The following is a 144,179-nucleotide window of genomic DNA, read 5'->3' as shown; positions in this document are numbered from 1 at the left end:
CCTTCTGCAAGCATTCTAGGAATCACAAAAGACTAAAACCTTATTACAAACTTAAATATAATATCTAAAGTGGGAATATCTAAGATATCTGTCATTGGCAAAGGTTTTAAGAATACTGTAATAGGAATTCCGTTCAGAGTAAGTATTTCGTATTCCTAGGAAGTGAACCTTGATCTGTTGTGGGACAGCAAATTCCCTGTTTTTGACCCAAACACTCATGAAAAGTTCTCTTACAGTGCATTCATGTGTTGAAGAACACTGGAGAAAGAGGGCCACTGCCTGTAACTGTGCAGATGCTGCCTATATCTACAGGACTGGTAAAGTGTTTGCACAGCTACAGTGTAACTGTATGGTGGAAGGAGACCTCACGACTCAAGTTTCGTCTAGTTTTGAAAGCTAGATGGATAGGCATGGAGGGGGCAAACACAGTTTTCCCAGGCTGCTTTATCCAGTAACCAGGGTGTCTGGCTCCATCACATACCTGCCCTACAGACAACATGAATCATCTTCCGGGATGCCTTCCAGCACAGAAGTCGACATTTCTTTTCACTGACAGAGAAAAAACAACCAGCAAACTAAACTGTGCTGTCACTCCTCTGCCTCCAATACCCTTTGTTTCCCTTTAGGTCCCTTGGTTGCTAAATCTTCCTTTCAATTTCTCTACAATTTTTTAGACAGAAACGTCAATAGAAATCTGTGCTTATTTGTAAGGGCAAAATAAATAAATAAACAAATATAAATAAAGCTTTATTGATCTCTGCTCGGGCAGTTCTAAGAAACTATTTAGGATTCAGCTGGGAATGGTGCAACATTGTGGAAAATGCCATCACAGTACCCATTTTGGCCTGCTCTGAACTGCCCACACCACCCAACCAACACAAGGAGAAAAAGGGAGACAGAGGGTACAGGGCCAAGTTCACTCATCCAAGTCATATCTGCTGTTCAAAGACAGCAACCTGCCTTTTCTGTTATTCAGCATGAGGCATTTTGCTAAGTATATTTCAACATGACAAGTGTCTCAAGAGACTGAAAACACACATCATCATCTTGCTCTGTGAATCCAACTACCTTACTCTTGCATCTGTAGGGGTAGGTGGATGACATTTCCAGCATTTTTCCCTGTGGAAAGAAGGCAAAAGACATATTAGAAGTCTTAGGGACATTACAGGCAAGCTGCAAGCTGAGGAATGTATAAAAATGAGTCTGGTTAGTAGTAACTCCAGGCAGCATCTTTCCCATGGACCATCAGGACTAAATGACATAAAAACAGGATCAGGAAAGAGTTCTGGTCTTACATTATGTGTTATTACAATACTGTCATTAGAAGGGCTCTTTACTACTAGAAAACTTGTTCAAATTTACATGATTTATTATGATTGTTGTTACAATCATTATTATTAGTACTGTCTTGCATATTTTCTATCTGGCTTGGCTTGCTTATCCCTAATAATTAGCAAAGTAAGCTGGCTTCTACTTCATACTAGCTAAGTACCAGAGAACATTGACAGTCAATTTCTGAAGTGACTGAGTAACAAAATTGCACAGCAAGCATATATACTGAAATGGGGATGATTTGTGTAGCTTGTAAATCATACAGAAAAAAAAAAAGAAAAAGAAAAAGAAAGAAAAAGAGACTAATAGTCCATCATTTCTTCTATCAATTTAAGATGAAGAACTCAGATTTGACCTACAACCTGCCTGAATTTACAGGCTTTTTCCTATAACTAAAATTTTGCAAGCACAAAGTGTTAAATGCATTTGGTACAAAACAATTAATTGTTTTCTGTTCTAGTAACTTTATGTTGTCAGTAGTTACCTTTCAGGTAAGAGGTCAGAGAAGCAGGATGAATACCTCAAGAAAACTTAATTAATAAAAAGTACTTGTCTTTAAGAGAGGTCATTCCTTGCTTGGGAGCAGCAAACAACATATTTCAGAGGCCAACAGTGGAAAGAAACTGCCTGAACAATTAAAAGCACTTAAAAGTCCTTTGGGGCCAGTTAGAGTTCATTACATTTTTGTTTCAGATGTTGTTTACTTTGGCATATGATGCTATCCAGAATACTGCAGTAGCTTGAAAGTATGCCTCAGCAACCTCAATATCTTGTTTTTTGTCTGATCCACAGGGAGGCTGATGGTACTGCATATGGTGGTGCTCCAGAAATGGCACCATTCCTGCAACAAATGCTGCCAAAAAGAGCAGCAAACATCTACTCAGTCTTCAAGTGCTATCTTAAACAGTTCTGGATGAAGTAATTGGAGATTACATTGGAGAGGATAGAGGTTACTATGCCAAATCCAGCTAACACTTTCATTTATAATATATTCTTGCAACCTGTTCTTGTCAGTGACATTACCCTCCATAGTTTACTGCAGTGCTTCAGTATGTGAAAAGAACGTAACCCCTGGGTGAAACATTCTGCTGTTCATGTGGAAATCCATTTGAGAGTCAAAATCACCCTTTTTCAAACAGGGTTCATATTGTATGAGATGGAGTTCTCCCACACTCCATCCCACTGAGCAGGTACAGTCCTGTCGCATGGTGTCAGCACATCTTCCCAGGCTCAGACCTTGGCTAGAACAAAAACCATGTAAAGGATCCCATCCATGGCAAATGTGTAGAAGCAAACCTTACTTCCTGCATTTAAGAAAATGTGTTTTCTGCATTTCACCATTTATCAATATTAATGTGCAATTGTGAGTGTCATGTCACATGCCTTGCTTCAGTCAATATCAAGGTTTGTTTGTTAGGTAGGATCAGTTCATAATTTTAGAAGCCTGATACTGAAAAGGCCTACTGTGGGATTAGAGTTAATTTAATACCTCTTGTGGGGAAAAAAAAGTTGGTCTTTAAGACTTCAAAAATTGCTCATCACTAAATATATTCCCTGCATAAAGGAGAAAAGACTCACCTGATTGAGCAAAGAGTATGACTGAGGGGAGGGAGGGAATAGATGCATGGGACCAGAATGTGCTAGGGAAATTCAGATACTGTGAAGCAAAAGAGCAAATCAGTGCAACAAACAAGAATAGAGGACTGGAGTGAAACAGCCACCCTGTTACCTTGGAGATCAGGTGGCTCTTTAGAAAGAATGAAAAAAAGACATAAATGATCCTCAAGAAGGAAGGAATATAGGGAACAGGTGTAACTGCAACACTAAATACCTGGGTAGAATTGTAAGCAGAGTAAAAGCTGGAAAGGGCTATGAACTGGGAGATAAAGAACATGATTTTTTGCACAGGAGACTAACAGCTAATAGCAGATCTGTTAAGAGAAAAGCTACTAACAGAAAAGGTTTAGAGGAAGACAAGTGCGATAACGAGTTTAATTGGAACAGAGGGAACCAAAGTTTGGTGACTTGAATTACTCCTTCTTGTGAAAGCTTTCATCTTGTATGTGTGAATATAAAGAAAAACTTCTAGTCAGATCTCAGACAGGGCATTTTAACACAGTGCCCATATCAATATCTATGGAATTGTAAATAATGTGTAACACCTATTCCTTTGTCTAAGAAATTCAAAATCATTTCTACTTATGAAAGATCTGTAGCATTTACCTTGGGACTACACAGAATTAAAAAGGCCTCTGCTCTTGTCAGTAAAATTGATGCTAACTAAGCATCATGTATCAAATCACGAAATGGATGCTGAAGTGAAAAAAACAAGTCTCCCTCACTTTAATTTCAACAAGAATAGGATTGAGGAAAGAAAACTTGCAAACGGAAAAAAATTATAATTGCCAGTGAAAGAATTACCATCACAATGCTTCTGAAATAACCTTGTAAACAAAGCATGCTTAAAAAATGGAAGCTAAGATATTTAGCTCATGGAAGTAATGTTGATTTACACCACCTAAGAATCTGGCACTGACTGCAAGACAACAATCAGACTCTTTTTTCCAAACACTAAATAGTTCTTACTACAGTACTATTATATTATAATATGACTAGGAAATGCTGCAAATGGATCTAATTATTATTATAATCTTAACAATATAATCTTGAGTCCTTGTCAAATGTTATTTCCAAGACATAGAGAGATGTCCTACAGGCAGAAGAATTAAAATAAATAGATTAAATAATTTCCTACTGGTGAGAGATCCTAAAAAGCTAATAGGTTTAGATTCTAGATTGGATTCTGTAAGCAAAGATGTTTGATTTGCTTGTCAAAATTTAAAGACCTTACAGTGTTCCATCAGTCATTATGTATAAGATAGGTTAATTAGAAAAATCAAACTCAACAATTACAATTCAGATAAAATTCTGGCAATGTACATTAACTGCAGGTCAAGTAGGATTGTGCCTTCAGTCTAATATTTTACGTCCATGTACTCTGCTGTTTCAGATACACAATAATAGTTCTGTTTTAAAAAAATTGTGGCTTCCAAATCCAGTGAACACTGAAATTGTCCAAAATTTGGATGACTGGATTTTACTTGTAGCTAGTTGAGTGAAAAGTACTGAAACCAAGAGAGGAAAAATAAGTGAATCAATGTCTGTGCTGATAGGATTCTTCTAACCCAGTCAGCTTGCTTTCACCTGATTTTAGAAAACCATCCTAATAATTCTTTATTAAACATCCACTCCCTCTGTAAGCAAGGGTTCAGAATTGCTTCAACTGTGAAGGGATCCTATGGTTTGTAATATATCACTCTGGAAATAAGACCAGTCATTTAATTTGACCTCTGTGATACTTGAACAGTTTCCAGATGACTTCCAGTACCTCTTTGGAAGTAACTCTTGCCTGATTAAGGGAATCAAGTTATTAAAAAAGAAAAAAAAATAGGCCTCAAATGCATAAATATTATCCATCAAGTCATTGATGTTCCAGTATGAGCCATTGTCCCTTATCTTACACTATGTGGATAGTGCTGCCATATGTTACACTTAAAAGCTTTCAAACCTAAACAGAAGTAATATTAGATTAGCAAAAACCTTCTTCTAGTGCACCATATGCAATTCTGCTTGTGAGGCCAGTAAAAAATCACCTTTCATACCCATTGTCTTGGGGAGGTTTCTCTGGAGTCCTGTGTGGTGGTGCTAAAGGGATGGTGACTCCTATGGAATCTGCTCACTTTCCTGCCAGAGTATCTCTCACTCTCAGGGGGAAGAAAAAGAAAACACCCAATTCTCTCAGTGCCATTGGGAGAACGATATGGTGAGAAACCGGTGAAGAGTGGGAGTGGGAGCTATGAAATTGGATCATGTCAGCTGTGAAGTCATGCACAACCACCACAATTGTGGTTGTGCATGACTTGTGTGGGTCCTCAGAGTGAGGATGTTGTGTTTTCTTATCAACAGTGACATAACATTTTTATGCATCCTAGACACCTTTTCATCTCCACAGAGCTGCAAAAACTGCCCTGTTTCCCAGAGGAAGATTCTTTGGACATGAACTATCTCACATCTGAGGTCCTGAAGACAAATCTTACATTTATAAATGATCTGGTACAATTCCAGATCATGAGCTCCTCTGAGCAACCAGCAATCCAAGAGCAAGATCCTTTTCAAGATCTGTGGCTGTCTCTGTTCCTCTCCACAACTTCTAGATGGTGTTATGGTCACTAATGTTGTTAGGAATGAGTAGCATTACAGATGAGCTTTGCTGTTAGTGACAGTAGGTACTGGAACCCTGAGTCTTACAGTGCCAATGTTTAACTCCCGCTCTGCTACAAACCACTGTTAATTCACCATTTCTGTGGCTTAGGTGGTAAGCTATGCAGTAGTATTCCTGTTTCTCAAGCATTTAGCAAGGATACATGCCCTGGAGTCAGTGAGAAAGTCAGGAATTTAAGATGCTGAAGAGAAATGTGTCTTGCTACAGTTCAAAGGAAACAGGAGGACAGGCAGCAAATTACGTCTGAAGAGCCCTTAATGCACAAATTAACTGAAGGACAAAGATGCTTTAACTATTTTTCATCATACAAGGGAAAAACCCAATCACTCACGCACTTTCTGAAATACAGGTGCAATTTTTTAAACAAATTAATTATTAGTTATACTAGTAAACACCTAACATAAATTAGATGTATTGTCTGTGGTAAATACTCTTACACTCAAAATACGGTTATGGGTGAAGGCCACACACCTTTTATTGCTTGTCCAATTAACATTTTCACAGTCAAATAGTCCAAATTATCTAATGCAAAAAAGCCTCATTAATAATACAGTCAAAGTTGTTACATGTACAAACCCACCTTCCTGGTATTGACCCCTTGTCTGTGGTGGTGTCCTCAGTCTCGTGTTCCATTCCACTTAATTACACAGTTTCTCAGTCCAGCCTTTTCCCTTCCCCCTGCTCCCAGGGAAGAGGTGAAAGCTTCCACACAGCCCACCAGTACCACCCAGGGACTGCCTGGGGCTGCCAGCCCGTTCCCTGGCAGCATTTCCAGAGCTGGAGCTCAGACAGGCTGGGCAAGGGGAACCCAGCTCAGCCCTGCTCAGGCCAAGGGTAGCCCAGACACCCCTTGGGACTCACCCCACAGGACACCTGCTCACAGCAGTGGCAAGTGTAGCAATGCTTCCTGGGTGACACTGTAATATTATTAATTTTAAATAAAAGAAGGGCATCTACACTGAATATTACTGTTCTTAATTTCACACTTGGGAAAACTGACAAAACTGATGGAAAACAATTTTTAAAAATAATGTAGAGTCTGTTGAAATAATTGACTTCCTTCTAATTCCTTCTTTAAGAAAATTAACATTAAGCATATTCTCATAATGTATTTCATAAATGATGAGTGATTTATGAGAGACCTGCCTGTGATGAAGAATTAAAAACATGCAGCCACAGATTCAGACCTTAATTGTATGCTTTGTGTTTCCTAGTAATTCAATAATAAATCTTTCATCTTTTAATGGTATAGGCTAATGTTAACAGAAAAATAATTTGGTTTTCAATAAAGAGTTCAGCTACTCTTCTGCTTCATTTCACCACATCCTGTGTTAGATAAAATAGGTAGCAAATATGAATTTCTCTTCTGTTTTGTAAGTTTAAGCCCTATTTTATTGGAGCTAACCATTCCCATTGATTTGACCACGAGGCATCTGTTAAAGGTAGCTCAGCCCAGGGCCTGTGGCCTATAATTGCAAGGACAAAATCATATTTATATGGTTACAGACTGCATTCACCTTTCTGACATCAGTGGGGTGCAGCCTGAGGGGTACAGCCCTGCCCAAGACAAGGGAATGCAGCACTATGGAAACCAATGGGCACCCCAGTGCTGTACTGAGGCATGGCAGGGGGATTATTACAGAAATGCTCTTACATGCAAAAAGTAAAATATTTCTTTTCCTATCACATGGTTCCTGGTAGCTATACTGTGTCTTAAATATACCTGCCACTCAGCATCCCAGTACTTTTCCCTAACAAAACAAAGAAACCCCACTGATACAAACACTGTCTCCATCCCAAGGGAAATAGTAGCAAATCTTTGTTCTTGGAATTAAAACCCTCTACTTTTGTTTAAATCTTTGAGCTGCTTTGCTTACTCCATGACAATTCAATAACTATTTGCATACCATTGATTTTCTTCTAAAGCTAAAGTCATTAGACCTTTGGCCCACAGCCAGTTTTGCCAAACCTAGATGGATAGAAACCATTGCACAATTTTTAATGGTAGTTAGATTCCAACTCTGAGATTTTCTTCAGGTTTTTGATTGTCAAAATAAAACGCTGAACATACACTCATGCCTGGTATCATTAAATTTATTGTTGAAAATTACTGGTCGATATTTGCTTGCACATTAACTAATAGCACTGACTATTTCACTGCCCATACAATATTCTAGATAATAGCGATTGAGAAGCCTCGCACCACAATAAAAATGGGCTTCAAAAAAAATCAATAGATCCCTTGTTTTGTATCAAGGAAGACAAACAATAAATCATGATTTTTGAAGTGATTGTTTAGTCTGACAACATGGTATTCAGGATTAGTTTGAATGATAGGCATGATTTGCTGTGGAGTCAAATTCTAACACAAAATGCATCTCTGAGTGCCTTTGCTGCTTCTGTTTAGGGACAATTCACTTACACAATGCTTCAACAAATTTTTTTGGGCAAAATGTATAACACAAGTTTGGGGTTCACACCACCAGTTTTACCTGGTTGATGCCATTTGTGGGTTGTTCAAGTTCAAGCAATGCGAATTTGACTCACGGTAGATCACGAACATGACATCTAACTCTGCTTTGAGACAATAGAATATACATAAAGAATAATAGTAGAAAAGTGATTTACCTAAATGAACACCCCTAAGTTTCAAATATAAGCATTCTGAAGTTCTTTCAGAGAGAAGACACTCACAAAGGAAAAAACACATCCACTAGCACAAATCACCAAGCAGGTATGGCAATCTAACATAAACACATCAAAATGGAGCAACTTTTTGGAGCCTATTTAGGCTGAAAACTAGTGCTGCTTTTAAGGGAAGAGTTTTCTCAGTTTTATCATAATGATCCAAATACAGGGGTTTTTTATAGTTTAAACTCATTTCTTTCAGAGCAGATATATTAAGGATGCAATACCAGTGATGTTTCAGCGTGACAAATTGTCTTCATTCATGCTCATGGCAGAAGAATGTCTTAGCTTTTGTTATCTGAACAAGCAGTGGCTTACCATAAGACTAAAACATTGGTTATATTGTGCAAGGGTTTAATACGTCACAAATTCAGCATGGATGATTACTGAATATTCATGACTGGTAATCCTCTCAGCACCTCCTCATCAAGGACGGTATCTCTCCTGCCTGTGCATACTTTTTTTCTGCATTGGTGATTTGCTTCAATCTCACTCTCTCTTTGTCTGTACCAGAACCAGGTGCTGCAGTTTTGTACCAACAAACAATACCTGAAGGATAAATCTAGACCTGAAATATTAGTCTCTGCTTTGCTGCAAGTTTATTTGTTTTTGTGTGGTTTTGTTTGTTTGTTTGTTTTTTGTTTTAATTGTGTAATTTGCATGCCATTTTTCAGCTACATGGCCCTGAAACACTTGATCTTTGCATCCTTCTGTTCCTTTTACAGAGCAAAAATAACATACAGGACAATCCAAAATTACAACCCAGAATCCCAAAGACTAATACACATTATATTGACTAATGCATTGTGTTTGCATGACAAAGTTTTGGTAGCAGGGGGGCTTCTGTGAAAAGCTGCCAGAAGCTTCCCCCATATTTGACAGAACCAAAACCAGACGGCTTCAAGAGGGACCCACCAGTGGCCAAGGCTGAGCATCAGCAATGGTGGGAGAACCTCTGGGATAATGTATTTAAGAAGGGAAAAAACCTAACTGTGCAGGAGCAAATTGCAGACAGGGAAGAGAGGAGTGAGAACACGTGAGAAGAAGAGCCCTGCAGATTGCCCAGGTTGGTGAAGAAGAAGGTGCTCCAGGCATTGGAGCAGAAATTCCCCTGCAGCCTGTGGTGCAGTCCATGATGAGGCAGCTGTGCCCCTGCAGCCCAGGGAGGTCCAGAGGGGTGCAGAGATTCACCTGCAGCTCGTGGAGGACCCCACACTGGAGTAGGGGAAGAGTGTGAGGAGTCCTTTCCACTGAGGAGGAAGAAGCAGCAGAGACAACCTGTGATGCACTCACCACAGCCCCCATTCCTCGTCCCACTGTGCTGCTCAGGGAGGGGAGGTAGGGAATCAGAAATAAAGTTAAACCTGAGAAGGGTGAGAGGCTGGTAGGGAGGTGGTTTTAAGATTTGTTTTTACTTATTATCCTACTATGATTTGACTGGTAATACATTAAACCAGTTTCCCCACATCAAATCTGTTTTGCCCACGATGGCAATTGGCGAGTGCTGCTCCCTGTCCTTATCTCATCAGCTTTTTGTTATATTTTCTTTCCCCTGTCCAGCTGAGGAGGGGAGTGATAGAGTGGCTTTGGCATCCAACTGGGGTCAAATTATCACAATTAGCTACATTATATAGCCTTTTTATCTTTTTATTTTTCTGTCAAATAGAAGACCATGGGTACCTTGAGGTGTCAAAGTAGCTTAAGAGAAATTACTTACACAATGTCATTAAGAAGGTATATATAATAAATATTTTCAAAAATCAAACGCTAATAACATTTACCAGTGTAAGTCAAAGGACTACACTGCTTTTATTCTAGGTGTTGAGAAGGTACTGTTAGAAACAATCATCATGGTAGAAAGCAGACAACAAGAATGAATTGAATGAAAGAGGTAGTTTTGATGGAGAATTGTTAAAACATGAAAATTAGGAGAAAGGAGAAATCAGGTGCTAAAGTAGTCTTTGTACAAAGGTCTTAGGTTAGTTGGAGATTTGAATGTGGAGAGAGAGAAAAAAAAAAAGTGGAGACATGGATACAGAGATTACACAAGGGAAGAAACACTAAGTATCTAGGACAATGCAGTTCTAGGATACCGAGAAAGGGTAAAGAATCTGACGAAAGAAAAAAAATAAAGAAATGACAGGTCCCTTTTTTGGCTGTTGGATTTCCTGACAACCACAGCACTGTGTGCCTGCAGACCGGTCTCAGCTCCATGGCAGTTGATGAAGGCACTGGAGTGCAGTAACTTGAGGACAGTAATGGAACAGATTCTCATCACTGTAGTGAAACAGCTTTTGGTGAAAGCTCGAATCACTTTGCCACATCAGTTTCACTGCTACCGTTTAGACAACATTTCAAATATTTTGCCTCATCATTATTTCTTTAATATTATTGCCAGACTCACTAGTGGGATGCTTTGAATATGCCTTTATTTTACCCACAGGTCATTTTATCATACATTTATATTTTTCATCACAACTGATGAAAGCGAGCAGAATTTTTAAATCTTCATTCTTTTCATGACATTTCTTTTGCACTGGTAGCAATAACTTCATAATTTTGAATTACAGAAGAGTTTGAAAGATGATTTCTTTTTAATTTTCTTAACCAGAAAATACTGAATTGTCAATTGTAATTGTTCAAATTGTAATCAGATAAAGACTTGCTTTATTTTGCTGTTTCATCCTCTCACAAAAACAAATAAAAGTAAGAAATGATTTTCAGGAAACCCAGTGTGGACCCTCCTATTACTTCTTACTAAATAGACCCTGAAATAAAAGCCACTTCCCTGATGATATTCTCCAGATTTTTCACTTTATCCCCAGGGTCCATAATCTGGAACTACTAGGAAACAGCTGCGCTATCAAAGTATTCCTGTACAGAAGTCTCAAACACATCAAAAATACCAAACTGGAACTCAATGTTCAGGAAAATTATTCCGAGCAAGTACACTTCAAGCGACAGTTCAAACTGCATTTTTTATAGAAAAGGGGGATATTCCTGTTTTAAAGGACCAAAAAAATTACTGAGAAGTCAGTTGCAAAGTGAGAAGAGGTAGCAGTAAGTCCATAAGAAAGCACTATATAGTACTTTGAGTAGCAACTGGACTTAAATGGAATGAAAATAAATAAAAATAAAAAATAAAAAAAGTATTCTGGTTATTACGGACATCAGGTTTATTGTAATGATTTTAATTTTTACTATAGACTTCTAGTGATGATGATTAGCAGCAACTCCTTTTATCCTGACATGCAGGAAAATGTGTGTTTTTTTCTGGAAAGCAAATTGTACAGCGTTCAGGAATCTGGCTTAAAAGAGTCAAATAGGTCTTTTTTTTTTCTTAATTTCAAAACACTAAGTAATCAGAAAAAAAAAAGGAACTGGAATTGAATCAACTTTTTGAGAATGCATCAGTGTATTTGCCACGTCTTTCTGTCCTTATGTTATTTCCACCATGTTCTAAGGAGATATGCAATTTGCAGTTAATAAAATTAATAAAACTAAATCAAGATCACAGAAAAGGAGATGATCCCATGGACTTGAACTGGTCAAGTTATCCCTGACTCAACCTTCACCCACTGCTGGTAGCTCTCCCCCTTGAACCCTGCCACTAAGTGCAGGGGTCTGGGAAACATGGTGATGTAGCAGTAGAAACACTTCATGTTGCCCCTCGTGTCACTCATAGTTCTTGACTCTAGATGACCCTTGGTTTTCCTGGCATCATCCCTTTCTGTCTGGACAACTTTTGTTTTCAAAATTCCTCCTTTGTAACTTGTCCCTGCTTGCATCCTCAATACACAGTCTGTTTGCACCGGGGCTCTGTCATGAGTTCCCTGCCTTGGTCAAAAGTTTGTAGCTGAGTTGCACAGCTGCAGGATGACAATTTTATTGCACTTAAGTCTCCCTGGATTTCAATGGGACACATGCAACAACTCATCCTTCAACACTCCTGCATTTCATGTGTCTTCCTCTTGTAGCACAGTTAGCCATCTGAAAAGGTACGCCCAGAATCCCTGAGCTGTGAGAAGACAGGGACAGAGTTTAACTACACATGCCATTAGAAACCTGATCAAGCTTTTAAAATAATAGAATTTGTGGGGGAAAAAAAGTGGTAGAATGTCCTTCACAAGAACATGTTGCTTTTAAGCAGGGTTTCAGAAAGCAAGCACCCCAAATTCCAAGCATTCCTACTAAACAATATGTGCGCACAAACTCTGCAATAAATGAAAAAGAAGAGAAATAATTGTTCAGTTTTGTTCCTTGATAGGAGGAACAATATGAGCAATTTACTTCCAAATTAGATATTAGGAGAACCTAGTAGCTAATTCCTTAGGCAGCAAATGAGAGGTGGGATGTGGCAATTATTCTGTTGAGTCATCTTTAAATAGATCTGAAAAACATTACTAATGTAAGCTGACTGGATTTTTCATTTTGTGTAAAGAAATGTTGTGTAAAAAATTCTATTTCTCAGCTGACTGAGATGCATTATAGAGTCTTAAAGAAAGTTAGGACAGAATTTTTATACCACTAAGCACAAGAACAAGTACAATAGAATCTGGCAACCTTCAGAGCCCTCTGACAGACACTACTGTCTCAGATTCTGGAGCTAAGTCAGGAAAATCCTCCTTTATTTTTCATATGGCACAATGATCCCAATATTTCCACTCTGCTCAACACTTCAGATGATGCATTTTTGCCTAGAATAAAGTTAAAAATATTGAACATTATACAAACAAAGTGAAAAAAGTTTCTTTTAATGCCATGTTAAATTTAATACTTCTATATCCTTCCTGGAACATTAATCTGCTTGAATTATTATAATAGGGAAGACAAATTCAGAGAAATGGAAAGGAATCCTGACAGCAAATCTGTGCTAAGTCCACTGTTATCAAAAAAAGACAACAGGTTTTCCTAAGGAGGTTGTCTACAGCAAGATAGGTTTACTCTAAAATTTAATATCAGCTTTTATGACTGAAAGAGAAAACTGAAATAAAACATGAGCATAAATGAAAGAAATTATACAAAAATTACTATAATTATGAACATCAAAGTTACTTATCAAAACTCCATCTTCTTTATGCTAATTATTTTCCCAACAGATTATTCTGAATAGGATGAAGCCATCTCAGTCATGAAAGAAAACTAGTGTTTTCCTGTTCCCTGATAATTAGTCATTCATATTTAGATAGTCTTCATTCACTGTTGCACAGGTGCCTCAACCTTTGCCACACAACGTTGAGCTGTATTTAAAGAAATACTCTTTGAATACTTCTATAGGAATAATAAAAAAACCTGTATTAACAGCTTAATCACTCTGCTCTCTCCAAACAAGAGATCTGTCATGAGAAATTCATCCTTTCTTTTTGTCAGAAACATGCACAAAACTGTTCTGACACTAAAATATGACAACGTTGTTTCAGCAAGCCTGCTTCAGCAGCCCTGCTAATTTAACACCCTATTCAGCAGATATTCAATTTCCGTGGCTGTTGGCCATGAAGTTTCAGTGAACTTCTATGGATTGGCACCTGCAAAGCTTAATTCCAATTCCATAAACATAAATTCCAGCCTTCCTCAATGCAGATATGTTAACTGCTGACTATGGCCATGACTCTGTAGCAAGTCCTATTCACACCACTATATATAGCAGTCAGCATTATACGTCCATCAGACTTGCTAACTTACATTTGGATAGACCACAAGTAATGACATATGAGTGGGAGGAAAGTTGATTAAGAATGATGGAAATACAGGTGTGCTCAGAGATGTCAGAACGAAAAAGGTTCCCTGATCAATGCGTTCCCATCTGAGAAAGTTACTGACTGAAACAAATGATCCTCTCTCCAGTGTCTTCTGAGCTACTGCATAACCTCATGGTTAGAGCAATTCACCTGCATAACCTACTCACTGTGCAATCTCATGAGGTTTAACAAGACCTCAAGGGCAAGGGGCAGCGCTTGGGTTGGGGCAACCCCTGGTACCAATCCAGGCTGGGGGATGAACAGAATATCGAACAGATCCAGAACAGCCCTGCTGAGAAGGACTTGGGGGTGCTGGTGGGTGAGAGGTTGGACACGACCCAGCACTGGGAGCCCAGAAACCCCCCGTGTCCTGGGCTGCATCCAAAGCAGTGTGGGCAGCAGGGGAGGGAGGGGATTCTTCCCCTCTACTCTGCTCTGCTGAGACCCCACGTGCAGTGCTGCCTCCAGCTCTGGGGTCCCCAGCACAGGAAGGACATGGACCTGTTGGAGCGAGTCCAGAGTAGACCACCAAGATGATTAGAGGGGTCTAGTGGAAGGTGTCCCTGCCCACAGCAGAATTTTGTAACTGGATGATTTTTAAGGTCCCTTCTAACCCAGGCCATTCTATGATTACGATTCTATGGTTGTCCCATGAGCTAGAATCTTCCAATGGTGAACTACAGCTGGGATGTTACACTACCTCAACCACAATGCACTTTACTCTCCCACTGTCACTGTTGGTGCATCAAGACTGATTTAGGCAGACAGGGAGTTTACATAACATTCAACAAGGGAAGAATGCTTCTAAAGGCCAGGATAGCTAAACAGCACAATTCAATGTTCCCATGGAAAACTATCATAAAATATCTGAGTATAAGATAAAAATGTCATTATTTTCAGTATTTCATCTGACTCAGGATTAAAAGCTAATGAAATAACCAATGAGATAGAAGTCTGCTATTTTAATAAGCTTCTTACTTAAATGAGCATCATCCATTAATAGAAAGAGCAATTGTCAATCGTCATCACAGATGACAATTGATAATTGTCATCACTACTTGTAGTAAAAAAAAAAGCATTAGCTGTATCACTGTAAATACATAATGTGAAAGAGCAGATCAGGCCAATTTACAAGGCTACGGGAAGAGTTATATGATTATCACCAGATCACATTGACTGACCCACAGTGGTTCTCCCAGTTCAATGTTGCTGGTTCTTTGCAGTTTTGAAGGCCATTTTAAAATACTAAAAATTGTTAAAAAAATAAAATAATTATAATTGGCTTGTTGCTGGAGTGAGTAGGAGGAATTTCTACTGTTTATTGAATCTGGGTTCTTGACTTGTTAGGTCTGTTCAAGAATATGTGCATAATACAGGTTTTATGGTAGTAGAGATGCCTAAAAGAGCTCTAAAACAAGCTGGTGTGAAACCTAGAAACTACCTCACTAAAGCAGGAAATAAGGCATTGTCTCATTAAACATGTAGAAATAAAAACTGACACATGGCACTTATCAATTTGTATAGCTAAACTTTCACAAAGACCATAATGAAACATCATTGCAAGCATTTCTATTTCAGATGACTCAAAGTGGCACGCTTCTGGGTGGTCAGAGAAGTCTCAAATATTGAAACTCCCCCAGACTTAAAGCCAGGATAATAAAGAACTGCATGAATTACTGCCTTTGCTAGTAAATATTAGAAGAGACAAGAGATTTATGTGCTGTTACTGAATTGATCTGGTTTGACCTCCTTAAAGAAAAGATACAGTTTTTGAATATACTTATTTTTATTATACCTTCAAACATAAGGACCATTTGTATTTGATTCAAAAAATGATTGTTACACACAAAAGATCTGCACTTCCTTCTTTACCATCACCCAGTGTCACACACCTGGCTGCTGAAAGAAAAACGACAAGCAGAACAGAAGTGGAAGTGCAGAGAGTAGTACACCAGGAATGTCGAATCATTATGGTCATCTAGAAGTTGCCTATCTATCCATTTTGGCCAAGATCTGTTGCCTTGCCCAAAGCTGTTTGTCAATCTGAAACCTTTCACTGACTACTTCTGTGGTGGCTTGACCTTGACTGGCTGCCAGGTGCCCACCAAAACTGTTCTATCACTCCTTCCTCAGCTGCACAAGGGAGAGAACTGGGACAGAATAAGTTTGAGGGTCAAGATAAAGGACAGGTAGACATGACCCAGCAGTTACCATCAGGGGCAAAATAGACTTGGGGAAATCAGTTTAATTTATTACCGATCAGACCAGAGTAGAGTAATAAGAAATATAACAAAATCTCAAAGAAGCAGCTTCCCCCCCTTCTTCTGGGCTCAATTTCATTCCTGATTTTCTCTGTCTCTTCCTCTGCAGTGGCATAGGAGGATGGAGAATGGGGGCTGCGGTCAGTTCATCACAGGTTGTCTCTGCTGCTCCTTCCTCCACAGGGTGATGACTCCTCACACTCTTCACCTGCTGCAGTATGGGGTCCCTCCCACAGGAGACAGCCCTCCATGAACTTCTCCAATCGAAGCCCTTCCTGTGGGCTTCAGATCTTCATGAACTGCTCCAATGTGGGTCCTCAGAGAGTCACAAATCCTGCCACCAAACCTCCTCGATCACGGGCTTCTCTCCCCACAGGACCACAGTTCCTGACAGGACCCTGCTCCAGTGCGGGCTTCCCAAGGGGTCACAGCCTCCTTCAGGCATCCACCTACTCCAGAGGGGCATCCTTCATGGGCTGCAGGTGGATCTCTGCTCCACCATGGACCTCCATGGACTGCAGGGGCAGAGCTGCCTCACCATGGGCTGTACCAGGGGCTGCAGGGGAATCTCAGCTTTGGCACCTGGAGCACCTCCTTTCCCTCCTTCTGTACTGACCTCGGTGTCTGCAGAGTAGAACCTCTCACATTCTCTCACTTATATCTTTGGCTGCAGTTATCTAGGGTTTGGGTTTTTTTCCCATCCTAAATAATGTTGTCAGCAGGGTGCTATCACCATTGCTGATGGGCTCAGCCTTGGCCAGTGGCAGGTCCATCTTGGAACCATCTGGCATTGGCTCTGCCAGACGTGGGGAAAGCTTCTGGCAGCTTCTCACAGCAGCCATTCCTGTAGTCCTATCACTACCAAAACTTTGTCACACAAAACAAATATAAGTTCATATAATTTTAAACTAGAAATATTTAATAGGAATTTCCTGGGACAACAAGAATAAAGAGAAGGACTTGAGGATGAGAATGGAGCTAGAAGGAGAATGACACCACACTGTCAGCTCTCAAGTGCAAGGTGCTGACAGAGCAGTAGAAGGAAGAAGAGGAAAAAAATTTGAAGGGAGGAAAATATAGGAAGTCAGTCTCAGATATCTTCTCACTGTCATTTGACATAGCCCACTAGTTCCTGTTGACTAATTTCTACTGACTTTAGGAGGCTTGCACAGTAGAATTCTAACACAGTGAAGGAAGATAGAGTTAAATAAAGACAGTGTGTAAGATATGAAGATGGCAATCAAGTTTGAAACTGAAAATTCAAGACACTTCATGGATTTGCAGAATAAGATAGGTATAAGTAAAATAGATATTCCCAGAAAAAACAGAATTTGAGATTCATTATCCTAAATCATGAATGCCTAGAAATTGAAAACTGTAACCTTATCTCATATTAACTTTACCTGAAAATTTGAGTTTCCCCAAACCAGTCTATCTTCCTGTCTTTACACAGTGGCTTACCTTTATTTCAGATCTCAGGAAGAAAGGTCAAACTGCCCTTCCCGTGGTTAGCCTGGAAGAATATTGCAGAAGGACTCTTTGATCCACATAATAGCTAATGTAGGTGAATGCCTCTTTATCATGGATGTCATGTGATTGCTATTTAGTCAATATCTACACAGCCAATTTATAGTTAGTAGATGTACCTGTAGTCAAAGCACATCAATCTTGAGTATATGTATAGTATATTGTCTTGTTCCATTGAAATATTATATGCACCTGCTCAGGAACTGCAGCTTTACTAATATTAGAGTGCATTTCCAAGGGACTCTTCGAAGCTAAGTCTGTGTTTCACTCTTGACTGCTGTCATTGATGGAGAAATCTGGGTTTTTACCAAGATCCTCTGAGAATACTAGTGAATATCAGAAGACCATGGTGAACCACACCATGGATGGGACCTCTTCACTGCCTTGACCATAGGTCCATCACATATCATATCATCTCATGGTTCCCAGTATCAGAAATAAGGTTTTATAACTGGTTATTTCATTTTTTTTTTGGCTATTAATGAATATTTATCTGCTTTGTGAGTGCATTTTTTAGGGGATATGAAAAAAATTGGTACTTCCTCAGGGCATAACAGCCCTTAAGCTTCTTGCTATGCATACAACGAAGACCTGACCTCTGTCTCTGTGTTACCTGAACAAATCTAACTGCAGCAAAAATGTGTTGCACCTTTTTTTTGGCCCTCCAACACAGTATGATGAGCTCTTATGATGAATTGCACCTCCATAGTACACTTCAGAGTAGTACCTACAGGAATACTGAACTGTGGCAAGTAGCACAGGGGGATATTTTTGGAATCAGGAAACCCCTTCAATGTTCCAGAATGCGATAAAATATACCACGGCTGGTATTTCAGTGAAAAATTCACAACCAAGCCTTTAGTCTTTCTTTCCTTTAAACTATTGGAAAATGAACAGCATGCTGAAGCTGCTTTTTAACTGCTTTTCCTCATTAATTTGGCCTCATTTCACAAATATAGACTACTTGTGCCAAGTTTTTATACAGTGCATTTACTTTCTTTCTCCAATGTGCCAATAAAATTGTTTTTCATTTGAAGTCTTATATTTATTACTTTTGGTGTCACTTAAAGGAATAAATCTATCATGGAGCAAAGTGCAAGTCAATAAAGTAATGTACATACATCAGGAAAACTTTTTACCAGCTAAGGTAGCTACTATGTTACAGAAAATAGAATTCTTTGAAATATACTGTAGGGTAATATTCTTAACTGTAGCTGTAAATTCTGCAGTGAGCCAATAAAAGTGTGCTTTTATGCTCTACTAAGTGTCAGTTTTAAATATCCTAGGATGCCTTAGCATTTTTTAACCTCAATCCCATAGAATTACTCCTTTGGATTAAACGGAAGATACATATTATCTATTTTTCCTTCAAAGATAAATTTTAAAAAAATCTGTATTGTTAGTAGAGCTTCCACAGAAAATCTGTCATGAAGACCTCCACCTCCTAATGGCTGCAGAAACTGTAAAATTGCATAAAATAATGACCTGGAGGGTAGATACAGAAGTAAAATAAAAACCCACAGCCACTTAAGCAATGTAGCCTCTCCTATTCTTTTGGATGGCTCACTGTAAGCCAAAATGAGCTGTGCTCAGGCCAGAACCTCACCTTACCAGAATGATCCTTTGAGTACCTAATGCAGTTGGCAGGAAGGTTTCACTCTATTTTTTCAAATACTTTGCTGGGAATTAAAAAAACCCAGACAGCAAAAGGATCCATTTGGTGGACTTAACTCTCAGTGTGTGGGCTGAGCAGTTGGCTAGACAATCTTCAGGCTGGCTCCTGTCAAAAATTATGACAGAACCATCAAGTTATCCACAGGAACAAAATACTATCTGTAATGGGCACTATGAGTGCATTAAAAAAAATAGGCAGATGAATAGGCATACATATATATTTCTGAATATTATGATCAGGTAGATTCCCCTCAATCCTTTTCCATTAGCAGACAGGCATTTTCTGCTCATTCATATAGAACCCCAGTTGTGGTTTAACCCCAGGTATCAACCAAGTCCTGCACTTGCTCACTCCCCCACCAGTGGGATGAGAGAATCAGAAAGATAAATGCCATAAAACTTGTGGTCTGAGATAAAGATAGTTTAATAGGGAAAGCAAAAGCTGTGTGTGCAAACAAAGCAAGACAAGGAATTAATTCACTGTTTCCCATAAGCAGGTAGGTGTTCAGCCATCCCCAGGAGAGCAGGGCCCCATCACATGTAATAGTCACTTGGGAAGACCAACGCTGTCACTTTGAATGTCTCCCCCCTTCCTCCTCCCACTTTATATACTGACTGTGATGTCATATGATCTGGAATATCCCTTTGCTCAGTTGGAGTCACCTGTCCTGGCTGTGTTTCCTCCCAACTTCCCATGCACCCCCAACTTCCTCTCCAGCAAAGCAGAAAAGGCCTTGGCTCTGTGCCAGTTCTGCTCAGCAATAACAAAAAACATGTCTATATCATCATCACTATGTTCAGCACAAACCCAAAACACAGCCTCAGATCAGCCACTGCGAATCAAATGAACTCTACCCCAGTTGAAAACAACCTCTTAGAGTTTTCTTTAGGATAAGGAATAGCATGCAAAACTTGGGTATTGCAAATAGCTCCTCTCAGACAGACCATATGTCCATGCCACACCACACTGATTTCAGGCTTCTGGGTACGCTGTGAATCAGTAACTTTCAGATTAAATTTGCTCAGTGAACATTCAAAATGGTGTTTTGTTTGGATTTTATTACTACTGGTTCTGTCAGAGCATCCTTACATCTGAAAGCCAAGCTACTTTTTCTTCCCAGCTCATGGATTTCCAGTAGAAATGAGATCTCTGATGGTCTAATTTCACCCCTATTCAACTGGTTCTAGTCTTGTCCCAAATAAGGGCTTCAATCTGTGCAATTCTACAGAAGATGTGAGAGATGAGGAGATTATATACATAAATGCAAATATATTATGTCAAAAGAATTGACTATCAGATGTAAACTATCCTCCTTTTGGATTGATACAAAGACAGGAAAAAAAAAAGAAACAACACACCTTACAACATTTGTTCCCTTTAGATGTGCAACAGGAACACTAAAATAAAGCAAAATCAGAAGTCCTTTTCCTCAATCAATTTTCTTACAATTTCAGAATTACACCGATTTTGTGCAGCTTGACCACGATCTGTGATCGGTCATCAGGTTTTTTTCTAGAGTGTTTAACAAAGTACTTCTTTTAGTACACAGTCTATTTTTTGCTGGTATCATTTCTAGTTCTTCTGAATCCTCCATTCTTTTCAGACTGAGTTTAGTGTGCAAATGATATGCTTGCTGCACAAAGTCTGCAAGTACAGTATACAATTCTTTAAAAGAACAACATAAAATTCTTTTCACTGGTTAGCATTATGGTAAGACTTGAGGTAGGGAAGTGACTAAAGATGTGTAAATATTTAGCAGTTAGCCTACAAATGTTGTAAATATTGAGATTTTGCAATATTGAAGACAATAGAAAAACAGAACTGTTTTTACTGCCTTACCTACCAGCTGAAGAGGTTGCCAAGACTTCCAAGTGCCTGATGATGTCCAGTGATACAGTCAGAAGATTGATTACCAGCCAACACAAATGGCAGAAGAAAGCAGACATTTTTCTCTTAGAGGAGAAATGATGCTGAATAATTTGCAGAAGAAATTTATCAAAAGAGAGTATTCTGCTCTAATGTTCTGCTTCAACTATGGCAGTGAAGCACAATGCTTTAACAAAGAGAATAGAGACAAATCACTAGTGATAAGAAAGAAGCAAAAAGATCCTCAGAGTTGCTATGAGAGCAGATACTGATCAGCTCTTCGCTGGAATGATTTGTACTCAGCATCATTATTATTTGTGCTGCTCAGCTGCCCAGAAGTTCCAATTGTTATTGTTATCACCTTTGCTAGTATGATCCAGAAGGAATTCATTCCTGCCTCAAAGACCATTCTTCTTTTAAAAGAAAACTCAGATAACTCATAAAAGAGCAGTACTGTCAACCTTATGAGATCTGAAGTACTACTAGATACATCCCAGGATGCTGGAAAAGCTAAAAATGAAGCCCATCTCAAAGCTAGGGCTTGGTCACAGAGCTACCTTTTCTCATCATTGTAGTGACAGGACAAGGGAGAATGGCTTCAAACTGAAAGGGAGTAGGTTTAGATTAGACATTAGGAAAAAATTCTTTACTGTGAGGGTGGTGAGGCACTGGAACAGGTTTCCCAGAGAAGTTGTGGATGCCTCATCCCTGGCAGTGTTCAGGCCAGGCTGAATGGAGCTCTGAGCAACCTGGGGTAGTGGAAAGTGTCCCTGTCCATGGCAGGGGGGTTGGAATTAGATGATCTTTAAGGTTCCTTCCTACCTGGGTCGTTATGAGTAATTATGATGGGTTGAAATGAAATATACACTTGGGACATTATTTTCGAGCAGATTTAAAACAAAAAAGAGAAGAGAAACTCAAATCTCTCTGCTGAGCACAAAAAAATTGTTCCAGAGCACACTTGAAATGTGAAGGATAGTTCTGACCCATCACCAGCAATGGGCCATTCTACCCTGTGGCTCGGGTGCTTCTGAAGAACTGGAGCACAGATTTATGAGAAGGAGAGAGACGGGCTGAAGAGAGCACAGTCCTCATTCTCGTTTCAACGCCCAAGTTCCAAGCTGAGTTCCCTTAGAAACAAACCTAAGGCTAAAAGTCTTCCAGAAAATGGCTGCGTACACTGTCTATCAATCCCAGGGTAATTTTAGTTTCTTACAGGATCTGTCTCTTCCCACTCTCCTGCAACTGTCTTTGTGTTTAGTCCTTGTCACAATGTTGATCCTTGAAATTGTCCACTAGCTCAGAAATGGTCATTCAATCCTGGAAGGAAAAAGTTCACTCATATTGATTTTCTTAGTAGGCTCAGCATAGTGTCCAATTTCAGGTTAAATACTTTGCTTTTATTATGAACTAAAAGTAAAGTATTACTGTTCATACTTGAAATGAAAACAAACCTCTATACATATACATTTACAATGCTGTTATTGTAATTATTGGTCTCGAGTCATCTCATTTACATTTCATTTTAGGACTTACAGGTAGAAAAATTAGGGTATTCCTCCAGAGGGAAAACTCTGCTTTCTGATCAAGTCTATTTCAAACTGTTAGAACTAAATCTATAGCATGCAGAAAAGCCTGTGTTCCAGAAAAGCACCTTCCCTAACTCAAGTACTTTTCATGACCATTTAGTTCACCTTTGTTCTCTTCCTCCACTTCATGAAGATGACGTGAGTAATCATTATTATATTAGCTCTGGTACCATGAATGCTACAGCAGACTTGCAGCATAATTCTCTTCCTCCCTCAGGAATTGATATTTTTATTCACAACACAAGAGAACCTAGTTTATGGACAGAGTATTTTTTTTCCCATTTCTGTTTCTTTATTTTTTTTTTTATACAATAAATTGATTAGATAGACTAGCCAGTAGTTTCATAATCCTGTTCTGAGCCTACCAGAATTAATTACTGTTCGCATAATACTATTCAGGAAGTATGTTTTAAAAAGCAGAATACTCATTATGGTATAATTTTCAAGGATGCCATCCACATGGAGTAATTGCCAACTGTTATGGGCACAGATGGTTGCATATTACAAAAGGACAGGATAGCTTGCAGGTGAGGAGGTACCCAGAAATGCCTGTTGGTGTAATGTGTGGTCCTGTGTGAGGTTCTTCTCCCTCATTAGATCAGATTTCACCTGCCCTGGTTGCAAGCATCAGTTATATCAGAGTGCAGAGGATCTTAAATAACTACAGAATGGATCAGGGTCCAGTGAAATGAGTAATAGCATTTACTGACTTCATGACATAAGGTGTAAGGTGTGGTCAGTGTCTGGTCCCAGCATAGTTTGGTCTTCAACATAGTCCTTTGCACAAGACTTGAGACAGTTTTGATCCAATTGCCTTGCCTCACATAATCCAAAGTTAGTAAAAAAGGCACAAGAAAATATATCTATTTAGAGACCTCTTTAGCAGCATATCTGCTGTTTAGCAAACATTTCTCAGCATCCAAAACTGAAGTAGCTGCACTTAAAACTGGGTCTTTCCTAGTCATCTTGTTCAGATTACTTTTAAAACTGCACTTTTACCTAGTCAGTCCCTTCACTAAAGAAGAGGAAAACCTCAGATCTTGTTAATGCACGAACACAAGCAGCTTTGATAAAGAACTTAACTAGCACACCCAAAAATTCTTTAGGATGGCTAAATTTATTGCCTAGATCAATGGTGAAGGGTTTTCTCTCCCTAAAATCTCACTGTGCCCTAAAAGCTAGCCAGTGAGGACTTGAGTCCTTTCTATTACAACATCCTCACTCAGCTTCTCAAGTGTAGCAGTGAATCAAAAGGGCATCTGAGGTACTTAAATAGTGCAGAAATTCTGAACATGGCATCCAAGGCATTCCTATGGATGATTCTTTAGGATGATCCTTAAACAGAGACTTCTGAGTTAAGAAAACCATTTCAGCCAGTTACAGCAGTAAACATATCTTGAGCTTGAGCTAGAAGCTTGAGGAATCCTTTTTTAGATCTTACAGAATTATAACTGCTTCCTTTGCTATTTTTTATACAGAGAAGTAATCACACCTATCTTTATACAGACCTTGTCATTGTTATTGGAATTTTATTTTATTTTTTTCACTAAACAAACATTTAAGATGCTGCATCTGGCTCTGGGGTCCCCAGCACAAGAAGGACATGGACCTGTTGGAGAGAGTTCAGAGGAGGCTACCGAGGTGGTCAGAAGGATGGAGCACCTCTGCTCTGAGCAAAGATTGAGAGAATTGGGATTGTTCAGCCTGGAGAAGAGAAGGTTTTGGGTTGTCTAATTGTGGCCTTCCAGTACCTGAAGGGAATTTACAGGAAAGATGGAGAAGGACTATTTACAAGGGCACATAATGACAGGACAAGGGGGAATGGCTTTAAACTGAGAGTAGGTTGACATTAGATACTAGGAAAAAAATTCTTTCCAGTGAGAGTGGTGAGGCACCAGCACAGCTTGTCAGTGAAGCTGTGGATGCTGCATCCCTGGAGGTGTTCAAGACCAGTTTGGATGGGGCTTGGAGCAACCTGGTTTAGCAAAAGTTGTTCCTGCCAATGACAGGAGGATTGGAACTAAGTGATCTTTAGAGTCCCTTCCAAACCTGGCCATTCTATGATTCTATGATGATTCCATGAAGTCAGGGTAACTTCCGGAGAAGGATATTCTTTTTTTGTCAAAATACAGACAAAATCTTCAAGTAAACCAACACTTATATTCCTATGTCACTTTTGTTTTGCACCTTACACCTGAACACTGCACACCTGAAGAGCTCCAATGCTAATGGAGCTAATTAATGACTCAAACACATTAATAGGATTGGAAGGGGAAAGACACAAATCAGTGCTAAAGGAGAAGTGGTTGCCACAGCACTGGGATATAGCTAAATGTGACAAGATCTTCAGGGGCTATTAAGTTAATGCTGTATCATATCGAACAAAGTATAGTTACCCAGTGATGATTCATGTCTTTTCCATCACAACTTAATAAATGGATACAGAAGTTATATTGATTTTCATGGATGAGCAAGTAGATCTGAAATCTGAAAACTGGATGAAATATAAATTATGAAATGTGGACCACGTGCGATGATCTCATAACCGGGTGAGAAGTCTGTCACTTGAAGAAAGTGTGCTAAACCTCAAAGGTTTATTTTGACACGCTATCAAAATAGTTTTTTTTCTTTTTTTTTTTTAAATACAGTTTGTCAAACTTCTCTTTGTGCCCCTAGGATTCTCTGAATCCTCGACTCTAACTGTAGAAAGCTCTAACATAGAATACTTTCTTTGTCATAAAGTGGAAAGTATTAACAGGAAAGTAGTAATGTAAAAAGGGAAGCTTCAGTCAATAGCTAGATTGAAGAAATATATAGAAAAACTAAGTTTTTAGGGTTTTTTTTTTTTTTTTGTTTTTTTTTTTTTTTTAATGAGAGCTTGACAATCAGCGTCCAGATTCATTGTAATTAGAAACATTAGGTAAAAATTCATTTTTCCAAAAGAGATTTTCTAGATAATAGTTTCCTCTCAATTTACATTGTGAGGGATTTCAGCCGCACTCCTTCCACAGATTGACATTTCCAACAAAGATTTGTTTCTATAAAACCAATTTTCTTTTTCATAAAACAGAAGGGAGACATCTCAAACTTGTAACTCAAATTGATTTTTAACCTGAAACTAAGATCTTTTCCACAGTAACTTTGGCCATCTTCTATTGGAACTATGAAAATATTCTACTAGTAAGGACCTGAAGATGGAAACGGACCCTCTTGGTTATTTTTCTGTGTTCTATATGATCAGATCAGAAGTATTAAACAGAGTAGTACTGAATCATCAGAAATGTAAGTGTATGGGTTATTTAGAGGTCAAGAAGATGCAAATGGGAGTTCAGCAGTCCCCTTGTTTTCTGATCTCTGCAAATTTCTTTGATAAGTCAATAAGAAGCTTTTTGAGCCTTTGAAAATAGAGTGTGTTCCCCTTAAGCTCCCTGCTGCTCACTGGTTTAGTTCTTTTCTCTTCATGCCCATGGAGGATGGCACTGTAGAGACCCTTTACAAATTAGTCATGAGGCAACAATTTTTGAATAATTTTTATCAGCAACTCTATTATTTATTATTATTATTATTATTATTATTATTATTTCCATGAACTTATTCACATTGACTACAGAGGAATCCATCCCTTTCCAGAAGTCTTCCTCCCATTCTCCAATGCCTTGGACATTTCAGCTACCCCAACACAAAATGTACATTCACATTGATGGAGCACCAGCAAAGATATTTGTGGAACATCACTTCTAGTACTTCATATCTCTCAGATACTCCCCTCAAATTAAAGCAGACCACATAATTAAGTCCTGGCTTTCCTGCAAAATTACCAGCAATTTTGGACAGATTGTGTGGCTCAAAAAAATCCCAGATATGACATGACCCACGAGGTCACGTCAGCCTGGGAAAGTATCTTAAGTGTTTGGGATCAGTTCTGTTTCACCACATCAATCAAGGTCAATAAAAACCCTGAAGAGATACTGAGTTTGAATTATTTGCTGAAAGGATTCCAAAGTCTTCAGTCATTCAAGCCAGCAGCAGGTCTCTCTTGGACCTTGAGGCAAGAAAGGAAAGGTCTGTGACACACTTGAGATCAGAACGGGATGCTTTCAGATTTTTCATTTTTTTATTTCTAGTAAAAACTACCTTTATGGTGTTCAGATTCTCAAAACTTTTGAAATACAGCTCCTATAACATAAAGCAGATGCTCTCATTCCTAGCTTCTGTGTTTCAAGATGGAAAAAATTTTGATGTGAATGGACAATTCTCTCTTAAGGAGAGACAAGAAAACTAAAATTTAAAGTAAAAATCCATTTTCACTCATATTTTCCAGCAGCACTATTTGTAAACAGTTACGAGTTCTCAAAGATACTTTGCAGTTATTTTATTTTCTTTAACATACTTAGGAAAATGCTAGAAACAAAGTACCTTGCTGCATATTTAACTCATACCTTTTTCTCATGTTTTTAACAACTAGACAAGAACAATTCCTTCCTGAGTTAACCAGCACCACAACACACCCATAGCTAATTCTGCCAGCTAAGATCACTACTTGTATTACAGTTCACATGAAGTTTCTTGGCTGCAATTCTTTAGCCCATTTTACTAAGAAACACTCTCAGGTTTTGTATATTAGGCAACTGGCACAGCCACAAAAACTAAGATATTTTGTATTTAATGATTTAATTAATTTTTCTCCCTGTTCTCTCTCTACAGAGAGGAAAGAGGACCATGTACAGAGAACTGCGCACAACAAACATTGGTGGAATAGAAGTTGTGACAATAAAGAGGGGTAAAAGGAAGATAAAGCTGTATCCAAATGAAAAGATTCAACTAGTGAGAGATCATGATGTATTGAAAGGGAGTTATCTCCTTGAGTGAGAAATTTACTCCTAACTTGAAGAACAACAAATATTTAAACAACATGCATGAAAGAAAAATTTTGTTCATAATATGATCTTTCAAAAACGAATGAAAAGGTTTTCTGTTCTTGCTTTTAAATACAACTTCAGTTCTCATGAGTAGTTCTACTAGTCTGATGCTTGCAAATTGCTAACCTAAATGAAGGTAATAGACACCAAAAGCTGACTCTATAGCAATTTTTAGCCTTTTCCCTTCTATTTTACTATAATTGCTTATTTAATTTTATTTCATTGATCTATGAAAAGTAACCAGCTTTTATTGTTAAGTAATATACTTACTTCATCAAAGTCCTTATTGGCAGGGTTTTGGTAAAGAAGAGAATTCAAACATAATCAGAGACTTATCCAAGTGGCCTTCATTCGGGTAGATGATCTGAAAAGGTTAAGAGTAATCCTTAACTATCTCACCTGTGCACTTGCCATGTGGTGGAAGCTCTGCTGCTAATATTAACTCTGCAGTTTCACTACATCTATTCCCTAATATCTGAGTTTTTCTACAGCCTCTTTACAAAGCTGAAGGTAAGAGTTTACACCACATAAAGAAGAATGGCCTGGTGACTTCAAAAGAACCAACAAACATTCAAATCAGATTTCTACAGTGAGTTTCCTCCAAGAGGACATGAAGCAATTTCCATCCCATCCCATCCCCTCATAGATACTGCCTGTCATTTGACATTCAACTCAGGAGAGCTGAAGGCATTCCAAGTTTGGAAACTCATAAAGCCATGGGTCAGGTTGCGCAATATAGTGTTTGACAAGAATCATTTTAATGAGCAGATATCCTTAAGGTATGCTGCATATTTAAAGTCAGAGTATGTATTGCACAAGCTTATTACATAGAGCTTTCATTGTAGCAAGTGCAACCAGCATTCTTGGAGTATCAGTGTTTGCTATTACTTAGGCTTAGCTAAGACAAAATCCTCCAGATGTTTGTTTTTGAAGTACTATCCTCGATAGTATATTCTCTTGCAATAAAAATAACCTTTGTCAAATGTTCTAAAGGAATAGAATCATCTCTTCTATAAAGCTATACACTTTTTTTCAGGCTATAACCAACCAAACTTTTAATATATGAATTCTTATTTCTCTAATGTCTAGATTTCTTTCTGTGATGCAGGTACCATCAGTTCTCTTTCTTTGAAAAAAACCTTCCACCTTCAAAACAATTGAAGCTTTAATTCAACAATGTAGTCTCATAAGATTATTCAGTATTCTCTGTAGACAGGAAGTAAAATCTACTGATTACACTTTCTAGAGAGGATGACTTATTTCATAAATATTATCTATTAAACCAGCTGATGTGGGGTATTTTGTGTGTGGTTTAACTTCCTCCCTCCCCAAGTCCACTTCAAGAAGTTGTAGGGACAAGGGAATGCAAAGAAAGGAGGAAAACAGAACCATTTAGGAGCAGTAACATGTTCAGATGGCGTCAGTTGCCAAAGTTCAGTTTCAAACAGAAGCACGAGAGCCAAGTCTTCAGAGTTCCTGGCACACCTAACATTGATTAAACCTCATTGGGAATGCAAGGCCAGTAGTTATAACTGGCATTCCTGCTTCTGCAAGGTAGGGAGGATCACAAATAGCTTAGTTCATGAAAAGAAATACCAGTATGTGTCTAGAAGAAAATGAATTCTCTTTCCTGCTGAATCAGCCACCTTATCGCTGCAGAGCTGAATTAGCAACAATTGACTTCTGCAACTGAATTAATCCCAGCTCTCCAGGAATTAGAATCATGAAACAGTGAGGAGTCGCTGCCACCCTGTTACCACCATCTGAGTTACTGGAAGTTATGAGACCATGGTAGTTCTCCTTATTGCAGGCAGATGAAGCTCCTCCTCATTAGAGAAGTAATCCCCTGAGATGTATGTGGCCTTGCATCTGGAAAACCTCACCAGAACAAAAACAAGGGAACCTAGTCCTTCCCAGAGAAGGAGAAAAGACACACTCACAGCTGCCCAAGTACTGTCACTTCTTCACCTGATGTTAGATCCTGTGTCTCAGCATCAGGAAGCAGCAGAACCTGAAAAGTAAAACTGTCATATTGGTGAATTGAGGTGAAAAAGAACAGTGTGGCAGGGAACAAAGAAGGTTCTGCATGTGGCCATATCCTTGCTGTTTAGGAGATCAGGACTAAGCAGCACTGCAGAGTTGCTTTCATGGCATTATGGGACTTACAGAACATGATTCAGACTTATCAGGAGGATCAAGAATAAGCTGCAGTTGCTGTATCAGTATCAGCAGAGTTCAGGAAACCTAGTGCTGAGTGAAGAGGGTCAAGGCAGGGTAACATTGCAGGATGCCTGCAGTAACACCCATAGAATTATCAAATTAAGGTAACAGGGTAAGGAGTAGAGGAATAGAATAAGTGTTTTTAGAGCTGAGTAAAACTGAGAGATGCATTGCAAAGAAGTGCTTAAAAAGAAACACCACTACATCCCCCCAAGTAATTTTCCTTTTTTCTGCAACAGCCTAGTCAACCTCCTTCTGTTGGTAAGTAAAATTGCCTCCTGCAGAAAGAAGAAACAGCAAAACACAACCCACAGCTCAGGTTCCACAGGGAATCTCTAGTGTTAAGCAGACCTTACAGTCATCAATCCTTATTGACCACCAACATCTCCTTTGAATCACAATTCTTTTCAAATGCCTGAAAGCAGCTGAGAAGGAAAGAATGGGTGTGACAGCCTGGTAGCCATGCTTCAAGAAACAGAGAAAGTTTTCAGGAGAAAATTAGAACAAAATCAGATTAAACAATCCAACAAAGGTCACAGCCAGAAGGAAATGCACAGTGCATCTTTCATGCAGGGTACGGTGGCAAGGCTATAAATATGTAAATATGTAAATACTGTTACTGGTATCTGTAATACATAGAGACACTATCAGGCAAACAAGGTCCTGTCATCATCTCTGGCACACAGGAAAAACAGGGTAGCACTGTGAAAGAGGAGTATTAGTCTTCTACTCTCACAAATGTGCTACATGTTATTTGACAAATACCAATAACCAAGACTTAAGTTCTCATTCAGGCAAATCTAGTAAAGATATACAGTTGCTTGTTCTTGCTCAAATAGAGAATTTAGTCTCCTCCAGCAGAGACCACCTGGACTTTCAAGCTGGGCATAAGTAGTAAGAGGATAATGCTACACACTTGTTGCTTCCCCTGAGAGAATAGAGAAAGAAAAGGCTAGAAATTTGACTCAGCTGTGAATTCTGGTGAACCACTACTTTTACTCAGAAAGGTGAATTTTCTAAGACAAATTGCTTGCAATTACCTCCTTGCCTTGAATGAGTTCTCATGATAAAGCTTTAAAGTTGTCAAAATGCTCATCTTGGCAGTTTGAAATACAATTCATTATCTTAGTTTGGGACAGAACTACTGCTCACTTAGTATTTTGCATCTGGTTTGAGAATGAGGTTTAATTAACATGCACAGAATTCCATTCTACTGATTAATCTGATCCAAACCCAAGAAATATTAATAAATTGAGTCTGTAGCCATGAAGATTTTGCTGAAGAACCAGATTTAATGGGATTTTAAAGGGAAAAAAAATCATGTTATTTTAGTAGATGTAAGATAATCACAGTTTAAGAATACTCCAGATAATCTGTGAACTTACAATTTTTGTGCTGATACTTAAAAAAAAAAGTCTTATGGCCTTTAAGAAATCCCGTTTAACTAAACTGTTTTGTTAATCTTCATTTATTTATTTATTTTTAAAGCTACTTCTGCTATATGTTACATCTAAATGGATTATAATAGAAGGAAATTCAATTACTTTGGTCCTCCTTGGCAGGACTTGGTGTAACTGTCAGTCCTGTTGCACCACACGTACGGTCACAGCGGCACTTTGTGCTGTGCAATGCAGCTCTCTGCAGAAACTCCTGATTCAGTGCTGAATTAGCTGGCTCCAGGGCTGCACACGCCGAGGTGGGAACACTGCCACGATAACTGGGATGTTGCTGGCCCCAGCTATGCAGCCCTAATCCACAGGTAGTTTGGGAATTTCTAAGCAGCACTATACTGTGCTGGTTTGCAAACATTTTGAGACACTCGAATACCAAATAATGGTACATTTATTTTCTTTTGTTCTGCTCCTTTATTTTTTTGTTTGTTTGTTTGTTTTGACCTGCATTAAATTTATGGGTGGATGGTACCTCAGGGGTGAAGAAGACGTAAAATTTTTCTAATCCTTTCCCTCTTCTAGCACTTAAATTTTCTCAAAAGTTTTTAGCATCAGCACTGAATTTTTTTCCATAACTACAGAATAAAAAAACCCATTAAAAATATAATGTCATTATAGTCCCAAGAAAATTGGCAGGAGAAGCTAAGTAGCATTTTTGGAAGACAATGAGATACCAAATTGATAGAGCTCTAGAAAAGTTATTTAATAAATTTCCCATGTGCAAGCTATTGCTTTCTTCTCCTACTTTCAGTTGTGCACCAGGGCAGCTTCAAAGACTAAGATCATGGGCAAATGACAGAAGAATTTTAGATAAGAATGGGAAAACTAAAATGAAAATAGTCTTTGCTGAGAAATGAACTGAGCAAACATCTGTAACTCAGATTTTTAACAACACTGCATGAAAACAAAGTACAGAGCACTAGCACTTTGGGGAATTGAAAAGTAGAGAGGCTCTAAAGTCCAAAAGGTAACTACCTTAATTTATTTTTTTCCCTTCTAGGCTTGATTGAAAATTGATTAGTGATACTGAATAGTAACCATCTTTTAAAATTAGCCAAATCTGGTCTCTAAAGTGTCCAAAAACTAGCAAGAAGAAATAAATCAGCATTTAATTATCATATTTATTAAAAAATTGGGAGGCTAAGTACCATCAAGTTATCAAATGATTTAACTAACTTATGGAAAAACATTGCATTTCTTCTTCGATTTGTTAAATAATTTGACTCCGACTTTACAAAATGCTTTACAAAAGTATTTAGCCCTGATTTGGAGATAGCAACATTTTGAAAGTTTTATGTTCAGCTAAGCTATTCTCCTTCTAATTTTATGTTCTACAGGTTAGGAAACAAATCTTTTAAATGTGGCAAATAATTATGTCAGAGAAAACACAATCTGCCTTCAAAGAGTTGTATCACTGACATACAAGTTACCAGGATTCAACCATAATGATTATAAACTTGAAATATGCATTACCAAACTTTTGAGTTAGAATAAAATTACTATACTTGTTAAAGTTCTAGGCTGCCCAGTCACTTCACAATGCTGACACATCTTATGTTCATACACTGTGGATGAAACCGTGGAGGGAACGGGTCATAAAAACCATAAACCTGGCCCCAGCAACAAGTCCTGTTTCCACCCTTCAGAAGGCCCAGGCAAACAATTGCAAATTATGCAGTTGCAATGCCTGGGAAGCAAATATTTTTAACTGAAAGTGAAAAATTCACCATTTCACCATTTCCTAAAAAAAAAAATCCAAAAACCTACTTCACCTGTGAAAGGGATAGGAAGAAGGAGAGAGATTAATAAGCAGTTTCTTAACTGGTGTGAATTGGCACAGCAGTGATGTGCACATCCCCTGATGCAGCATCACAGGGCTGTGTTTTCTTTCTGCAGGAAAGAAAGCAGCAAGTGGCTGCAAGTAAGATGAACATAAGCCTGGAAAGTTTCTGCAGATAATTATGAAAATGTAGTTTGGTCACAAAGTAACTGAAATTACTTCTTTTTTTTCCTTTTTTTTCCCCAGTAAGAGACTCATGTGATGAGTTGTGCAGCAAAGATCAGCAGAATGCCAGGAACAGTCACTGTATATCCAAATTTGGCTAATAAACCAGCATAAAGCATGTCAGAAAGGTGATGCATAATTTACTAAAGACAGAATTTGTTCAGTTTCCCTCTCCATGCTGTTAATTCCATTGGAAGAGAGGGTGTGGACGCCTGGAGACTTTCTTTAGCTGTGCAAATATACAACTATTTCATTTTGAAGTGTCTTTAGGGGCTGGCAAGCTAACAGAGTTTACAAAGGTGTAAGGAAAAGAAAGAAGACTTTTTCAGTATCTATGCCTTCTCTTCAATGTAGGATTTAGAGGGTTTCATCCCTTACTATCCATATGTCATTACTGAGACAGTAGGAGACTTTACACTCTGGAAAACTTGTAATATCTTTCTAATTTTTCCCAACTCCAGTGCTGGACATGACTTGAGAATCAAGATAATTTGAAGAAACCCGAACCCTGATATTATTCATTATAAATTTTGATCATACTCTTCTCTTTCTGCAAACCATCAGCTTTACATAAAGGAAAGGTCGAATCTCAGATGCCATGGAGGTTCAAGGTAACTTCTCCATTTCAGAATGTATTGTTCGGTAGGATCACAGCTCAACTTAGCTATAGATGCAGTGAAAAATTAGTTATTAACTGGAAGCATAAATCCATCTGGAAAAAAGAAATCTGTATCAGTCAAACAAACAAATAACTCTGCTATTAAATGGAAAAAGTTGGTAGCAAAACATAGCAGTGCTTGAAATAATTTTCCATTGTTACTTATAAACTTCAACTTTGGGTTTTTTTTAAGTAAAAAAGTGATCCCAGGTAGCTTTAAGGCAGCTAAGAATCCATCAAGTATTTTAAAATCCATAGCAATCTGAGATGTATTGACTTCAAAACCTGGCTAAAAACATCCAAAGGGAAAATCACTTACCAATACGCCACATAAATATATATGCTCTCTAGTTGAGGTGTGAGAAAGATGAATTTGACTGGTAAACCATTAAATAATTTGCATATAAGGTGTCCTTTAAGTACATCTGTAATGATCTGCCTAATGATTTAAAAGGAAAGCATTCACAAGTAATCACAGAAATCTACAAAGTGTATTTGTACAAGAAATCTTAACATGACTCTGGAGAGCAAACAAGGCTTTAAGATGGTCCTTTGAAGAGGTCCAGAGAATTATCAGTGTATTTTCAGAGTGACAGCAATGTGAATTTGACTACGGTGTCTTCTAGGGCAGCGAGAAAAGGGGACTTTACAGTATGTATGCTGTATATTCCAGTGTATATACACACTTTCCAGGAATATACCTGTACATGTGGATATACATTCCCCCATTTCCAAGTTGGCAATAGGACATTTTTACTCTTGCTACGGAAAACGCAGACCAGGAAGGTCTATAAAGCCTTCAACAGAATCCAGACAGACCTGGCTCTGGATCACACTCACCCAGCGTGACTGGGGACAGCGACTACCCCCGAGTGACCCGGCAGCGGGGGCCTGGGAGGCCCTCGCCTCCCTGACAGCCTCCAGCCCGCAGAGCATCGGGCCGCACACCGGGTACCTGCGCTGCGCTCTGGGTACCTGGGCGGTACCGCTCCGGCGGGCAGGGATGGGGCAGGGGCTGCGGCGGGGGCTGGGGTTGTAGCTGGGGGGACTGGGGAAGGGAAGGGGCTGTGGCTGGGGAGGACTTGGGCTGGGGAAGGGTCTGGGGCAGGGTCTGGGTCTGGGGGCGGTGCAGGGGCGGTCCCTGGGCGAGGGGAGCAGATAAAGGCAGGGCGGCGGGCGGAGGGGAGGTGGGCAGCGGCGCAGCCGGGCGTGCGGATCTGCTCCTCCGGCGGGTATCCCCTGCCCCGAGCGCTTCTACGGACGGCAGCGGCAGCGGGGCAGCGCCATGGGGGCCGCAGCGGGGCTGGGGCTGGCGGCCGTGCTGGCGGCGGCCGCGCTGTGCGGGCCCGGGGCGCTCGCCGGGCGCGTCCTCAGCGGTGAGTGCCGTGCGGGGCCGGTGCGGGAGTGCAGCGCTCGCAGGACCGGGAAGCGCAAGGGGGAGAGCTGGGAGCGAGCCCGCTGCTTGAAGGACCTGCGCGTACTGGGCGAGCGCTGGAAGCGCCTCCCGGGCGCTCCTGCCCCGCTGCGGGAGCGCCGCCGTCCCGGCGGGGCCGTCCCGGGGCTGCGCACCCGGGAGAGCTGCAAACAGCTCCAGCTCTGGGTCCGCAGGCTCCCGCGGCAGCCTGGAGTCAGTTCCTGCCCCGTGCTGTTGGAGCTGGCTGGTTGCGGGCGCGCTCCGGCTCCGTCCGAGTTGTTTAAGAAAGATCGAGCGTGTGGGCTCGCTGCAGCGTCTTCCCGAGGGACAGCTGTGGGTTGAGATGTGTTGACATCTATACGGCGATATTTCTTCTTTCTTTGTAATGTTGTCAGGAGGAAAAAGCAAACTTCTAAGAGCAGGTGGCATAAATAGTTTTATTACGTGTAGGTGCGTCCACAAGTCTCAGAGCAGAAAGGAAGACAGTACTTCAGAAATCTCTCTTAGGTTTAAGAACTGTAAGCTCACACTGTGTTTTTCCAGTCTACGGGTGCATATGCTCAGAAGCTGCTAAATTTAATGAAAAGGCTACTTTTAATTGTACTTTGGCTCAGACCTTTCAAGCTAAAGCTAAGAGGCTCTTGGAGGCATGTTACATGTGCAGCACATCCATGCATTTGCCTGGAAAAAAGATTTTACATGGTCGACTGTGCTTGTTAACAAGTTGTGTAAATGTTTGTATATGCAGGTAGAAACACTTCTCTTTATGCATATTATTGGTATACAATTGTTTCAGAGGCTGTAACAGTAGCATGCCAAGAAAACTTTTCTTGCGGTTTTTTGTGGGAGACATTTGATTTCTGAATTTGGATAACTTTCTTAGTTGTTGGTGGAGTGCAGTCACTGACCATTTTGATCATGTTTTATTTGAAGCATGTTCATGTGCAGAACTGAGAGGTGCTGTTGGGCTTTTGGTGAAACAATATCTTCAGGAAACAGTAGCCTAGTAACAGTACTTCCAACACTTTGAAAAAGCTTGCTTGCCTGAAGAGTACCCTGAAATACTTCATCTACCTTCATTATAATGTGAATTGTACTGGCTGATATGATACATCAAAACTCTTTATATAACAATTTATATGAATCCTATATAACAATTGATTTTTAAGGAATAGTGAAGATTAATCATCGATGAGATGTATTTTGCATTAGTAGTCTCACTGCTGGAGTCCATGTGTGACAGAGGAAACCCAGTCTCTTAATCTTCTAGCTGAAGCTTCTGTGTTTGAGATGCAGCAAACTGAGTAGAGGTCAAGCTTTTAAAAACTATATATGATATGTGTGTACTACTTAGTCAAATTGTTCCTAGATGCATAAAAGGTTCTGGGGCTTTGAAAGAATACAGGCTCTGCCCTATATTTCTCTGAAACATTTCAAAACGTATAATGAGCCTCATGCCAATGTATTATGCAGCTAATACTTGGCTGGTAGAATACAGGGGGGATTTGAAGACACTTACAGAAGAATCATTTATGTACTATTAATTAATTAGCTGAAGTTGTATTCATTAGTTAAATAACAACCAAATATTTATTATACTTCTACCAGATACTCTGATGTACTGACAGAAGAACTCTTTTTATTTTATTTCTTCTTCTCTTCTCTCAAGGACCACACCCCTATCCTGGCACATGTTCAGGGATAGGTCTAATACTAGCGGTAGTCAACACTTTTTCAGACAAGAAATAGTGCTGTTGAATAACTGGGCAGTGTGTGCTGTCCACCTGACTCCCATCTACCTTATCTCCCTCTTGTATAAAAACCAACAATTTGGGCTTAAAAAAAAGTTTGTATGAATTCATAAGTCTATATCTTAAATAGACCTGAGTTCCTGAGAAATTACTAATTCATGCTTCAGTCATGATAAATAATCTTGAATGATTGGAAGTGTCACTGTTCTCATTCCAAATAAATATATAATTCCTACCACATAGAAGCTGTTTGTGAAACTACCTTCAGTGCTGGTTGGACCTTGTGAAAAGAGTCCCATTTACTGCAGTAAGTTTGCACCAAACCTAACAATAATTTCAAATTCACAACCATTTTGACCACAGTGTCAAAAGGGCAGAGAAGAAAGGACCTACCTTTTCAAAATGACATTTCCTTAAGTAGAGGGTTTCTGTTACTCTTTCCAAGTACGTTCATTTTCCTGGGATATAATTAAAACTATTGCTAACATCAAATAATTCACATTCAGGTGTTATTTCTTTGCCATCTTTGATTTAGGAAGTTTTGAAGAGCAGTAATATAAATGTTTTGTAATTTTTAGTGTAGTTAGACAGATGGCTTGTGAGCAGTGCTCACAGCCTCCATATCAGGCTATCTAGTGTTGCCAGAGAATTGATTCTTGAAGAAAAAAAAAATCCAGGCAGGCTCAGGAGAAAGTGCTGAGTCTGCCTTGCTGTCCCATGACATCATAAAGAGCATGAAGTGATGATAATGCAGTTTGCAAAGATGCAATTACTTTAAGTATCTATTGGGCAGGAGAGATGCAAGCTAATCTTATTACTAATCATTTAGCAGCCTATGTATTAATCATAGATGTTATAGTTTAATGACTGCTGTTTGCTGTCTACTTGTATTTCTATGGGTTTTTAAATTTTGCTCTTTGCTATGCCTATGTATAGATAGCAGATTAAATAGTGATGCAGTATTTTAAAGCAGTATGTATCTATTTTGGTGTAGAAGTATTTGGATATGTAAAACACTAAATGAGGAAAAACGTTTAGTGGGTCATGAAAGCAGAAGAATTGCCCCTAAAGTATAGACTTATTTGCTTCAGATGCCTTTAAGGAAGTGGATATGCTCATTCACCCAGCTTATGATCAGATTTGAGTTGTACATAAAGTACTGCAAAGTAAGATAATCGAAGAAGTATCTTCATAGTACTGAATTGAATAGACCCTTTCTTAAAAGGGTTTAACTTAGTTGAATTGGCTTGGCCTGCTTATCACAGTTTTGTCTGTCAAACTGTTAAATATTTTCTGAGGATGAAATCTTCTACTGTAAGGTTGTGGTTTTGTTTGGTTTTTTTTTTTTCCTGCATGAACAGTTCATTTTAAGACACATTTGTAGCTTAGAATTTGAAAGTATAACCTGAAAAAACCCACTGCCTGTCTTGTCTACAGGATACATATGCAACAGGTGTGTATTTAACACATTTTATTGTAAATACCCAGCATTCAACTCCATACTAGAAAAGCTTTTAATGCACATACATGGCCACATAGGACATCTTTTTGCTCAGTTTTAGGTCTCAGTACTCATTAAACCAGGGACTTGGAGGACTGTAGGAGAAGCTGAGCATTTAATCCACCAGGACTTCTTTATCAATTCTTTTCCTTATCCACCTATTCTGAGCAATGTCTTCTTGGAGACAAATCAATAATCTGGGCTCTTAAAGTGAAATGATATGATAACTTGAATATAATACATATTTCTATTAAACACAGCTTGCTCATTACCAAGAAATTCCACAATACCCTGTGGAATAAGAACACAGTTTTGATAATGGGAGATGTGTGATGGGGGATGAGTCCTTATAAAGCAGAGTAGAAATACCAGACTACTTGAATCAGTTTTAGGAGTCAGATTTCAGTATTAAAGGTGATTTCCCCTTGATCAACCCTCTTAAGCTTACCCTGCTTATGGAGGAGAGCTATGCAGGTTGGCAAGATTGTAGTTCTGCTCAGGGGCTAAGGGGAGTGATGGGATTTCTAGTGCTGTGTCTCAAGTGAGCATGCAACTTTTCCAGGAATGCAACTTTTCCCTCACAACATCTTGTTCAAAAATAGAGGAAGGCATTGCAATTCTCAGACTCATGATTGTCAAGCCCCAGTACCCCACTTGTCTGAAGAGCCCGAGAGGAAATTCTTACCATGGAGAGAGCTGTGGTAAATAACACGTGGAACGGTATGGATATTTTTTTTTTTCTTTCACATGGCTTTCCTTGCTCCAAGTGAGACAAGGCTGGTGTACTGTCCCAGTACACCAGCCCTGTGCAAAAAAGTCTCTTTCCTTGTTAAACTCATGTTCTGTACCTTGACTTTAATTCTATATAGTTAAGGTCTGATCCTGTGTAGATCAAACTTGTTGATTATGTTTGCAGGAGAACATGCTTTGGTTCATAAGGGCTCTATACAGCACTTTTTTTCTGAAACTAATTCTCATAATGGGTTTCTCTTTGGAAATCTTTGCATCAGAAAAGACTGTACAGTACTAATGTAAAATAAGTAAGATGAAACAATGATTTGCTAGTAATTGCTGCACTCTAATCCCGTACTCATACCTGTCACTCATGAGTTGGGAATTATTTGAGTCTCTTACTGAAGCAGTCCCTACTCCCACCACTGACAAACAGAAGGACCTTCAGTTCCAAGCAATCTTAAGAAATAATGAGTTCTAACTAAAGAGTTGGCAGAGCTACAACTAAATCTAAATGTAGCTGCAACTAAATCAAAGTAGCTCCCGCTAATGACTCTGGGTTCACTTTATGGGTGAAGGATAAAAATGGTATTTTTAGGGTGGGATTAGTTTCATTTTGCTTTAGATCTTGAAAATACCACAGATACACCCTAAAAACGCCTGTTTCCTTCAGTTGTCTACACAGTGAGGTCAGTGAGCCAGCTTAGATGTGGACAGGTATATTGGGAATAACTAAAGTTTGGGGGGATGGATCCCACTCTGTGTCTCAACAGTTTCTTCCCATACAACAATGTACATGTATACAAGTAATGAGAGCTAACCTGTCATGCTTTATCTCTATTTGACTATTTTTCTCTTAGTGTATTGTAGTACCAATTCTAAGATTCCATGTGGATTGGCTTTTCTCAGTTTCTTAGGAGACTGTGAATGAACCTGTTGATTTGTCTTAATTGTGGAACTGCTGCAAAAAGAAGGCACTCTGCACTCTTGTACTGAGATGCATGTAGAGTGTTCCACCCCAGGAAACTCTTGAGTCCATAAATCAAGGAAATTAATGTAATTTTGTGTATATATATATATATATACTTAAATCTATGGCAAATACAGGTATTTTGGCAACGAATCCATGAAAATACATTTTTTTGGAAAAGGACATTCAAATTTTACTGAAAAAGGGTGAGAATGGATGATGCTTGCTCTGAAAAATAATTGGGAAGTTTTCTCTTTTCTCCTCTTTTTTCTTAATTTAATTGGCATAGGACATATTTATTGACCGTGGGAGATTTAGGTTGAATATTAGGAAGATGTTCTTCACCCAGGTGGTGGTTAGGCACTGGAACAGGTTTCCCAGGGAAGTGGTCACAACACCAATTCTGCCAGAGCTCAAGAAGCATTTGGACATCAATCTCAGGCACATTGTGTGATTCTTGGGGTATCCTGTGCAGGGCCAAGAGGGGGACCTGATGATCCTGGAGGGTCCCTTTCAGCTGAGGGATATTCTATGACTAAAGATTTATGAACTGTTTCCTTCGAGAGGCAAAAATAAGAAATGAGCCATCAGCAGAGATTCTCAGAAGTGCTTAAATTTATGCTTAGGAGAAAACTTGTAGAGGGAACATACTGATTTATATAAAATTGGGTATTTGTAAAAATACCTGCTGTTTTGGGACAGAAGAGTATTACTATTCCCTGCTCCCCTAGGCTGGAACACATTATACTTAAGCCATTCAGACAGTTCTTGTCATGTCTATTCCACAATATTTTAACAACTTGTTAGCTGCCATGTCTGCTGTTTCTGGGAAATCCAATCTGGGTTTGGCTTCACAGAAAACTGTTAATGAAGGGACTTAATTTGAACCACAGGAAGGCCTGGATTGGAAGAGACCTTAAAGATCATATTATTCCAACACCCCTACCATGGACAAGGACACCTTCCATTAGACCAGGTTGCTCAGAGTCCCATCCGACCAGACCTTGAACACTTCCAGGGATGGGGCAACCACAGCTTCCCTGGGCCCATCTTGTGAGTATTTGTGCTGCTTTTTATTTAACAGCTGACATGATGGAACACTTGGTGTGCCTTCAGGCAATGGTATATAAAAAAAATTATTGTATTAGTGGGTGTTTATAGGACTTTTAAGAAAAAAAATAAAATAAAAGTGCTGCGAAGAGCATCAGCAGTATTTTTGAAGTTCTGGGTAAATAATCCACATCCTGGAGCAGACTTGTAGATGAATAGATTTGTATTTGAATAGATTCAAATAGATTCCATTGACACTTGTATGTTATCATTGGTCTGCTTGTGTCCATGGAAATAAACAGAGTTACTTTTACCCATGAAGAGTGTTATTCTTCGGGTAGAATTGTAATTTTTAACGAACACAGTTCACTGCTAGGGAAACTGAGGTCCGGAGTACATATCGCAGAACAAAATGCGTATGCTCCATGTCCTGTGCTCATGGTGACATTTTTCTTACTGCCAGTTGATCAGATGCAGATTGTACCACATTGAAGTGCAAGCTGATCCTCTCTGGGTGCCAGCACTAAGTTTCTAAGTGCATTGTCCTCATCGTGCCTGGTGGTGCCAAAGAGCCTGTGTTGCTCCAAGTGACAGTGTTTCTAGACCTCTCAAAGTCAGACAAGGGAAAAACATAGGTCTCACATCAGTCTCTATTCCTTCTTAACATGTGAGTAGAGAAGGCAACTTGCAGGTGGTTGTCTTAGCAGCTATGTTGGCACTTAGGGTGAACCCCCAGGACAGTGCAGCAGTGTAGTGGCCCCTTACAGAAGTAAGTGGCTGTCTGCCATGATCAGCCCTGTGATATATACCTTTAAAGTTCACACGATCAGAAGAGAGGAAAGCTGTTATTACAGGAAAATCTAAATGGATCACATGCTTTAAATTTATGATGAGTTATATATCTGAAACAGAGCTGATGCCAAAACAAAGGTATGTTTCACTTAGAAGAAAGGAAAGCTGTCATGGCTTTAATGATTTGACTGGGGGGGGAGGGGGGAAGAAATACCTTTTGGGAAATACTTTATAGATTTTTTTTTTTCTTTTTGATAATGACTTATGACCTGAATCAGTGACTAAAACCTTTTAATAAAAATGGATATTTATTTTCCAGTTAAAGACACTTACCTTGTATTGATTTACATAATTGTAATCACATGTTTTCCTGCAAGGGTAGTTATGGAGGGTGAAGTGTTGATTAGCTTCTAATAAGATTTAGACATCAAGCTACTTCTTTACAGCGTCTTTATCAGTGGCCTGAGATCCCTGCTGTGTGTGCCAGGGTTGAGAAGCTAACTAAAAGAAATAAATGTTATTTTCTTTGTGAAATGAATGAATAAACCTATCACTGCTTTGTGAAGATGGCAGCTTTCATTCCAGTTCCCAGTATATCAAGAGCAGGTCTGTGTCTGAAACACCACAACACTGATTTGGAAAATCCAGACAAACCTTTAGTCTGCTCTGGGAAAGACAAATCTTCCAAGTTTCTTCAACACAATGAAAAACATTTTGCAATACAAGGGATCCTAACTTGCATCTTCCCAAGACCTAGAAGAGTGCAGGTTCTGAGCACACAGAGGCTTTGGCACACCTCCCCAAATGTAATATTTAGATCAATACTTGTCATAAGTGTTCGTTTATATATTTTTAACAACCAACAATCTTGCTGCAATATGCAGGGAAGCTATCAGATTGAATTTTAATTGCATTTCTATTCAGCCAGATGGCAAAATCCAGGCGTTAATGATAAGTAATAATTAATATTTAAATCAGCACTGCCTAATGTTCCTTTACAAATAGATTGTCTCCTTTTGATTTCTTGGTTTTGTAGAAGTGTAGCTGTTACAGGTCTATTGAGAACAGTTGTTATTCAGAAATAAAAAGTCAACTCCTTGCCCCCAAAAGTGCTTAGAAACACAATAGCTTAACTAGTTAACAGCTGAAAACCTAATTTCAGCAATAAATGAACTGAAAAAAGAGAAAATAAAGAAGACAGACTGGACTGGGACAAATGCTCCTTGTGTAATTTCATATTCTGCATAACTACTAACTCTGTCTGAATGGTAGAATACAGTACTTTCTTTTTACTTAAAATTTCCATTGTCCCTGTTTTGTCACTTTGCAAGATTTGCATTAATCCTAGAGAAGGCTGTTTGGCTGGTGTCTGAGGACCTCTAGCATCATCTTTGCTACAGGATATGGGGTGGTGAATGCCTAAAGATAGATTTGGCTTGTGTCTGAGAAAGAACAGAAAGAATTTTAGGAGTCCCTTACAATATATATATATATTGTAAGAAGTCTGGCTAATAGATGAGTTTTGCTTGAGAGTTTGGGGCCAGTCTCCAATAAACCACCTTAGACGTTGTCTACATGCTCATGACTCTGATATGATGCATACAAAGTGTCTCCCTGTACACATATCTACTTGAAATACAGCTACTAGATAGGCAAATATGACCCTGTGATATTTTATATAAGCCTTTAAAAATGACTTGGAACCTTTGAAAATTTTCCCATTAGAAAAATCACTTAAGAAAAAATGTATGATGACAATTATGCATAACCCCTAATCCAGAAGAAGTATAAATCAGTAATGGATGTCTCTTCTCTTTACAGACTTGGTTATTAGGAGGGTTGGAGGAAAAAATACCTACTAAGAGATAGCTATGAAGATATTAATAGGGATACAGGCTGGTGTGTGATCTGTACAGGAGCTGGTATTTGAATGGCAAATTTGAGAGCACACAGAATTGCTTAAGCAGCTCAGTAGTGTTAACTGAGGAAACATCAATGGTCTGAATAATGACTCAGCTAGAGAATGTGTCTTAGTGTTACAAACTTTTTGAGAGAAGATGGCAGTTTGCTTTTATCCTAAATGAAGACAGAATGTAATTATGAAATGTTATCACAGTATTTTTTTTAAAAAAGTAGTATGAATCATCAATTAAATTTAATGAATGGCCACAAATATGATGCAGTAAAACATCAACAGCAGTAACATAATATAGCAAAACATGACCATCAGCTGAACCCAGTCACAATCTGAGTGGATGATACAAAGATCATTTGACAAGATGCATCAACTTTGAACCAAAATGTGATTAGGGAAATTTCTTTTAGGCTCTTACTGGTCACATTTGAAATGCATTACTGAGACTTGGCATGGAGCACCCTGTGACTCGAGGACAGGTGAAAACAAATTGTGCCCAGTGTTACCCAGACCCTGAGGTCACTGTGCTCATGCAAGCTTGAGACCAAGACTAGTCTTCATAACACAAGCAGAGAAATATATTTCTAGCCAGTGGAATATTTTAGTTAATTTATGTGGAATTCTGTTTTTGCTATTTCATTATTACTCTCACTTAAGTTCTTGTGTCTTTATTTTGTCACTTTATTTTCAGAGTTCTCCATCAGCATCATGCTGTTCTGGTAAGCATTAAGTATCTCAGATTCCTTCCTACCTAGTATTCTTCCATGTTCTCTGCTGAATCCATTATCTTGTGAAGAAAAAGTCACAGTATGAAAACATAATGGACTTTACTACCTCAGGCTTCGTACATTCCTTTTTGTCTCTCCTCACGTGTGCTATGAGCATGCAGTGGCTGTTCCCCACTAATCTAGGTGGATACTAATGGTAGGGGACCCTGGATTGTAGGTTAGTTTGTGAGATTCAAGAGGAGGGAAGGCTGGGATTTGCTAGCAGGGAGCTTGCCTTCTACCTGATATCTTCGAAGACTCCAGCAAGCAATGTGTGTTACTCAAAATAATCTTTGTGTCCCTCATGGGCCCATGGAGGTTTAGTTAGTACAAATCCTGATGCTCTTAGAGGAGTCTTTGACCTGGGTATTTTATCAGCAATTTAGCTTCTAAATGACACTTTGTCATGACACTATAACTTCTGTCATGACAGAAATCAAGGAACCTATTATTTCTGTTTAATGAAACATAATTATTAAAACTTAATGGAGACATAATTGATTGAAATACCAGCTAAGAATTTGCTTGTTTCTCCTTTTCTCTAAGGACACTTTTTTCCTTCCAGAAATGTTTTAATGAGTAGTTTAATTAAAAACTTTGTTCTGATGTTGAGATCAAAACATTCTACTATGGAACTACTATGTTACACCCAAAGACGAAAATTGGTCTTTATGGATGGGATATTAGGAAGACATTTTTTAGAGGCAGAGTAATCAGACATTGGAATGGGCTACCCAGGGAGGTGGTGGACTCACGGTCCCTGGAGGTTTTTAAGGTGAGACTGAATGTGACACTTAGTGCCATGGTCCAGTAACCATGGTGGTGTTGGATCAAGGGTTGGACTTGATGATCTTGGAGGTCTTTTCCAACCTGGTCGATTCTATGATTCTATGAATGATAGCTGGTGTTTCTTAGAGCAAGTACTGTACACTTGCTTTCATCAGCTAATGGGATGGTGAGACAGAGTGCAAGGGAAGTCCAGCCAGTTCAGGTTCTCTGCAGTAGGTGACCAGAGCTGCTGAGGCTGAGGGAACAGGGCCAGAACTGTGTTGTATGGCTGATGTCTGCAGGAGAGGTAGAAAGAACAAACCAGGAGACATTTCCATAAGGAAACTGGGACACCTAATCTTGCACTTTTGTAACTAGGAAAGAAAGTGAAAACCAGTCTTTTGTCTGTCAGTTATTGCTTTAACATAATGCTCTTCCCTCAAGAGGCGAGAAAGCAATTGTTGATGAAAAGGTAAGGAATGGGTTCATGACACCAAGCCAAGGGTGTGTTTTACTTGTTTCTGCTTCTGACCAGGGTCTGGACTGTTCTACTTGAGTGAGGAAAGGCTCTTCTGATACGCTTCATGAAAGGAAGGATATAACCACTCCACCTTCACATCAGCAGATAGTCAGATAGGGTTGGTTGAAACCTTAATTTGCCTCAGTGTTTGTAGGGGAAAAGAGTAAGAATGAGTTCTTAGGTCTTATTAAATTATTCTTAAAATTAGTTAAATCTTAAATCTCACACTGAAGGAAGGATCAAACACAATAACATGCTTTACTTTTTTTCTTTCTGGATACCATGTGGTGGCACAATGTTTTCCTTCATGTTTTCTTTATTCCCCCAAGTATCACAGGGCAGATCTTTTGGAGAGGTTGTAAATGCCTAACTTGCCTCCATTTATTCATATTGCATAGTGTCTTAATGTGATTCATTCCAACAGTCTTGCTTACAAATCTATTTTCTATTCAATTGTGACAGAAAAATTGGAATTGAATTTATACAACTGAAATAGCAAAAATGTTGCTTTAAAATTAACTGTGGAGTCTTGTCTGCTGCAAAGATGTTAGTGTAAGGTAAAATAACACATAGTTAATGTTTCCATACTTATCTTGTCTGCTGTACAATGTGGTCCATTCTGTCGGTTTTCACTGGAAAATTATTTTTGCTTTGTAGCTGAGAAATTAGTAGAGAGAGAAGGTGGTAAAAAATGAAGCTTAAAAACCTGACACCTTAGTGCATTCCGAGAAGAGCACTAAAATGTCAACTGATTTGCCAGCTATTAAGGCAAGACTGCAGATTTCCATTAACACATTTATCTACCGTAGTGGTGCTAGTTCAAAGTCCCCTTCAAAAGAAGAAATAAAAGATTCAGAGTCGGTCACTGCCTAAATGTGAGGATTAAATTAGCTAGAACAAGACAAATTCACAGCTTCTTCCAGAAAGCTTACTATTCTGCCTCACATACTTCATTCACATTGTATGGGTCTGTGGATCTTAATGCCAATTATTCCTTGGTTCCTTGCTGTTTTCTCTGTTGGTTTCTAGGGGTATATTCTTGCAGAAATGATCAACCTTTAAGGGGGAAGTTATTTGTTTTGTTGGAGGTGTAGAGAGCAACAAATGAAAGAGTAGGAATTTAGTGGTTGGGTTTCACTTGTTCAATTCCTTCATTTTGTAAGACTTGATTTTAGAGTTATTTAACACTACACAAACATCTGCAATAACAGTGTTATCCTTATAGCAGCTCAGACACAGCACTTGCCAGGACTCCATGACCCAATGATCTTAAAGGTCTTTTCCAACCTAAATGATTCTAACAAAGAGCATGAGTCTCTGTGCAGCAGCTGACTGGAGATGAATACCCCGAAGGAGCTTGGTCAGGTAGCCAGCAAGAACCCATTTGTCCTGCTAGCAAGGTCATTTAAATCAGGTTTTTGGAGAGCCACAGAAGAGCAGAGACTGTGCATGAGAACAGAGAGTGAGGGGAGGCACTTCAACCACCTGAGAAACATGCAGGGGACTGGATGTGTGCGTTGTAGATGGAAAGCCCGTGAAAGGGAGGCACAGCATGGGAATTGACACCCACAGTCGTCGGCCCACTCATCTAGATTGAACATTCCTGCATGACTGAAACCGTGACTGGAATATTTTGGTAGCTGAATTTGCTCATTACTTACTACTTGGTGTCAAGGGGGAGCATGTGCACAGTATGAAAGGAACCATGGAAGAACTTCTTTCTAAAAATTGCCTGGGAAAATAAAAAAAAAGGCAAGACAGTGAACAGAGGACTCTCCCTAAATTTACGTATACGTCTTGAATTAATGCTTTGAATCCACTCTTGAGCCAGAGGGAAAGGTGTGGTCACTTTTCCTTGTAAGTGATTCAGTGCTAACCTTTGGATGGTTGAGCTGTTATATCCATATGTGTACTCTGGCAATAAGCCATTGTCACTCACTCAGTGGTGAGGGTCAAAATGTTGCTCAGCTCCTCCTTCCCTGTGCACTTGACCCTGTCAGTGAGACAGAGCTGCTGGGGAAAACTGATCATGTTAACAAAATTTGAATTGCAGTATTATAGATGAAGGGAATGAGCTGGGATTTCACATGCAGATTTCATTCTTGCACTTCCCAGTTCTGAGCAGTTAGAGTTATCATTTTACTTTGATAACAGGGGCATTTTTTTTCTTCTATTCAAAGAAGTCTTAGAAAGAAGTCCATTATTTTATGTGCCTCTGTATCTAAGGGACTGCCCTTTGGTTCTTCAGCACCATTGGCCAGTCAGGACTGTGGCTCTCACTACATGGATTGATAGCAAGGTTCTTAACTTGTATGAATAAAGGGAAATGGCAGGAAAGGAATTGGGACATACATTGTTGTCAGGACGTTATCACACGAAGTCCGAATAGGTGCTCTCTTCGTGATATTGGAACCTAGATTTTTCCATGGATATCTGTGGAACAAGCTTGTCCTTTTTATTGAACTGTTCTTAGCTAAAAGTCAAGAGCTATTCCTGTTTTTATGTTGCATTATTAATGCAGCTTTGATACAGTCTGCTTATTCTCTACAAATTCTGGAAATTGTCCACTTTGCGAATACAGAGAAGTCTTCGGTTAGCTCTTGTGCTGTTTGCAATCTGTTATGGCAATTATGCTACTTATTTAATGAAAAAATGAAACAATACTAAAGCAAGAAGAATGAACTAGCTTTTAGGCTTTTCTGTTTACTTCTATGTTTATTCTTTGTGTTTAGAAAAACACTGGCTTAAAAAGTTATGGTGCAACTTAGTTTATAGGATGATGTTGCTGGGTTCCAGTGACAAGTTACAGTGGTGTTTTTTTAAGGTAAAACAGGATAAATCCTGTTCATAGGTAAAGCCAAAGGGTTTTCTTAAGAATGGGACTAAATACAAAATTTTCTAATGCAAATCTGACATGGTACAATCAAATAATATCCTTGCCAAATTATGCAGTCAAATTAAGAAATTTGTTGATTTCTAAACCATCTAGATAATGTCTGGTAGGTTTTATTGCTTTGGTGTCCTTCAGTAATTTTTACTTTCCAAAATAACCTCTCCCACTTTTCTTCTTCAATGATAAATTTCCATACTGGAAAAAATTGATTTTTTTTTTCCTGAAAGATGGTTATATTTAGAAACCTTCTCCTGTCCTGAAATGAACATTCTGGAGTTCAGTTGCAGTTGATATGGGACTGTGTTAATTTCTCATATTGTTATATAATCTCTAGAGAATCTCAGTAATGGAAGATAATTTTTTTCCCTTTTCTGGAAAAAGGCATGTGTCTTTCTCAGCCACAGAACTGGAAGGAATAAGTATTGTTTCTTCATTTGGCTTTTGATTCTTTCCACAGACATAACTCTGAAGGGCAAAGGAAAAGTGGTGTGAATGTAGCAGATCTAGTACTTTCTGAAAACATCACAGGGTTTCTTTGTGAGATCTGGATTTCACTGAGATATCTGCTAGTATCTGGAGTTTCTGTTGGGTGTTACAAAGGATGTTTAGAGAGTGACCACCTCCTCTAGCACTTCCAGTCCCTGGACCCACTCCTGCCTGGCTGCTGGTGCCCACCCTGGTACTCAGGGCTTCTCTCTGAGCTGAAGGATGTGGCTGCAGCTTTTGCCCTTGATGGTTCAACCAGTAGGAAAGCTGAGCAGATATTCCAGTGCTGTGCAGGCAGGACACGGCTGTCACACAGGTTGACACAGGCAAGGTGCTGCCTTCAACAGCACCCAAGTGCATCACCCATGTACACGTGGACAGTCAAGTCCCCTCTTTCTCCTCAACTGGCAGAAATAGATGGTCACTAGGGAAGGAACAGGTTCAGTCACACACATCGTTTTACATGTGACTGACCCCTTTAATACCCTTTCCTGTCAGTTCCCTCTTTGTTCTTCCCCATTCCCCTAACCTGCATGGTGCCTCATGAGGTTGCACAGTCCCCTCAACATCCTTATCAAGTTGCAAAGTCCTGTTTGCCTGCAGTTTCTTGATAGCTTACCAATTTGTGTGCCTGACAAGTTTTCTTTATTTCCTTGTTTTTCTCCATTACGTTTTCCTGTCAAGTCTGTGTTTGTGTGTTTGGTTCCTTTTATTATTATTCCTTTTTGCACCGAAAAATTTATTGACCAGATACCCTAAAGAAGCAGATATTCTCCTTCCACACACCCTTACATGTTGTACTTAGTCACATTATAGTGAAGAGTAGCTTCACATCACAAGATGAGTTCCTTGTGAATATGGCCTCTCAGGGTTATATAGCAGGATTCGAAAACTGCTGGCTGCTTCTTGCCACTAAAATGAAGAATTTTAAACATTTTTTAAAAATCAAATAGCTTTGATTGCAAAATGAAAGTGGAGTTGATCCATTAGTATGAAACAGTTAAGAAAATACCCTCCAAACAGACCTTGGCTTTAACAGAGTACAGTCATGCACGGCCTGATGGTACAGTCATTAGAGTAGGGAGTCTTTTTCTAGAAGTTAGTGGAAACCTTCAGTGTTTTGGAGAGTTTCACAGGCCTTGGGAAGAAAGCCATAGATTCCCATGAACTGTGCAATGTTTGCAATTTAAATTAGAGCAAAGTAGTTCAGTGGTGCCAGTGTATCCCCACGAATCCTTTCAGACAGGGGGGAAAAAAAATTTCCTGGCCTCCATCAGCATATGTATCATGTACTCTATTTTTGTCTGGTGGTTTTGCTATCCATTACTGTACCTTAAACACTCTCATGTTTTTATTTTTCAGGTCAAAAGGTGTGCTATGATGCCTTCAAGCGCTCATGTTACAAGTTAGCCTATTTCCAGGACTTGTCTAGACGTGTGGGCTTTCAGGAGGCCCGCCAAGCTTGTGAGATGGATGGTGGGGCTTTACTGAGCTTGGAGAGTGAAGCTGAGCAGCAACTGATAGAAAACATGTTACAAAACCTCACTAAATCTGGCTCTGGGATTTCTGACGGTGATTTCTGGATCGGGCTCTGGAGGAGTGGCGATGGACTGGCCACGTCAAGTGTTTGCCCTGACCTCTACCAGTGGGCTGATGGAAGTATTTCACCCTTCAGGTAAGTCTGTAAAACTGCTTATAGAGAAGGTTCCATGGAAAGAAATGGGGATTGAAGACTTGATGCTCCATGAAGTTTCTAGTGTCCCTCCTTAACTTCTCCAGATAAAGTGGAGCAGGTGTTTTGAATCTGGAGCTGTGAAAGGGTGGCATAGAGTGACTTCAGCCTACAATTTTCCTTGCTCCCATCTAATGAGTTTGTCCCTCTATGGCTCTTGAGGTTATTCTACCACACATAGAATCTTTAGGATGTGGCCCGATAGCAGGCAGGCAAATTCTGTAGACTCCGGCCACCTCAAGTCGAGGAACCAACCACTAAGTAAATTAATGCATATTAGTTAGTGTGAATTTTTCTGTTTCTACCGTTTTTGAAAAGCCTTTCATTTCCTGATTAAGCCAAAGGCCAGAGTAGCAGCAACTCACAGAACTCAGGACAAGGGGACAGTTAAAAGTCAGGAAAGCAGAGCAGTAGGATTTTATTTCTGCAGTGGTGCTTTGACTCATCAGATTTTTAAGATCTGGAGATTTGGAGCTTGGGACTTAAAATTTTTCACAGAGAAGTTGTGGGAAATGAAGTATATCTTTGAGGAAGGGAGTGTTGGGTTTGATGTATCTTCATTGATGTAAACTCTTTTTAGCACCCTGATGAACCTTACCTTCAAAAGTTGAAAGCTTGTCTTTATGTGTACCACTAGAAATTGGTATACAGATGAGCCTTCCTGTGGAAGTGAAGCCTGTGTGGTGATGTATCATCAGCCAACTGCAAACCCTGGTCTGGGAGGGCCATACCTTTATCAATGGAATGATGATAGATGCAACATGAAGCACAATTTTATCTGCAAATACGCCCCAGGTAGGTGAAACTAAAGTTATATTTCACAAGTGGGACGTTACCTTAGAAAAAGAATTGCCTCAGTTTTGTGAGGGAACCTGCAAGTGTCTTGTGGCCTGCAGTACTGGTTCCTTTGGTGTGTGCTGAGCTAGCATTAACAGGAATGTAATATGTCAATAATAATTATTTATTTTAATAAATTTTTAATAAATTTAAATAAACTTGCTTGTATCCAATAAGAATGTTTTCAAGGTTATTTTCACTATCATGCGTTCCCAGGTTTGCTTTGATATAATTCATTCCCTGGTTATTTTATTCTCCACAAAGTGTTTTAAGTGACCATTTTCTACATTCCTTGTTCACTATGAAGTAGAATTACCAAGACACCTCTTGGTCCTACTGGAAAAAATACACTGTCCTTGTAGCTGCAGACCCACCATTTTATATTAAGTTATTTTGTGATGGCTGTTTCAAAAAGTTTTGGCTTGAAGAATGAAGTCCAGAACAGTAGGAAAAAAATTCTGCATTCATGCATGTAAACTTTAGATATGAAAAGCAGATGCATGCTAGTTGAGATGGTGACAGAAAAAGCCAGATCTTAGGCAATTTGGCTGTACTTCCAGACATGACATAAGTTCTGTATATGTCAGTAGAGAAAACATGAACTATAAACTAGAACATCATGAAAAAACAGAAAAGACGTGAAAAATAAACTTCCAAAATTGAGCCTGTAACACTTTCTACTCTTGGTGGTACTCACAGTAAATGAAAACATGGTTTGCAGCAGGATCACACAAATATTTTCAAATAATCTGTGCTGTGTCCGTTTCTCAAAAACTAAGCTGAAAGTCAGAATGCATATGAAATTATGCATTAATTTCATTAATTAATCAATGAAAGCTTGAAAAGTGGACCAGTGGGAATGCTATGAGGTTTAACAAGGCCAAGTCCAAGGTGCTGCAACTGGATTGGGGCAACCCCCAGTATGAATCCAGACTAGGGGATGAACAGATCTAGAGCAGCCCTGCTGAGAAGGACTTGGGGGTGAGAGGCTGGACATGACTCAGCCGTGTCCACTGGGAGCCCAGAAACCCCCCTGTGTCCTGGGCTGCACCCAAAGCAGTGTGGGTAGCAGGAGAGGGAGGGGATTCTGCCCCTCTGCTCTGCTCTGCTGAGACCCCACCTGCAGTGCTGCCTCCAGCTCTGGGGTCCCCAGCACAGGGAGGATATGGACCTGCTGGAGCGAGTCCAGAGGAGACCACCAAGATGATCAGAGGGATGGAACCCCTCTGCTGTGAGGAAAGGCTGAGAGAATTGGGATTGTTCAGCCTGGAAAAGAGAAAGGTCTGGGATCATCTAATTGTGGCCTTGCATACCTGAAAGGAGATTACAGGAAAGATGGAGAGAGACTATTTACAAGGGCCTGTAGTGACAGGATGGGGGGAATGGCTTCAAACTGAGAGTGGGTTTAGATTAGAAATTAGCAGGAAGTTCTTTGCTTTGAGGATGGTGAGGCTCTGGCACAGGTTTCCCAGAGAAGCTGTGGATGTCCCATTCCTGGCAGTGTTCAAGGTCAGGTTGGATGGAGCTCTAAGCAACCTGGTCCCTGGAATTAGATGATCTTTAAGGTCCCTTCCAACCCAAGACATTCTGTGATTTTGTGAAATCCTACTCTTAACAGCTATTTGTCCTACCTCATTCTGTGGTTTTCTATCTGTTTTCTCGATGCTCACAATCAAACCATAATCACTCTTTGTACAGATCTGTCTGTCTGTAGAGCTTAGGGCTATTTTCTTCCTCTGATTTTGGGAGATAGCTTTCTCACTCTCTAGTCTCTTAATGAATATATTAATGACAATTGATATTGGAATCAAATATTAAATATTTGGAAGGCTTGGTATACCCACACAGCCCCACCCTCAAAATCTGTTTCTGCTTTTAAAGTTATTAGTTTTTTATGATCATTATCTATCATAGGCCCTTCAAGGAAATGTGGCATATCCATTTTTATCACTTTTACAACTGAGCACAATTATTTTAAATAAGATAATAAAAAGACTTTATGTCATTAAATAACATTTTTATGTCAGAAAGTTCACATTTGATTAGAAAGGTTCAATTTCAAGTATATTTCATGTCCTTAAAAAAACCAAATTGAAGTGAAATAATGATTCTCTAATAGTGAACTACTTACCATTCTTGTTGAGATGTGATAAAGAATTGTTTTTTCTATTGCTTTCACCATTGGAAAAAATGTCAGGTGTTTTGGATTGGCAGAAAACAAAGTGATAACAGTGAAATTACTTAACAATGAAAATGCATTCATATTCCTTTCACCATGTAGAAATAGGTTACTAGTGTATAATGAGGCGTATAAGGCAAATAACATGTAGGTAGATAATTGTTAGGACTGACATTGTTGTGCAGCTAAATACAGTACTACTGAATTGTAGCTATTTATTTTTCAAGCTCTTGGAATTGTGCTCTTTAGCAAACCAGACTGTTCTCCAGAAATGCATTTTTCTGTCACATGGAGGAAAGGAGTGGATGCATAAATGTATATAAATAGGTATATGACATTCCTTTCACTGCCTGAAGAAAGTACCACAATATCTGTAAGAAAATTACATTTGCCATCTCAAACTGAGACCTTACAAATGACCTTTTTTTCCCCCCAAATCATTGTAAAAGCTTCAAAGTCAGCTATTTGCAATACAAAATACATCCAATTTAGCAGGAGTATTCAAGCGCCACACGCATATTGAATTTCAGTTTGTTATCCAAGTATGTTGTTTTTCCACAACTTTTCTGTCTGTGTGATGTATATGGTGTAGGATACCAGTCACAGGCCAAAACAAGTTGTAGGTGACTGTGATGCAGTTGAATCTAATTGTATCAACAGCAAGTTCAGGGCAGTGCTCATTAGGCAGTCTTGATCAAGCTGCAACTACATTTCTGGTGGTCACTTTAATTTTTCTAAGCCCTTTTTATAGTGCTTTCCTTGACAGCGTTTACTGGCTTTAGATCATATTGATCATTCAGCAATCTTAAATTTAATTATAGGTTGGTAATTGCAACCACATTTAGTTTCTGTCCAGCTCCTGTGTGTTTGATTATGCAATGAAACTAAAAACTACTCTTCAGATGTCTAGGGACAGTTCTTTGGGGTATTTTGCTATCTTTCTTTATATATAGTCAGATGTAGCTATTTTTTGTCAGAGTAGGTGAAATAATTGCCTTTTTCTGTTAGGCTTTATTGCTGCTTTGATTTCTCCCAGCAGTTTGTGTTTATCAAGATACTCAGAACTGCAGGCTCATAGCACTATTAAGTTAGTATAATCTTATGATTAAGGAATGGTGTTCAGTCATGCAGATTCCATCCCTATCCTCTATATGAGGTAATTAATTCTGCGATCTTTGTGACCTTTTAGTTATAACAGTAACCATAAGTAAATTTAGAAGCCTCTGCAATGCAGCTCAAAGCCATGAATTTGTCCTCCAGTTTCTGGTGCGTTACAAGAAGTAAGATATCATTCCTCTTTTAGTGATTTCAGTTCCTTATGAGATTTATTAGAAGCCACTGCCCATGATTTGGATTTTAGGGCTGCCTGATGCAAACCCAAACTACATGAAACTGGCATCTAACCTCACAAACTTGTACTGCTTTGTTTTGTTTCGTAGCCAATATTCTGTCTGCATTATTTTGAAAATGTGGAAAAAATTTAAGTGCTAATCATGAACACTTAGTTTTTTGTATTGTTTTAGGATTGTCTGCAGAAATAAAACTTTGAGGATGTTAGGAGTTTTATTGAGCAAGGGATATTAGATGTTTAGTGGTTTATTCAGTAATCTAGCAGTGGCCACCAAGAGTTGGAACTAGAATAAACTATAGTCTTTTTCTAAGGAGCAAAAACTAATGAAGTAGAAGTGATTTGAAACTAATTTGCAAATAGTCTTTGGTAAGAAGATGAAATGCTGAAGAGTTAAGCAATTGCTGTTTGGGGGAAATGTATCTATTTCTATGACACTGCATGCAAAATAATGAAAACATCTGTTTTATTGCACACATGTTTAATTCTTCAACAATTGATTTCAAATATTGGTTTAACAGATTATGTCTTAGAAAAAGAATTAGGAGACAGAGCGGAGCCAGATTATGGTAAGAAATTTTAAACATTAAACTGATTTGCAATGGTAAATACAGAATTATAAGGATAGCTTACAAACCCCTCCAAATTATTTAAGTGTAACAGGCACAGTTTAAAACTGGAACATAGGAGAAATGAATCCTTTAGAGAGTAATAGCTACAAATATATGGCTGTTCAGAATAGCATTGCTCATAATTCCTGTTCCAGATGTAATCCCAATTTTGTAATAAAATCCTGTTTACATGTATATATCCAGCAGTTTATTCAGTCATAAAAACTTTCATTTTTCCAATATAAATTAAGATGTAATTACTATTAATTTATTGTTAAATAACAACCATATTTTTTACTCACTGTTTTCCTAAGATGTCTGATATCCTTTTCAGATACTATTCCAACAGTGCCAGCAGGAAATCCTTATGACACAAGTAAACCAGAAGATCAGTATCACATTATTGCTACTGAAACAGGTAATGTGTTCATATGAATTTAGTGTTCTGGTGAAAATATTAACAGTGGACTCTGTTAATAATGGAAACTGTTAAATATTAACTTGTCAATGGGAGGAAGCAGTCTGTTTCCACAGGAACTGCCCTAAAAACGTAAACATTTGAATTACACTTAAAGAGTTTTAGTCATTCTGCTTTGTAACTGTGGAAACAAATAATTTCCTTGTCACCCAAAACTTTGATCTGAATCTACAATCTACACTGTTTCTCCTGAGATGTAAGATTTCACCAGTGCTCACCCAGCTGTGAAGCATCTTCTAGGCTGTGGTAACCAGTGCCTTGCCTCTCTTCATCTCCTCCCAAAGACATATTGGTTATATTTGATACCTTTGACTCATTAAAAAAATAAAGGCACAAATGAATCTTTCCTAACAGACATGGCATGAATTCTCCGGTTATCTACAGAATAAGCCCTGCGCCATAGCTCCAGGTACCCTGTGTTTTAAGGAATACCACATGCTTAGAGGAGTTGAGTGCTTTGCTGAGATTTCTAGCAGAAATGACACTTGATATTTTGGAAATGGATACCTACTGCCTAGGTGCTTCCTGTAGTGCCCTAGCTACTTCATTTGTGTCCTGAATGGAGTCTTGAGGTTCATGAAAATATGTAGTATGGCCTTAGTTCAAGTCTGGATGTGAGTCAGCTTCCTAACTGATACTTCCATTGTTTTTATCTCCAGAGGAATTGATATATTGATGAACTGTGTTTTGAAATCAATAATACCACTTATAGAAACTATGCAAAGACTGTTTGAAACTCCTAAACAAAGCCAACCTGAACATTCACATTTATTTTTGCTAGTGAAAAATATTTTCAAAAGAGGTGGGCAAGAAACTCTCCATACTTTGTACATTAAACATACACTGGTATAAAACATGGGTATATAATTACTGAAAAACAGTTGGACCTTTCTGGAAGTTGCAGACCACATCCTTTATTGTAGACAGATCATAGTCTTGGCTTTTACCATTTCCCACTCCTTTTGTCCAGGGACCTGCAGGAGAGCACCTTTAGCTCTCCTGACTAGTCAAGAACAGTGCATATCTGTCTTTTAAGGGGAAACAGGAGATGAGTCAGGCTTGCTCCTCCTGTGGTCCTGCATGGGTGAGAATCCAACATACAAGGGCAACTGAGACCTTAACATATCTTGCACATCACTCAGTAAGTGCTGTTTTATCAATACTGCTGAGTTATCTCTTTGGAGCTCTTCCTATAGAAGGAACATATAAGTGTTCTTTTGAGCAAGTTAATGTATTTCTGATATTTTACTCCAGATTTTTGCTCACAGGGTTAAGGGTATTTTCAGCATGGGAGACATTAATGAGAACTTTTGTCTTGTAGGTATAATTCCGAATCTAATTTATGTTGTAATACCCACTATACCACTACTGCTGTTGATACTGGTGGCTTTTGGGACTTGCTGTTTCCAGATGCTTCATAAAAGGTAAAATATATTCATCCATAACGGTCTTAAAAATGCAGAATTCATATTTCCATTGGCAAGCTATTCATGCTGAAAGACTGCTTACATCTGTCCCCAAATATGCAAATAAGCATCTTTTCATCTATTAAAATCCAAGTAGTTTACAGCTGTTACAGCTGAACATTCACCTTCGGGCTTTTCCACAACATGCTGAAATAATTCCAGCTCTCAAAGTACATTGCTGTTAGGACTTCACCTCTTTATGAAAAAGGTATCTCTGCAGACTATTTGGTAGGCTGAGCTGTTGTCAGCACTTCTATCTCACCTCTTCCATCACGATAATCACCTATGCAGCATCTGGGCTGTAGGAAGGAATAGTGGGGTCCTTACAAATACAGGGTGAACTCAAGGACTTGCCTCACTTTCTGACTTAAAGTGCAGTTTTTTCCAAGAATAGACTTAAGGGTCAGCAGCTGTTTAATGCTGTTTCACTGCACATACCCTACAAGCAACAGGTGGATCACTGGAGCAGAGAAATTGAAAACAAAGAGCAAACCTGTGCTTTGAGCATCCTTTGTATGTCATCCTTTGTATGTGCTAAAGAAAATGTATAAAGTAAACAGATATTTGTACATAGATGTAGTGTCAAACAGATGAATTATTATGCAAAGAGGAAACATTTCAGTCTATGAAACAGGATATATTTTGATTCATGCTTTAAAATTCTTTGGACTATTAATTTTTCTTGAAGTATGGTACATTAAGAAATGACAACTTTTTTTTTTTTTTCTGAACTAATACTTCTGAAACTTTTTCACAGGATCTTTTTCATCCTTTTTTTCAGAAAGTGCTCTCAAGGCAATGTAATCCAGAAAGGTTTAAACTGAAATAGATAATTGCTATTTTAGTAAAATATCAAGAGTAATAAACAGATTCACAAGCTGTTATCCCTCTTGAAGAACAGAAATAATAGTAAGGAATATGATATCACTGTTTTAAGAAATTAGAAAAAAATTCCTCCTTATTTTTAGTCTTTTTATTTTTATTTTGTGGTTTTTCTTTAATTTTTCCTGCCAATAGCTGAAACACCTTATTTCAGGTGAGAAAACTTTTCAAATATGAAGCCTGTTTCTGTCTGTATGAGTGAGTCTACAGTGATATTTGCAGTACTTCTTAGTAATGTGCCTTGCTGAAGCAAGTAATCGTAGAGTAAAGATATTATGAGGTCTGCATCATAAATTGATTGTCTTTTTTATGCACTTTCCTATAAAGAAAAGGACAATGTGCACTTTTCAACATGTCTTATGACAGGCAAATAGACACTTGTGAAAGATTATATCCAAGCATCAGCACTAGGGCTGTAGAAGTTTAGAAGCTCAAAGCAAAAAGGGCAATAAATAAATAATATATATAACAATAGCAATTATATAGTAGTTGAAATCTGGAACCCTTATTACAATAGCCCTGGATTTTCTGGTAAGTATGACATATGTGTTCATACCTTTCCTGGCAGGTCTTTCTCTCCCCAGAAAGGTTTCAGCCCTCAAATACTCCTGGGAAAGCAATGAGAGATTCATGGCCCACTGAAATCAATGGAATTAGTGGTGTTGACTTCAGTGGGCTTTGATCAGGCCTTTGATGCTATAGTAGTTCATCCAGAAGTAATTCATCTGAACTTCCAAGACTTCAAAATTGCATGACACAGATACTGGAAATTCACCTTGGAAGATTGTCCCTTTTCTGATTAGTTTGATAGACTAAATGATACAAAAATCAGTGGAAAAGTGGTTTTGAATCAAAATAGTAGTTTTGGCTTTTTGTTCGTGAGTTTGGTTTTTTTTTCCTCCCAGAATGTTCATTTGGGTTTCATCAAAACTTTTAATTTAAGAAATTACACCAATTTTTAAAAATTGCTTTAATCAAAAAGCTATCACCAAGAACAAGGTATTTTCTTTATCTGTTGAAACAGAACTTAATTTTGAAAAAAAAATTTCTCCATCTGTTTTCAATTATATTTCCACTTATTTACACCTTGCGAATCGTTTTGTTTCATTACAAATGTGCAGTTCTTGGGCAAAAGGCAATTGAAAAAAAAGAGGCACTTAAACTGATCATCTGAACACTGTAGAGCTTTAGGAAAGGGATTCTCTCCTGCTGGGGAAGGAGGGATCCCCAGATTTCCACATGAACCTGACTTCTCATTCTTTTTTAGGCTTCCACAACATGGTGACCTTTCCTCTGAAACCCACAATCCATGGCCAACCAGGACATGCCTAGCTTGAAAGGTCATGACTAATTTTGCCTGCCATTGGGCTCTTAAAGGGTACTAATAAGGAAAAAAAACCTCATCCCTGTAGCTGGCAGAATTGATCAGCTCATTCATGCTTAGATACTCTCCCTTTCATTTCTTCCAGGGAAGCAAGGAGAAACTGCTTCAAAGACCCATCTCCATTATCATCTGAATGCCTTGCAGAAAGTTTAAATTCCAACCTGGTATATTTCTCAGTTTCTATGATTGCGTTTGATGGTCAAAACAGCAATATGCTCAAGCTATTTATTGCATCTTCCTTACCTTTCTCACTAAAATATATTTCCTGAACCAGATGTGTAGCTGGTGAAAATCAGCGTAGGTTTGCTGAAGATAAGCTCCTTTTATACAGCTCAAATTCTGATCCAAGGTATTTAGAAATTGTTCCTGCTGTGTGGCAAGAACTCTCCATTCAAAGCATTTCATCATTAATTTACCAAATATGCCTGCATTTGCTGTATTAATCTGGAAGGAAGCAGAGAATCAGTCTCTTTCAGAAAGGAGCACTGAAGCTCCTTGGTTCATTGCAATTGCTTTGTTTATAGCGTTGTGGCCTGATCTAAAGTCCACTGAAGCCAATGAGAGTCTTTTCAATTAGTCCAATGGGCTCAGGTACATAATGCATTGCTTTGTAGGACTACAGAGGTAAGTCTGGAGGGACTAAAACTACTGCACCATTCAGTTCCCTCAAAGTACATTTTAAATCAACTCAGACTTGCTTGCTTTTACAAACCAGGAAGGAGTAAACTGAAAATTCAGAAAACTGAATGTATAGGACTGTTGGGACTCTGAAGTTGCCAGCTCACAGAGTAATGTAGGGCTACTTCTCCTCCTCTGGTAATTACTTAATTGGAAAAGAACCTGTCAGCATGAAATATTCTAGCCAGAGAGTAAAACATTTTGATGGAAATGCAGCTGCAGTGGCTCATGAAATGCCTCTTTCCAGTAGACTGCAGTGCACTGTTACCTGCCAGTGGATGTGAGGGAAGGTGGTGCATGCTCCCTGTAAAAAACTAGAGTGAACACTTTTTTTAAATATTGCAGAGCACCTACTTTTAGAACCAGTTTTATTCCCTCCCCCCCATCCAAACCACAACTGAAGTAAAAACAGCCCTAGTGAAGCTTTCTACCAGTCATTCATTGCTAGGAGTCTGACTCATGCACCATCACTTCATTAGACATCAGGTCAAGCCCTGAAGGGAAGAGGCTTTCTGGCACTGACACCCATTAGTGTTCTGGGGTCCCAGGGGTGCAGGTGCAGGGTGCACGTGGGCAGAGTTGGGGGGTACCTCCCCTGGGGTGGGTGGCCTGCACCCTGAGCCCCTTGGGCAGTGCTGAGGGGGGGTGTGTGTCTGGTCCCCCCTGCAAGGGAAGCACTCAGCTCCCGCCAACCCTGGTCCAACTGTGTCCACACCTATCCTAGAGAAGACCACTCTGTAAGAGAAGGTGTGGTTAAATGGGAACTGGGAAAAAAACCCAAAACCCCACAATGAATGAAATATGGGCCAAGTTATCACAGTTCTTGGGAGTAGCACTGCTAAACAGGGTGGTCTGGTAACTTTGGTAACAGTTGCTTACCTAAACCCACCACGGTGGTGCCACTGTGGATGGGGAACCTCCTCTGTGAAAGCAACAAAAATGGCCTTCGAGTACGGGGGTGAAAAAATCCGGTCTTATCACAAACCTGAATCAAGGCTGCAAAGGCACATGTGGCACTGAAAATAGTTTATATTTTTATTTTTCAGTAAAGGAAGAACAAAAACCAGTCCAAACCAGTCCACACTATGGATTTCAAAGACGCCTAGGAAGGACAGTAGCATGGAGGTTTAATGATTTACTGACTGAAAAGAAAGCAAAAATAACATTTTGCAGTGAGGCTGTATTTATAATGTCGTCAAAGAACATTAGCTTGGAATGGCTTGAAAATGCAAAGGATCTACAAGAATGAACTGTAAGCTCCCCCTTGAGGCAAATGTTCAGATCATTTTTATATAACGTTTGTTTATTAATTCAGTAACAAAATATGCCATGCTAAATAAAGGGTATGTGTTTATTTTGCTAAGAGATGTAAGTTAGCTAGTTGTGAGCAATGAAATGAAGAGAGTGTTTGAAGTTTTTATGGGGAACTATCCACGATGTATATCAGTTTTAAGACTGTTTGTAGTTAAACAAACCCTCTTTGTTTTCTTTAGTCTCTCATGCATTGTAACCTAGTCGATGTACTGTAAATGGAACTGACAATTTTACAGTGTAACAATTATTTATCTTTGCATAAAAGTTTGATACAAAATATTTGTTTAGTGTTTATTTGTACACAACACAGTTTTTGGTCCTCAGGTACAAATATTATTTTATTAAATATTAACATGGTTGCTGACAGAGATAGCCACCATGTTGTGACATCAACCTGATGTGGCAAAATTCAAGGATTCATCAATTTGTTGTCATAGAATGAATTCACTTTGCCAGGGAATGACCAAACTTTTTTGACATATTGCCCCAAGCTCAACAGAAATAACTTGACAAGTGATACCTCATTAATGAGGTGTCCTTTGAAGGCAGTTACTAGTTGTTAGTCAAGTAAAATATTTTTTACTTTTTCTGATGGAAAAAATTCACAGTGGACCAGATTTAGATTACTGTTTCAGTTAAGTCTATGTAAAAAAGACATTAAAGATCATTTAAATATAGCTAATACTTTGTTAGGAACAATGTAACGTTGGAACAAAGAGAAGACAAATGGCATTTCTTGGAAGTGGCACTAATAGATTGATCCCAAAGTTACTCAGATTATTATCCAGACAAGCATTAATTATGTTAATTGGTGGACAGATTTAGAGGTAACTGTGGTGCATTTAAAGTCTGCTTTTAGAGTTATGATTAACATCATTAATGTCCATTCTCTCTGGTTCCTTAAGAGCTTTCTGTACCTTAAGAATGGTTTTACCAGCCATTAGGAGCAACCCTGGGGTGGTGGCAATAGCACTCTGGTTGATTTGTTGGTGACAGCCTGGTGCTGGAGCAGAAAGTTAAGGGGTTTTACTGCAGTTCCAGCAAGAGTTCAAGAGCATGAGTTCAACCTTGTTGGTTTTAACACAGATTCCAAACTACCACTGGGTGGGTGTTGAGGAGAGATCGACTGAAGCAAAACTGTTAAGTTTTCTACACTGTGCTGGCTGATGTTAAACACGTGAGTTCAGAGACAAATGTGCATCGATTTTTTTTCTGAGTAAAGAAAAGAATATTTGAGAGTTCAATACCACTAATACTAATTGTGCAATTAGTTGCTGAAGCACTTTTGGAGTCATCCTAAAGTTGCTGTTATGCTATGTTTTTACTTCCTCTTCAAAGAAGCCTTCTTCTGTAGTTCATGTTAGGTATTGTTATGCCTACTGCAAATATTCTGTAGTTTTTCCAATCAGTCACAACTCTTTTCTGTGTTCAATTCCCAACTTCAATTTCCTTTGTAGTGAGAAAATACTTTGATCCTGTGTGATCAGAAAGACTGGAATTGATTTTTCTCCTAACTAAATTATTGCTCAATTCAGCTGAGGGCAAGAGAGACCTCTTTCTTGGCAACAGTTGCAGTAAAAGGAACTTAGTTATTTTTATGGTATTGAATGATTAACTCCCTTTAACTCAATGTAAGAATTAACTATTTCTTCATGTTTCTTGCATCTAGAGGATATGTTAAGGTGTAGCAATTGATATTATGTTTAACACAGCAGAAGTGATTTCCATGCAGCAATTAGGCTTATGCAAATACCTTCAGATGTGTTTCTTATGGAGTGAAAGCAATTTCTGGGCAGTCATCAGCATGGACCACTCAAACTTTGTGTGAAGGGAGGAAAGTGGTATGCAGTGTTTTTATTATAGTGTACTCAGCTTTTATGTATGAGTAAGAAATATTGACTATTGGGACAAAATAATTCTGTCATATCACCATATCTGTCCTCTGTTTCAAACCATCTTGGAACTGTGACTCAGTTGCAAATAATCCATGCTCCTCAAGTGTTTCAACATAGCATTGACTGATTTCTCCACAGGCAGTTGAAACCATGGATGCTGACTGAAGGCTAGAATGGGACTGACTCAATTTTATAGAGATATAAATTAGTTGAAATAAAATGGCTTTTAAAAGTTATAATAATTTATATAACATCTATGTTTCTATGACAGAATTTATAATAGGAAATTTTATAATCTGATGGGGTGGTTTATCAGTGTATACCTCAAAATATATCTATGCTTTGCATTTTGTGAAGCAAAAAAATACACACAAATAAAAGTATGTTCCTTTATTTCTGGGAAGCACATTTTTCTAGTGACTGGATCGGTTTTGAGCTGGTTTTTGTGTTTTGTTAACAGACTGAAACAAAATCTACTGTAGTGGTGTATGGTAAATAATGTAGAAATCATGTCATATTTTAATTAAGCATTTTAATGTAATTGCTTCATCCAAGTCAGCTTCTACTGGTAGCAGAATGCACTTTATTTTCAGTGGTTGCTTTCAAGTGAAGGAGAGTAACAGGAGAAGTGGTCCACTACGAAAGATAGAATTTGCACCTTTAACATTTTAATGTTAAAACCTGTGTGTTTTATATGAGGGAATATGTCTAATACACCTTCATACCTTCTCTCTGGCTTAATTACATTTGTATGTGTTCCTTGTGGTCACAGGTGTCTTCATAATGATACCTATTTTGTTCTGGACATAGTTCTCAAATGCTTATGAAGACCTGAAAGCAGTTTGGGACTTGATGCTTTTTTAATCAGTGACCACCAGCCTGTGTTTGCAAATGAGCCTTGTATTTTTAGCACTTCATATCTGCACTTAGCATTGTAAACACCAAATCTGTGAGCTTCTTACAAAACCATACATCAGTATGTATATGTGAAGATATACATACACCATAAATGAAAAAAGCAGTTTGTACTATTGGCACTGTGGAATTAAAAATACATTAAATTCCTACACTAGGTTGAAAACAGAAAGAAAGAAGTGCATCATTTTACACTAACATTAAGAAACCATAGAATTTAAGGCATTGCAACATATTTTAATAGAAATCTATTTATAAAAGAGCTCAAGAAGATACACCTTCCCCTTTTTTTGTTCTTCATCTTCTTTCCCTTTAGAATACTGTAATGGGATATCCTGATAGTTTTTATACCAAGCACAAAATCTGTACTAAAAAAGTACAGAAAAAGCATGTAATATAGGAACACTATTACTTTTTATTCACCAGGAAGAGTAGGTACTCATTATTGTAAGATGCTTTTAAAAAAACATAACTTTTTATGAGAGGAAGTTGCAGTATTGTGAGTCTGCGCTTGGGTGTGCACAAGCCTATATCGTTAATTGCTTGAATAATTGCCAAAACACTTGCCTAGAAAGAAAACTAAAAAGCTATATTCAATCTTTATTTAACTCTATTAATTCCAAATGAATTACACAAGAGAGAACTTTCAGCGAACATTCAGTTTATTCGTTAGAAAGGAGCATGATACATGATCAGCTTTTATGCACAATTCATAAACCTTATTCCAGAGTTTTTGTAATAGACAAAGCAGAGGGACTCCCATGAGCCCAGTTTAAACAAACCTTTATTTTGATATTCAGACAGATCACTGGGAAAGAGTTGACTATGCATTAAATCAAATTGCACATTGAAAAACACAGTATAAAAACATAAAACCAGGGTTTTTTTCACCTAATATTAATAATTTTGATTCTTTTTCACTAAAGCATTTGCAGTTTGGAAACTTTTTATATTTTTCTTTTTTACTGCCCATGCTTTGTAAAACCCTCCACTGCGCATTTAACGCATGGGTGTTCAAAGAAACTGTTTTCCCACACCGTCACATTAAAAAAAATGTAAAATGATAAAACTATTTATTAACAAACCCACAACATCTATTTTGAAATATTGCTCTCAATTGGAAATGGAGTTTTCAGTTACTAATATTTTCCTCCTCAAAATTTAAATATTTATTCAGTTTTTCTGTGAGATTGACATGACAGTCTGGTTTACGTTACGCAGTGGCTTACTTTCAATGTTTAAATTATATCTCTATAATTAAAAAATACCCAGCTAATAGATGATATTTTTGATCCAGTCCACAAACTTGGTGACTCGAACATACACTCCTGGTCGTTCAGGAAGTGCACACTTGTAGCCGAATGATGTTACACCAACCAAAAAACACTTGTCCCCATCTTCAAATGTCAGAGGACCACCTGAATCTCCCTGCAGTAAGAAATTCAAAAGTTAAAAGTGAACTGTTCATCTCTGAAGAAGAGCTTGGTTATTGATGTTTTGTTTTGATGCTTTAATAATAGACGTTGTATCTCTATATGACTTGGGCACCAAGAAGTGAGATCAATATGAATATTTTCATGTGAAAAAAATTCTTGAAATGATACATTTCCTTTTTTTCTTCCTTTTTTTTTATGACGTGATCTTCAACTCTTACCAGTCTTTTAGTACAGAACTGGGTTTCAAGTGATTTTCTTTTTGCTTATTACATTTACCTTCAGCCCTTCATCATTCACAAAGTCTGGGTAAATGTGTAGAATTTTTTTGTTGTTGAATATGTTCAACAAAAATGCAGTTCTATTTTCAGTCACCCCAGAGTTTCTTCAGTTTCAAATTTAGAGAAGGTGGCGACAAGATTTCCAAAAGAGAAGGTGTCCTTTTCTCACAGCTCCCTCTCAATAGTTTAGCAGATGTAGCATTGCAATAGAGGCAGAATTTAATTCAGCCCACAGCCTGACTGGGGGATGAGTCAGACATGAGTGTCTTGTTTTGATGAGAAAGAAAACAATTTTTCATTGTCTATCCAGTTAGTTGAACCAATATTAATTGGTTCTTCTCATGGCCCCGTGAATAGATCTTTACTGGAGAATTCTGCAAGGAGTTGGCCATTAAAATACTTCTACCCATGTCTCTAGGGCATCCCAGAATGTTCAAAGGCTGTGACAGCAGCCTAAAGGGGGAAGTGCTCACAGGACTCACTTGTTCATCTTTGCTTATGGCTGAATGGTCATGATCACAGGACTGGTCACTTGTGCTCTCTATCAGCCCGTGGTGCTGAACTTTTTTTCTCTCTCTCTCTTTTTTTTTTTTTTTCCCCCTCTGGTATGAGATTCAGAAAACAAAAAGGAAAAAGAAAGGCCAGAGAAGGAAGGGGCATTATGCTTGCACACAGTCCTCCTTCTGGACTAAACTAACCAAAGTCACTGCACCTGGTGAAGGCTTAGATTGGGAGAGCTAGGCAGGAACAATTGTGTGAGCGTACTCCTCATTAGGCTTGAGGAGAACCAGCCAGTCTCCATGCCACAGACTCCATATTGCTGGAAGAAAAATTATGTGACAGCCAGTTCTGAGTACATCCTCAAAGAGAAGCAGTGTGTTTATAAGCAGAGCTGGAATGGATAAAAACCAACCCTCCTAGGAAGCAACATATGAGATCAATGCAGAAAGGCAGCCTCTCTGAAATGCTGTGGCATCCACTGACAAAAGGTCTCCAAAGTCTACAGTTTCTGGGGAAAAGCAGCGTTGTTTTCTCCCTTTCCCTTCATGAAGCATTCCTGAGACTTCAATCTATTTGGTGTTTATTTCTCTGTTCTCTGCTCTTCCCTAAACATGTCCCTCTCTCCTTCATAGAATTACTCAGCAGTAACTATTCAAAGCTAAGTGCAGAAAATTTCCAGTCTTATTTAACTCCCTCCATGTTTATGCCAAGATGACATGAAAAAAAATTTTTATTTTTTCAACTTGTATCCTGACAAAGTATTAAACAGTCAGAATGCTGTGGGTAGAAATTATATTCATGGACAGTGATTGTCCCAGTTTTATTGACTGGAGGATCAGGGAGCATTTTATTCAGTAACTAGATTTGGTATATGCTAGCAGTGGAAGTGAGTTGCTTGTATTTACCTGACAGGAATCTATTCCTCCCGTGTCATATCCTGCACAGAGCATATTCTCAGTGATACTGTATTCTGGCATCCATTGTTGGCATTTCTCATTCGAAATGAGGGGTACCTCTGCTTCTTTCAACGTATTCGAAGTGGGACCTGTTGAAAATACAAATCACCTTTACCTGCAGCAATAAATATGTACATCCTGTTTGGAACACTGATGGTTTTGTTCCTTTTCCAGCATGCCGGGCACGCTCCTGAGCAGCAGAAATCCCTAGTTCACTGCTGTACCATTCAGGCTTATGCCCCTGTAACACAGGTACTGATTAAAAGGTGCTCGCTGACTGAATTCTGTCTTTCATTTGTGTAATGGGACTGAATTTGGTTATAATTAAATCAAGATGACTAAAATCAATGAGTATAAACTCACTGTGGGGAGATCTAAGGGAGCTTGGGTAGTGGAGTGTTTCCTCACTATTCATTGTGCAACTTTGACTGAATATTTGCAGTTTTAATAAAAGATTATTTTACTAATTCCTACCCAAAATTTTAAATGAAATTTTATTCTGAAACGTAGAAGGCAGTGCATTCAAGCAACTGCAGAAGTGAAATGGCATGTTTATTGTTTCATAGAGACTCCAAACCTGGAGCATTTGACATACAAACAGCACATACATTTCACACTGCAGTCAGTTTGCTTGACTTCTGGGGAAAATAATTTTCACATTGTCAGAAAGACTAACCTTCCCCCTCCCCCATCCAATATCTGGAAACAAGATGTACATATTTCGTGTTGAGAAAATAGTCATCAAAACTTCTAAGGGGATGTAATAAGGTTACTTCATAGTTTAATGATCTTAGATATGTATGTTTTTTCTAATAAATATGTTAACACACTGTCACTTTGCTTTAGAGAAGAATGGTGGAGTGGGATAGTTCACAAATTTTCTTATGGAGGAGTAACTCTAAACTATTTGACCTTAGCAACTCCTGTGGAACGAGAAACAAGTTTTCCCTCACAGCTGCATGCCTGTCATAATTTTCCAAGCAGATGACCCACCTTCATTCTCAATGTTACCCCAACCAGCAATGGAGCAGTTAATTCCTGGTAAAAACTGTTGGTTTTCTTCTGGTAAGCAGATAGGTCGTATGTAATCTGTGAATGAGAAACAAGCAATGAATTTCAACCTCTTCCCCGTGTTCAGGTTTTTGTGAAGTCTCATAGGAAAATGTGCATTAATTCAAACCCACTTTTTGGGCAAGATATCCAGGAAGAACTGGGCTGACTCCAGGATGTAAAAAATGTGCAGCCACCCGACCACCCTCACACTTAGCACAGTTTTGCATAACAGAGTAAATCTGCCTTATGGGAGAATAACAGCTCACCTGTATATTGCACTTTGTGCTGTAGGTGCATTAGAGCAATATCACTATCTTTTGTTTGCTTCGTGTAATGAGGATTCATAATTATTCGATCGATGTTTCGAAATACTGTTGAAGGCTGAGTCAGATTTGACTGAGTATAGAGGCCAAGGATTGCTTGCCATCGAGATGGTTTTAATTGCCTCCTAGAAGGTGCAAGGAGTACTCACAATTACAAATGATTAATGAAAATTTTGAAAAAAAACGTGTTAGATAAAGGGCTGATGTGGAACCTCATGGTAATTGGTAGCGTTGGCACATTTTGTCAAAATAAATAGCTGTGCTCACAATTTCGTGATGGTAATACTATCTTAAACATCCACACTGCAGATATATGGTGTTGATTTTTTTATGGTAAGCTTATAATGCATTATTTATAATGAATTAATCAGACAGTGGCTCAGGGGAGGAAAATACATTAACTAAATTACTATGGTTTCTTAAACACTATGAAGGATACTGCTGACTGCTCACCAGGCAATTAATATTGGTCCCAGTTAGAAAATTGGAATGGAATATCTAAAGAATAATAGGTCTAAGATGTCATTGAAAACGCTGCAGCTCATAGACTCAGAAAATTGTTCTCTTTTTTTAAAAATCTAAATAGATATGCTAAAACAAAATAATAATCTGCATTTTTTTTCCCTGAGCTACACATGCTGTTTTGAGGCTGTATTCATCAGAGAACTTAATTATTTGCTATTTTTTAATTATCCAGTTTATAGTTTCAAAAATATGTTTTCGACCTGGTTGTAGTACTGAATTGGTTTCTGCTGATCTTTTGTTTTGACATCAAGGGCTTATTTTGTTCTAAACTAGGAGCGCTTAAGTAAATGTTCAGAATTAAGGTGTGAAATGGCAAGCTCTGATTTAGGAAAATTCTAGCAAAGTCAAGATGATAAAATTAAATTTAAGTGAAAATAAAAGGATGATTCAAGTGAAAAGGAAGTATTAAGGCAGTTGTAGGTTTATTGTGTGGAAACTAAGAGGATTTGATCCTTCTCATTTCAGGGTCTTTCTGTGGGATGTAGCCCCTGCCGTACAATGAGGAAACATTAATATTTTGGCACAGTCTCCGCTGCCTTGCTATTTAGCTATTTATAATGAAAACTCTACTGTAATTTTCAATATTAATATTTCTTCTTTTTTTACCATTCCAGTAACTAAGTGTCTTCTACACTTGTTTTTATTATAGATGTTATGAAAGCAAACCCTAGAAAATGTTTAAATATACATCACTTATTTGAATGGTACAAATAACACCATCTAGAGGATATCCAATATTGCCTAATCAATGCACATAAATCAAGATTCATTCTAGTGATGCACAGTAAATCTTGGTCAATCTCTGATAGTATACAGTAGGAGCAGGCAACGTTGAGTTTACCTTTATGGGGTATGATGTCATTCTTTGTACCACTGGCAGGGATTCAACTAATTTATGGAGGCCCACATTAATTACGGATTAAGTACCAATGCTCAGAATTGGTACCATACCTTTAAAGTGCAATTCTTTATTGTGCAGAAAATGCTGCTTAGTTTCCATGATTCTCTGCATTAAAGTAAGGACTGAGGATTTATCAGAAAGTAAAGGAGCTTTTAGCTGAGCCCACAAGTGATTCAAAGCGCAGTCATTAAACAGCGAGCTTGTTGTTAATTTTTTATATCAGTGTCACAATTTATTCGTAGTCTGATACCTCCTTAGTGAACTTGCATATGAAACAAGTGTTCTACTATCTTTAAAATAAAAAAGGTGTGGTATGGATGTCATATGGCCACTTCAGCAGGTTGAAAGGTGCTCTGGAGCCAGCGGAGAGAAAGAGGTACTTGCGAATTTATTCTAAAGTAAATTTTTTTTAAAGTAAATTTTCTAATTTATTCTAAAGTCAACATCTGGAAGCACCCTAAAAAGTGCTGCTTCCCAGGGATTTCAGTAGGATCTTTTGAAAGTGCGTTTTGCTCTGTACAGGACTGATAAATCTCTCAGGTCATACTTCAACAGAGCTTTAGTGGCGACTACCCACTGTTTGGGTAGTTGATTTTGGGGGGTGGTGTCAGAATGTATTAGTTCTGAGTGCCATGAACTTTACCCAAATACACAATGTGCTGCTGTCACCAGCCACTCGTCACTGACAAGGGAAGCTCCACAAACAGGTAGTAAATTAAAATGGAGTGAAACTATCCAAGGCCAAGCCTCTCTTCTGGCATCACTTCCACCTATAATCCTTGTGGTGTTGTTCTGAGTTACCAGGTGTTTTCCACAAGCTAAAATAAAGAAAAAAAAAGATTAAGGAGATATAGTAAATTTTATAAAAACTAGTCAATATTCTTGGAAAAAATAGGCTTTGTAGAATCTGAACTGCTATTCAAAAATGGCAGAAAAAAGTTTGGTGTTTTATAGCTGAAATCAAGATGCAACTTTATAACTTGGATTTAGATGTGTTCTTTCCTCAGACTTTCTGGATTTTTTATATATGTTTTTGGTATAGATCAATCTCTAGTGAATACTTAACACTGAAAACAAGTGAAGACTGTAAATTTTCCTGTGTTTATATCATTATGACTATAGCTTTTATAGCCCAATCCCTAACCTTTCCGTTCAAGCTGTAAACATTAGGCTTTATGGTCTGAACAATTTGATTTCCCTGGAAAATATTCCTAGAGTACTTACACTGAAAGTTACATTGCAGATGAACCACCAGGTTGTTCAAACAGTGTTCTCTAGAAGGAAAGTGCAATTAAATCACAAGTATCTGCACACCAGATAGCTCTAAATGATTGTCAAATACATAAACATACACACATATATAAATGTATATAATCATACATATATGTACATTAGTCTATCAGTTTATCAGTATCCAGCTGTTAAATAAAATAATTTATCCCACATGCTTAAATTATTTTTAGTTATAAATACACAACATTAAGCAATATATAAGATTAAATTTACATATTCCCCTCCAATGAACACTTAATTGGTTTATGTTATGGAAATAAATGTAGACATCCTTGTGTTTTAGGGAAATGAGTCATCTGTCTGTGACAGACTCTCAGTAGAATTGTAACTGCCTATAGCATTTTTTTCTTACCTTTTGAGATGTTTTCAATACCTTACCACTAGAGATCAGTGTGACCAAAGAATTTAAGAGGATAGTTTGATACCACTGTATCATTTTACTAAGATAATAATGCACTGTAAAATACATAGCTGCATCTGGAAGGTTAGAAATTATTTAGCAGAGATATGAAGCCAGAGGCTGAGGAGCACAAGATCACAGATCAAAACTACTCAAGCATTTCTGACACCCAGAGGTTTTAAGATTGTGTTCATAGCTTGTAATGAATCTGAAACACTTGAGACAGTGTGTGTGCTAGCAATTTCTATCTGATACACACAGAAATACATCAGAGAGAGAGAAAAAAAAAGTCTGCCAATGGTTTGTTTACAGTGTTCATTTCCACATAATTTTTAAATAGGAAAAGGGAAGGTTACTTTAAAAAGGATATGATATGATGTATCCCTCACTATGTTTGCTCTAAAATCTGATGTCTCTTGTGGGGGAAATAGTGCCTGACATGACATTTTCCCGATGGCATAGTGGTACAAGGAGGAAAGCGGGAACTGTAACCACCCAGCACCTGCTTAGTTAAACCTTCACTACAGAGGGGTAAGAAAAAGATATCCCTTCACCTCTGAACAGTCTCCCATCACCATCTTTTGCAGCTGTAATTTAAAAACTGGAAACCAAATTCTATAATTTGTATTCAAATCTATATTGACTTCATAAGGGCATCCCTTTCTAGCGAGGCGAACATCAAGGAGAACAACCAGAAATGCACAAAACCACTGGAAACCAAGACCATCTTCTGCATAAACATTGCAACTAGATACTCTTGACCAAGCTCCCTCCACAGGCTTTAAAAGGGTGATCAGTGGGGCTGTGTATTAGCTCCTTTATTTATCTAATCCTATGTTTTCTTATAAGTAGATGAATAAACTAGCCAAATGAATGCCCAACGTGTCAGATTTGTCCCTATAATTTTACATAAAAGCAAGGAGTCACATGTACCAAGGGTCTTTGTCCCCTCACCAGTACCTACTGGTTGCTTTAGTAGAAATTACTTCATGGATCTCTGCTTTTTCTTCTTCCTGAAGCTTTCTCCCAGCAGGAAAAGCACTTCCTTGCCTGCACTTCAGCTCAGCAGTCCTCAGCTGCCTCTTGGTCAGCACAGGAGAGGCCAAAAGGAAGGAGAGGCATTGGGTGTGCTGAATATAAAACCCCTGTGCCTCCCTGAGTGTCAGCTACCAAACAGCATGCCAGGCAGACATCTGGAGTGGTTGGGATATCTGTGAGCATGATCCGCACTTAGAACTGGCAAAAGCAATTATCCCTGTGGAATCTGCTCACATATATCTACCAGGCAGGATTCTGCACTGTTACAAAGCTATCCTGCCAAAAATCACATTACCTGAGGGCATCAGAGAACACTTTTACTGTCTCTGTCACTGCAGCTTTCAAGTCCTATTATGTGTGCCCTCCTTTGTTTCAGTGGTGGATGCACTTGAGTAAAGACCAAAGGCAATGTGAGAAATACATTTTGTAATTAGATTACCAGTTAATGAATTCAGTTGTTTGAATTATCTAGTCTGTGTGATCTTTCTATCATTCATGATATGTACAAAAATAGTGTGTCAATCTGTAATGGTGGTACACTGTAAAATGATTCCTATCAGCTATTCATGTGAAAAATGGTAGGAGACACCTATTTCTGCAACAGAAATACAACTAAGATGAATGAATTTATTCCATTTCCTCCTGCATTAATCACTTTTTAGTGTTTAATTGATATTAACAGAAGAAATCTTTAAATCATTATTGCTCTTCAAGATGTCTTGTGGCAATTCTGGTTTAGAAATCCATTCAAGAAAAAAAGAAAAATAGCTTGCAATGACATTTCATTAGTTTAAGATACTTTCACCACCAGTGAGAATAATAAATAAATGTTTGGGAGTATAATTAGGACATAAAATGTATGTTTTATTTTTTTTTCCCCCGGAGATAAAATAGAGCATAGAAAAATAATAATTCTCTCCTTCTTTATTACTGTGTGGTATGTTTATAAAGGAAAACTGAAAGAACATGGACTCTTGCCGTCCTCAACACGATTTCAGCATTTTAGCAATTAGACAGTAATTTTCTGCCTCAATGCTTCTGGTAAGATTCCAGAAAAATGTGCATAGTAAACCCTCTTATAAGCAGAAAAACAGCAATTGAAGTCATTATATATATTTTTTAAAAATTGATGATGGATTATAATTATGGGTGAATGTCACTTCATCTAAATTCTACTATATTATATATTCATAATTTAGAGATTTCTAAACAAGAAATGTTTTGCTAAAATAGCAGTATTTATTGTTCCCACAGTGAATGCATAAAGACTTCACTTAAGATCTTACTGAATGCTACCTAAAAATGTAGGAAGCATCTTTTTCCCTTTTAATTTGCAATATATGGAGGAGAATAGAAGGGGAAGAGCTGCCCAATGTTACCCAGAACCCACCAGTAGACAGAGAATAAAACCTAGACATGTTTATAGTCCAGACCATATACAGAATCTTGTTACCTCTCAGATAAATTTGAGCTAGAAATTAGTGTATAAATGATCACCACCATACTTTCAACTTATCATTTGTATGAGGAAGAAACCTCACTCTACCTACCTTTCTGTAAATATTAGGGTGTGGTTCACTCCTTCAGTGATGTTGACAAACGGGCTGTTTCCAGTGAATAATACAGTTGATGACATATTTGCATTCCTGGGAGGAAAAGATGTGTATATTTTTAGATATTTACCCTGTTCCACTGGTAGAGTAATATTTGAGAAATGATTCTGCTGGTGGAATAAACAGCATGAGTTTGTTCCCCCCCCTCCCCGAAATAATGACTATTTAGCAGGAGATTCTTGAGGCTTGAAACTCATATGGATTAAAATGTGACTCACTTACTTCCACTCTTACATCTTACTCCAAGATTTCTAATGCTACAGTAATATTGAAAGAGATAGAAATTAATTGTTTTAACAGCAGTAAATATATTTTTTTTCTTTTCTGTGACACAACGAAGGGCTTGCAATACCAGTTCTTAAATACATAGAGCTAAAACTTAATATGCCAAACAGAGCAGTAATAGCTGAGCCTTGGAGTATCACAGTCTTGCTTTTTGGGGGGGAGTATAATTACACTGATACAATACTGTCTAGAAAAGAACTGAAACTGTATTTTATATCATGAAGAATGTAATGCAATAAATGTTACCTTCCTTAAAAGTTAAGTTTCACCTTGCAGATCTGTTGATATCAAAATAACTGTGGAGTACGTCAAGGGTGTTGTGTTTGCTATTGATCACAATAGTTCCTCTGAAGTGGGGTGTAGTCATAGAATCATAGAATAATTTGGATTGGAAGGGACCTTTAAAGGTCATCTAATCAGTTTAAAGGTCACCAATTAGTCTGTTCCTCAGCCTACTTAGTTTTTTGCAGCAATGGCTTTTTGAACACTAGGAATTCTGTGTAAAGATAAATTGTTTTGATGTTTCTAAATCATATCCAGATTTGCTTTATAGCTCATTCTGCATCATATACCTTGTGATACTTCATATGACCAGCTTGGAACATATACCTATGAGTCACATTTGTTTCCCTCGAGGAAATATGGGGAAAAAAGATGGCTGTGGTTAAACTACATAACTTTTGGAGGGATGACAGCCTAGTCCCATCTGACCCTTTAGCCATACATATTTCAGGAGCAAGAGGAGAACCACTTGTGCAGGTTTGACACACAAGGAGCAAAGTGTGTATGAAAGAAGTATCATCTCTCCTCTTCAAGTGCTGGGAAGCATGATGTCTAGAATCTGCCTTCAATTCTGCTGTGTATGGAGACTAAGACTAGGTACAGGGAAAGGGAGGTGTTCAGCAGCCCTACTGTGCCACTAGAGAGCTGTATGACTCACCTGCTGGAAAAGTCACTACTGCCACATTTCTCATCCTGGAAGTGACAAAATCCACTTAATTTTGTCTCTCTCTCTCTCTAAATATATGAAGAATGTCTGTACACTCTAGCCTAGTGTACAGAATCTTTCTAGTGTAAACATTAGTACACTAATATGCACTTCAGTGATTACCCCAGAACAGTGACTTGACCTTTCAGACAGTCGGGGAAAATAGTAAAGTGCCAGTCCACGTAGGCCTAAAAAAACCCCTGTGTTTACATATGGACTCATATGAAGAGCTGCTATTTTCTAACTGCTTGCATTCACACAATATATAATATGAAAATTTGAACACTATAAATAAAACTAACCTCTCTATACTTTCTGCATCTGAAATGAAGTTTCCTAAGCAATGGGTTTAAGCCAAGCTTCCTAATGTCTGATCCTAAATGAAGCTGTGGGCCTACACATCCCAAAAAATCATTGACATTCCTCCTATGCCTTTAAGGTCAAAGAACACATTATTAGTTGTTGACAACTGACATGAAATTAAGTCTATCACCAAGTTACGAGGACTGTCCTAATTCTGGTCATCAACGCTGCAAACACAGTCTAAACACACCTGAGAACTACACTCTCTCTTACACTGAGTCCATGACTCTTTGGTGGATGACACTGGGAAATGGTGAGGATGAAAACTTCATCGATCTGGAAATCTCAGACAAGACATCGTATTCCAGTGAAATAAATTTCTGCTCAAGACTTTTGTGAGAATTTTACAGTTCAGTAAAGAGCCAGCTGGCTCTGGTCCCAGAGAAACAAGCATGTTTCACACCAGACCAGTGGAATGGTGAAAAGTTCAATGTATGATTTTCTTCATTCCAGGAAATATGATACTGATAATATTCAGAATTTAACTGTGCTGTCAGATGCATACAGCTGCAAGCACAAGCTGAGCAAAGGATCATTTTCAGATGTCCCAAGAGCATCAATTTGTTCACATTCTACCCCAGGCTCATTAAGAATATTTGTAACTGATTTGCCTAAGTTGTATTTTGTAGATGAACATACAGACATGCCTCCAGATTTGCTTCCTGTTTGGCACATATTACAAGTGCAACAGTCATATATTTGAAAAATGGAGGCAAAAGTATTCACACGTGTAGTTTATTAGAATCTGTGTGGAACATGGCACTTTCTAGCCCAGCTACATGAATAATAAGTATATGCTACAGGAATCTTTTAATTTCAGTCCTTTTAATAAATTAAACAGCAAACGAGATTAGCAAATTATCAATTAACAGTGAAGGCAAGTTGTCCTAGATGAACCTTAGCCTTCTTTCTCTAATAAAGCATGATTCTAGGTTGTAATTCAGTACAGCAGCATGAGTTATAGCCTACTTAGCATCTGTTATTACAAACAGTAATTTAGCAACAAATGCGGTGAGATTTATTAACAAATATGCTGCTACAGTGGGATTCAGGGAAGGCAGAAATAGTGTGTTTTATATATATATATATATGTATTATATCTATCTATATATCTCTCTCTATATATACACATATATACATACACACACCACACACACATATATATATATATATATATACACGTGAGAATTTTATCCTATTCTGTAGCATCAGTAACAGCAGTAGCTGTAGCCCTCAGGTTACAAAAAATGTGATACAATTTATGTTTAAAAATAATTTTTCTTGACGATGGGAATATTTAATAGACAGAAATGAAATTAAAAAGAAATAACTGAGGAACTTAAAAGGAAATTTTTTAGCAAGTGCTTCTGACTAGTTTATAGAGAACCTGAAACATACTGCCACAGAACATTATGGGGGCAAAAACATAAGTAATTTTTAAAAGGTAATAGAAAACACCATGGAAGACAAAGTTCGTTGAAGCCTATCAAATATAAAAATGTAATTTAGATCAATAGACCACAAAATTACTCCTTTCCAGAAGTTGCAGAGGGAAAAGAGGCAAGGGAGAGGGAGAAAGAATCAGAGAAAGAAGGCTACTGGCCACTCTAAAGAGGGTGGTATTTGCCTAGAAATATATTTAAACATGGTTTGTTTGTTCTTATATGTATGCTTAAGAGGTAACTACATACCTAAATTACAATCAGCATTTGTGTGTGTAACTATCAGATATTTATGTAAATGCAGTACCTACTCAAAGGGAAAAAAGTAAAGAATCCAACAAACATTCATCCAGTGATTAAAAGTATTTTTGAGACAACACTTGGATATTTTTCTAAATCCTTCTAACTCCGTGATTGCTACAATTAATTTATCAGAAGGGCATTTGCAGGCATCTTTCTGTGGTCAGAGACTAAAATAATGAACTGTAAGCTTAGAATTTAATTTAGTTATTACTTGGATGAGTGACATTCCCTAAAAACTTCAGCACTGCACGAAAGGTATTTATTATTCAGTGGATGGCAGTGAAGTTTCTTGCAATGTAAGTAGGGCCAGAGTTTAGGTCGTGAATTTTACCACAGATTGAAAAATGCAACACCCCTGTGTTCAACCCTCCCCACCTTTCCCCCTAAAATTCTTCTGAACAGTGACTGAAACCAAATCTATTTTTCAGTCATATACTTCCCTCCTCCCTCCCTACTCTAAATACACCTCAAGAGAAATGCAGTTTCCTCTCCCAACAGCTCAGATCTAATGATAGGTATGAAATGTGTTGGGAACCCAGTAGCAAAATATCCAAGGGATTATCTTGAATTTACTTGAAATGAACAGCAGCAGGATAAAACCAAGGCTGCTGTTTGCTCCAGCTTTACTCTTCAGTCATCCTTATAAAAGTGAAGACACAAATGATGACACAAAGTGATAAAAGACTAATGCCTCCACATCATTCTCCTAATGTTCTCCAACATGTGTCCTCATGCCCAATCTGCCATATTCAGAGTCACCAATCCTGTGGAGAATGCCATCAAAACAGAGTTTGTGACACTTACAAATATGTTGGCACACCAAGCCTCTTCACTTGACAGAGGAAGATACATTTTTTTGGATAATAAAGACACAGTAAAATGAGGGGGAAGACGCCAATATACACTCAACAAATCTGTGAACAAGTGACAATGAATATTTCTCACTCACCCAAACCCCAACAGCTGGCAAACACTGTCTGAAATCTCTTCATTCCAATCATCTGCACATGCCAGGTGCCATGTCTTCCCAATCCTGGCCTGTACCAGTCCTTCGGTGATTAGGGAACCATTAAGTAATCTCACTGTAGAAAAACGTGGACAGAAGCATTTTAGATAGGTGGTAAACCATGTTCTTCCCACCCCCTCCCCCCAGCAAGCAGACAGAAATGTAATATAAACAGATTTATTACTGCCAACAAAGAATACAACAAAAGTTAAAATGCATTTACAGAGGTAATAAACCTAGCATCTCCAGGATGTTGTCTCCCACAGGAAGGAAATGTTACTGTTATCTCCTTTTATATTTCTGCCACAGGAGAATCCTCAGTATTGTGCAAATATCTCAGAAACAGACAATAAACAGTACATTTTCCATCAACTTAAACCAGTTTTTTTTTCCTTAAGTAGCATTATATAATTTCCAAATAGTGTGTGAACACATGATGCTCAGTAACACTGGTTAGAAATAAGGTTAAAATGAGAGTTGACAGAAAAAAATGGACTTTCCAGTTCCAATTGCTAGGAGTTTTCACTGTTTCCACTGCAGTTTTAGTTAAAACACTCAAATAATAAAAGCTCACCAAAAGTCAGTCTTTGTGTCAAAACTTTTCCCAAAACAAAATATTTGGAACAAAAGTTTTTGGTGAAAAATCTCACACTATGAGCATAGTGCCAAGACAGTTGGACAATAAGGCCAAGGGAATCTCATATATGTATACAAACATATAAAATAAGAATTTTAATATATAACATTAAATATATATATATATATATATTATAAGGAGGTCAATAGAATCTCATATATGCCTTAGGAGCTACAGCTGCATTTCAGGCAGGTGGTAGTTATTGCCATTATGAAGTAGGGAAAAACATGCAATGCATTGAAATTTACTGGTTACTAAAATTTTTTTTTAAATCTTAATTGTGCAGAAAACCTTTTTCCACCAAAATCCTTTCACAAAGAGTACCCACTCTAGTAAATAAAAAAAATAGATATTTAGGAATATCTCTTTGACACCCGGAGTACATAAATGAAAGAAGTGATATATAATTATTAATTAATGGTAAATCTTAGTGATGAGAAATTTCTGAGTAGTCTTGAAAAATTTCATAATTGCATGTACTGCAAGATTTCTCCAATTTACTTTTGACACCTCTCTTCTACTTGAACTATAATTCCTTTTCCTCCCTCCTCATCTGATCCATGTTCTCCAAATTGCTGGTAAGGGATAAGACAGTCATTGAGCATTCAACAACTGATTAATTCAAATATCATATATTTTAGAATTCTGCCTTTTCTTTGCAGTCCCTGGGAAGTTTCAAAGGTTGGGGTATTTGAAAAGACAGTTTGTCTAGTTCAAATTGCTGCTTCTGCTAATAAATTGAAATTGGTTTCAGGAAAATGAGCAAGGCTTTTAGAGGTTTAAAAGGCTCAATGTGAGGATTTTTAATTGAATTTTCATTTTGTTTTAAGATGTAGATTGATTCAGCCAAAGTTTGGATTAAATGGATTTTTGGAAACAATTCTCCCAGTCTTTTCATGTGAGCCAATTTGTTACAAAGTAGCAGACAATTGGTGGCAAAATAAATCTTTTGGAAAACGTACATCATGCTACTGTAGATGATAGTTGCCTTGTTCAGATCTTTTTTAGTAGTGAGTGGAAAAACCCAGTCAAGTACTCTTTGTTTAAGAAGAAACTGAAGTGAATTTTACTCCATACATTTTAAAAGAAGAATATGTTTGCAATGAAATAGCTAATTGCACCAATGCAAAGAGGGAATCTGTGTCTTCAGACATATATATATACACACATGTATTTATATATGCCATATATACAAAAATACATATGTATATATATATACACATGTAAAAGATGTTGAAATCAACGAAGACTGTCAGCACACATCCTAGGATGTATCTGATCTTTAAAACAAAAGAAGATTATGTTGTCCTGAGTTTAAAGACCACTTCTAAAACTTGCATTAGTGGTCCATAGTAGATTGTCAGAATAGCACTTCATCAGAAACAGCAGTTTAACTTCTGTGCTAGGCTCAACATGATTTAAATGTTAATTTTACATCTGAGTTATTGTTTAGAGAATGGTACTTCCCTATTTTGTGAAATGAATTAGTATACTGTACGCCTACATTTTGGAAAGAGCCACTTTACCAGAGGACTAAGAAATAGCAGCTATTGGTCTCCTTTTTGTAGGAAAAAGCACATTCATTGTGAACTATGGATGCTGAAGCTGTGCTGTCCCTTCGCCCTATAACAATGCATCCACAAAGCAGACTCCAGGTGGGCTGGAGGGTGCCATGTGTTATGATTTGGCTTCATAGCCACAAAACTATTTGGGAATTTCCATCAAGAAGACTTATTCTCTAGCCTGCACTACAGAATTTATACTGCTGTGAAACTCAAATTAATTACAGCAAAACCTGGTGGAATTTGGGAATACAAAATGGATACAGAAGAAATGGATATGTTGAGTTTTCATCTAATTTTGAAGACATTCTAAGCAGCTATAATTTTCATCAGAGAGGAACTTCCTATCTTTTCCAGAGATCTTCACTCTAGTAGATATATTATCTCAGAAAAGTGACTGAGATTTTCTTGCCCTGACAAACTGAATGAGACACTGCTGTGTAAACTGGCATGGCCTGCATGTATCTGCAGTATTCTGCATTTGCTGAGATTTGGTATCTGTTTTCCTAGGCAATTCCTGCCAAATGTGCATGGCTTATATTGGATATTAGGAAAAACTTCTTCACCAAAAGGGTTGTTGAGCCCTGGAACAGGCTGCCCAGGAAGTGGTGGAGTCACCATCCCTGGAGGAATTTAAAGGACGTGTAGATGTGGCACTTAGGGACGTGGTTCAGTGGCGGCCTTGGCAGTGCTGAATTAATGACCGGACTTGATGATCTCAAGGGTCTTTTCCAATCTAAACAATTCTATGATTCTTTGTATGAAGGAAACCTTACTGCATTTTGCTTCGTCTGAGCCATCTTCACAGTCAGGTACGTTGTCACAAAGGTTACTCAGTGATATACATTTCCCATTACCACACTGATGTTCATCAACTGTGCAAGCTCCTAAAGGAAAGAGAGAAAAATTAGTCCTTAATTATGAGGAAGGTTGATGTTTGCTGGAGATCTTAACAGTTCACCTGAAAGAAAAATGGAGGGCATAGCATGCAGAACCTTTGATTTCCTTTTCTTTCCATTTCCATCTGCCTCTCTTTCAAAATAAAGATAATTTTTAGATAAATACATGCTAATTAAGAATAAAACCTATGGTACCACACCTTGTAGTTTCTGCTATAGTTAGCGTTGCTCAGTTACTAATGTTCTATTACGTAGAATAATTCTTGGAGTGAAAAGTCAAATCCTGTCAAAAGTGACTAATGAATTTAAGTTTCAAATGTTCATCACTTTTAAAAGAGTTTAGAGGCCTTAAAGTATGTCAAGTCAATCATACAAGCAAAGAGGCACTGAGAACAGAGTCTCCTTCTGAAACCTGTTTGTGAGGAAATGGAAGGGACAAAAGTAGCAGAAATGAATGAGGAAAGCAAGCACAAAAGTAACATTAAGCTACTTCAGTATCAGATATAATATAAAAGCAGATGAGATAGAGAATAAACATAAAGTTATAATCCTCTCTACAGCCAAAGTGTATTTTTAATGGCTGCATTCAATATATTTACAGGAAATATGCAGTCAAATCCTATTGAAAAATTGTTTATTTTCTTTATTTTACCTTCTTGGTCTTAATGACTGAAATATTTAATTATTTAGAAGCCTTATTTGAGGCAAGATAATTGCTTTGTTTCTGAATGTTTTAATATTTTTATAAAATGATTCATTCATCAATCAGCATGACCTGTACCAAATGGAAGCAAAAGAATATATCATAAAAGGTCTGAGCCAGTTTTTCACACATTCATATTTCTTCGAACTTGATTCTCACTTATATAGACTTTTTTATTATATTGCATACTGTGAAAAACATTTCTGTTCAAATTATGCTTCCTTTTCAAACCCCTAATATTTCATGAAAAATCAAATACAAAGAAAAATCTATTTTCTTCTAAAATTAATTTATTTGCTGACTATCCTTTTATCCTTAGGCCTCCATGCTAATGATATTACTCTCCATCCTTTGGCTGTGAAGATCATGAATAAGCATAATTCTTTTCCAAATGGAACCCTTTTAATATATTTAACAAGAACTGGCAATGGCCATTCAGAGAACTCTGCCTTGCTAAGCTTAATTTTTATTTTACAAAAAAACATGGGCAAATCTGGCTCAGCAAAGATGCTGAACCAGCCAAAAAAAAAAGTGTTGTTGGACTGAACAAATGTGATAGAGAAGGCAGAGTAGGAAGCACCAAAATGGTCCTAAGTACATATAAACCAACCTCTCGATCTTGCACAATGGGATGAAGTTGAGTTACTTTTACAATGTAAATCAATAGTGAAGACTTTTAGATAGTAATAAAATTATAGAATTATTATTACTCAATCTGTAAAAAATCTGCAGCTATCTAAACATGCCGGGACACATTTGCCTTTTCTGATATTTAAAGCAAGAAAAAGAGTGTAAATTCTCGTTGACTTTCTGTCCATGTAAATGAACAGTACTTCACACATCCCCCAATATCTATTGCTTTTTATTTCTCTGTTTTTCTTCTGTCAGACTTCCACAGAAGTAATACAAAGCCTCTAAATAATTCTGTCAAGATTTGGCCTAGAGTTAGTGTAATTATTTGTCCTGATAAGCATATTGCTGTTCCGTATAATTTGAATTTGGCTCCATTTTGCAAGATTTTGGAGAGTTGCTTGATGAATTATGAGTGACAAATCTAATTGCGGTCCCCAACAAAATCAAGGGTCTTTCAGAAGGGGACTGGTTGGGACCAGAAATGCTACTGTCCAAATATTTAATAAATCAGCTCTTCCCAGATTATTCACATGCTAGGGACAAATTTTTTTAAAGACACAAGAAGGACCGTATTACAAATATTGATCAGAGTTACCATATAAAATTTTCTCTTCTAGTGGATATGATCAATAATAAACATTTTACGAATGCATTTAAACACACATTAATGACACCCTCAAATGAGTCACAAAGTGATGCTCTTTTCTGGGGCTTGTATAGGGAATAGTTAGTATTTGACCTTTATACTTGAATAGATTTTGGTCAAAACACTAGATCAGTGAGTTGCAGGTGATACAGACAATTACACTAAAGAAACAAACACATCATTTTTCATGCTAGAAAACATAAAGTCTAGGTGAGTACCCCTAGGCTTTCTCTCTTTAATTTTGCATATTTCTATTGAGCAGGGGTTGACAGTCACCTTCCACTCTCCACTTTTTCTCAAAGATATTTGACCAGTGGTATAACCTCTTAAATATAAAGGTTCAGCTGCTTACTTAGATTGTAGCCAGTAGTGAAGTTTGCAAGAAATCCTTTGCTTGCTCCAGACTCGTCCGTGCGGAGGATCACTGTCATCTCGTTTCTTGTGGAGAAGACATCTGGCAATGGGCCTCGTTCTGTGTAGACAGCTGTTCACCAGGAGAACAGGGACACATTTCAGCTGTTTTGTTCACATGTATTTAAGAATATTTTGGGTTCAAAAGCAAACACTGCCACCCCATGAACGCAGTTGGTCCCCCAAACCTAAGTGCTATCAGACTCCAGCGGTCAAAGCCCAACCCCAAATCTAACTTGTCAGTATAGAAAAATAAGGTTCAACTAAGAGATTATGCTTCTGCTTGTCCACGTATAAACAGTTTGATTTACTGAGAAGTTAATTTCATACAGATTGTAGGAAAGCTGAATGTGTGCAAAAATTTTGGAAATGTGATGTATGCTTTCTCAAATTTTCCTCCTAATTTCTGTGACACAAAATATGTAAATAAATGTAGAATGAAATGAGAGAGATTTCATTTCCTTTATATTTATATCCATCATATATTTGCTCCAGTTGTCTGATTAAATTCATTTTTGTACCCAGTACTGCTACTTGCCCAAAAGTAAGGAATCTGATCCTCTGCCATCTCTGATTTCAACCACATCATCAACACTATCCAGATCAAAAACCTCAAAGTGAAGTTGAATGTTTTTTCCACTTTCGGCATTTAAGTACCACACACCTAGAAAATAGTAACACAAACACAAAAATCACCTTTTCAGTAGTTACCTTTACAGTGTCATTGTCATGTTGAAGGGCTTTGGGGAAAAGAATTCTCTACTAAACTATTAAGAATCACTCAAGAGACTTATAAGTCTAAATTTTATTTTTAAAAGTAACTTACATTGTCAAGATCTAAAATTCCATAGACTCTCATTTTAAAAACATTTTTGTAAACTAATTTTAGGCTTCTATGACATACACACATGTATTTTTAATCATTCATGTCAACTCTGAGTTTCCCTAAAGTGGTAACACTCACTCTTTTCTGACTGTGACAATGTGACAATTGGGTTTGTCACTTTAGTCTTATTTGATAGTAAGATAATTTTTATAATCAGTCACAGAAGCCTGTCTTTCAAGTTAGATAGCTTTTTGTTTGTGTTTAGCATATTTAATTTAAATGTGAATACTATGGAAATCTTGAAAAGAAAGTAGAAAGAAAAAAAAGCAGCCATTTTAAAATATTTTCATAGAATGAAAAGTATTTTCTCACTGGTAGGAATCTCATTTGGGAACTTGTGAAATGAATGCTGGAAACGCAAGTCATTTCTCAGCAAACAGAAACACAAAATGACAACTCTTATGATTACCATCCCAACACAATTCCCCAATTAAAGGTGAAGTAATAAATAATTAAAATTTCATTAAGAAGCAATGACAGAGTTCTCTTCCTTGGTTTATCTATCAACAGCACATAGGGGACCACCTTGAAGCTTTCACTTCTGCCAGCTGTAGCTTAATCCAAACCAAGTAACATCAGTAGGACAACAACGTCTTTTCACTAATATGTTAAGAAACAATCAATAAAGAGAGGATTCCTTGCAAAATACATGCATACATTCTTTGCCTCTAAAAGACTTAAGCTATTTAACGGAAGAACTGATATTAACCTGGAAAATACATGGAGGTGTAATGGTAAAATGGGGTCTTTCTGCATCTATTGTGTTGTTACATTGACAGAAATGCATTTGACATAATAGGCATGAGGGGATTGGCCTGTCTGAACTCCTTCCATGGGGTTATGCCCATCTTCACCACTTTTTAATCAACTGGCACGTTTCCTTAGCTTCTGCTATGTGCCATGTGGAATTTAGTTAAAAGATCCCACTGTATGCAGCTTATATCTTTTTTTGTTTGACAGCATCTGACTTGGAGAAGCAGATTTTGTATCTCGATTTTCACATGGCTAAACTTCTCCTGAAGATTTGGAAAAGAGTGACTTACAAGTAGCTCTATTAGGGTAATTGTTTGGGAAGTTTTCAGAGCTGAATGTACTGTTTGGCTCCCAGAGTTCAACTGGTCCTCCACAGTCAGCTGAAAAACAAAACATTTCAAAAACATAGTTAGCTTATTGCATTACTTTTTCAATCTGCTGTAACAATAACCATTTTTAAAAGTAATTTTATTCAGAGAGTATTCAAACTAACTTCTTTGCTGTAAGGATTAAGTTATGGTGCCATTGGTATAAAGCTTGAACAATGGGTTGTGAGAAGCCAACGCCCTGGTAAGGACATATTGAACATTGAAGAAACAAGATGTGTAAGGAATTCCCTGTTACAATGACTGATCACCCTTTCAGTGAAGAAATTATTCTTACAACATTAGCAGAGATGTTCAGGTATAAAGGTCGTTTTGTCATCTAGCCAGTAAACAAACCAAAACCAAAAAATCCTTAAGGTGTTATTTTGTTTTCATCAAGACCCTAAAAACTTTTACAGGTAGACCTTGTACGTGGTAAAACCAGCCATTTGCTTTTTCCTTGAAACAACTGTTCTAATAAAGAAGGTCTTTATTATATACATGTATATGCACTTATATGTAAAAATTAATACATTTTTTTAAAAGTAAATATTGTAGATATGTTTATATACACACATACATGCATTCACACACATGGACATAGCTAACTGTACTTTATATACTCAATATTCTATTTAAATACGTAGTTTAGGTGGTGGTTTACATCCAAAAAGTCAGCTTCATGTTCCAAAACTTTTTTTTGTTCTCAGAAATATTATTTATTTTCATTTCAGCCATCAGAATGGTTGAATGAACCCACTTGTGTTGTTTGCAATTAATTTATTAAAAAATGAACAGTTCTCCTCCACTTGCTTCAGAAAATTGTAATTAAGGCAGAATAGCCCTACCTTTTTTATTTTGTTTTGCTGTTGTTTTATTCTTTGAATTAATGTTGACTTTTTTTAACTTTCGGATTTTGGCTAAACTCTAACTCTCTCCTCCCCACCCCTTATGGCTCGAACTTTGCATTTTTTGACGTCTGTCAGTGTGTATCATACTCTGACCCACTTGTTTGGGGACTGCATAATCTACAAGTCCTACTAAGTCTGACGATTGAATCCCATTGAGAGAAGGCTCTACTAAATACTAGAAAGCTTTGAACTTCCTCACAGATGCCTTATAGGACTTTCTATTTCACTAAATCACTCCTGGAAAGAAAAGCAAAACTCTGAAAGGAAAAGGAACTCTTAACAACCACACACCAACTAAAAAGTATATTATGTTTCAGCCTTATGGCTCACAATGAGGATTATTTTCTATAAATACCTTGAACAACAGACATAGATTACATTGGCTTCTTTATGGAACATTACTGCATGTGCAAACAGACACACCTTGTAAAGCTGCTTGAAGAATATATGATTCTTAGCCAGTATCATATGATAATTTGAGCAGAGCAAAAATAACTTTTTTAATAGCAGAACAGGGGTAACTTATGATGCAATCTGATCTCGTGTTGACTACATGTAAGGCACATTAGTAATAATCTTCTTTCTTTGCACGGAAAAATGAAAGAAGTAATTGAATTTACTGATGTCTGGAAAAAATATTTAAAAAATTTCCAGTGATCTTAAATATAAATTCATATGGAGTTATTCATACAGCTGGTACTCATTAGGGAACCAAATAATAATCAGTATCAACAATCTTGGTCCTTTCATTGAGCATAACAGACAATTTTCTCAAAACCTTAGAAAATTTTATATGACTTATTCATAAATTCCTCTGTGCTTTGGCCAAAACTTCAATTTATAATGACACACACATCTTAAGTGTGGAATCTACACTGTAATTTCCACACTGCTGTTGGTGTTAAAAGACATGCAGATGAAAGCAATCTTTGTTTTAGATGAAAGTGTAAGCTGACAGTCTTGTGCAAAAGACAAAAGCAAATCCAGCTTCCCTATTCCACCACCAAAAATAGTTTTTCGTGTTTCAATGAGCTTTTTTGGCACTGTCAGTGATGCCAGTGACTCTTGTTGAAGCTCTAATTCTAGTAAAAGTAATTGACTCAGCTCAAATTCTTTTATCTCTTGTTTACAGACATGACATTTGTAGTGAAACCATTAGTGTTAGGAAACCTGCAGCACACCCATCAAAGGAATTTCATAATTCTTTGAAGATGATTGATAGTTTTTTTGTCAGATTAGAGATAGCATGTACATAGCATGTCTCAACAAAGTTATGAGAACAAGGTAGTTTTTCCCCAGCAACAGCTTTTGTGTCATATTGACGGACAGTGTGGATCCTCTCTAATCTCTTTCCTAAGGAAGTAGGTGCCATATGATGACATCCTTCTTTTGAATATTAAAATTTTATTACCGTATTTTGGGTAGAGATCTATAGGTTGAACAACATTTGTTTAGTGTTTTGACAGCGGCACTCAGCTCCTATTTACCACAGAGTTGTTCTACCACTAATTGTTAGATTGATGCTAACTTGTGAGGTGTGTTTACCTGAAAGATGGCTGGAGGTGACAGACATCAGCATCTCTCCACAGAATTACTTTAATAAAAACTGTAATTAAAATTCCAAAACTAATTTTGGTAAATTACTACTGAAATTACTACTGCTATTAAAATTTAATTTTGCTGACAGAGATATCTTGTTGAGCTTTACCTCCCTGTGTCTTATGATGGAGCTTCAAAACTGCATTTTGCTCTTATATTTCGAAGACTTTGTTTTCTTACCTGTCCTGATGTAGCAGATTTTGAGGTGACAAATTTGATATAATGACAATATTAGTACCCAGTTTTTCAACATGAATACAATGCAGTCTTTTTCTATTATTTTAACTTAAGATCACTTTCATGTACTATATCTTGTCAAGAGAACAACTAGTTGTTCTTTGCAAGTGACAATTGCTCTAATAAGAGGTAGTCCTGGAACATTCTCACTGTTTGTTTTAATGATTTGCAGCCATCTGTGAACATGTCTTTTGTAGAAACATCTTATTTTTTTTTTTACAAATTTTCATCTCCTTTCACAATAGATTGTAAAGCTCTATCAGATATTTTAATGATTTTTTTTACACAAAATCTGTTTATAATTGTATTACTTTTTGCTTGGAATGTGCTTGGACTTGGTTAACATCATGTGCAACCTTTCTTCGTTGTTTTATATACATTTTCCATTTTTTTTTTTTCAAAGCATATGTTGCCTTTCCCCTTTTTAATGTAATCATATATAGTAGTACTAACAATAAACTAAATGCATATTGGAAAGAACTATTTAATTATGAGCGTTGTTTTGGATAATACTTCCATTTTGGGTATCAGACATTCAGATAGTTTTTGCTCCACTCTTAAGCCATTCTGGAACTATTATAAATTCATTTACTTAAATATGAGAGTTTTCAGTGCGCTTGTGCTCTCAGACTTTTCACTATTGAGACCTCTAGTGATACTATTGCATGACTTTGCTCATTCTCTTATTCCCCTGCTACACCGCTTATAATTTCAAATATAGAGGTAATCTTCCTTCTCTTTCTTTCCCTGGTGTTCTGGAATCTTTACTTATTAAAGCTTTTTGAGACAAATTCTAAATTTTTTAATTATCCTCCACTCTTCAAGTTTTGGAAGATACTGTAGTGATAGCTTAAGATGTGGTTCTACATCTTGTTGTCAGTGGAGTCACAGGAAGGGAACTTGATCCATAGTGTGTTATCCTGAAGGTAATTTTATGGTGCTGAAGAGAGCTTTTTATAAAACTGAAGTGTGAAAATTCTGAATCACTCATACACTGCAATTCAGTGTTGACTTACTAGGAACTGAAGGGGGAGTAGTAGTAGTTGGCATCGCAGTTGGCTCTACGTAATCGTTGTCATTGCACTTTCCCTTTGTCAGGCCAATGTCATCCACAGCAATGTCACTGGGGCTACGCTTTTTAAAGGCATCAAAAATAACCTGAAGTTCAGGGGGGCGAAAAAAATGGGATTTTAAAATTTAATGAACCATTTTTTCAACTTCCCATGCTGTATTGGTCTGCCTTCTTTCTTGAATGCTCTTATTTCCACTGTGACCTACACTGGTGCTGCTCTCCACTGGGGACGTCAGGGATGGGACAGAATTCCTGGCAAAACAAAATAACACTGTGCAAACTGAGGGGATCATTCTAAGGAATGCAGTAACTTCTCCACACAAATGATGAACATGATTTAAAAATATTCAACGACTTTGCTTTTTATATATAAATCCATGCAATATTTAAAACAAATTCTGCATTGCTCATCAGGCCAAAACTTCTTCTGAGCTAAAGGCATACCTGCATGAAAAACTGAAATTAATCTAATTTGCTCATTATTTTCCTTTAATATCCACATATTTAAAGTAATCCTGGAACCAAGGAATTAGTGCTGGTGAAATACAATTAGGTATAGCAATCTTGCTGAATTCGTAAATCACACATTTGCTGGAAATCTGGTGCAACCAGGTCATAAATGCATTTACTTCCTCAGATGGTAAATGCATTTTTCTGGCAGAGTTTTTGTATCAATCAAAACTGCTATAGCATGGCAAACTATTCCAAATACCTAAAAAAAGGGAATTGTTTTAAAAAGAGAGGTGCTGAAGGAATTGTCTAGAGTAAGTCTCCTCTTTGTGTTTACAGATAAAATAGGTTAACCATGTGGTGCCAAAAAGCACTTTTATTTGCAACACACTTTCAGTGTATTACTCTGTAAGTAATTAGTGAAAATACTGATTTGGAATCTGAAGTTATTTAATTCACATCTCCTCATGGCTAAGGGGCTCTAAACACACCGGTCTAGTGCAAGATGTCCCTGCCCAAACAGGGAGGTTGGAAGTAGGTGATCTTTAAGGTCCCTTCCAACCCAAAAGAGTCTGTAATTCTATGATTCCACATGTTAAATATTTATTTGATGACATGCATTAGTAAATAATGCTAGATAATATCTTTGCAGCTGTGGATCGTTGGGTTCATTTCGCAGGAAACTCTGATATCAGTCTAGCTAAAAATAAATTTTTAAAAGAACTGGCAGTGTAACAAACCTTAAAATCGGATGTTTCATTTAAAGTTACTTGTCCATAATTCCATTTGTTTCCATAGTTTCCTTCTCTCTCGAAAATGACCTTTTCCAAATCATGCTCATTGCTTATGCTGACTCTCAAACGATAGACATTAGGACTGTACATGAAATACCTGGAGAGGGAATAGCAATTTTGTTATTATCAGAAAAAAGTGAAAAAATGTCACTTTTTTATTTTATAGCCAGTTTTATGGAATTAGGAGTAATTTACAGTGAACATGAAAATAAATTATATATTTAAATTGCACTAGAAATTTACTTGGTGCTTTGTTATATTTTCTGCAGGAGCCTAGTTAAGCTTCATGACAAAACACATTCAGGGATTTTTAATGTCACTTTTGTATAGAAATAAATATTGGATACAGGGTGAAAAAGAAAATACATTAAAGTTAATTGCAAAAATCAAAGTTACAAAGCAGTTAAAGTTTTAGGCCTGGAGTTGAGGCTGATTATGGAAAATCAAGCAGAAGAAGGTTTGTATTGCTGGTACACCAATGTGGATTAATATTCTAAATAAACAAAAACTCCTTAGTTATGTTCTTAAACAAAGTATAGGTTTAGAAAGTACATAACAAGTATGTTAGAAAGTACCAAAAGCTTAGGCAATATGTATCTGAAGAGACCAAAGGCAAACTCAGAAGCCGGACTTGCTCTTCAAAGAATCCCATTCCAACAGGTGTCGAAATATAAAATCCTGCAAGGGAATGAGCACATTTTAGCCACTACAGAATTCTCTTTTTTAGCTATTAGAGTTCTAAAATTTAAAATAATATCAAGCACGGATAGTGTTGCATGATTTGGAAGATTCCTGACACAGTAAATGTGAATGAGTCTCCCAAGTAATTCATCAGTCAATGACATATTAAAGTGGGCTTTCAAGCTTGTTGGATATTCCCCAGAACCAGACAAGAAATGGGAAACTAGTCCTTTTGAAGTCAGTGGGAACTCTGCCTTATATTTAGTGAAGACAGTAATTCTACTTGACATAAAATGTCTTTCTGTTTGGTATTGTTTGTGATTTTGCAGGAGAATTTCCTAACATTTTCACAATTTTTATCCACATAACAATGAGAAACATGGATTGTATTTTGAGAGGGTGAGAGAATGACTACATGAATATTTTATAGCAAGGTGAAGAATTATAAACAAAAAAACAAGCAGAAGTTATTTGTGGAATTGAGTTTGTAGCTTCGTCTGAATTAATTCATTGTAGGTGGGAATTTGGACCTCTTTTTGCCATATGAGGCCAGTTCACAGAAACACTGTGATTTGTCATGAGAAAAGCAAACTTTGGCAGTTCTAAAGTAAAATTCTTGCTTAAGTTTTTAAAATCTATTTGTCTATCTAACACACATATATGTAAATATTGTATTCAAAGAATCTACAAATAAATATAATTACAATTATATAAGTTAAATTATACACTGTTCTGTTATTTATAATTCTGGATTACCTAGGTTTTTTCATGTGGGAGGTTAAAATGCCTGAAAATTAAGCTGAAATCTGAATCAGGTCTTTCATTTCCTGTGTTGACTTAGAAAGCATGCATTACAATATATATGGTGTCTAGCTTTAAGAAAAAGGTCTTCATATAGTCAAAGTGACAGTCCCATGTCTTTGTTTCATCAATCCTCTTAGCATTCAGAATCAATTGTTTAGTGTTAAGTTCTTTGCTTTTCAAAAACAGAAAACCAAAAATAGAGTTTCTCTCAGTGTATGGAATAGCTAGATATTAATGATGAAACTCACATTTTTACTCCAAATACAGGTCATAGAAATTTAAATATGTAATATAATAGCAGCATTACATATGGGAATATTACATGTGTCAGCTTAGATTTAGCACAGAGAAACAGAGAGCACCTAAAATAAATTATAATTTTCAAGAGAGTTAGAAATCATTGTCAAGGGTTTTATTAAACAAATTTTACATTTTTTCATCTGATTTGTATTCTAGGAGTCAAGTGGGAAGATAAAACAGTGTTCTGAAGATTGTTTAGAAAATGTGCATTTACTCAGAGAGAAGTGAATAATTTTTACCTAATAAAATGGAAAATACTATTTTTCTTTTCCCAGGAGTAACTTCCAGAATAATTTGCTATTTTCCCAGTCACTTGTCAATGAATGAGTTTTATATAAGTCTCAAATAGAATATATGTAACCATTGTAAAATCAAAGTCTCTTAGTTTTAGCTGGAGTAACAAAACAACAGAGGAAGGGATTGTTTGTTTTTACTGTTGAAACAGAAAAAAAACCACTTTTGGAGTCTAATTCTAGGATAAGCATCCATGATAGACACTCAAAATCTGATGTCTATCGGTATTATCTCTTAAATTAAAATCCACTTTTGATATGATCACTCAATTAAGTTATTTAACTGTAACAGTTCCTGGAGTGTTTGTGTGTTTGGCACAAGTTCTGGCAATTATTGTGATTGGTGTGAGGTAACTCGGGATACAGATGCCCCTTGTACATTGCAGGTTGCCTTTATGTGAAATCAAAATTATTCTGTGACAATCATGAGGATATCAGCAGTAGATACAAATGAAATAGAAGTGATTGCCCTAAAATATAATTATACTTTTTTTTCTGTTAAGGTAAACATGAGGGGGTTTGATCTATAACACTGTTGGATGATAGAAATTTCTTTCTCAGACAAGGTTCTTTGCATAATAATAGCATTGAAACTTTTCAGTACCTCACACTTTATCCACTTTACATATTCCTTTATTTCTTCCTCCAGTTTTGCTCTATTTCCATAAGATCCAATCAGTAACATAAAATGTTTTGCCTGGTAGCCCCGATTCGTTTTTATGGCATAATAAAATGACATCCTAGTAACACCACTATGAAGAACCCATTGTATAGTGGTATAACATAAGTTAAATCAAGTTTTTCTCTAATCTGCAAGCAAATTTTTTTTTTATCTTACCTGAGATGTTGCCAAATGTGTGATCAAACTCAGGACCACTCATCACGGGAAAGGTAGGACCCTGAAGTCTTTCCCAGACTGAATCACCATCTAAATCTTGTATCCAGTAACAAAAGCCCTCTTCAAAAGTGCAGTTGATTTTATCATAATCTGTGAATAAGAACCTCTAGTAAATAAAAATGACGGAGATGTTGAGTATTTTCTCAGAATTATGCAAGAAAGAGAGACGAAAAATATAAACTTTTAGTTATGGTTGTAAACTGGAGCCCACGGCGACTCAATTTCCTCCTCTATGCAATGCAACATAATTACTCAAATAAATGTGTCATTTGTACTTGTTAACAAGACATTATCACTGAAGGGTGGCCCTAAATACTCTCGCACTCACCCATCTTCATTTCTGATCCTTCACGAGCAACGTGGTGAGGGAATAAGAGAGAGCCTCTTGCAAAGGTAACTCTAAAGGCCAACCCTGCTCTTCTCTTTTCTTTGCCAAGTCCTGGATTGCTCCAGCTGAAAGGGCTCACCACCAGAGCTGAATGCTGTGCTCCATGCACCTGGGATGCCCCTTTACTTCTCATTTGCTCCTTTGCTCACATGCATTTGCTGCAGCATCCTCATCACTTTTCTTCTCATGATATTTGCATGTCTTTCCCTTTAAGTGTGGGTCAGCAAGGGCTTCCACATGACAGGAGTTTGCTGGTACTCTGGATGCTTCCTGCAGTATATTCTTCCCTGTCACATCCCCTATTCACTTCCTGTTCAAGATTTAGCAGCTGAAAAAGCCACTATTTTTCCAGTTACCAAGGAATCCCAAAGCATGAGTCATATTGCTGCATTTTGTTGTCATTGTAGATTTACTGCATTCTGGGCTTTCCCCAGTGCCTATTCGCATGATTGTTGTCAGTGGTTCCACAGTGTTCATTAGTGAACAAACTGTCTGAGAGGACTCTGATGAAGGTATGGACACAGTTTCACTTAAACAGATGAGCTTTGTAAGACATAACCCCACTACTAGACATGAGCAAACAGGATGATCTTATTGAAATCAATCCTTTGATCTTTAAAGCAGTATGAAATTTTCCAAACAAGGTCTAGTTAGTCGACTGAGGCCAGAAAATACTGCTTCGCTTTTACATATTGTCAGATTGAAAACATGGATACATCAAACTTCTGGGGTAACAAACACACACACACACACAGAACACTTACTGTTTAGTTCACTTGCATTAAATGTAGTGTAGGTTGCATTAAAGCCACTGTAATTTTCATCATAATCTGTTGTGAACTGTACTGTAGCCTCATGAGAAAAAATGTAAATTGTTTCAGTATTTGTCCCTGACAGAGAAGCTGAAAACAAATAAAGAATAATATAGTCAGAAAGAAAATAATCCCATGTACATTAAAATCTCCAGTGCTGTCACAAAAATGCAATGGATTAGTTTACTGAGTCTTAAGGAATGCTTTCCTCTTGTATTGTGATTCTGCTGCAATAGTTTCAAACCCCTGGTGCATTTAGCTGTTTGGCTGCCATATGAATATTCTGCATACCCCATCTCTCATATTCACCAATATGAATGTCAGCTAGTCTTTTACTATTTCACATTCCTGTTCTCTACTTGCTTCCAAAAATAAGGATAAATAATAATACTTTCTTTATATATTTATATATGTTTTCCACCTCTGGTGGAATTCAGCTGTATAGACTGAGCCTTGTAAAAAATGGGCAAAATCCCAGTTTTCCAGAGTAGAGTATAGAAACAGAGAAAAGGTATCATCAGTATTTCAAGGAAACCAATGCCATGCTTATAATGATTTTCAGGGAGTATTATAGTACTTCTCCCAACAGTCCAATTTAGATACTTTTATTTTATGTTATTGTGTGTGATGTTACAGGATCTTTTCACAACATATTTCCAATGAAACATGGACCCTACAAGACCATGACTCTGGTCAAGTTATCAAGATTGTTTAAATAAGAGCTTAAAACCCAAGTAGATATTTCTTAGTATATAAGAGAAGCAACTTTTAGAAGCAGATATGTATATTGAGATAATTGTCTAACAGGGTAATTTTACACAGCTCCAGTCTTCCTCTCAAAAATATACATGCAATTTTTTTCACCTCAAAATGTATAATTTACTACTTAGAGTTTATTAATCAAAAAGTAATATTACCTGAAAAATAAACTTACCTTTTAAAATCTTGTTTTGTCCTACGCCTTCAAAAATATTCAATGTGTCTGCATATTGTTGTGTTTCAAAGGAAGTGAAGTTCAGCTTAATGGACAAACCTTGAGGAACTCTAAAGTAGCAAGAGAAAAATAAACCTCAAAACTGAAAATCTCTTTTTGACTGTAGTAAATTCACCGAGTGCTTGAATGATTTTAAGTTCAGAAGCAACAGGAAATTATATTAATTGATGACCTATTTGTCTAACTTCTACCTTGTAATATTACCAAAAGAATAGGCCATAAACCTTTTGTGACAGTACAAATTCTCCTTTACTTACTGGAGTTAAGTATATTCTAGAAACTGAATGTTCTGAACTCTAGGATGTGACAATCAGTTCTGCAGGGTTTTTGATTGTTTCTGATTATCCTCTGCATCTCACTGAATTACAATTACCTTTTCATGCATGTTGCTATTAGATATCATCTCACTGCTCAGGTAGACTTCCTAAGGCCAGAAGAATAGTATTGTGGTATCAATACAAATAGCAAAATATCAAAATCTCTCTCCTGAAAGTCCAAAATAATGTTTCTTATGACCAAAACAGGATTTTCATGAAGATCTGATGATCTCAAACCCACTGTTTGGGTTGTTATACACCCTAACCATCATACAGTAAGTTTAATAACAAAAGTCACTTAAAATAAAGCGTAAAAAATGCTTTATTTTACTGCAGTTATGTTCTCTCAGTAATCTATATCTAACTCACTATCCCACTTCCTTTCTGCAAAACATATATGGTAGTACAAATTCTAAAACACTACTATCACAATCCGCTTAGCTTCCTTTATCACTATTTGTTGTTTTCTAGAATTGAAAGACCCAGTGAAAATAGCTTTTCAATGTCAATTTGCTGGTGTTTATCAGTAATGATGGGTAGAGAAGTGTGAAGTACACATTTAAATCTTTGCCTTTTTTTTTTTTATTATTGTTGTATATTTCTCCAGAGGGAAAAAATATCCTTCCTTTGAAAAGAATAAAAGATATAGTTGAAATGTAGTCTTTCAGAAAGCTAAAGTTTCAGGTATATATTGAGCATACTGGTTTTTTAGAAGGAGAGGAAATTGCATCTTCATTTGGAGTTAAATGGGGTGAAAACGTAAAAGCTTTTCCTAAAGGTAATGGGGAAATCTTTCTAAACAGAGGCAGGTAGAAGAGAAATCCAATCTTGGATGCATTAGAGGGTGACTTTTAACACATTTTTATAGGGATAATAAAAACAATAGAGAAGTTTCTCTCATTGTTTACTGAAAAACCCAAAAGGTTCCCTTGTAGAAACAATTCTGTTCTAAAGGAAGACAAAATTTGAATGCCACATTAAATTTCCCAGGCCTTTACCGTCAGTGTTGCCAGATTTTTTTAAAGCAGGTAAATGGAAGATAAATTCAGACAGTTGTTTTAGCCATTGATCAATCTGTAACTACACAGATCTGCAGAACCTCTACTGTATTATTTGCAATTACTAATGATTCTTTCTAAAATGAAGCTTTTATTAGCCTCATACCTGGTATAGATATCTACCTAATACAATGCTTCTTGCAGATATAGCAGCACTTGAAGCAAAATTAACACCTTGGAAATTGTGCACTTGAGTCACGTTTATTTACTGTGCTCAAATTCTGCAACAGCACGAAATGAGGAACAAGTCAGACTTATATTTGGAAGGACAAAATCTTAAGCTTTTCCCGGGACACATCTAGATTCCAAACTCCCGTGTAGTCAGTAATTATTGATGAATAGTACTGTTGAAGATGAGAAGAAACAAATGTCCTTAACAAAATCAAAGGCCTTTCAAAGAGCCTTTGCAATGCGAAGACCAAAACTTTTCCAATTTTAAAGGCAATTCCTTAATCTCCTTTGAAACTCTTCTACCATACTAATATTTCTCAGAATCAAAGAACAGCCATTATTACAAAACCATAATAAGAATTACTGCCTTTCAATTTTTTTCTCCCTGGTCTATGAAGTGGATCTAGAGAGTCAAAGTCAAATAGATCTCTCCCAGATGTGAGCGCGTATCCTTGATAAAAAATTTTACTTCTTGTGCCTAGGGCTGAAAAGGCATTTGATGCTATTATATCATGCAATTTTAAAACATATTACTCAATTACTTAGGAGCACAGGTACTCTTAACTCCCAGAAGAAATCTGTACCCCTAAATGACAAGGGAATTCTTAAAAATTCCGTCTGTTAATAACAGTTATATCATATAAAACCATTACCTGAAGACTAGTATTTAATGCAATACTTTGAAAAGAAAGCCCCTTGCAATTATTTTGAGTTATGTGATTTATTTTGAGCTTACACTGAAGTTATTGTGTATGCATATAACCCACAAAATTTCTCAACGTCATACCTGAGAATTTTTGTAAGTGGGTAAATTATTGATAAAGTTATGGGATTTAAGCATGCAAGTTTTAAAAGAAAAGTTACATAAATACAAAGGAAAAAAGTAATATTACATATTTTTCATGCCGGAGTATTTGGAGTATAACCCAAACAAATGGCATAAGGCTGTTGTGCAGGAAACAATATCACCTCACAATCAAAAAAATATTAGGTACAAAATTATTGGAAAATAACTTACAGTATTATCCATTGGCAAATGATATTTGCATTATATGGCTTTGGGTAATTCATAGAGTGAAAAAACCCAGAGGAATCAGTCAACATGAATTTTCCATCACAAACTGTAGCTGTAAAGATATAATGAAGATCATTTGTCAAAATGCCACTTGAAAAACAGAATTGGAGCCAAAATGAGGGTGACCTTGGATATCGGTTTACATGGATTACCTTGGAAATGCTTTGTAAACAACAATGGGAAGACAAAGTAAAACACACTATTAACTTATTCCTATTTCTAATTCCTATGACTTTTTGATCTCAAAGTACTCTATAGGAAGAAAAGCGGTACAGAAGATTTATTTTTAAATTAGAGATAACACAACTAATCCAAACTAGTCTAAAACAATCCAAATAATTAAAATCCAACACATGGATTTAACTAATTCAATTCTTTCTTTCGTTTTATTTATAAGGAAACAGGATCTTACCTTAACAGTTCTTATCTACAGCTACTTTAAATCAGAAAACTGTGTTTGCACTACCAGAAATGATTTGATGTCATGTGAATAAAAGCAAGAATGGATATGGTTGACTATTGTTATCTCTACTTTTATGAGCTTCCTGGTTCCTTGCCTTATGTATTACTGAGTACTCCAAGAGATAAGTGGATCTCCCAAGTTTCCTGTCAGCTATCAAGTTCATTCATCTGAGGTAAATGCCATCCATCATCATCTATTTTTTCAAAAATCTTTTATTAGTTTTGTTCCCTCAGTGCTGCTATTCCATTCTATGAAAGTTCTTGAGTTTAAGAAAACAGATACTAAAAAAGAATAAATGTCTTTTTAAGCCTCAGTAAGATTAGAAATCGTAATTCATGTACAGTTATTTTATTTCAGCAGACCCTGAAGTACTGTTGAAACTTTAGTTGCATCTCTTGAACGTTAATTATCCTAGGAACCTGCCTAATGATGTTTTTTTTTTTTTTTTCCAGTTGTTCAGAAAGCATCATAGAGCTTTCAAATAAGGATAAAATCAGCACCACACATGATTTTCTGAAGATGTAAGGACAAGTTCACCAATTCAAGGCAGACGATCAGAAATCAGATAGAGCTTTTAATTAACATTCATTTTCATTCAATGAAATCATACCTATAACTACTGCCCAAATTATGAGTTATCAATCATATTGAAATTTTATTGAGCATAGTCTTCCTCTAGGAAATTATATATAAAATAATAAATCGGGGCTCCTGGTCTGTTCATTTTATAAATGTAAAATTATTTCTGACTACCACTGTAGCAAACATAACGCGAAAATTAAGCTTTGTTTCAGTCAGGCTCAGGCACACACTTGTTAATAAAGGCTGTGCAGAATGAACTTCGCCAACAAAACTAATGCATGAGCTAGAATAGAATCATATTCGCTTTTGCAATCTTTGAGAGAAAAACAGAACATATAAGATTTTAAATACATAGAGAGAAAAGGTTCATGATTGAGGGTTGTTATATGACCTTTTTATCGTAATACTACAGCATTAGAGTTGGGAATTGGTACGCAAATACTTTTTCTGTTCACTTTAATACATATGTTTCCTGTCCTTCCCAAGGCGAAGAATAAAATCAGTGTAAGAAGAAGGAAAGTGCCCAGCTAGTTATTAATGTTAACAAGCAAGAAATATTCTGATCTAAAAAGAATTTCATACCACTGGTAGTAATAAAAATAGATATAGACACTGCTGTAATAAAATCAATGACAAATATTTGCTCAAATATTTCTGTTAGAATCACAGAACGGGTCAGGTTGGAAGGGACCACAGGGTGTCATCTAGTCCAACCTCCCTGCTCCAGCAGGGTCATCCCAGAGCACATGGCACAGGATTATTTCCAGATGGTTCAGGAATATCTCCAGTGAGGGAGGGAACACTGCACACTCCCTCTGGGTGATCTGTTCCAGCGAGTGGTCACTGCACAGGAAAGAAGTTCTTCCTCATATCAGTTTCTGTCTCTTGTCCCATTGCTCAGCACCACTGAGCAGAGCCTGGTCCATCCCCTGGTACCTCCCTGCAGACACTGACAGACATTGTTGAGGTGCCCTTTCAGTTGTCTCTTCTTGAGGCTGAACAGGCCCAGCTCCCTCAGCCTTTCCTCATAAGAGAGATGTCCCAGTCCCCTCTTATTCTTATTGTTCTTATCATCTTATTTTTTTCTTATTGTTTGCTTTTATTTATTTCTTCTTACCTTTCAGGAGACAGTGAGAAAATTGAAATAAGATAGAACAATTCAGGAAAAGGTCCTTAGGCTGCTCATCCACAGCCCAGTAAAAGTGCTTAGTGTCTCAGGAATGAGCAGGAAGAGAATAGGGACTAGTCCTATTTCCCTGAAGAACCTTCCAGTGCTTCCTCCTTGCAGGGAGGAGGCAGCTGTGGTCAAAGGTGGGCAGGGGCACAGGAGTAATTGTATTTCTGCCTCCTTCTGGAGCCCTCAGAAAAGCCTCAGTTGTCCCCCTAATGAGACAGGAGTCATCTTTTGTAGGAATCACTTCCTCTTTTGTAGGAATCACTTCCATTACTTCCCCAACATGCATCTTGCTGTCCATTTCTATTTACTTAGGGCACTGAATGTACAGAGCACATAAAGAGGGCTTAGTCCTGATGCCTTAGAACTTCAGGGAGAAGCTCCCCAAACTGGTCAGATCAAGCTCACATATTTCACTTTGACAGGACCTTTCTCTGCCAAGGGCAGCTCATTACTTTCTGTCTTACATATGATTGATCTATCTCAGCCCTGTAGTGGTGCTCTGAGGTGGGTAATCACAAAATGTTAGCCCAGACATGTAATAACTGCAAAGGGAGGCTGCAGAAAAACCTCCTGGGATGAGCCTCCAGTCTCCCTTTCCTTACACCCACATTCTCCACAGCTGCTTTACAGCAGTGCCAGTCATTATTAGTAGATGCTGCTCAGACTTCACATTTCTCTAGAGACTCTTTCACTGAAATTGCTAGCTGCACTTTTGTGATGCCTTTTGTTACTGCACTGCATTGCAGAGCCAGAAAGAAACCTTTCAAGATAATTTTAATCAATAAAACAAACAAAAAAATGTTGTTCAGTTGCCTGAATCTCTGCTGAGATTTTACTGAGTTCTGTCTAACACAGGAAGAGACTACTAAAATTCACTTTTTATCCTATATTTTTAAACCGTTAACGTATTCTAAAATCTTAAATACTATTGGGAATAGCAGTCAAGATGAAAAAAACAAGTTATTTAAAGGACAGTAACTCTTCTGTGTGCAAGAGTACTTGTAGCATGAATTATGAATTGGCTGTAAATCTCATTGTGAAACTCAGAGGCACTTCTGAAAATCTAGACAATTTTAGCTTTTATATGACCATATTAAGCTTCTCTAGAGGTGGGAAAATAAAAAACCAAAGAGGCAGTTACCCCAAACACGCATCCAGCTTCTTGACACTCATTCCACTGTTTTTGCAAAGTCTGCTAAGAAACCTAAATATACAAATTTAGAAAAGCTATGACATTTTGGATGGAAAAGGCCGAAAATGTAACGAGAGACATGGAGCAATATTTTGTCCTCCAGTCAGAATTGTATTTCTTTAAGGTTATGAGCTGAAACTGCTACATAATGGTAACTGAATGAATTGCTTGGAAATACCAGGCATCAGTGAAGATGAGCGAGGGAAAACCATCCAGTTCCCTGAAGTGGACTGTAACCGTACCTAGTTTCCTTATGACATTCAGTCTATTTTTTCAGATTCCTGAAATTTTCAGCTCAGTTTTGTGCATTCATTAGTGACTGTTAACATCATGAATAAAGAATAATATCTTCAGTTACAAAGGAGCAGAGAATTCACAGCTTATATTTGGTAGATATTCAGGGAGATATGTAAATCAGATCCAAAAACCATGTGCACAAGAGTCTACACATCAGCTGCAAAACTCTGCTCAAGCACAATTCATAACTTAAACCACTGTTTAGCCTCCAGGGCATAGGTGAGACATTACTACACAGCTTTGATTGCAAGTATGTGAGCTTATTTTTGTCTGTATCTACCAATGTACGAATATCAATTAAATTCTATCTTATATAACAGTTCTGACTGTAATATCTTAATAAAATGTGAATGAAGCTTGTACACTCAGACCTAGTAAGGACATTGACCTGTTGTAGCAAGTTTAGAGGAGGCCACCAAGTTGATTAGAGGGATGGAGCACGTCTCCTATGAGGAAAGACTGAGAGAATTGGGATTGTTCAGCCTGGAGAGGAGAAGCCTTCAGGGGAACCTAATTGTGTCCCTTCCCTAAAGGATCTCTACAAGAAAGATGAGGAGAGACTGTTTACAAGGGCCTGGAGTGACAGGACAAGGGGGAATGGCTTCAAAATGAGAGTAGTTTTAGATTGGATATTAGGAAGAAATTCTTTACTGTGAGGGTGGTGAGGCTCTGGGACAGGTTTCTCAGAGAAGTTGCGGAAGTCACATATCAGGAAGTGTTCAAGGCCAGGTTGGATGGAGCTCTGAGTAACCTGGTCCAGTGGAAGGTGTCCCTGCCCATGGCACAGGGGTGTTGGAACTAGAGGATCTTTAAAGTCCCTTCCAAGCTGGGCCATTCTATAACAGTAAGTGAAAAACATTCATTTTATGAGATAATACTACTTCATAACTATAAAGATCTGAATGATTTTTGTTCAGCTGTACCTGAAATAAAAATAATAAAATAAAATGACCCCCCAAAAAATACATGTCTCAAAACAAACGTATGATGGTAGAAAGGAATGACTGACTAACTCTTTGGGGTTGTGTTACCTTAATGCTTGCAATGGAACAAAGGTCTAGCTGAGGCTGCTTTAGGATCTTCTGATTTCCTCACCTGTGGAGGGACCTGCTCAGAGCTCAGCATTGTTATGATCCAATTAGATGGATCTATTAATTTTGCTGGATTCTAGTGGACATCCTACTGGACTATTTTGATGTATATTTCCTCCAAAATGTTCAGCTAAGTCTCCCTTCTGAGCTGACTGCACTAAGGAAAAACGCAGGTGATGGGCAGGGCTGCAATTCACCTGTGATGGGCAGGGCTGCAATTCACCTTTTTGGTTGGGTTTTTTTTGGTGTTTGTTTGTTTGTTTGTTTTGCTTCGGGGGTTTTCTTTGTTTGTTTTGTTTTTTAAGAAAATCATACTTCTGACAGAAGACGTGTCACCAACCTTCACAGTCAAGCTTGCAGATTCTTTAAAAACTAAATTTGTCTTTTACTTGCTTGTATGTTTCAGAGCCCACATGTTTCTGAAAGCTCAGAGCAGACTTCCCCCCACTGTTTTTCTCAGGAAATCTGAGAGGGCTCTTCTCACAGCAGAGTGGAAAGAAGCATTCCAGATTTCTAACACCAAAGGCTATATTTAAACAACAAACAAGCAAACAAAACTCGCAGGGAGTTAATGGCTCCAGAATCAACTAGAACATTTGCAACGTTCACTCTGCAAGAAAACTTGACAGATTTTTAACTGAGAGCTGGGGCTGTGAAGGCCAATGCAGACAGCATTAACACACACGCGCTCCCACCAAAATGCTGCACAGCCTTTTGGCAAACAGAAACACAGTCAGACTTCTTCCTACAATCTACACAGATCAGTGCCTGCTCTGCACAAAAAGGTGCTCAGGGAAAGCAGGCAGTCAGATGGATTGTAGAATAGAAACATAGAATCGTTTAGTTTAGAAGAGACTTCCAGGTCATCAAGTCCAATCTTTGACTGATCCCCACCTTGTCAACTAGACCAGAGCACTGAGTGCCACTTCCAATCGTTCCCTAAATACCTCCAGAGATGGTGACTCCACCACCTCCTTGAGCAGTCCATTCCAATGATTAACCCTTTATGTGAAGAAATTCCTCCTAATGTTCAACCTAAACCTCCCCTGGTGCAACTTGAGGCCATTTCCTCACATCCTGTCACTGGTTGCCTCGCAGAAGAGACCGACCCCCACCTGGTTACAACCTCCTTTCAGGCAGTTGTAGGGAGCAATAACGTCCCCGCTGAGCCTCCTTTTCTCCAGGTTCCTCCTTTTCTCTCACACCCTCATCTCTCTCACCCTCTCTTCACACGACTTGTGCTCAAGACCCTTCCCCAGTTCATTTGCTCTTCTCTGGAAACACTCCAGCACTTTAAATTCCTTCTTGTAGTGAGGGGCCCAGAACTGGGAGCAGCATTCAAAGATAAGATAAAGGCAAACAAAATGACTGATACTGAAGGGTATAATCTCTTGACATTAAAAACCATGGGGTTTCAGGTTTGACGAGTTTCATAGAATCACAGAAGGTTGGAGGTTTAATGGTACCATCTGGTCCAACCCCTTGCTCAAGCAGGTACACCTAGAACCAGTCACCCAGATTTTCACATTTTTCACTATGGTGCCAGCAACTCAAACATTTGCATCAGAGTCATACAGACACTCCCATGAAGACATTTTCATTCCCTAGCACTCAGGGTAGTGAGATGCAGGTGAGAGGCCAACAAACAAGAGTCTGGGCTCCCACCAGGGCTCCATCCACACTCACCTGGCCTGGCTGCAAAACACTCCCACTGCCCACCTCACACCCCCTGCCCCATCTGGAGTCTGTATGTATCTGAGGGTACACAGTAACCTGGGAAAAGCTGTTCATAGCATTTTCTATAATGATGTTCTCAATCCTGGAATCAAAGGATAAACTGTTCTTCTCACTCTGAGATACCATCATGTGGTTTCTGACACGAGGTAAATGTGAATTTATATTTGTGCATATAAATTTAAATTTATATTTACTTGGAAAGAACATTATTTGATTTTACTGGTGCACAACTTCATGTAAAATTTCTATATTATTTTATAATTTACATAGTCTTTATTTATGCTATTAATATTTATGTAGTAAGCAACAAATTCAATAATTTTATGTTTATATAACCAGATTGTAATATTTCATTATTTATTACACATATTCTTTATTAATGAGAATTTTAAAGAAAATTGTCTCCATTCACAAGATAAAGATTATAACAATCACTCTTGTTAGTAATTTTAGTAGAATTGATTTGGACTTCACTGTGCAGTTTCTTGCCCATAAACTATTTGCAAACTAATGACAATTTTAAGTACGTTTAAAGAGACTGATTTGCAAGGGTTTACATTCTTACCACATCTTTTTTCAGATTCGTCTGAACCATCCGGGCAGTTCAAGACTCCGTCACAAAAGAAATCTTGGTTAATGCAGGTTACATTGTCATCACAGAGTTCAGCAGGTGGCAAACACTCAGCTGGAATAACAAAGATGAGAGCAATAAGAGCACAGCAGTAATGCAGTTTTGCTACAAAGGAAAATTGACTTACCTCTGGTTGCTTTACCACAAATCTAATCAACCACTCTATTGTGTTTCACAAAACTACATTTTTAGAAGCCTGAAATAAAATATCACATACTAAAAAGATAACTTTGGTACAGAATGGAGGAAGTTCTTGAAAGTGAAATATTTTTTGAAACTAAGCTTGAAGTAAGGCTGGAAGAAAATTTGTATTAATTCCCATCTCCTTCCTCTACACAAACAAACTATTTTATGCAATACAATAAATTACATTTTCCAATTTCTTATGTTTGAATAATGTGAGAAAACTGTATTTTGGTTTAAATAACAGTGAAAAATCTCTGGGTTTAGTTAAATACAATTTAATTTTTTCAACATATCACAATGTTTCACTTCATCATGCTAAAGACTCTTGCTTTTTAACCACCGTATCTTAAAAACAAGAGTTTTTAAGACTAGATTTTGAAATATTAGAATTATCAGAAACCCTATTCTTTTCAGATTTGCAAATTGAATTTATAAGAGCAAATTTCTGAAAAAAACCCCACCCAACAACAAAATATGGACAGACCCTTAAAATTGTGGATTTCACTAATAGTGTTTTCCTAGAACATAAACGTTCATCTACCTCAAACATGCTTTTTTAGTCTTTAAATAGTTTGGTCTTAGACATCTGTAGAATTCAAGTAGGTCCTAAAGTGAACAGAAACACGCAGCTAAAACAACCTTTGGATAACTACTAATTTCAGAATTATTAAAATTTTAATAAATTATATGTAAACTATTTATCTAGAACTGCTCACACTGTCCCTTTCTTTAGTTCAGTAAATGCTTAGAGGAAAAAGTCAACATTTCTTATGTAAGAAGGAAAAATAGTAATTTGTAAAATTGCTTTTACAGCCTCTAACCATTATTGCTGGATTTATTTTTCTCATAAAACTGTTAGTTCTGTAATCAGAACTGTTAGTTCTGTAATCAGATTAAGTAAATGCCTGTATGATATTGTCTCGTATGTCAGTGTAAATGACAGAGAATGAAATTGGTTTGGATGTATTGTAGCACTTCAAAACACTGAATGTTTTACAAAGACACTCTCAGTGTTAGCAATGCAAATGCTATAAATATTGCCAAATGCCAAAAATATTACCATTTTACATCCATTTGATAATTAAAAGAAATCAAACAAACTTCAGTCAGGTGTTGGAGGTGATACAGTGCAAAAAAATGAATTTTCACAGATAAGCAGAGACAAAACTATGCATTCTAGACCCAGAACAAAAAAATCCAACCAATAACGTAGGAATATGTTTTGCACAAGCCCAACACTCGGGAAAACATTGTTTACATATGTCATGATCAATTCTGGGTTTATTCAACTCAGAAAACTAAACAGCAGTGCCACCTCCTGGATTGAAAGAAATCAGAGTTTCCTACTAAACCATTTTGACTTCTTTTTTAATGGAATTACAATTTATTGCAATGCAATTATCACACTTAACTAAATAAGGGCAGTAAACACAAAAGACTACTTAGAGCTGTCATATACATTTCACCATATAGTAAGGCTAGAGGACCTTTCCAAAGATTCAAATGTCTTTGGCTTTCTGTCCATTGGTAGTCATGTGAGAGTTTACTAAGGGAAATAATAGGAAAGAGAAAAAGTGTAGCCAGTATGAGTGTCAACATATACATCAACATATACAAAACATGTGGTATTTTTTAATAGAATGCAGAACCTTACAAGTCCCTTCTCTTTGAAGAGGCCTCCTTAATCAAAGGTAAACCTGCGTATCCTGCCTTGGGAGGAATGGGATGTGAGGATTGAACGGTGTGACAAGAGGCTGTACACAGCTACTTACCAACAGTTGTTGGGGACTTGCTTGTGGTGAGTTGTCCTGAACCTGGAAAAACACAGCCTGAGGTTAGAACTCTATTTCTTGCTCTCTGGAGAGACCTCTGCAGTTTCTTGGGCAGAACTAAGCTGCAGTTAATCCACATTTATATCTGTATTATTTGCTATATCCCCAAACGCCATCTGAGGTGATGATATAGTAACGCCTGATTGAGTGGCTTGGCTCTGAAGGTCAAGTGTCACAATAAACATAAGAAAAAATTATGTTTATGAGATTTAAAAGTGTATTTTAAATCTCATTCTTTTATCTCTAGTCACAGGTTTTTCAATAACTTCAAAAGACTTCTTTTTCTCCTCCATTAAAATAAGAGCAATGCTTTCTTGCCTTCCCCTGATATGTAAAAGTTCTTACCTGAAGTTGGTGTCGAGGAACTTGTAATTGGACTCGTGGGATCTGTTGAAACAAGACAAGTTATGACAACTTTAACATTAGTTAAAATGTGTATGTGCATTTTCTTACAAATAGCATTTGATCAACAAATCAATTGCGAGCCTGAAATCTATCTGTCTGCTTATATACAGGCATACATACATGCTTCTGTGTGCACTTATTTACACACAAACGAAAGCCTAGGTACCAGGTAGATTTGTATTAGTGATAGTAAACTGCAAAATAGTCTGGAAAAATGGAATGCATGTTTGTGATTGCTCCAACAGAACTTCCAACAGTGCTCTAAATAACAATCATTAGGATACACCTGGTATGTCCATCTCCCAAATAGTCTTATTTTCTTCTCCTCTTTGAATTTACACGAGCTATCCTACTATTTTTACTTTCTAAATTAAGACTCACATATGTGAGTAGGATGCCAATGCCTTCAGCTGAAAACAATCTCCATGTCACCAGAGTTAATGGACCTTGTACCTCAGTTTATAAAATGAAAGGCCAGAAGGAATAAAGTGAGAGAGGTTGTAAGGCCTTCTCTATAGATCATCATCCATCAGTTTTGTGGGGAGAAGTTGTTGAGTGTTGGCCATCACAGACTTAATTTTGTTAGATATTCCTGCTCTCCCAGACCTATTAGTATACAAGCTTGTGTGAGGATTCCTTACCAATTTTCTATCAAAACATGCTTATTTAGCAAACTCTATTGAGCTAAGCTGGGCCATTCTGTGTTAAGTGGATTATGGAGTATTCTGTGTCAGCAAATTTGAGGACACAAATGGCAGAGAGAGAGGAGAGCAGGGAGGGTGCAGCTGGATGGACTGTTCTCAGGTATGTTCAGAGAAGGAAGCTTAATTCATACCTACACAGTAGTTTCCAAAGTGCTATACACATATATATCTGCCTATACATTTACTATAGGATAACTATTTTGAAAGGAATTAAACCTTCAAAGACCTAAAACATGGATGCATGCATGAACAAGAAGTTCTAATAAAACAGTTATCAGGAATCTATGTCTTGAAGAGTGTTGAAAAAAATTTGGGGTTTGTTATAAACATTCCCCAAAATGCATTCACAAGTTGACAGCAGACACCATAAAAGAAAACACTAGACAGTGACAAAGGCTTCTGTGGTTTAAGCACAAATCACAAATGATCTGTTGCTATACAATGTCACTAAAGCAGCATGTGAGATGGATAGGAATGGTTTTAGTGTCAACAGAGACATAATCCAAGCATCCAGCAGATGTAAATGTACCACATATGATACAATCTGGGTGTATTATGGCATTTGGACTAAAACAGAAAGAACAAGGAAGTAGACAATATTAACAAATGGACAAAAACTACCTCAAGCAGACACAAGAAAAAGAGGGAAGAAATTCACACCAGGAATATTACTGCTATTCCAGCCTGGTGTGCTGACAACTCTCAGCTCCCTTCCACCTTCCTCTGGCACCTTCCCCCATCTCCCAATTTCTTCTTGAGGATTATTAGCAATGTTGAACTTAGGACAGAGGGAAGAATTGAGATAGTGTACCAGAGGAAGGGACAGATAGGAAAAAATCGTTATGTTAGCAGTTTTAACTGTATCTTTGGGAATAAGCTGTAGTAATTGTACACTTTGGACTATACACATTAGTAGGCCTGTAACTAGACTAATAATTGTTTCATTGCTATGGGTGTAATTAGATTATCAATAAATACTTGTCTCCTATATTCATAGGCGTATTTCTTTAGCTCATATACACTGCATGAAGCTCCTGGTCTGGTACCCTGCCGTGGAGAATTTCTATGTGATAATTTGTATGCAGCTCGTATGCGACACCTCTACCTGCCCCTAGTGCTACAAAGCACTTCCTGTATTATTCAGCTGTCTGGCTGACTTTTGGCAGGTTTATGTTCACTGAATTTGTGACACCAAGGAGTTTTGTCTGCTTGACATCTTATCTTCATAAGATGTCCAGTGATAGTGAAAGGAAAGTCTGTCAATCAACACTGCTCAGTAAATCAGTAACCACAGCATGACAGTCTCACCTATTTGCCTAAATCTGAGAAAACTTCAGCTTGTAACTCAGCTGGTTGAGGGAGACTCAGCTTTTGATTTGATCCACTAATTAAGTTCTTAGAGCTTCTGTACAGACTTCAGATCAGTCACTACTTTCTCAAACTGTCAGAAACAGTGAAGGCAGTTAATTAGCACTGGATGGACCCTGGCAGTCAAGCCCCAACATCCAAGGCATCTTTGTTAAGTTATACCAGCTGAACAAGAAGCCTTATGTTCCTTCATGTTGTATTGGCAACAAAAAATAGTTCCTGTTTTATGAAAGATACTGACCTGATGAAGGTAAAGGCATCACTGTGGTAAGATTTTCATCACCTATTGGAAGAAAACAAGTTCATTTTAAACTTCTTTTACAGTAGGGTTTCTAGTTTTATATGACAGAAATAAAGGTAAAAAAAAAATCGTCATGACTATTTCTCACTGAATCACTAGCAGTGTCCTGCTTTCCTCCTTTTGCCTGTCTCAACCTGTTCCCAGTCTTTGCTCAAACTCCATAACCTTCCTAAGGAGGAAATGTCCCGAAAGTGAGTTGAGGTTATGAGGTTTCATGACCACTGCAATTCCTTTGAATCCTCAATCCCTATTCATTGTATTGAATATAGAATGTCTTCATCTGGGAAATCTTTGTCTGGAGACTTTATATTCCATAGAGATTTTCAGAGCACCTGTGTCTTATAGAACAGCATTTAGAATAGATAAATGAGTTAAAATTAACCTGGGATAATTTATAAGAGAGAAAGTTGTTTTTAATCACTTTGAAAACTGATTTCAGGCAAGCCACACCTGTGTTGTAGTTCTCTCCCTCTCTGAAATAGGAATAATATTTCTCTTGCAGAACATATTGAGATACATGACGCAAAACTGCCATATATGATTATGATTATTAATTAGTTACAATTATTTTATTGAAGCATTCCTGATGGAATGGGCAGGTGAGATCACATGTGAAAAGAAGCATTTTAATGATCCACAGCAGTAAAAGTTTGACTACTTCAAAGTTCATCAATGGATATAGAATCTTTCAAAAAGCTCTTCATTATTTTCTTTGGTGACATTTTTGAAGTATAATGAGCAATCACTTTCCACAGTTTTGTGCAGTTATTTAGAATAACTTCTCATATGTGGTGCAATAGTAAAGAGAATTAAAGATTCCAAGACTCTGAATTTAGCCTTTGAATAGCTGAAGTACTTAGGAAAAAATACATCTTTTAGAATAGAGACATGGTACACCAGATTCAAACTCTTAAAACACTCAGTTGCTACTTAATAGTAACTCCAGTAGGTCTTAAAATGTCAGCTAATCAACTTCCACTTCAAAGAATTTGAATTGTTTTTTATCTTCATCCTCAGTAAAAGTCTATTTTGAAACTTTATTGAGGTAAAAATGAAGGTTCCCATTGATCTTAATGGGCTTCCACTTAGGCTTTGATAAATTTTCTAGTACTTACATAAAATAACTATACTTGTATATGTGCAGAATTTAAAACTACCTAGTCTTTAAAGTCCTATTCCTTTTTTTTTTCTCACCTGCACTTTACCTAAGCTTTACAGAAATATGAAGCAAGTTCCCTGGGTGCACTTCTCCAGAAGCCATGCTCGGTATTAGTTTGTTGTTCTAACTGACATCTTTTCAATAAATGGGTCTTCACCCTCTCTGAGCCTGAGCCTTTTCCTTATTCTTTCACAAAACAATACTGTAACTGCATTTACTTATGAAACAACATATTAGGGGCTTAATTGCTTTAATTTGAGGTCTAAAAAAGTTGTAAATATTATGCTGCATAAAAGAAACGAAATGGAGTGGTTTTCACTGGGAAATCACTGCTTTGCCCTCTACTCCTGCCTTAGTAAATGTACACGATGCTGTCACATACTTCTAGTAGACAAGGTTGTAAATGATTCTCTGAGCTGTTCCTGTAAGATCTGGAGCAGGGAAGGAGGGCACCCAAGAGCAAAAGTAACAATCCTTCTGCTGTTTAGGAGCCCAAAGTATTAATTCATGTTACTTGTAGTCCTCAAGGATTTATGGAGTTAAAAAAAATAACTTACTGATGTTACCTGTGACTTGAATGCTGTTCACATCAATTTTCAAAGTCTGGGTAGGATTAGGGTTACTTATGTTGACACCCAAAACCAGCTCATTTTTTACTTTCTCAGCTGTTACCATCTGGGTAAAATAAAGTTTGAAGATCACAACAACACTAGCAATACAAAATAAAGAGGTTCATTAGTTATTCTAGCTAATAAAATCAATCTGCTACATGACATCATCTAGACAATATTTAATTCTAACATTGGTTCCATTTGTAAAGTCAATTGTCTTTAAGTATTGACTTGCAAAGATGACACACAAAGAAACAACTCTTAATTATCTGGTAGGTTTGAATTTTGGAGAAACTTTGTTTTTTCTTTATCTGCACATATTTTCACTGGGGAAAAAAACCTAAAAAACCCACATTTATATCAATCGCTGCACCAGACCTGAATTTGAAGAAAACTAAAGAAGTAGGTTTATTGTCATTCAACAGGTTTCCTAGTTTCAGCCCTAAAATATTGATGGTGACCTTGAAGTGTCATGAAAATTGTATAATATATTCATATCACAAAAGTGATCCCTTCTATAAAGCAAAGACCATCTGTGGGTTCTGCATTTCTGAGGATCTCCTGTGCAATTGCCTGGATTCTCACAAGGAAACAGAGATATTTTGAAACCATGGTTATACTGTGAATCACTTCTAGAGGGCTTGAATTTTATCCAGAGTGTTTTCTGTTTGCTCCCTCCCATCCATTCTGGACACTATTATGAAGTTTTATATTTGTAGCTAGAGTAAAGTAATGCTGAAGTTTTTCTCCTTTTACTTAAATTTAGGTGCAAACTTTTTCATTCTTAAGCACTTATACTACTCATTTGCAAGTGACTCAGTAGTGCTCTTTGTAAGGAGTGATTAATCCTGCCATTTTGCTGAGCATAGTTTGTAGTTTGCAACATGTGGAAAAACTCCCCTTCTTGCATATTTCTGATAACCTCTAGGCCATGCTGAGCAAACAAAAGCTTTTATTGCTATCCTTGTGACTCAGCGGAGCTTCAAGGGTGAACTAACAAGCAGATTGCCTAAAGGGGTAAACACTTTTTAAATGAGAAGAAAATAATTTCTGAGACAAAGTACTATTAAAAGCAGAAATGAAGGCAGATCCTTACTGATGTATTAAAAGCCGGATCCAGCTTTCACTAACACCAGATTTTCTGTGACTTCTATGATTTTTGTGTGGAATTGTTATTGCCAAATACAGCTATTTACCACACAGACACCTAGATTTCCATCGATGGAAAGAAATAAGCTGTTCTTTAGCATGAGTGGTCTCCTCCTGAAAAAGGCATCTAAATTGATCAGGTGAGAAAACTAAAAACCCATCAGTTACAAACACAATCTTGAGCAACCAGCTCAGAGAAGTCTTCATCTCTGATGCCCGAATTTTGATGAGAATAACCCCTTTCTATGTGCAGAAACTATATTGTGCTGACTGGACCTACACCTTCACAAGGACAAAAACCTGGAAGTGGCCTACTACTGCATACTCCATTCCCTTAAAGCTATAAAATTCTCCATGAAGTGATCATACTCTACCTAATTAGGATTATATCCTCACTATTCCAATCAAAAGATTGTTCTAATTAAAATCTGATTCCCATTACTTACAGGTATTCATGGTTGGTGAATATCCTAAAATACCTTTTTTTTTTCAAGCATGGTCATTCATATAAACTATCTTCTCTACATATTTATCAACTTTATGTATTAACAGCAAACACTGTTACCACAAGCACACCTGTTATCACAGAACTGCATCACCTGTTGTCATGTAATTTGCACTTTGATTTTGTGGTCTTACCTATGAGACAGCTAATTATATCATTCATTTCTCAAGATCTTTCAGTTCTGCTTGTGTCTTAATCTTTTGTCCTTAATCAGTGTGTCATCAGACCTTCTCTATTTAAAACTTGAGTTAGTAGTAATGACATGAGATCTCCCCCCAGTTAAAGAAGCATTCCACAAGCAAGCTCAGCACAAACTGATATCCTTTCCCTTCCAGATAGTTTCTTATCTACTCGACTGTGACTTTTTCATTTCTCTTTCTAAATCAACAGTTCCAGGGACTATTACTTTTTTTTTTTCTTCTAATCCTAAAGGATGTTTTTGAAGGAAATATATGTCTTGAATCTTCATTCTTTTTAGAGATCCTTATGCAATCTGTAAAGATGGGTTTTTTTTCATCTATTTGCTGCCCACAGAAGAACTGTCTAAATCAATAACATCATTGTCTCCTGCTCATATTTTAAGTAAACTTTGTCATATGCAATTACCCAGTCTCTGACTTCTCTAATCTTTTCAGGCCATCTTCAGACTTCCTGTAGAAAAAAAAGCAACAATAAAAAAAACAAAATACAAAAGCATGTTTCGCCTTGATTTTATCATGTGGACAGGATGAAAGCATGTTCTGCAATTGTTTAATAATGGAAGACAGTATTACATGTGTTTTACTGAATCAGGAAAAGTGCAGATGGAATTAACAGTGCAGAACTCACTGTAGTGAGGGACTTTTTTGTCAGCTGGCCTTCAGTAGGACAATCAACATAATAGGAGATTGAAAATGAGATCAAACAAGCTTTACTAAATGAAGCAGGTCTTCCTGTACCTATTTTATGGAATCTTTAGGACACACAGGGTGCAGCTTTGCCTGATGCCAAATGACAGTTCCACTTGCTAACAACCTAAGATACTTGGATCCATGTCCATAGGGACATATGAGTCTATTTCCATACATCTCATCTTATGCCAGAAGATCTCTAACTTGAAATTTCTTCTGGATGGCAAGGACCAGGAACCCTGCAAACACAGGAGCTTGGGAGAAAATAATTTAGCAGTTCTTTAAAATATAGAATTTTTGTGAGTTGATCTTAGGGCTCAGCCTTACTGATTTAGTCAAGGCACAGACATACAGGAGTCTGAGAAGGATGTTTACCTAACTAAGCACATTGCTGTCAAACTTACCAGAGTAGCACTTGGAAGATGGAAGATGTAGAAAGAATAATATAGAATGTTTCCAAGGATGTCTTGAAAAGCAAGGTGTTGGTAAGTTTCTCCTGAGAGAAACAGCTAAGGGAGGACTTTAGTAATTTATTTTCAAAGTTTAATTAAGCTGTACCTACTTGAACTGGGAAATTTCACATCTCTCAAATGTATTCTTCAGATCACTTTCTTGAAAGACCTTTTGTACCTATAGGAAAAGAAGAAATCTTGAACCAACACAGCTTTTAAAAATACACCCAGCCAAATACTATATTTATGGTTTTAATACTAAATCATTTTTTTTCTGCACTACAGAAGCAAAGCCTTTTTTTGACAATTCACTGATTTTCACAGATAAGGAATATATTGAGTTCTGACCAGGCTTAGGACCTGAAATAACTCTTCAAGGAGAGAAGAAAGAGCCATCAACAGCAGCTCATGTTAGGGAATTAATGTACCTACAGATACTCTTGAATTAAATTGAGACTGATAGGTTCTTACCAATTGTTCAACATCAAAGGCAAGGACTTTGAAATCAGCTGATGAACTGTTTTGCAAAGCAGGAATGAATGATGTTCCAGAGATTATTTTAAATATTCCCATGTAACCATGAGTATTCACATCTGTTTCAGCTAGACAATGAAAAATAAAATTCAGTATTTTGAATTATATGGAAATAAATTGAAAAAATTGCATTAGATTTTATTCCACACATATCGTCAATACAATGACTATTTTACTTTGCAATCAGAGATGTTTTTCCTAGTGCTGGTTTCAAAAAAGTAAGAACATTTTTCAATGTTTACAATAGTTAAAACTGTAAACTTATTTTTGGAAATACTATTTGTCTTTGGTTCTCATTACTTTAAATTCTGTTTCAAATGCTTTAGAAAGAATACACAGCAACACTGTGAATGGATGAAAGGGACTGGTATGCCCAGTTATGTCTAACAAAAGCAATAAAGATATGTGGGGAGAATAATAGTGAATTATGAGGGTTTGATGTGTTCTGAATTAAAAAATATTATTAATTACTACCTCACACTTTCAGTATTAGCACTACACTTTTTATATGTGTTTTTGATCACAGTACTGGAAACACCAGTGTTAGACCAGCTAAACCATTTTTGACCCAAACTTTATTACCAACACATACAGGAAATTCTAGGAGGATTTATAAGGAAACTAGATAACTGGTTCTCACTGCAAATTTGATCTAGATTTTAATATGTTACAGTATATGAGGCATCCATAAAACAATTTATTATACATTAAAAATATTTCCTCCCTGTGTGAAACACTGGAAATCTTCAGAAAAGACTTGCATTAATGTGGTTGACTGATAGGAAATGCCTTTTACCTACCAGTTACAATTCCAGTGGTATTTTTAGGTTGTTTGAAGGCATTAACACCCCAAACAAGTTTTATGACACAAGCAGATAAACAAGAAATACTACAATTAACAGCTTTTGTTGGAAACACAGCTCAGTGACACCAGTTTAATATCAACTAACAACAGCTTCTTTGAAAGCCATTTGTCCTTACAACAATTGCAAATCTGTTTAGCAAATGTTTCTGAATAGTAAAGGCCCTTTTTATTATATATGTCAAATATATTTTTTAAAAAAGTGTTTTATAATTATTAGTAGTACACGAATAAATTCTGGCCTATTCATCTTCTAAAACCAAAGCCATTAATTTAAAACCTGTCTCTAGATGCAATAATACACCATTTTGTACTACTGGAATTTGATAACATTCTGTTGAGAGGGTAAGAAAGTCAGTAGAGGGAACAACTTTTAAAATCTGTAAAGAAAAATAATAGCAACTAGAGAAATGAACATGATATTCTTGTTTGTTTGTTTGTTTTTGTTTTGGATTTTTTGTTTATTTGTGTTTTTTTTTTTTTTTTAATACATATAAAAAATTTAGTCCTCATGGGCTTCAGTATATTTTTTCATCTACGAAGGTCACTGTGATACTCTCTCCAGGAACTCCCTATCTTTCCTGTACTGTGGAGCCCTGAACTGGACACAGTACTACAAGTGTGGCCTTACCAGGGCACAGTTAACATATATTCACAAGATCTCAACCAAAATTTAAGTTCAACATTTTAATTTAGTTTACTTTGAGTATCAGTAACTTTATTCTATCACATTTTGAGAATTAGCTGAAGATTAAAAATGACTTTATATTAATTATGCATAAGGTTGACAGCTGACTGTCTAATGCAGGATCTCCCTCACACCAATACATTACTTTAAAATATATATATTTTTTAAAAATAAAAATTAAACAATTCCAAGAGATAGGGAACACTTAAGGACTTCAGTGGATTATCAGTGTCTTCTGATTCAAACTTCATACACGGAGAAAAAACCTAAATGTTCACAGTTTTCTATATTACCTTCTCTAGTTCATAAATATGGTTGAATTATCAAACCTTTATAGCTTGGATTGCATTTCAGGGACCTCTCCCAAAGCCTAAACCATGAAAATTATTTTCTATGGCTTCAGAACATGATTCAAGTGCTTGTTTTTTTTTTCCCTATTTTGTTGACATCAATTTTCAGGGGAGGAGAGGAGGAAAACACACATAAACCCCATAAAACACCACTTCTCCCTCACCAGCATTAAAAGCATAACACAAAATAAGAAAAACAATTACAATGGAAACACCACTGGCTTCACAGTCTGAACATCTACTGAAGAATTCCTGAAGGTAATTAGCTAAAGGTTGGCTACTCACCCTGTTCCAACTCCTGGACTGATAACCAAGAAAGTACAAGCAGTCCAACAGAAACACACAAAAAAACTGCAATCAGAGAAGCAAACAAAATCTCATAGTTACTAACAGGAACATATTTCTTATCAGATGATTTTTTATGCTTCATTTCTGTCTTGAAAGCTTTCGTGAATTAAAGACTGACAAAAGACACAGCCTGAAAAGGAGGGTAGTAATCCACATGAACAGATATTTATAGGACAGGTTCATAAATTAATTACACCATAAAACTTTGTTGACATAGGCTTTTACAACATTCCTAGGCAGTCATATGCACAAGATAAGTATATAGGAAGGAAAAAAAAAATCCCTTCAGAAAGAAAGCATTGAAGATTATATCTCAGATAAAGAACAGGCAAAACTATAGAAGTGTGAGGTCAGTCGCTGCATTTGCACTATTTCTTGTCATTTGATATTTTTAAGACACAATATAAAATATTGCTGTCAGATTTACTGCTTATACAGGTTGTTTTTCTTAATTCTTCACAAGTGCATGAGGACAACAGTGAAAGCCGTATCTTTCCTTATTCTGGTTAAGAAGTTCCTTTAAACGTAATTTTATTTATATAGGAAGCACTGGGAAATGATTTGTTTAGTAATGTGCCATAGTTCAGCAACATGTTCAGCACTGAACAGTAATTTAACAGCACAAATTTAATCTGTGTAAGGCATGGTTCTTTGACCACTTAGCTGGAGAGCTAACCAGAGAAGACATTATGAAATGCATGCTTGTTTTGTATTTTTCTTGCCAGGCATAAATGTGCCATGGGATGCAAGTCCTCCATAAAGTTAGAGCATTGTGGATGGCCAGTGCTGCGTCTCTAATAAAGCAATATTAAATTAAACATGCAGTGTACCAACTAGTCCAAAACATTTGGTTATAAGTTTAATCTATCAAAACTTTTGAGCTCCAGAAAAATAAAGTCATCCTGATTTTATGTTTCGTGCCCTGTGAGCTACTGATGCTGACTCCAGAGGTCCTAAGTCCAGACTTACAATGCAAATTTCCTCAACTGTCCTTTTGGTACTTGAGAATTTGAGTAAACCAGCCATATTCCTGCCTGTCAATGGAGAGGGAAACTTGTCCGAGTCAATCTTTGGAGGAAAGAAACTCTACCTATCTGTAAATTGACAGAAATGGAGATAATATTAATTGGGAAGAAATTAGAAAGTCTTGAAATTAAACTCGTAGATGACATAGCAGTTCTCTGCCTAGTCTTAGAGAACTGGGGGATTTGAAAAGATCTGCAACACAAGTGATTGGATTTAAAGTATTCTAAACCACAATCAAGATCTTGACCTGACAGTAGGATCTTAATTTAGTTTATTATTGTAACACAATGAAAGAAATATGGTAATATTTCCCATTATTAAAAATAAAAGATGACTTACTTAAAGTTTTTAAAACCAAATTCAGGGCAGTTAAATCATATTACCCTTTCAGAGCAAGAGCAAACTCAGTCTGTATCCTGCAAATGGATGAGATCTTTGAGTGGTCAGGTGACATAGGGTAAAATGGTTGTGTGTGACACACACACATATATATAATACAAATGTGTATGTGTAGATATATGTGTATACTTATGAGTGGATTAAGTTTGTGCGCTGAAGGCTGATGAACTGTGGCACAGTAGTGTCTCTAACTGAGTTTTCAGCAATAAGTTTAATAATCTTCATTACAAGGGGTTTAAGTTTCTATACTTTTCTGAATATTGAATCTATCACACAGGTTCAGGATACCTCTAAATAGCTCAGTTGTACATGTCAGAATTATGCAATAACAGTATCCAAGCTGGAGCAGGGGAAGAATGTGAAAAGGAGGAAGTGACAGAGAAGCTGTTATGGACTGACCACAACCCCCAGTCCCCATCCCCCTGCAACACTTGGGGATGGCAATAAATTAAATTACTTTTCCCCAAGTCAAGTATGTTTTACCTGTGATGGGAATCAGCGAATGACCTCCCCATCTTCATCCTGATCCAGGATATTTTCTCTCCTCTCCTGCACTGTTGTGAAAGTGGCTGGGTGGGCATCTGGCAGCCAGTCAACGTTAACTCACTGCAGTTCTCTGTGCTGCATGAAATAATACCAGTTTATTCCTGTTTTATTCCTAATCAGACCTTTTTTATCACAAATCTGAAGAGTTTTGGACTTCTCTGTCATATTTTGCGTAATTTAACTGTTTGTATCATTGGCATGGTATGTCACCAGTAAAACATAAAAACTATTACCCAAAGATGACACTGCATTTTAAATTCTGAATTTATGCCCTAATGGTGAAATGATTAAATGGAGAAGTAAATCTGTGGCCATTTACAGTTCACACAAATTGATTACAGTCTGGCTAAGGACATGGATACTCTCAGGCTGGAGTTGTGACTAGTTGTGACTCCTACAAATGAACTCATTTGCTAAACAATTCTAGCTGGCAAAAGGTCATGGTAGCAATAATTAATAGGCAAACCCTGGACACTGAGCTGATAGCAAGTAAAACTTTTGTAACCCGCACTAGTGTGATGTGGTTGTAAAAGAGTGTAAAAGAGTGAAGGAACTCATGATTTCACATTTCATTAGTAAACCTTCAAAATGAGGGGGACAGACTTCAGCAGTGTGCCAATCCCAATTTACCATCAGTCAGGAGTCACAGAAGCAAGGCAGTTTATGCTGGAAGGGACCTATGACAGTCATCTGGTCCAACTTCCTGCTCAAGCCAAATTAGATCATGCTATTCAGGATCATGTCCAGGCAAGATCTGAATACCTTCAAGGTGGAAGACCACACAAACACTATGGAAAAACTACCTGTGCCAGCACTGACTGCATAGTGATTCCCACCTGCTCCCCACCCCTGGCATCTCACTGGAATATCAACTGGTGTAATTTGTGTCCATTGCCTCTTGGGCTTTCACTTTGCGATTCTGAGAAGAGTCCATCTCTGTCTTCTCTGCAATCATCCCTTAGGTATCTGAAGACAGCAATTAGACACTCCAATCAGCACGTCAGCCCCAGCCAGTACTGGTGTATCGGGTTATTCCATCCCAGATTCTGGACTTTGCACTTCTTGAACTTGGTTGAACATTACGAAGTTTCTACCAGGCCATTAATGACAAGTACTTAATGACAAATACATCCCGTAACTGCAGACTTTCCTCTAGCCTTCACTTATTTCTACTTTTATTCCTCCTTTAATTACTTGTCTTCTTGTAAATTCTTCTCCTACAGGCTTAGTTTTATATTTTTTTTTTAATCTTTATCATAATTCTAAAGTTTATTTTTCACTTTAATTTCCTCTATGGACTAATAGGACCCTTGTAAGCTGGATTTGGTTGGCTTGCTACATGTCTAAACTGATGAAATGGTATGATCCATTCAGGAGCAGAGGGAACATTAGCCACTTACTACCAAATTATTACCATCTACTGCAAGTTGTGAGTATTGTCAGGTCATGAACAACCTGTAGTGAAGAAATTAATCATTGTAGGAAATAATGTAAAATTCAAAATAACAAACCAGATTATTCAGTTCTATTGGAAAATAAATTGCAAATAGGAAACTAATGAAATCAATTCATGTTATTTCCTTAACTCTAGTTTTATGACACCATTTGTAAAGTATATGATAAAACAATATGATTTTAAAATACTTTGAATGGTACAAAGGCAAATACTCTATTAATTTATTAAACATCAGAGAAATATCACAACTTACTTAATATTGATAATTGTTTTTAAAAAAAATTGTTACTATAGTCATACTAGTGAAACCTCAAGTTAAGCAATTTTTAAAGAAATAGGCCATTGCCATGGTAGAAATCTAACAGATTCTCAATTCAGATAATTTATATTTCTTCCACATCTGCAGCTCCACAGGTTTTATAGCCTTATTGGGCTGCTTTTATTTTCTTGTTCAATCAGTCTCCAGCACAGAGTGAAAAAATTGCTGACAAAGGAAGGAGGGAATGTTGAGTTCAGATAATTCCTCTAATACCCAGTCTATCACAAACACACTTTAAGCCTGACATTCTATTAATAGCTAGCTTTCTGTGGGAAAATGCTTTGGTTATCCCCCCACCAGACTTACCCTCCTCTATCAAAATGAAATGAAAATCAGCTTTCTTATGGCAGCTGTTTTGAGATGTCTAAGTGCTTTGGACATTTTGCTTCCACAGAGGGAGGCAGAAAACCAAAGCAAAGGATCTGCAGTGAAAATGCAGAAACAGACTAAGCTTATTTTTAATACTATGTCAAAAGGAGAGGTTTCAAAAGGAGATCATACAGAAACACAACTTCTCGGTGATCAATGAAACAGAATCATAGAATAGCCTGAGTTGGAAAGTATCTTAAAGATCATCCAGTTCCAACACCCCTGCTGTGGGCAGGGACACCTTCTACTACAACAGGTTGCTCAGAGCTCCATTCAACCTGGCCTTGAACATTTGCAGGGATAGGGCACCCACAACTTCTCTGGGAAACCTGTACCTCACCACCCTCACAGGAAAGAATTTCCTCCTAATATCTGATCTAAAGCTACTCTCTTTCAGTTTGAAGCCATTCCCCTTGTCCTGCCAGTCCAGGCCCCTGTAAAAAGTCTCTCTCCACCTTTCCTGTCAGCTCCCTTCAGGTACTGGAAGGCCACAATTAGGTCACCTTGAAACCTTCTCTTTTCTAGGCTGAACAGTCCCAATTCTCTCAGCCTTTTCTTGCAGGAAAGGTGCTCCATCCCTCCAATCAACTTGGTGGCCTCCTCTGGATTCAGTCCAACAGGTCCATGTCCTTCCTGTGCTGAGGCCCCCAAAGCTGGAGGCAGTAATGTCACCTTAAAAAAATAAAAACAAAAGAAAAATAAAAGAGGGTGAAAAAGATATGTGGTAGTGATCATCCAGTTGTAAAAGTTCGTATGAAATTAATATGTGGCCCTCATTTACTACATATGTTGTTACAATTTTTAGTAGTTAAAAATATATGATTCCTTGTGTAATCCACTATTTAATGTTGCTTGAACTAAGAGTGATGTAATATACTTCACTAAGGTTCTATCCTCTCTTCAAACATATTCTTATGCACATTTGACCCAGCAAGGTGTAGTCATGGCAGCAGAGGATTACATAGTCTTTGTACACACCCTATTTTCACCTACTTTCAGGATAATCCAACTTGGAGAACTTGCTGAATCTTCAGTTTTCCAGGGTGGTATTTCTTGCCCTGAGGTTCTTAGACAAAATCATAACATTGTGAAAGTGCATACAGTATTAAAGGTATCAGTAATGAGTAATATTCTTTTCTTTAAACTGGACTAGAGATGACGGGAAAACTGTGCTTTAGAACACAAAAATATTGAACAAATTTGGAAATACCTGTGTTTTAATCAAGGGAAAGTTAGGAAGGAACATAACCTCCTTCTTCCCCCTGAAACCATGTGGTTTGAGATAATTAAAAAATCAACCAACCAACCCAAGCTGTCCAAAACCGAACCAAAAAAAACAAGCTACCTTTAGAGTCATGTAACAAGTGTAAGTGCTTGGAGGTCTAGGTCATGTAGGTCTTCATTTGGCTAAGGTATGTTGAAGGTGGGAAGATAGAGAAGGGAACTGGAGTCTGCCTCCAGTCCCTAAACATTCCCTAAATCCTGGGTCTAAGTATGTATCGAGATAACAATTGTTGAAAACTAAGTTCATGTCTGGGAGGCCTCATCTCGTTGCAAGATTTACTGGGAGGGGGAAGATCTGCTCATGGAGTCATCTGAAAAGGGTGTTTGTTCTAAGGCACTACTCCAAGAACTTTCACATGCACACCTGACAAGAAATTGGTTTCCTAGAGGTGATCTCTAAACAGATGGGATGTTTAATGTGTAAATGAGCATAGTAATTGGTATGTGAATGCAATTAAGTAATGATATATTTACTTCGTATGGCAGACCATACTGAAACTCTGACAAAGGGTTCTGAGAAGTTTCAGATTCTTATTACATGAGCTAATGTCTATGCTGTTTTGTGCATTCACAATTTAAATTCTGACTCCCAAGAAGCCTATAACAAAAAGGAAAAAAAAAAAGTATAAAACCACGATGGATTTTACACATCCCTTGAAGAGTGTTCAGAAACAGGGATTAAATTGACCTGTTCAATGAAGTGACCCAAATAGATTTCCAGGAACTAATATGTCTTCATGTTAGCTGATCCATATCAGGAAATTAATTAAAAATGCACTGCTGTCATTAGCAATAATTCTTCAGACAGTCTTGATAAAAAATAAAAAAATTTGCATAGAAAGTAAAGGTGGAATATATTACCTTTCCCACAGTTTGGAGGAAGACTTCTTTTAAAAACAAACAACAACAACAAAAAGACCCTACTCCAAAAAAACCAAACCCAGCACCAACAAAGTCATAACTTTCCTTATTTAAGCACATCCCAAAAGATCTCACAGGACAGCAATGAGGTTCTTTCCTGCATTAATCAATTACTTGCCTGATTTTGGATAGTGGTAGTTAAACATTCCTTTACTTTTTCCTTCTGTTCCCAACACAGAATCGAAGAATCCTATTTTAAGCTAGAATCAGAGAGTTCTGTTTCTGAATAGATTACAATAAAAAGTGGGGCAAATTAAGAGTATCCAGAAAGGAATTCTGTGGTAAATTCAGTTTGCTTCAGCTGAAGTGATCACAGAGCCAGCAGCTAGCACTGAAAATTGAGGAGGACTTTCACCTAACTTTAGAAAACTATAGGTGGGGGTAAGAATTTTTTTCTAGATGCAATCAATCCTTCTTCATGGGCTAAAGAAACATCATAAATAAGTATTTTATCATAAATGTCTAGTTTTTAGGTAGCTAAAATTAGGTAAATTGAGTAAAACACGATGCCTTGCATTCAGAAAATAAATTACTAGGGCATAATGAATTAACCAGCTGAGTTTACACTACTAGATGCACATAATTCCTTATATTCCCCCTTACTATTGGGAGAAAAAAGGTGTGGATCATGGGAACAAAGTGAAGATAATGGCAATGAATAAGAAAAGAGAAAATAGCATGAACCATCTGAGTAATGAAAAGAGCAGACCTATGCAAAGTTCTCTGTGACAAGTAAATGGGATGAGGTAGGAACAGATATGGCACACAAGGGAAAGAATCAGTCTTAACTCAGCCGATAACACCAAATGGCAAAATAAGCAGGTAAAAGACAAAGGTCAGGAGGAAGTAGCAACATTATTGCTTCTCTGATTAATTACTGTAAAAGTCAGTGTGGAGTAGTCACTGAAAAGAGCAGTAAATTTAGTGCAATGTAATAGTTTCTATGTATAAAAGTAACTGCAACAACACTGCTGTATATATAGATTTGTGCCTTGGAGGCTAATATGGAGGCATTGAAAAGAAAATTAAAGCGGCAGGGGAATGGTTCTCCTCTTTCATCCTTAACTTTTATTCAGAATGATAAAATAAATGCAAACTATTTTTTTTTTCTATACTAAACACCACAGGGCTTTGTCAGTATATATTTTTTCTAAAGAAGCTTTGGAATAAAAACTTCGTGTCTGTTTGCATATTAAAGGGCCACAAGACACAAAAAAGAAAAGAGTCTGAAGCAAAAACTTAGATATGGGCTAGCCTAGCCTCTCTCCATCTTATGAAAACCATTTCAGAATATCTATAAACTCTGAAAAATACAGTGAAAAATACTGGGGAAATATTTTACGATCATTTAAATGCATTTTCATAATTTTGTGTAGTCTCCAGCAATCTTTCCCAAGGTTGTCCATGCTAGTTAGCAAACTGTTACTCTTGATAGATATTCAGAAATTTGTGTCTCAAAAGATATTAAAGCTGGGAAATTTCATGTTAAAGTATTAACTAAAGCATTATTGTCTGTATTTCATGAGTGTTATTCCAATTGTTCAATGAACACTGTTGACTGCAGACCTTGGAATTTGATAAGCATTGCTATCCCCTGTTCTACAGATCAGCTATCAGAAGGTACTTAAAAGGTCATTAAATTTTAACTATAAAAAATATGAATAGCATCTGTTTTCCTGAAATATAAGTGAAATTTAAAACTCCCAAGTCATTTTGTTAAATATCTGTCTTGTTTAGGCAAACACATATTTAAACTGAACTCTTCTCTTACAACCCTGAAAAACCCTAACCATAGGGATCTCCATAATAGGAGGAGTAAGAAATGCCTAAGGAGCAATAATTATCTCTATTTTTAATCTATATAATCAATAATACAAAGAGCAAGATCGCTTGCCCATAAACCTTTGGAATCTGGGAAATCTGTGTGTGAAATCCAATTTGATTCCATGAAACATTTGTACTCCTGTGTAGCTATATCATCGGTGTGACATTCTTAACTGACTGAGATTCTGAAGGGTAGACCATAAGAAATAATCCCCCAAATTTCTCCATTATAAAACCATTTGTTTTCACCTCATGGAGGTTACTTTTCTGTTGACCACATCAACCAGAGCAAAGGAAAATCAGATACTCAGGTCAGAAAGGGAATACTCAAATAAAAGGAGAAGATAGGAAGAATAAATCTGAAATCCTTGTAGTTCACTCATAAAAAGCACACAAAGTGAGGTGAAAGTTGAGGCCATATAAACTGCAAAAGAGAACTGATAAGCTTTTACCTTGTGCTCAGTGTGTCAACTATAAGCATAAGCTTGTTTTCTCTAAAAATACATATATTACAAAGCATTTTGACAGCATGACTTTTTTTTTTTTTGATGTTAAAAATAATCTGCACATCCTTCCAAAAACATTTGACCTCAGCTTTGCTCCTTTCTTTTTGAAATTTGTGGTACAGTTTTCCATAAAAGCTGATCCTGACTTGTAAAACAAGGATTGCATCAGTGCAGAATCCTTTGAAAAATCCCACTTTACATGTAACAGAACAGCAGGACAACAATTATGTGTTGGTTTTGGAGCAAAGGGAAGATAAGTAAATTATGGTACTCCATTTTTCAAGATCCCCTAAAGCAGGTAATACAGATCAAAAGTTCTGGTCACCAAATGATCTGGCCACTTATTTTCTTGTCCTCTATATTTCACCCTCGAAATAAGTACTGAACAAAAAATAACTTATATTCTTTGAAACACATGTGAAAGACATTCAAGTTAGAGCTCTGTGATAATCCATTTAGCTTCTTGTACCAAATTAACTTTTCACTCTGGACATTTGACAAGATGATAAATAAACCAAATAATGTATAATGGGTTTCTTATTTTTATTTTTATCATGGTAATTATTTTAACAGTAGCTGACAGATAACACAGAAGGATGAGGAAAATGCTCCTAGATTTTGAAAATGAGGTCAACTAAGCATGTAATTACTTTCTCAAAGCTTCATATAACTGGACTCATCTATTTGAACAGGAGTTAAAATCTTGGTCATTGTGATCATCTAGTTCCTCATTACCCATTGTGACTGCCACAAAGAGAACACCCTCTCTTTAAAAACTGTCTAAATGCTCCCAAGATGCTGAATGGTAAAATATTTTATAACTTTCTGTTGTTAAAAATATCAATGACTTCTTTATTTTAATGCCTATCTAAATTGGGAAAAAATACCTGATATCAAACACAGTAGAACATATTAAATACTAATAATGATATTTGAAATTGTATAGTGTTTTTTTTTTTTCTATTAGGAGCTTTAAGCCTCTATTTGTCTTCATTTAAAAATCAAAACTACCACTCAAAAAACAATGGAAACTAGACAACTGAGACACAGGACTAGTCTGCATGGAAGGGTTTACACCCAAATGTAAATCAAGATGCTTTGGAGGAAAACAAACAAACAAAACCAAACAAAACGAAAAAGAGAAAAACAGTTGTTCTTTTAAGTCAGTGTGAAACATGGCAAAAAGTACAACAAAAAATATTAGAAACTGACAAAATGGCAATGCTGCCAAAAATCAGACCTTAGCCCCCCCCCCCCCATATATGATTTCATAAAATATTTTTTCCCTTGTAGGAAGGGAGCAACAGGAAATAGGAAGGGGATGCTTCAGTGTAATTCTAGAGCAATGTATTTTAAAGTTTGCAAATATATCTGCATTTTAGCTTGTATTTATCCATCTTACACTATATAACTATGCAATAGTTTCAGCATTTCCAGCTAAGAGATATATAAATTATTTCAGTAGAAATGTCAAAACCTGTAATCATTATACTGCCCATAAATCCCCTGACTTTTTCCAAACTTTGCAGAAACAACTCATTTCAAATCAATTTACCTTTAAAAATTTGTCTTGTTAGGTACTAGCCCTACAGATGGGTTTGAGATCCCCATTCTTTTTCATTTGCATACAGAAATGATGAAAGACTATGGAAGTGGAACCAAGCTGAAAATTCTGTTGTTAAAGAGGAATGCAATTCCCTCTCTCATACCCCTGTCAATTCTTTAAACTATAAATGGAAACTTAAACTGTTTTCAATCACAAAAGAATAATATTTAACTTAAAATTAGAACATTAGGCTGAACTGCACATATACTCTAAGGCATCATTGTTAGTGTACAGCTATATTGCAAGATTTTCCTGTTACTACCAACTGAAAAAAATCCATATATATTTAGAGTTATAAGAGTTATTGTCTTGGGGACAAAAGATTTTAGCACAGTCTGCTATAAAATGGCCTCCAAGTCTCTACTCTGGAGGAATAAGGACTCATAGGTCTAATAAGTTTTCAGAAATCTAGGTAGACAGAGCAACACAGATCTAACATTCAGCATCTGTAAATGCTGAATTAGCAGAGTCCCCCTTATTTTATAACAAACATTAAGTTCCTATTTTTTCCCAGAAGTAATAAAGAATAATCATGATAGATGACTGCTTCTAAAAGAACACGCCAAATAAAGCTGGTTTATTTAAACGTGTTCAACTCTTTTTTCTTATTTCTTAAATAAAATCTTTCTCTACACTATACCACATGTCTGTCTTTCTTCCATGAGTCTACAGTTTCATTTGGGGGCACTAATGTCCTGCATTTCCCTTTTTTTCTGCCCCAAGTAATGTTTGTTCTTGCTGGTTGTCTTTGAGACATTATCTTTGAGACCAAGTTTATCCAAGAGAAAAAGGAGGTTGTAAATTATAAAGGTAAATTGTCATTATATGCATTTTTGCAGCATTTAAAAAAAAAAAAAAAAAAAAAAAGAAAGGAGTATTTGGAGGCTGAAAGCAGAATAATATACTAGAAAAATGATTTTCACTGCAGTCACATGTGAATACATAAACAGTCAAACACAAAGAAAACGGGTAACATTTGAGGATAAATCAGGTCTGTAAAATGCCTATTAAATGGTGTAATAATACACTGCACAAACAATAACATTTATATAAACTGCAAAAATTTGAGAAATAGAAGGATAATGGAATTATAAATTCTTGCTATCATATAATTTCAGATTTTTTTTTTCTGGGAATTATGTGAAGCTGATTAAAATATTTAGAGATAGTTTTGCTTAAAATTTTTTTTAAACTGTTTTAAAAATATTTTTAAACTTTCTAAAAAGACATGAAAAACATGGCACTTTTGAAACAGATGAGATAGTTAATAGCATTTGCATCACCCTTGCAAAATCAACAAAATACACCTGCTCATTCAAAAGTCACAGAGATGGAGGCAAACAATTTGTTAAATAAAGTACAAAAGCTGAATTTTCACCTAATTTCTAATAAGTAACATCCTCTGAAATGATCAATCTTCAGTGAAAAAATAAAAATATCGAGAATTAAGAGATATTCTGTCCAACGGGGAATTTAGATTTACGAAATCAAAAGTTAAAGAGGGAACATGTTGGAAGGACATGTCAGAAATCTAGAAGAAAAATAAAATCCAGGTGGAAAATACCAGATTTCTGGTATAAAATATTAAAAGAGGTAAAATTAATAAAAAGTAAAAAAAAAAATAGTTCATTTTGAAAAACACCCAAATTCACAGACTAAGCTATGACATAATGTGTAAAAAAAAAATAATTCTGTCAACTATGAGGAATTCAGGTACTATTAATTTTTTTCTTTTTTAAAGAACTCGTTTACTCTACAGTAATATGAAATTTTGCATGTAACAGTGAAGAAATTATTTGGTAAACACTATTTTAAAAATAATGAAAGAAAGCAACTATGAGTATAAAAAAAGCCATGTTGTTGCAAAATCAAGGACAAAAATATAGGATTTTTGATTTGAATGTCTATATTTTTGGATGAACAAACTGTGTCACTTTGAAATTATTGGGCATAATATTTAAGTCAGAATTTTGGAAATATGAGTGGGTTGTGAGGGTGTCAATATGTATTTCGATAAAGGGATATGGGGGAAATATTTCAATTCTTAAAATAATTTAACAATATTCCACATGAAGAAGTATTAAAGAAACTAAAGACCAGAGGTCTGGTGGATAGGTCCCTTAATGGGGACACATAAAGCTGGTTTGCATAGAGAAAGCTTAATTCACACTTTTCAGGGCAGAGAAGAGTCTGTGATAAAGTCTATCAAGGGCTGGTGCTGGGATTTTTTTTTTAACCAACTTCTTCAGCAATGACGTAAAGAAAGGAGGAATCAGGGAAATCTCCAACTTTGCTGCTGACGTTAAGTTTTGGGTAATTGCCAGAGGCATTAATGACAAGGAGCACTCAGAGGATCTCTCATACCTGAAGTAATGGGTACAGAAGGTGGAACATGACCTTCAGTTTAGATAAATGCAAGATCATACGCCCAGGAAAAAAAAAAAACAAACCTAAAATATGTCTACATGATGTTAACGCTGGGAGTAGCAATTATAGCTCGGGAAAAAAAGATCCTGGGGGAATTGTTAGCAGTTGTTAGAAATCTTCAGTTCCGTGCAAGTTGGCAGCCAGGGGAGCTAAGAAAATATTGAGAGCACCATTAGGAGTGTTAATGGCAACAATAAAGAGGACATCATTAAAATTTACTTAAAGTGCTACTTAAAACCCCCAGGGCACTCTCACCTTGAGTGTAGCTCTGCTGAATGGGCAGTTTCCAGGTTCTGTATCTGAGGAACAACAGAGTATACTCAGAGAGGGTACAGGAGAAGAAGGCACCTAAAGCTGGCAGGTCTGGGTGTAAAGAGGTTTCTTTATGCTTCCTAAGTGGTATCTCCCAGTAGGAGACAGAGCATCCTGCTGGGATTACCTGGATAGATGGACCATTGATCTGACAAAGTTGTTCATGCACTGAGTTTTCTAAAAACCCGCTTTACGTACATATATTGTGTTGCTTTATTTTTTAAATGCAAGTCCAGCGTGATCTCAAGCTTCTGTCTTTGACAGAATTTGAATTCGCTTGACTTGTTGAAGAGTGAAGAACCTGTTCACCTCTAAAGTATTGTATGGAAAGCTTGATACAGCTACTAAATGTCTCAGAGCACTACATTTGTCTGCAATGCTTGAACCTGATTCCAGTGATTTGGTCCCTTCCTAGTTCAGGAATGATCAGCTTATGAAAAGGTGCTCTACATTTCCATTTTGAATGTGACTTTCTCTAAATGAATGCTGTCTCTTCAGGACAGTTGGATATGGACAAACACACTCACACCTAGTGACCCACACAGAAGTACCACAGCTCTTGTGTTGACACCCCCACTTCCAAACAGTAGCAAGGAATTACAAAGGTTCAACGATATCTCCCTGTCAAGATTAGCTACAAGTATCTACAGTGGTTTTTTATTGCTAAGCATGCTAAGTGGTTTTTTATTGCATTCTATGTCATATGGCATGGAATATTCCTCTGACCTGGGTTTGTCCCAGTCTAATTTCTTGCCAACTTCACCCTACTCACTGGGGGAGTTGGTATGGGAAAGAGAGAAAACCTTGGCACTGCTCAGCAACAACAAAAATATTAGTGAGTTGGAAACACTTTTTTACACACAAATACAAAACACAGAAACATACAGACTCCTATGAAGAAAATTAACTCCACCTCAGCAGCCCCAGAACAACAGATAAAAAGAATGTTACTTAATCTAGTGATGTCATGTACTGAGTAAATAAATAACAACAAAGTAGATATGATAACCATTAAATTTAATTCAATTATGTAAGGATGTACATTGGTGACAGCTGATGACACTGTGAGGGTACTAAATGATAAGGAAAAAAAAGGAAAAAAAGAAAAGATAATGGTGGTTATTTTAACACTTGTTTAGGCAGTAGGAAATTTTGATGTCCTAGGGAAGAAATCTAAATGCAGAGCTGAGTTCTGAAAAGTTTAAAAAAATATGAATCCCTGCAATAACAAATGTCACAAGCAAGCCAATGCTGTTAAAAATCACAATCTGCTTGATTTGCAACACTTTGAGAAAAATATATTTGATATCAGGAGGCAGACACTTTGTTTATGGTTGAATCTTATTCTTTTCGCATTATTCCAATTTTAAATCAGACAAATAAAATACAGTTTTCCCCTTGCATGGTTAGAAAACAAGATTTTTGCTTCTCACTGACAAGTCTTTATACTACTAGCTGAACCACTAGGATTTCTGCACTGTGCTACAGTAGTTGCACTGACCGTCTCTTCTGTTTAACCTTCACAGTGATGCTCCACTCTGCTTTGAAGTCCATATTACAAATATTAAAAAGACATTTGTCTGCAGTATGTACACTGTGTTTACTGAATACCACTTCAGCAGTGATGGACAGCAGTATATTTTCAGACACCTTAAGATGTATCTTCCTAAAAGTCCTCTTTTATAAGGTGTGGTTAATATACCCATGGTTTAGGTTCCTGGTATGCCAAAGGAAATTTCCAAAGAACTCCTAAAGGTTTCTGTGTGTTTCTCTTCATTATAAGGTATCTAAGAAATTAAGAGATTTTTCCCAGGAAGATGTACACCAGAAAGCTTCATTGTTTCCCTTAATGTTTTCTGCTTGTAAGTTTTGCTCTCTAATTTTCTGTAATTTCTTATTCACACACTAATTGCTTCAGTCCACTTAACAGTCACATTCACTTCAGTGATATTATGCTTTTGTCTCTAATTATCAATTCAAAATTAGAGATGTAACAAAATGTTATCACTTTCTAATCAATGAGTATTTTTCATAATACTTTATATATACTGTTATTATAATTAAAGTAGACTTTAAAAAATCCTAAGTAGAAAATATTGAAAATTATGAAGATAAAATTAAATGTTAATGATAAATTTTCCCTTATTTTATTTTGCAAATCTACTTGTCTCCAAAAAAATTATCAATTGGTTTAGTCTCATTTTCTTGGCATAATTTTTCATTCTATAACATAACCCAAAGATAACAGAGGGACTTTTTGCAAGAGCCTGTAGTGATAGGACAAGGTGGAATGGCTTTAAACGGAAAGAAAGTTGGTTTAGATTAGATATTAGGAAAAAAATATTTACTGTGAGGGTGGTGAGGCACTGGAACAGGTTTCCCAGAGAAGCTGCACATGCCCCATCCCTGGAGGTGTTTAAGGTCAGGTTGGATGGACCTCTGAGCAACCTGGTCTAGTGGAAGATGTCCCTGTCCGTGGCAGGGAGTTGAAACTGGATGATCTTTAATATCCCTTCCACCACAGGCCATTCTGTGATTCTGTGGTAATGTATAATAGAATATTAATCTGCCTTTCAATGTAAATAGGAGATAACCTAGTTTTAGTTGTACTCAGAGCATGTGCGACATCCTTCTGTTGGTTAAGTGCAGATTCAGGTAAAACCCACATAAACTGCACCCCCAACAAATTCCTTTGAGTCACACAACCTTTTAAGGTTTTTAAGTGCTTTCTGTAGTCTTTAAAGAGACTTCCCCCCCCCCCCACACACCCCAAATGGTCTGTATCAGATTAAAATTGTGCTCCTTTTACTGGCTCAGCTAAGCCAGGTACAATTGAAGAGGGGTCAGAGAGCATTAATCCTTCACTCCTTACCGCTGACCTGCTTGCAGAACACAGCACGTGGCCTCCTCGGGCTTCCTGACAACATCAAAGCAATGATGATCCAGGCAGATGATCCAGGGGATTCTAGTGCTGATGAACAGATACACAGGTTAAGTAGCATGGATAAGCGAGACAAATTCGGGATCTATATTCAGGATCAATTCAGTGTATTATATAGGGAATCAGAGTCTGGCAGCCCTGTGAGCATCCTGAATCATTCAGTGCTCCCTCGATCTTAGACATCACAGCATACAAAGTGGTCCAACTAATTAGAGAGTTTGTCTTCCACCCGCAGTAAAAGAGGGCTTTACCTTTCAGTTCCTAAATAAAGGTGTTTTGCAAAGAGTCAGTCCTTTCTCCTTTTTTGAGTCAATATGAAATTCTAGCTAAATGAAAAATTGAGGGAAACAACCCCCCATACTGTTGAATTTTTTTGGTCTTTCTGTTGATCTCATTTGGACTTGGCTTTTTGCCTGGTCATTTCTTGGTGCCCAGTGGGAAGAAATGAGGAGGCTGATGCATCAGTTTTCACTATCTGCAAACTAAGAAGGAAAAGAAAAGGACCAATTTCATGGCACAAAGAGTCTAAAGTGATAGTGAAGGCAAAAGGTTTCAAATGCCGTTACCTGCTGTCAGAAATGGGTCTTTAATGGCAGATAAAAGCTGATCCTATCCCTAAAGTAAAATAAACCAGGGGATGACAGCAAAAGATGTTCATAAGGAATGAAAGGAAAGTGCTTTGCTTTGGAATGAGGCCATAAGGAAAAGTGCAGCTAAGGATAATTCATTTTACAATCTTCCCCAGGCTGTATTAGTCCTGTTGCAATTTTGCAGAATAATAGAACTAAAATGTTCTTTCCTGGAGCTGTGAGTTCAGCTTCATTAGGTCTTTTTTTTATATATATATATTGTCATTTAGATAGCAAGGAGATATGTCCCTTTTATCACCCAAAATGGACAGACACAGATAATTAAGTTGCCTGTTCTAATATCTGGGAGGATCAACCTAAGCTTAGGGGTGTAGTGCATGATTCTTTAGAAATAGCCCACTGCTTTTGTAGGAATTATGTCAGGTAACTCTAATAAATCCAGTTGATCATAGCTGGAAATTGGCCTGATCCAAAGCCCACTAGATTAGGGAGACTATCCCTGATATCACCATGGCTGTCATAGTGATGGAGTCAGCCCCAGGAGATCACAGAATGGTGATTATATTTTAAAAAAAATCAAATTTTGTTTGAATCTTACTGCACTACATATTTATACTGGTTAATTAAAATTGAAATTCACTGTGAATATCTCAGATTTCAGTGGTGGTTTAATTCTATATCCAAATACAGTTTCTTAAATACATATTTAATTAAGAAACAATGTTTAAAAGTAATTTTGTAACAAACTGTAGTGCATCTCCTTCAGTTCCTGTATTTATAAAAGTTTCAGCTTAGTTTTCAACTCTCATCAGCATACAAAAAGAAGTTAAGTCACATTAAAAGTCTCAACGTTATTTTGACTAATCAGTTTACTTAAAAACCAGTGATGCTTAGTCCCAGTTTTTAACAAGTGTTTAGGTGAGATGAGATGGTGATCAACTTGAGAATAGTTCTAAAATAACTTGCATGTTCATGAATACTAAACAAATTAGTTGCTCAGGAAAGCATATTGCCACAACAGTTGGAAAATCAACAAGAGAAAATTAAACCTGATTCATAATTTTAGCTTTGATTCAGTAAAGCATGGAAACACATGCTTAAAGCTGAGCATATTATATCATATACCTTCCTTCTGGCATGGAGCTGGCACAGTCAAGTCAGTCTCTAAATGAAGAAAAAGGAGAGTAAGAAGTCCTCCCTCTGAGAAATTTCTGTTGAGCCAGAGAAACTATAGAAGGGTAAAGAATCAACTAGAGTATGAAAAATACACTTGTAAGGGAAGATGTGCCAGTAAAAACAGCAAAGAAGCAGATGCTACTTTTTTATTAGTAATTTCAGCCATGTTCATGTGACTAAAGAAGTGAATATTATCAAGAGTGGGTCAAGGTTTCTGCCTGAAGTATGGGCCAAAAAAAAATAAAAATTGCTAGAGAGAAGTTATTATTAAGCGGAGGTTTTCAGCTAGCTGGATCTGAGAAAATTTTTCTCAAGGTATTTAAAATCCTCCAAACATCTCTCCAAATGAATAATAAAATACATATGTTAAATGGCTTCAGAAAGACTTCATAAAAAGGAAGAATGAGCTGGCTGAAACCCCCAAATCTACCAATGCAGGTTCAGTTCCCAGGACAAATATCTGAAAAACAATGGAAAAAATACTCCAACTAGATGTAAACATCCCAAATGAAACAGAGATATTAGGAAAACAGGGAATTTAGAACATGGACCTTTCAAGAACAATTCACTCAGAACAATCTTAGTCAATTTTTTTTTCCTAGGAAAGAAAGAGCACAGGTTTAGGTTAGTTACTAGGAAAAAAATACTTTACTGTGAGGGTTGTGAGGTACTGGAACAGGTTGCTCAGAAAAGTTGTGGATGCCCGATCCCTGGAAATGTTCAAGGCCAGATTGGATGGAGTTCTGAGCAACCTGGTCGAATGGAAGCACGGTTGGAACTAGATGAGCTTTAATGTCCCTTCCAAATGAAACCATTCTGTGGTTCTGTGATGGTAAAGATTTTAGATTGGGTCAGTCAGGCATTTTGACTTAAGTAGACTTCTGATTCCTCTTTATATGAACATTTATCATAATGAAACTTTGCAAAGTGGATGCAAAGCTTTTGAAAATCCATTCTCAGAAGGCTGCCATCAGTGGTCTGGTACCTACAGTCTGTGAAAGGTTTATTTAAGCAGAAACAACTGATTAACAACTATATTTCTGTATAAACATAGTGGTATACACACAAAATTAGAATATGCACCTTTTATTCCTCTGCTTCTTTTTCTGATTAGCTTCAAATAGGAATATATTTGCTATTGATCTGAGCTAGTCTTTATTGTGCTTTATCCAGTGACTAAAAGATAAGCTAAATATTTTATTCCAATCAGATTAATGCAAGTCTTCATTAAATGTTTCATTGTGGGTTTGAAAACTCGTGACCCAGTGAATGAGACATCAAGGAAGTGAACTCGCCTTTACTGACACTACAGTGTTTATAGGCTACCAAAGAAAAATGTACTCCACTTCTACTTTGCAGTGATTTCTCATTTTGCATAGAAAAATTTTACAGATTTATGGAAAAAAAAAAAAAAAAAGACCAACCCTCCACAGCATAAAAAAAAAAATTAAAAAAAAAATCCCGAAATCCCCGACGATAAAGGGTTTTCGTTATCCATATTAAAACATTTTCAATTCAAGCACATACGTTTTGCCGGTAGTACAGTTCTAGGCACAGCTTTTCAAATAAACGTCTCCCAAGCGTCGAAGGGAAAATTAAGGCTTCCCCCTGTGAAGGATCAATCTGCCCACCGGAGGGCAGTGCTGCTCTTCACCAACCTCATATTTTTCCTCCGCTATTTGAAAGGAAAAAAGGACAAGGAAATTTGAGCTTCAGGGTGCAGTTCTGCAAAGTGCACCTTTCCTACTGTTCCTACGATTTCACTGACAGCTTAGAATGGGGAAAACACACAGAAACGTTCCCAAAGAAAGTTCTGTTCTGGATGTAGTTAACCAGTGTGTACATATGGTCATACAGACAGTTGCATATATACATGTATACATTAATTCTTTTTGGGGATCCTTTACTACAACTTACTACAATTTACTACAGTTTCACTCTGGTTTTGACAATGCTCAGCTTTTGTAACTTTGGCAGAAATAATAGATCTCAGTTTGAGCTATACAAAAAAGAAAGAATTCAACAATAAACTCTGTTTCTGAAAGTGACAACCTTAATTTCCTGCTCCAGAGTCACGTTGTGGCTGTTTTGTTATTATTGCTACAGTTATGAAATTTTAGAAAACTGCTACAAACAAACTTTCTTTCTGAGAAAAACTGCAGTTACCAGAAAATGTTCTACTTATGCTTTAAGCATCACATTCTGCTCTCTGAGTAATTACCGAAATTATTTGGTTCTTTCTTTCACTTGGAAACTGACGATTACATACAGTATGCTAGAACAATTCTGCTTCTTGATAAAAAGATTGCCTCTTCCTAAAATGATCAGGAAAAGCAATGCATTCCAGATGGCTGCATGAAGTCCTTGGACATGAATCTTTCAACAACACATGTGCCTATGTATCTGCAACGTTCACTTTTTAATCATATGCTCAAAAAAAAAAAAAAAGTAACTTTCAGTTTAAGAAAGATAAAAAGAAGTAAAAGCTGTTGTGCTTTTTTATTCAGAAAAGTAGAGGGTTTTTTTCAGCATTAATTTTCACCTTCAGGACTGTACATTAAGGCGAGACAAGTATTTCTTAGATTCTGCTTTACCACTACCTATGTAAATATTGCTATTTAATCAACTTCAAATGTGTGAAGTGGGTACAATGGATTATAATCTCTCAAGATATCAGCACCGAAAAATGAAGCTTCAAAAGTTTTTCTTCATGGAAACCTTGTTTATAAAACCCAGAAATATCCCACCAGGCTTTCTAAGGCTGTACATCTCCAGTGTGGTGGTGATTCTACGCACAATTTAATGCAGTCTTCTCTACAGAATTTTTAACAAAGTCCAATCAAGCTCATCAGCAGCAGTAGATGGGAAATAAAATTGAACATGCCAAAGGAGATTTCTGTGTAGATCATTATTCCTGGGCAGAAGAGAATGACAGCAGTGCTGGGGAAAGAATGATGGTCCTGAAACTCTGATCTAGTTACATAGGTTTCAAAAAGAATATTATTTACAAGAATAAGGATGACCTGTTTGTGAACTGAGAGTCCTAGGCAGTTTCTTTAGTTTAGTTGCCAAATTAGATTTTATCTTGAAAAATCATTTCTAGGGAGTATTTCTCAAATGAAGATAAGGGAATCCAGTTGTGCTCTGATTGCATCTGTCTGTTTCTTGTTTTCCACTCACTGTTGCTCATATCACCATTTTTTAAAGTCTTTAGATACTGAAACTGCAAGTTAGATAACTGAAAGGGTCCCTCTGGATTTGTTGACTCTGTATTGGCATCACTTGCACTTATCACAACTGCAAAGGCAAGACCCAATCTGATAAATTAGAAAAACTTTTGCATGGTAATGAGTAGGCTTAAAATTCAACTTCGTGCATCTCCCAGCACTTTTATAGTATCACCTTCCAGCCTTCTCCTCACATCCCCAGATCAATTCTAATATGATCCCTGTGTCTTCAAATTCACTGATTGTTTTTTAGCTGGTATGGTTGTTATGGCAAATTCCTCTCTGATATGTACATGTTTTTCCGTTTGGGTGTTTTCATAATGTTGGACCATGAGGAGAAAGATAGACTGCTAGTAAAGAATTATTTATTTAATTTTTTACTGGTTTTAAGCTGACAGGCTTCAAATAATCAGTAAATGGGGAAACTCAGCTCACTTCTCTTAACCTTTGAACATGAAACATGGAGAGCTAAATAGCCACAAATCACCTGCAGAATGTCCTTGATATTTCAGATGCTGTTGATATCAATTACAACAAGGACACTTGAAGCAAAATAAGAGGAAAAATAAGCTGTCAGCTTATAAAGAGTATCTCTATAACTCATGTTTTTCTTTGTCTTCATTTAAATTAGGGTTTAATTTTTCTTGCAATGGAGGCTGGTGGACTCTGCTGTAATAGTTGTATGTTCCACATGTAAACTCTTCTAAAGTTTCCTATGCACTCATCTCTCCATCTTCATCTCTTATGGTGTATATTGTGTTAGGCCTTGTTTTCACCTCAGAGTTTGTTGTGACTTGAAAATTGATGTGTTAATCTTGTTTGCTTATTGCCTTGTACAAAGCTTTGGTATGATAGAACTGTTAAAAATCTGGTGGTGGATGGAAGGGACCATGCATTAAACAAAGATGTAAGAATTTCATATTAACCTAATAAAGTCATAACACTAATGAAAACGAAGCAGTAACTGAATACAGTTACAAAATACTAACACTCAAACTCGTAAAGAATAAACTCACTGACAATAAAATTCTCCCAACAGTTGTATAGGAACACCTACAAGTCACCTGTGCCTCTAATGTGTTATGTTCACCTTTTTTCTGCCTGCCAGGGTCAATGGTGACAATTTTCTTAAAGCAGAGAGATCTGGAGTGACATCAGCATCCTAAAGTCTTTTCAGGAGAATTATGGTGAGTTTTCTTTTTCCTCACCTGTTACCTTTCCTCTGCTCCCAGGGAAAGGGTGAAAACTGCCCCCAGTCCCCCAGTATAACCCCGGGACTGCCTGGGTCTGTCAGCCCTTCCCCTCTGGCACTCCAGGGGTGGTGAACCTATGAGGAAAAGATATTACTGATAGTTCCAAGTGGATTATGTGAGGCTGTCCTAAAAAATTTTTATTGACCTCAGTAAGAAAATAGTCTGTTCCATATATAAACGATGTCTATTTTAATTACTGAGGTAATAACACCCAACTCACTCTAATCATTTCTAGAAACTGGAAGAAAAACTGAATAAATAGATTTTTGCTAATGTTAATAGTTAAAATTTGAACTAAGAAAATAATTTTATATCCTTTAAACATACTGGAATTAGTTACCTTCTGCAAAGTAGCAGGAACAGCTTTTCTTCCACAATCAGCCTACTACTGAGTAAGTGGATCCAGAAGATGTACATATGGAAAAATGATAGATTATGTTATCTTTCTGAAGAAAGAGAAAATTTAGCACATAGAGTCAATAATTCATGTAGAAGAATAAAGCAGTTCAGACTGGAAAAAAGGATATTATCCTGCTTTTCTCTTACATAAGTGGCACTACTTAACTTGGGAAAACTTTCTCTCTCTTTCCTCTTTCTTTATCCTTTAATTTAAATTAAGGCTTCTGGACAATGACATAAGAGTCGAGGACAATAGACAAACAAACCTCTTATTTGTCATCATCAGATTTCAGCTAACATTAATATTTTCCTCCATGATACTACAGATAAACACAATGGTATTGGGCCAGGCATAAGAAATACTGAACATTACAAAAATATGCAATAGTGAACAGAAAATAAGAAAGAATATTCCTTCCCTATAGTACTGAAACTAAATATGTGCATTGGGAATGAACTGTGTGATTTGATATGACTTCTGTAGAAAGTCAATCATATCTTCACATTGCAGTCGGGTTTTCAGCATGACAAGACCCTGGACTTTGCTTGCAAGTCTTCCACTTAAGTATTTTTGCCTTTCATCAAAAGTTTTCACCACTTTTGTTTCCATTGAAATTAAGGATGATTTCCCCAAATAAATATGGTCCTTTTTTTTTTTTTTAGACTAACACTTTTTTTGTTATTTTCTGTTCCTGCTGACTGTTCTTACTCTCTACATAACTTAGACATTACATTGCATTAGGTTGTATTCAGATCCAAACAGTGTACACAGAAAGTTCTCTCTTTCCAGGACATGGGCTACTGAAACACCTCAGGACTGTATAACTCTGACTGTACACTCAACTCCTGCTTCAGTTTTGGCCTAACACACAACTGATGCTAAGACCAGATGCTCTGGTCAAAGCCAGAGCAATGTGTTGGCCAGACACAGTGGATGAGAAGGGGCAGAGGTCACAATGCAGCCATTATCACCAGCCTCTTTCCCTCTCCTGAAGATATAACCTCCTGCATTCTTGCCCAGTAATTGTCTGGAAGTTTCTTAAGACACCAGTTACTAATGGATGTGATATAGACCAAATGTACAAGATGGAAGGTATAAATACATCAGCTTACCTCAGGCTTAGCCTTAGGTTGAACCAGAGGAGATTCAGGTTGGACATCAGGGAGGAATTTCTTCACAAAAAAGATTAAACCTTGCAATGGACTGCTCAGGGAGGTGGTGAAGTCACCACCCCTGGAGGATTTCAAGAAATGACTGGACGTGACATTTAGTGCCATGGTCTAGTTGACAAGGTGATGATCAGTCAAAGTTTGAACTCAATGATCTCAGAGCTCTTTTCCAACCTAAACAATTCTGTGATCCTGTGAAAAAAGCCTTTGAAGCAGATCCAACAGCAGCTGGACAACCAGGGCTTTTGTGCTTCCCAGAGTGATGCAGGGAAGGAAGATGAAGAATGAGCGTTTTCACCATCGTCTAGGGAACCATTTTACTCACAGACACACGAGTCTGAACAAAGGGAATTGAGGCACTATTTGTCTGGT

The 144,179-nt window shown here is 37.2% G+C and overlaps 2 protein-coding genes across 2 annotated transcripts; one reads left to right on the top strand and one right to left on the bottom strand.

The window, feature by feature from the left end:
* The first annotated feature begins 35,496 nt into the window (after positions 1 to 35,496).
* Positions 35,497 to 62,952, top strand: CHODL (chondrolectin). The gene is made up of 7 exons (XM_027648644.1): positions 35,497 to 35,587; positions 51,133 to 51,445; positions 52,140 to 52,297; positions 56,388 to 56,435; positions 56,812 to 56,895; positions 58,277 to 58,379; positions 62,412 to 62,952. The coding sequence occupies exons 1-7, from the start codon at positions 35,497 to 35,499 to the stop codon at positions 62,494 to 62,496; spliced, it is 882 nt and encodes a 293-aa protein (XP_027504445.1). The 3' UTR covers positions 62,497 to 62,952.
* Positions 62,953 to 66,736: 3,784 nt separating this feature from the next.
* TMPRSS15 (transmembrane serine protease 15) lies at positions 66,737 to 120,138 on the bottom strand. The gene is made up of 27 exons (XM_027648643.1): positions 119,994 to 120,138; positions 117,746 to 117,876; positions 117,385 to 117,452; positions 116,539 to 116,583; positions 114,234 to 114,376; positions 112,449 to 112,490; positions 110,076 to 110,117; positions 107,647 to 107,766; positions 100,486 to 100,594; positions 97,862 to 97,971; positions 96,880 to 97,017; positions 95,668 to 95,817; positions 93,327 to 93,429; positions 92,698 to 92,848; positions 91,452 to 91,593; positions 87,614 to 87,703; positions 86,223 to 86,348; positions 85,626 to 85,757; positions 83,169 to 83,279; positions 80,137 to 80,269; positions 75,744 to 75,839; positions 72,687 to 72,736; positions 72,106 to 72,280; positions 69,980 to 70,161; positions 69,654 to 69,749; positions 68,610 to 68,749; positions 66,737 to 66,917 (listed from the first exon to the last, which is right to left on the bottom strand). The coding sequence occupies exons 1-27, from the start codon at positions 120,136 to 120,138 to the stop codon at positions 66,762 to 66,764; spliced, it is 3,126 nt and encodes a 1,041-aa protein (XP_027504444.1). The 3' UTR covers positions 66,737 to 66,761.
* Positions 120,139 to 144,179: the final 24,041 nt, after the last annotated feature.

This window comes from Corapipo altera, unplaced genomic scaffold (assembly GCF_003945725.1).
Source record: "Corapipo altera isolate COAL_440 unplaced genomic scaffold, ASM394572v1 58, whole genome shotgun sequence".
NCBI lineage: Eukaryota > Metazoa > Chordata > Aves > Passeriformes > Pipridae > Corapipo > Corapipo altera.
This window is presented reverse-complemented; position numbering and strand designations above follow the sequence as displayed.

What these genes read in the sequence shown, in the direction of transcription:
- TMPRSS15 (XM_027648643.1), bottom strand. Translation starts at nt 120,138, where the DNA reads ATGAAGCATAAAAAATCATCTGATAAGAAATATGTTCCTGTTAGTAAC. An exon ending in CACATTTGGCAACATCTCAG is followed by an intron (nt 93,430 to 95,667) that starts GTAAGATAAAAA and finishes ATTCCCTTGCAG; the next exon opens with GATTTTATATTTCGACACCT. An exon ending in CACTACTGGCTACAATCTAA is followed by an intron (nt 83,280 to 85,625) that starts GTAAGCAGCTGA and finishes TCTTTCCTTTAG; the next exon opens with GAGCTTGCACAGTTGATGAA.
- CHODL (XM_027648644.1), top strand. Translation starts at nt 35,497, where the DNA reads ATGGGGGCCGCAGCGGGGCTGGGGCTGGCGGCCGTGCTGGCGGCGGCC. An exon ending in CAGAGCGGAGCCAGATTATG is followed by an intron (nt 56,436 to 56,811) that starts GTAAGAAATTTT and finishes TATCCTTTTCAG; the next exon opens with ATACTATTCCAACAGTGCCA. An exon ending in CATTATTGCTACTGAAACAG is followed by an intron (nt 56,896 to 58,276) that starts GTAATGTGTTCA and finishes TTTGTCTTGTAG; the next exon opens with GTATAATTCCGAATCTAATT.